The sequence below is a fragment of the Archocentrus centrarchus genome, chromosome 18 (genome assembly GCF_007364275.1).
Source record: "Archocentrus centrarchus isolate MPI-CPG fArcCen1 chromosome 18, fArcCen1, whole genome shotgun sequence".
Taxonomy (NCBI): domain Eukaryota; kingdom Metazoa; phylum Chordata; class Actinopteri; order Cichliformes; family Cichlidae; genus Archocentrus; species Archocentrus centrarchus.
In genome coordinates, this window is record NC_044363.1 from 20,360,678 (window position 1) to 20,487,191 (window position 126,514).

The 126,514-nt window shown below is 41.8% G+C and overlaps 10 protein-coding genes and 1 pseudogene across 15 annotated transcripts; 4 read left to right on the forward strand and 7 right to left on the reverse strand.

Moving 5' to 3' along the window:
* The first annotated feature begins 356 nt into the window (after positions 1–356).
* Positions 357–2,176, forward strand: LOC115796830 (paramyosin-like). The gene has a single exon (XM_030753286.1). It carries the CDS (start codon positions 507–509, stop codon positions 1,836–1,838), a length of 1,332 nt encoding a protein of 443 aa, XP_030609146.1. The 5' UTR covers positions 357–506; the 3' UTR covers positions 1,839–2,176.
* Positions 2,177–43,138: 40,962 nt separating this feature from the next.
* Positions 43,139–46,260, reverse strand: LOC115797401 (probable E3 ubiquitin-protein ligase RNF144A-A). The gene is made up of 5 exons (XM_030753971.1): positions 46,173–46,260; positions 45,732–45,826; positions 45,515–45,615; positions 43,932–44,081; positions 43,139–43,838 (listed from the first exon to the last, which is right to left on the reverse strand). The coding sequence occupies exons 1-5, from the start codon at positions 46,199–46,201 to the stop codon at positions 43,383–43,385; spliced, it is 831 nt and encodes a 276-aa protein (XP_030609831.1). The 5' UTR covers positions 46,202–46,260; the 3' UTR covers positions 43,139–43,382.
* Positions 46,261–47,625: 1,365 nt separating this feature from the next.
* LOC115797313 (probable E3 ubiquitin-protein ligase ARI7) lies at positions 47,626–49,429 on the reverse strand. The gene is made up of 5 exons (XM_030753859.1): positions 49,296–49,429; positions 48,838–48,935; positions 48,641–48,741; positions 48,349–48,498; positions 47,626–48,257 (listed from the first exon to the last, which is right to left on the reverse strand). The coding sequence occupies exons 1-5, from the start codon at positions 49,415–49,417 to the stop codon at positions 47,829–47,831; spliced, it is 900 nt and encodes a 299-aa protein (XP_030609719.1). The 5' UTR covers positions 49,418–49,429; the 3' UTR covers positions 47,626–47,828.
* A 4,538-nt stretch (positions 49,430–53,967) lies between these two features.
* On the reverse strand, positions 53,968–54,086 carry LOC115797635 (uncharacterized; annotated as a pseudogene).
* A 1,241-nt stretch (positions 54,087–55,327) lies between these two features.
* oxa1l (OXA1L mitochondrial inner membrane protein) lies at positions 55,328–61,554 on the forward strand. 2 transcript variants are annotated; one of them, XM_030753763.1, is made up of 11 exons: positions 55,328–55,479; positions 56,574–56,708; positions 57,373–57,474; positions 57,566–57,842; positions 58,009–58,152; positions 58,242–58,327; positions 59,247–59,411; positions 59,510–59,614; positions 59,738–59,900; positions 60,028–60,108; positions 61,299–61,554. In XM_030753763.1, the coding sequence occupies exons 1-11, from the start codon at positions 55,369–55,371 to the stop codon at positions 61,418–61,420; spliced, it is 1,491 nt and encodes a 496-aa protein (XP_030609623.1). In that variant the 5' UTR covers positions 55,328–55,368; the 3' UTR covers positions 61,421–61,554. The 2 variants fall into 2 exon arrangements, with proteins under 2 accessions (XP_030609623.1, XP_030609622.1); XM_030753762.1 differs by having other exon boundaries at positions 55,369–55,479; positions 56,515–56,708.
* Positions 61,555–61,618: 64 nt separating this feature from the next.
* Positions 61,619–71,084, reverse strand: slc7a7 (solute carrier family 7 member 7). 2 transcript variants are annotated; one of them, XM_030753764.1, is made up of 11 exons: positions 70,854–71,084; positions 70,337–70,383; positions 68,949–69,578; positions 66,148–66,273; positions 65,615–65,759; positions 64,161–64,284; positions 63,974–64,077; positions 63,793–63,889; positions 63,540–63,689; positions 62,565–62,748; positions 61,619–62,314 (listed from the first exon to the last, which is right to left on the reverse strand). In XM_030753764.1, the coding sequence occupies exons 3-11, from the start codon at positions 69,439–69,441 to the stop codon at positions 62,241–62,243; spliced, it is 1,497 nt and encodes a 498-aa protein (XP_030609624.1). In that variant the 5' UTR covers positions 69,442–69,578; positions 70,337–70,383; positions 70,854–71,084; the 3' UTR covers positions 61,619–62,240. The 2 variants fall into 2 exon arrangements, with proteins under 2 accessions (XP_030609624.1, XP_030609625.1); XM_030753765.1 differs by lacking the exon at positions 70,854–71,084 and having other exon boundaries at positions 70,337–70,428.
* Positions 71,085–73,857: 2,773 nt separating this feature from the next.
* si:ch211-212k18.5 (sal-like protein 4) lies at positions 73,858–80,353 on the reverse strand. Its single transcript, XM_030753847.1, has 3 exons — positions 80,113–80,353; positions 75,090–78,427; positions 73,858–74,964 (listed from the first exon to the last, which is right to left on the reverse strand). Exons 1-3 carry the CDS (start codon positions 80,186–80,188, stop codon positions 74,734–74,736), a joined length of 3,645 nt encoding a protein of 1,214 aa, XP_030609707.1. The 5' UTR covers positions 80,189–80,353; the 3' UTR covers positions 73,858–74,733.
* A 2,099-nt stretch (positions 80,354–82,452) lies between these two features.
* On the forward strand, positions 82,453–85,786 carry ccnb1ip1 (cyclin B1 interacting protein 1). 2 transcript variants are annotated; one of them, XM_030753406.1, is made up of 5 exons: positions 82,453–82,499; positions 83,609–83,913; positions 84,239–84,385; positions 84,588–84,762; positions 85,367–85,785. In XM_030753406.1, the coding sequence occupies exons 2-5, from the start codon at positions 83,611–83,613 to the stop codon at positions 85,480–85,482; spliced, it is 741 nt and encodes a 246-aa protein (XP_030609266.1). In that variant the 5' UTR covers positions 82,453–82,499; positions 83,609–83,610; the 3' UTR covers positions 85,483–85,785. The 2 variants fall into 2 exon arrangements, with proteins under 2 accessions (XP_030609266.1, XP_030609267.1); XM_030753407.1 differs by having other exon boundaries at positions 82,491–82,582; positions 85,367–85,786.
* Positions 85,787–87,309: 1,523 nt separating this feature from the next.
* ttc5 (tetratricopeptide repeat domain 5) lies at positions 87,310–92,456 on the reverse strand. 3 transcript variants are annotated; one of them, XM_030753405.1, is made up of 9 exons: positions 92,399–92,456; positions 90,575–90,707; positions 90,265–90,476; positions 89,246–89,396; positions 89,044–89,135; positions 88,724–88,927; positions 87,884–88,098; positions 87,648–87,792; positions 87,310–87,572 (listed from the first exon to the last, which is right to left on the reverse strand). In XM_030753405.1, the coding sequence occupies exons 2-9, from the start codon at positions 90,609–90,611 to the stop codon at positions 87,453–87,455; spliced, it is 1,176 nt and encodes a 391-aa protein (XP_030609265.1). In that variant the 5' UTR covers positions 90,612–90,707; positions 92,399–92,456; the 3' UTR covers positions 87,310–87,452. The 3 variants fall into 3 exon arrangements, with proteins under 3 accessions (XP_030609265.1, XP_030609264.1, XP_030609263.1); XM_030753404.1 differs by lacking the exon at positions 92,399–92,456 and adding an exon at positions 91,893–92,167 and having other exon boundaries at positions 90,575–90,654; XM_030753403.1 differs by lacking the exon at positions 92,399–92,456 and adding an exon at positions 91,893–92,167.
* mettl3 (methyltransferase like 3) lies at positions 92,376–98,284 on the forward strand. The gene is made up of 11 exons (XM_030753402.1): positions 92,376–92,611; positions 94,384–94,574; positions 94,670–95,131; positions 95,221–95,396; positions 96,231–96,444; positions 96,578–96,765; positions 97,315–97,353; positions 97,436–97,544; positions 97,739–97,804; positions 97,887–97,999; positions 98,080–98,284. Exons 1-11 carry the CDS (start codon positions 92,509–92,511, stop codon positions 98,192–98,194), a joined length of 1,776 nt encoding a protein of 591 aa, XP_030609262.1. The 5' UTR covers positions 92,376–92,508; the 3' UTR covers positions 98,195–98,284.
* An 18,076-nt stretch (positions 98,285–116,360) lies between these two features.
* On the reverse strand, positions 116,361–125,897 carry tm4sf5 (transmembrane 4 L six family member 5). The gene is made up of 5 exons (XM_030753966.1): positions 125,374–125,897; positions 124,033–124,113; positions 122,739–122,881; positions 119,639–119,831; positions 116,361–116,745 (listed from the first exon to the last, which is right to left on the reverse strand). Exons 1-5 carry the CDS (start codon positions 125,545–125,547, stop codon positions 116,728–116,730), a joined length of 609 nt encoding a protein of 202 aa, XP_030609826.1. The 5' UTR covers positions 125,548–125,897; the 3' UTR covers positions 116,361–116,727.
* Between the last annotated feature and the right edge of the window lie 617 nt (positions 125,898–126,514).

The following is a 126,514-nucleotide window of genomic DNA, read 5'->3' on the forward strand; positions in this document are numbered from 1 at the left end:
ATGACAAACGGGCGCAAGTGGAGTCTCTGGAGGCAAAAATGCAGGCAGAGATTGAAAGACTGAACTCTGCACTCCGTGATCTTCAAGAAAAGCATGATTCTCTCCTGGATCAGAACAAGCGTGTTGCTGCTGAGCTGGTCCAGGTTGAAAGCCAGAGACATGAACAAAAGGAGGAGATTTTAAGGCTTATGAAAGCTAACAGAAACCTTGAAGACCAATGGGCAAAGGCTGAAGATGATAAGCAGGCCTTAGTGGAGTCTGTGGAGGCAAAAATGCAGGCAGAGACTGAAAGACTGAATTCTGTACTGCATGATCTTCAAGAAAAGCACGATTCTCTCCTGGATCAGGACAAGAGCATTGTTGCTGAGCTGGTCCAGGTCGAAAGCCAGAGAGATGAACAAAAGTAGGAGATTTTACATCTTCTGAATTCTATCACAGATCTTGAAGGCCAATGGGCAAAGGCTGAAAAAGATAAATGGGCCCAAGTGCAGTCTGTGGAGGCAAAGATGGAGGCAGAGATTAAAAGACTGAATTCTGCACTGCATGATCTTCAGGAAAAGCACGATTCTCTCCTGGATGACAACAAGAGCATTGCTGCTGAGCTGGTCCAGGTTGAAAGCCAGAGAGATGAACAAAAGAAGGAGATTTTAAAACATGTAAAAGCTATCACAGATCTTGAAGACCAACGGGCAAAGGCTGAAGATGATAAATGGGCCCAAGTGGAGTCTGTGGAGGCAAAAATGCAGGCAGAGATTGAAAGACTGAACTCTGCACTGCGTGCTCTTCAAGAAAAGCGCGATTCTCTCCTGGATCAGAACAAGCGTGTTATTGATGAGCTGTTCCGGGTTAAAAGCCAGAAAGGTGAACAAAAGGAGGAGATTTTAAGGCTTATGAAAGCTAACAGAAACCTTGAAGACCAATGGGTAAAGGCTGAAAAAGATAAGCAGGCCCTAGTGGAGTCTGTGGAGGCAAAAATGCAGGCAGAGACTGAAAGACTGAACTCTGTACTGCATGATCTTCAAGAAAAGCATGATTCTCTCCTGGATCAGGACAAGAGCATTGTTGCTCATCTGGTCCAGGTCGAAAGAAAGAAAGATGAACAACAGAAGGAGATTTTACAGCTTGTGAATTCTATCACAGATCTTGAAGGCCAATTGAAAAAGGCTGAAAAAGATAAATGGGCCCAAGTGGAGTCTGTGGAGGCAAAGATGGAGGCAGAGATTAAAAGACTGAATTCTGCACTGCATGATCTTCAGGAAAAGCACGATTCTCTCCTGGATGACAGCAAGAGCATTGTTGCTCATCTGGTCCAGGTTGAAAGCCAGAGAGATGAACAACAGAAGGAGATTTTAAAGCTCATGAAATCTAACAGAGACCTTGAAGACCAACAGGCAACGGCTGAAGAAGAAATAATGCAGAAGGAAAATGAACTAGAAAAACAGAGCAGAATAATTGCAGATAAGCAGGAGCAGATAAATGATCTGAATAAAGACAGAGAGATTACAGGACGGATAACCGAAGATCTTAAGGATCAGCTGAGTTTGCTCCAGCAGGAACAGACATTGGCTGATTTAAGAGAGGTATGCGAAACTGCAGCATCTGAAGAAATGGAGGATCCTGTTGCAAACCTGCCTCCTAACATGGTTCAAAATAGTGGTTCATGGTCTCACTGTGCCAAACGCCTACTTAAAGTAGGTTCAGGTCTAATTCCTGCAGGTATTGTGTCAGCCTCAGTGTATTACAGCTACAACGCACGTACCGATTATTCTCCTTGGGACATCGTCAACAATCTCTTCAATCCCTACCGCAAATTTGAATATATACCACCTCCCTTTTAAAGAATGGAATGGTGTTTTCCATCTACAGTCCAGAGAGCCTTATGTTGCTTATATTATGCAAGTGAAAGTAGATGTGTGTGTGTTCTTTTCCCCTTACCCCCAACCAGTCACAGCAGATGACTGCCCCGCCCTGAGCCTGGATCTGCTGGAGGTCTCTTCTTGTTAAAGGGAGTTTTTCCTTCCCACTGTCACCAAGTGCTTGCTCATAGGAGATCATTTGATTGTTGGGGTGCAATACTAGTCAAAAGTTTTGACACACTCACCCATGGGTGTGTCCAAACTTTTGACTAACTGTATGGGATTGAACTGAATTGGCTTGAAAAACTGAAGAACTCAGGTTCTCAGGACAACAGGCAGTTGTTTTCACATTATGTAATAAAAATAAATTTCTTTAAAATTAAAACCTATCCAGGATTTGTTCAAAAATTATTCCATTTTATTATAATCTGTACTTAGTACACAACAACACTGGTACACTTAACTGGTACATTTAATGTAGACATCTTTGTTTTCTTCAACTCAACATCTATACTAAAATATGACTGCATCCATCGACTAATGTAATGCTTCACGATAAAATGACTCAACAGCCAATACATGAATTAAAGAACTTTTTTTCCTGAAATCAGTTTTTCCTCGTGGAAATGTGTTCACATACATGCAGTCAGTGGCTTCAAATTGTTTTCTTCAACCAGGATACCTGACAAACACTGACATACAGTTCATTTAACAATATGCTGAATATGTTTAAGCTACAATCACTACCTTGCATTTCACCACAGGCAAGCTGAATGGCAAGTTCCATGTCCGTCCACTCATGATTAAGGATGTTCCGATCCGATATTCAGGATCGGTCCAATCCTGACCTAAATTACTGGATTGGATATTGTGAAGGAATAAGAAAAATGCAATCTGATCCATTAAATATCACAAAAATGCTTAATGAAATTTGCAACATGAAATAAGCATAGCATCACCTTCTCACATAGGAGCAGCAGGCATCAGGTGATAGAGCAATTGTTGTGTGAGAAACTGTTGACTTATGTAAAATGCATCCAGGCATTGAAAAACAATTGTTTTTAAAAAGATCGGATTCGTGTCGGTATCAGCAGATATCCAAATGTAAAATATTGGTACACACTACAGTATCAATCAAAAGTTTGGACACACTCACCCATTGAAATGAACGGGTGAGTGTGTCTACAGTAAATGTTTGATGCTTTGATGCTGACTAGACATTATAATAAAAACAAAGAACCAATCCTTCATGTTGGTCTCCATTATTAGTGAGCAGGGGTCAAAATCATCACGATTTAGCAGTAGCAGTTATATTTCCAGCAGGTTAAGCTAAGAAAGTGATCGGACTGATCCCTAAACTTTATTTCATGGAACTGCTGGGGTCTGCAACACCACCAAAAAGTCAAAGGGGTCATGAATAGATTAAAGGAAATGGACTCCATAATTGTGTTTTTACAAGAAACTCATCTTCTTGATGATGACAACTTAAAAGTGAGGAGGAGAGGAGGAGATAGATGGCTAGCATATTTGTGGCACCACTTACATCCCAATCCAGAGGGGTTACTTGATTCTCAAATAATAGATCCAAGTATGGACAGACTGACTGAGATCGATCAGTCATATAACAGCTACAATTATCGATCCAAGAATGGACAGACTGACTGGGATCGATCAGTCACATAATAGCTACAATTATAGAGTTATGACAGATCTGAAGTTGCTAGATATACAGAGACAAACCCAAGTACTAAAATCTTATTCAAATACTTTTCAAACCCAGTCTAGAATAGAATTTCAATTCAGAATTCATGACTGTTGTTTGCTCTGTGTTGTTTGGTCTATAGAGATAATAAGCTAAAAAGAGACCCTCAGAGATTGCACTTCAATATAAATGGCTATAAGATGAAGACTTGGTGAAATACTTAGGAAAACAAATTCTTTCAAATAAATACTACACAAACATGTACAAAATGGGAGGTTTAAGGCCTTTCTTAGAGAACATATCATTAGTTATATTCCTTCTAAATGTAAAAAGACTCAAGAAATTAGGTTACAAATATATGGGATTAAATTTGTCTCAATATTATTCAAACAAAAACAACTAATCTCAATCAAAAAATATATATATGTTTTTTGTAAAACTATTTTTTTTCATTCAAATTACAAAAGTTTTGTCTTAAAACTATATTTTTTTATTCAAATGACTCGTTTTTTTCTCATTAAAAAAAAAAAGGTGATTTGCAAAACCTAAACTTTTATTTGCGCATGTCAGAAATCTTTGGTTACGACTCTCCAACTTTTGGTTTTGACACTGACGTGCCCTCTTTTTTTGGTTGAGGTGAGTGTTTTTTGAACTCTCGGAACGTGAACATCCTGGGGTGGGGCCTTAAGATGAACGATGTAACACGTGTCCCTATTGGTTAGCACTGACTAAAGCGGCAGAATCTGATCCCTCCCACCTTCGAACTGCAGGGCTTGCTTTGTTTCAGTTACAGGACATCAACACTAGAAAAGAAAGGAGTTAACACAGAAACTGAATGGTAAGTAATCTTCACAAATTTACACTTTTTAACAGCTACTAAAGCGTCCATCCTCTTTTCAAAGAAGAAAGTCATACACAACTTATGAGGACAGTCGATATTATCTTTAGCTAGCATAGCATGCTAGCTAATTTTAGCATCAGTAATGTTCGCCAGTCTTTATGTTGAATCTGTTAACTAGCGCACCTTTGTCAAGTTGCATTAAGCGTGGCAAAATACCAAATGTACCTGAGGAGGTATAAGGTACCACCTTCTGTCAAATGCATGTCAAGATCTTATCAGTAATAGATAAAGATCTATAGCATAGATAAGATAAGCAATTTTCATATAGATGACGTCATATTTTTAATTGAATGTAGATTATAAAAATTGATAATATTATGTAAGGGGTATATGGAAATGAATGTCAGGGTTGGTGCTTATGTGTCACTATAGGGGAGGTGGGTGAAAGTATACATAAATATGGGTATATGGAAATGAATGTCAGGGTTGGTGCTTATGTGTCACTATAGGGGAGGTGGGTGAAAGTATACATAAATATATATATATATATATTTATATATTTATATATATATATATTTATATATTTATTTTAATTGGGTATTTTCTTTTTATTTTGTAAAACATAAATAAATAAAAAGGCACAGGACTTGTCATTTCATTTGTGTGAGACATTACAGCATGTATAGTTTGTTTTTTTTCTTTTCATTTTTCATTCAGCTATGACTGAAACATTTTGCTGTGGACCACATTGGAAATCTTTACTTAATTTTATTTGTATATGTTTAATTCCGTCTAAAAAAATTAATGAAATCAAGATTCGTTTTACCCGGTTTTCGCAAAGAAGACAGCACCAGGACACCGTTAGTGAGCCTACTGAGACCTCTGTGTGCCACCACGAAAGTGATCATAAAATAAGTCAGACAGAAAGGTCGGCAAGCCTGAACTTTCGCCCCTCCTCCCTTCCTCTCTGCCCCCGCCTCTCTCTCTCTCCTGCTCCTCCTCCTGTTCCTCCTCCTGCTCCTCCTCCTGCTCCTCCTCCTCCTCAGTTAGGGTTTTGTGTTTAATTCTTCTGAGGAAAAAGAAAAATTAAAAAATGAAATTGTAAATTAAAAAATATAATTGAAAATAAAAGCAAATAAAATAAATAAAAAGAAGAAAAGCAAATGAAAATATATAAGCAAGAAAAAATAAAAGTAAATGACAAAAACTAAAAAGTAAATGAAAACTAAAAAAATGAAAGCAAATAAAATTGAAAATTAAAAAATAAAATTGAAAATTAAAAAATAAAATTGAAAATTAAAAAATAAAATTGAAAATTCAAAAATAAAATTGTAAATGTAAAAATAAAATTGTAAATTAAAATTTAAAAAGTAAACTAAAAATTAAATTTTTAAAAAGTAAAATAAAAGTAAATTAGTGAAATCATCTGTTTTTTAAAAAAAGTTTTCTGTTTTTCTAGTTCCACTAAAAACCTACCCCTCCCTCCTCCCTCCTCCCTCCTATGTTGAGCCGCTTTGAGATGTCGAGCCGCTTTGAGATGTTATCCACCTCTCTGTATTACAGTGTATTACGGTATTGAAAAAAGAAAACCAATACTTTAGACTTCAGTGGGGCCCCACCTATGCCCCTATTCAGGGCCTCTCTTTTGACGGTAACACCTCTGTTTGCTTTAGGTAAGATACAGAAAAATAACGGTCACCGAACCTCTTTAGCTTGTTGTACGCATCTGTTTTTGTAAGATAAGTAACCCCACACCTCTTTTTTCCGATCGATCAATTTCATAATTGGTTTGGACAGAACAGTGAGCACATCAGAGCCTGTCTTGTTTATGAAAAAAACAACTGAATCTACTAAATGTTGACACCTTTTTTTTTGAGGTAAGTTACGTTTTATTTCCACTTTTTATTTGTATGCTTAGTTTCAGCTTCATAACTTTAAAAAATATATAGGTTATTATAGATCACAGGCCCGCCTTAGAAAGAAGTATGATAAAATCTAACTGTCAAACACACAAACCTATAAAGAGCCTCAGTGTAAATATGCTGTTAGTTTGTTCCTCTAATTGTAACTGTCACTAGGATTTTTGATAAAGACATGGATTATTCAGGTACATCAAATTCTGTTTTTAGGTTTTAGATCATTTTAAAAACTACTTTTCTAAATTGTTTTTTACTTTTAGATGACAGGTTCATTGGCTCTATTTCAGACACAGATGACGGTAAGTTTTTTTTTTTCTCTTTTTTCACCACGTCTTTTTTGATGAATAATGAGGTCATATAACGTTTTTTTTTCTTTCAGATGTTGAATTGATTGAGGAGTCTGATGTTGGTATGGCTTTTTTTTTGTTATATATATTTTTTCAGACAAAAAAAAAAACAAAACGGCTTAAAAATAACACACTTTTTAAAAAACCATTTCAGACATATCTGACTTAGACCGCTATCTTCACGATCAGAGAGCTTTCTCCTCTCCGAAAAGAACTCGCCTCGGTTCAGCTTCTAAAGGCTGTAAACTCACAGACAGCCAAAGACAGATTCTCCGTGGTGCTACCTCAATAGGAAAACATCTCACAGTTGACAGAGGTGACAAACCCTAATCCATTTACCCCACATAAGTATTAAAGATAGGTGAGAATGTTAACTATGTTTTGTTTTATTATTTTTTAAAAATCTATCTTTCAGGAGGCAAAAGTGTCACTGGAGCATGCAGACCAATACGCAGAAGGAGGCGGAGAAATGAGAGGAGGTCCAGACGCGAATACACCCAAGTTCTTCGTAAAATATTTACACTCTTGTTAGAGTTATTAAACTTATTAAATCACTTATGTCTGAAAAAGTGACCTAAACTTTTTGTTTTGTTTTTGTTTTTTTTGTTTTGTTTTGGACTGTGTTTTGATTTAACAACATTAAAATGTCTAATAATGATTATTTTAGAGATTTAGACTTGTTAGGGGGTGAAAATAGAGAGAACACTAGTCAATCCAATCCTGTTATTGATTCTGTGAACTCTTTAAGCTCTTCACATGTTGATAATACATCTGATAACAGTACTGATCCCCCTCAAAATCACAATGCATTTGATGTTTTTGACGCTATCGATAATGCTTTAGCTCAATTACAGTCTAATCAACCGCCTATACCATCTGAATTATTAGATGAGATAAACCTGTTAAATCAGAGACCCTGTGAAAATCCCTGTTCGGTTCAAACAAATTGTTCTACAGTACATTTTGCTGTACCTACTGTTCCAGCACCTGCTGCTGTACCTGCTGCTGTACCTGCTTCAATTGCATCACCAGCATCCCCAACATCACCAGCATCACCAGCACCCCCAACATCACCAGCATCCCCAACATCACCAGCATCAGCTACTGTAGGTACTTTTCCAACTGTGCCAAGCATCCAGCAGGGGGGTGGTGAAGAGAATCCTATTTCTGAGACTCAGGGACCTCCCTTTGATATTGTTTCACGTAGTAAATTCAATAACCTTGAAATTAGACAGATTTTAAATTTCCCGATGCCTGAAAATGTTCCTGACTATGGACGATATTACCAGGCTGTATTAACATCCGCACGTGAGATTATAAGTAGGCTTCTGGTGCAGATTCAGCATGGCGATTTAGTGCAATTAGAACTACAGGGCAGAGATCTACAACATAATGTCTCTTCAGTTATCAGAGTTCATGACAGTTATGATGATATCAATTTATCTGAATTTGAAAGCCTCTTACTAAGAGCTGTACAGTCAAACTGGAGTGTTTTTACTGACTCGTCATTAACGTTAACGGCTCAAATTGTTAGGCCTCCTAGCGGTAGTGGTAAGAGACTTTTGAAAAAAATCCTCAACAATGAAATAATACGTAAAAAAAGACGTTTTTTATATGTTCTCGGGAATAACAATCACCTGTGTTTTGCAATCAATTTAGCTCATCTTTTGAACCCTGAATTAAATGATTCCCAGACTGAGGACTTAGGTAAACAAATCCAGGCAAGTGCCGGTATATCTGAAGACCGACCTGTCAGCTTTAATGATGTTTATAAATTTGAATTAGCTCTGGATTGTAAGATCGTTGTCTTTTACAGAACCGAATGGGATCGTGATTTAAAGAAATTTGATACACAATCTCCCAAAAGGGAAAAAGTTTTATTTCTTTTTCTGTTTCAAAATCATTATTATGCAATTAAAAATCTAAAAGCTTTTCTGGGCACCAAGCATGCATGTCAATACTGTTACACAGGGTTTAATAACCCTGTATCCCATCATTGTGGAGGCTACTGTGCAGTGTGTCTGGATCCTGAATGTAAACAGGGTTTTTTTTATTATTCAGAAATCTGTTCTGATTGTAATAGAGTCTGCAGGTCTAAAGAATGTTACATCCGTCATAAAAAACCAAAACAGATAGGTGACAGATTTGTTAGCAACTGCCAAATTTATAAAAAATGTCAACAATGCGGTTATGTTTTCTATGTAACTAAAAAAGGTACCCAGCATAAATGTAATGATGTCAAATGTGTAATCTGTGGTATGGAGATCTCTGGGGTTGATACTCATCAGTGTTACATTAAGAAATTGGAAAAAGAAACAAAAGACAGTAAGAAAATAGTTTACTATGATTTTGAGACATTTGTAGACCAGACTGGTGAACACAAACCATTTCTTGTATGTACAGAAACAAATCAGGGTCACAAGTGGTTTGCTAAAGGTTGCAATTGTGTTGAAGCTTTCTTACTCCATTTTAGAAGACCTTATTTCAAGGATAGTGTTCTCATTGCTCATAATTCTAAAGGGTTCGATGGCTATTTAATATTATCTGTAATGGCTCGACAGGGTCTTAAACCAAACATAATAATGCAAGGATCTAAAGTTATCAGTTTCATAGACCCTGACTTTAACCAAAAATATATTGATTCTTCCAGTTTCCTCCCAATGCCTTTATCAGCAATACCAAAAGCCTTAGGTTTTCACGACAAAGTTAAGGGCTATTTTCCCCATTCATTTAGTTGTAAGAATAATCTGTCATACATAGGACCTTATCCAGCACCATCAGCTTATGGTCTAGAACGTATGACAACAGAGGGTCAGAGAAACTTTTATAAGTGGTACAACACTAAAAGAGGTAAAGTTTTTGATTTTATGAGAGAGGCATTATTGTACTGTGAAAATGATGTAGACATATTAGCTCAAGGTTGTACCATTTTTAGAAAGGGCTTCATGGAAGTAGCAGGAATTGATCCTTTTGCTTGCACTACCATTGCATCAGCCTGTATGAAATCTTTTCAGACAAATTTTATGACCCCAAACACTTTAGCATTAACTGTCCCTGAACTATACAGAAGGCAGGTAAAATCTTTTTCTTCAGCATCGATCCAGTGGTTAGAATACGAATCTTATACACGAGGGTCTTTCATACAACATGCCCTTAATAAAGGCGAAAGACAAGTTGAAAATTTTTATGTTGATGGCTTTTTAGATTCAGAGGTCAGACATGTGTTTGAGTTTCTTGGCTGTTTCTGGCACGGCTGTGCCATGTGTTACCCAAATCAACATGAAAAACACCCTTTTCTGGGGAAATCTTTCGGAGATGTTTATGTTGCCACACTTACCAAATTACAACGATTAAGAAACAATGGGTTTGTAATACATGTTATGTGGGAACATACTTGGAATAGTCTTAAACAGTATGACCCAGATGTTAAGGCATTCTTAAATGCTTTCAACCCTCCAGAACCTCTACACCCCCGTGACGCTTTGTTCGGAGGCCGAACGTGTGCTGCACGTTTGAGATATACAGCCCAGGAAAATGAGAAGGTCCACTACGTGGACTTTACCTCTCTGTATCCTTATGTTAATTCCACTAAGCATTACCCTCTAGGGCATCCTAAAATTATATTCAGGGACTTTCAAAACCCTAAAAACTATTTTGGACTTATAAGAGCCATAGTGCAACCCCCACGAGGGCTGCTTTTTCCTGTATTACCTTTCCGAACCAGGTCAGGGAAGTTGATATTCACACTCTGTAAAACTTGTGCTGAGCAAAACAACCAAGATTCAGCCTGTAACCACAGCAATGAGGCCCGGGCTCTGACAGGTGTCTGGACTACTCCTGAATTCAATACTGCTCTTGATAAGGGGTATCAAATAATTAAAATCACAGAAGTTTGGCATTTTGAAAGAAAAAGTAATACATTATTTAGTGATTATGTGAAAACTTTTTTAAAGGATAAACAGGAGGCTTCAGGGTACCCTGATGATGCTGTCGATGAAGACAGTAAACAGAGTTACATTGCAGATTATTTAATCAACCAGGGGATTGCCTTAGACCCGGAAAAAATAAATTTTAATCAAGCTAAAAGACAGGTTGCTAAACTATGTCTAAATAGCCTTTGGGAAAAGTTTGGACAGAGAAACAATCTAACCCAAAACACTCTGGTCAGTGAGCCTGAACAATTTTTCAATTATATGTTTTCACCTAAATATAAAGTAAAATATTTCTCTTTTGTCAGTGATCAATTAGCCCTTGTTCAGTGGGTTCATCCTGATATCTCCATACCAAACCGCACAGACAACATCTTTGTTGCTGTTTTCACCACAGCTTACGGGCGCCTAGAGCTGTACAAGTATTTAGATAAACTACAGGAAAAAGTTCTATATTACGACACAGACAGTTTAATATATATTAATAGAGATGGGGATTGTCCTCTGCCTTTAGGCAAATATCTAGGGGAGTTAACAAGTGAATTAGATCCTGATGATTTTATTATCGATTTTGTCTCTTCAGGTGCTAAAAGTTATGGTTATAAAACCAAAAATTTAAAAGTTGTTTTAAAAGCTAAAGGAATAACACAGACACATGATTGTTGTGAAAAAGTGAATTTCGAGAGTATAAAATCTCTTGTTGAAGGGTACATTGATAAATCACAGGTGGATTCTGTAATAGAAGTACCACAGCACAATATAGTCCGTGATAAATCTGAGTTTTCACTCAGAAATTCCAGGTTTATTAAAAAATTCAGGGTTGTTTTTGACAAGCGAAGGCTGCTATCAGACGGACAGACACAACCATTTGGATACTGAGATAAAAGATGTTTAATACTGTGGATTTCGATCATCGGCTTCAAGTGCCTTTTTCATGTCTGGTCTCCGGCCCAAGTGGATCTGGGAAAACTTTTTTTGTAAAATCATTGTTGGATAATGCAATGTGTGTATTGAATAAGCCAATTGAAAATATTGTGTGGATATATACATCTTTTCAGCCTTTGTATGATAAACTGCGCAAGAACAATAAAAATATAAAATTTATTGAAGGCTTGCCTGATTCATTTGACGATGAGAATCTCTTTCCACATGGCTTGAACCATCTAATTGTCCTGGATGATGTCATCTTTCAAGCTTCTAACCATCCCGAAGTCGTATGGCTTTTTACACAATACAGGCACCATAAAAATATGAGTGTTGTTTTGCTTACCCAGAATGTGTTTTTGCAAGGTAAACACTCCAGAACAATTAGTTTAAACAGTAATTATTTTGTGTTATTTAAAAACCCCCGTGATAAATTACAGATGAATATATTGGCCCAACAAATTTATCCTGGAAGGAAACAGTTTTTCATGGAAAGCTTTGAAGAGGCAACCAAAACCCCTCACGGATATTTATTAGTTGATTTAACACCGAAATGCCCAGATCATCTGAGATTGAGGTCCAGTATACTCCCTCATGAAATACAGTGCGTTTATATACCCAAGAGGAAATAATATGTCAAATCGTGTGAAAAGAAACCTCCCAATGCTGAAAACTTTGGTCAAATGTACACCCTCACAGCATAAAGTACTATTAGGTACTTGCTCAGATGATGCTATACATGCATTAGGGGAACTGTGTATTAATCTTCTGAAAGGTAATATACCCGTAACTGCATGTCAAATTAAAAAGCTTAAAGTACACAAGAAAAACATCAGACTTCTAGCTACCAAACGTACAGGAATCAAAAAGAAGAGACTGATACTGACTCAAAAAGGAGGTTTCATCCTACCTTTACTTAGTACTCTGTTACCTATCGTTTCAAGCTTAGTTACAGGGGCTATTAGGGGGTGAATTATTTTATTGTGAAGATGCAAAAAATGTACTTAATGACACAAGATCAGCTTAAACATCTGCATGATCAAGGATCTCATTCAGGACCAAAAAATATTCTCCAGAAAGCGCAAGATGATCTGGAACGTGAGATGCAAGAGTTACTGCATAAAATTGAACTGTTACCGGATGAAAAAATTAAAAGGTTTAATTTACTTTTGCACCGTTTTCTCAATTTGCAAAAACAATCAAATACTGAAACCAAGAAAATAACTCTGACCCTGCCTGAAGAGCCCAAGAGAGAAGACATGTCTGTGACAAGTCCTCAGATTGAGGACAACACTGTGCTTACAGACGTATTAAGCAATATAAATCCAAGATTTAAGAGAAACACTGAATATATTATGCGTAAACTTGCGGACTCTAAAAGCAAGAGTGGCTGGAATACTCATGGGGAATTAATACATAACAACATACCAGTTCGTGGAAGTCACATGCTTGATTTAATGAAATTTATATCAAACCCAAGGTCCGTTAAGCATTCTCAGAGACCTCTAGGATGGCAGGAGCTTTTGAATGTATTAACAGAATTAAAAATACCTTTAACCACAGTGGGTAACACCCAAGTTAGGATGGAGATTTCAGATATGAGACAATCTGATTCTACAACCACTCCTGATCTCAGGACATCACAAATGTCATCTGAAGACCCTCCAAATAAAAGAAAGAGGATTAGGAAGAGGATATTCCAGATGTCACCAAACTGGGTGACTTTCCCATGAGACAGAGATGACTTCACTTTTTTTTTTTGTGTGTGTGTGATCAAAGTAATTCAGTAAAGTCTCAATAAAGATTTTTGCTATTTTAAACTTGTGTTTTGGCTCATTTTATGAAAACAAATTCACACACATAAATCTTAAATTTCAGACATGAATACTTTATTAACTTTTTTTTTTTTTTTGTTAATCACAACAATATTTATTAAATGTCTTCAGAGAGCATGATGAATGATTAAAGGATCCTGAACGACATTTTCTTATACAATTATTATATCTTTTAACAAAATTATCAACCATGACATCATTTTTTTCAGAATTTTTATGATATAAAGACAATACATTTTGATATGATAACCCCCTTGATCTGTTGGTTAGATAAAAAACACAATGCTGGCCACATACAGTGGAGTTAACATTCTGAAGCTGCTTCTCGTGAAATGATATTCTTTTTGCACGTGTCTGGAGAAACTGTAAAATGTTTTTAGGGTAAAATGGATAATCGGGTCGAAGTCCAAATGAATCAAAAAATGTACCACATCCATCTTCATCCAAGCTTAATCCAAGCCAGTGAGTTCCTGGTAGGTTCCTCGGGTCGGTGTTCACTACAAAATATGCTGGTAACTTAAAAGTCTTATTTAGGGAAACCAGTTCATCAGATGCCCAAACTCCGCAGAATTTATTCCCAATTAGAGTATGAAGGATACTCTCCAGCTGATGATTATTCATTATTCAGTAATAATCAACTAAGACTTGACGTTTAGCATTAATTTCTAATATGCTGTCATAACATGCATAAACAATCAAAGTTGTTGTATGGTTTAAGGGGGTCCTGAAACGCATTTCAAGTCTTAAGCTCCCAGAGCTCACAGCCGAGAGGGCCCCTGTATCCTCGGTGGGACTGAGATTAAAGACAAATAATGTATAGCCATTTGAATAGTCATCTCTCTCTATACTTAAAGAGATGTCTTTTAGATTTCGCCCTGTCTCGGTGTACATGCTGTAATACTCTCTAGCGAACCTCCCGTTAACAAAGTCCGGTTGAAAGGCCTTAGCTGGAATTTGTTTCCCCTCCAAACAAAGAGCTAAGTACTCAAGATCATGATGGTGAAAATTGAATGGAGACAGGTCATATCTTCCTGTGAAAGCTTCGTGATCTACTAAACCCAAAACCACATATTTTGGTAAGGTTCCTAGAAATAAATTCTCCTGGTTACATATCCTTGAGTTTTCAGGAATTGAATAAGTCTTGACGTTTATGCGTGATAGGGGGTACAAGGCATTTGCTTTTAACAAAGCAGATGAATGCCCAATTCTAACAGCTGGTGAGACTGTCACCTTTTTAACAAATAGAGAGGCTCCTGTCACACTCAGCTTGAAATTGGAGTCTCTTGGTGCCATCAGACAGAATGAGTCACTGGCTCTTGTGAGTTTGATTCTTAGGTCAACAGAATTTAATAGCAACCTCTCACAAAAAAATATGTCCGCATGTAAAGGACCTATCACTTCAAATTCTCGGGATCTTTCACAGTACCTGGCCCTCTTTACGAAACCCTTATTAGGTCCATTATCAAGTATAGTGGAATCTATTGATCCAGCGGTATCTTTTACAAACAAGCCCGCACTGAACTGAGTCTTGAGCGTGTGATCAGAGTAATTCAGTAAAGTCTCAATAATTGCCCGGTAAGAATGGGTTGAACTGGCTTGTGAAATTAGCCTATCACCTAGGGTAACATCGCACTGACTGAAAATTGTATTGAGTGGATAGTTGATTGTAGCCACACGTGCATCAGCGGCCAAGTCTGTTCCATCAGCATTGGATACTTTCAGCCTTAGGTACAGGAGAGTGTCATTGAGGTCTAAATAATTTGAACTATTACCAGGCACAAAAAATTCCAAAGGTCCCCTATCAGACACAGCTGAAATGGGCCTGACTTCCGTGTAAGTCTTCTCATCTATCGAAAGTTGTGTTAAAGGAGATGTGAAAAGATCCAGCTCACTGAGTGTACATTCCCCTGATTTCTCATGTAACAGAGCCATTCTAAAATATATCTTTCACACGTTTAGTTGACTTCTTGTTGGTCCGCTTCCTAGTTACAAATGATTTTGTTTTTTGTGTCTTCTGGCGTTTTGTTTTTTTTTTATAGCCAGGCAGTCGCTCACCAGGGGGGCGTTTTAGGGGCTGCCTAGATAAAAAAGATATCCCTGAACCATCCTGACTTTCTGTGTCCGGTCTGGTAAAATGATTTGCAGCTTTCGTGATCACATCAGACGCTATGTTCTTAACAGCCGTCTTAAGATGAGGCTGGACGACATTGAATCCTCTTCTTAAAAATGGGGTTACAAATCTGAACAATTTAGAAAACATGGACGCAAAACCTTTACCATACATCACAGGTGCTCCGGAAAAACCTGGCAATCCATGACCTGCTTGTGCCTGATAGTATGGTATAAATCTGTTATTATCGGTGATCATTTTGGAGGAAAAAAACACTAAAACTTTTTTGCAGGTCTGAAATGGAGTTTTACAATTGTTTTTCCGTATGTAAAGTTCACAGGCTCGTTCTGATCCGTTTTAATTTCAATTTGGATATTTTCCAAATGTTTTTTAGCCAGAGGTAGGTAATCTGGTTTGTTAAAAACCTGAGTAACAATTTCACCGTATTCTCCTTGTATTTTAACGGTTCTCAGTAAGGGAGCATAGGAATCACCGACCAGCTGAAGACTGACAACGTCAGAATAACAGTATAGATGGTAATTACCAGCATTTAAATCAGGGGGATAAGGAACTATGCTGTCACACTTAAACCAATTCCCAGAGGGCAGGCCTAGCATATAAGCCAGAGGTGCAAAGGTTCGGATTTGAAACAGACTATTGCCAGCTAATTCAATTTTTTTTTCTATTGGATTAAATCTTATCTGTACCAGAGGATCAATTTTACGTAGAGTAAAATCCAATTCAGCACAGAGTTGAGTGAGGTCTGAGTAGAACCCTCCTCTAAAATGTATTTTATGGACTGGAGGTAGTTTTTGAGCTGGTGTTGATTTTTTTCTCCATTCAAAATAAGCCAACTCCGTAGGAAGATTGTGCCATGTTCTCGGATAAGATATTTCCGTTAAAGCAACCTGCCAGTCTTCTTGTAGATCAAGGTGTTTGGCTAAATCGACTCTGAAACTTGAACTGGTGTTATTTTTGAAAACATTCATACTAGAATTCAGTGACGTGCGGTGAGGGTCGTAACTGGTGAGGCACTGACGTCATCACATCAGATTTACAAACATATAGCTTATTCACCATTTGATTGGCAACAGTTGTTTTGTTTAACATTTCATATTAGCATTGTTTACACATACAAATAAGCATAGAAAAAAACAACCAAAAAAAAGTAATCGTCATACCTTTACTTATAAATGAAGTCCATGCGCCGCTCCTTCTGAAGGAAAGCATTGATGACCTGTTCGTAGAAGTCTTCCTTATCTTTCCTCAGTTTTAAAAGTCTCTCTGTCTCAATGGAGATCACTGCCAGTGAAGAAAGTCGTGCTTGATCAGTCCTGTTCCGACTGTATGTTTTCAGTCTTTTCAGTGCAGAGAATGAGCGCTCCACCTAGGCTGTAGTAGCTGGAACAGTGAGCACAAGCTGGAGCAACTTTGTCGCCTCAGGAACAGTTTCAGTGAGATCATTCTGGGCCAAAAAGCTAAGAAGCTGTCCAGGAGATTTACATTGAACCCTCACCGTTTGTGAGCTATACAGTCCAACGAGATTCGCTTTTAGTTCCACAAAGTCAAAGAATCTGGCATATTTTGACAGGCTCTGCAGTTTTGCGTCATCAAAATGTTCTGACATTTCACTGAATTTTGTGCAGTCCACCAAACAAAGGAAAGCCAGCTCACCAAAATGATCGAACCTGGCCTTCATTTGACAGCTTATGTTTTCCAGAATGTTACAGAACACTCGTTTTCGTTCACATCTAATCGACTGTCTGTCTCCACTCTCTGTCAGATTCAGTGCGCTGCATTTCTGCTCAAATCGGTCCCAGAAACTGTCGAACTTGAGTCTCATGCGCTCGAGAGCTACAACAGTGTCGCGGATGCGTGCAAGACAATATTCAATGTCCATCACTTTGTTTTGTAGCACTCTAAAAAGCGCGTCAGTTTCATTGAAAATGTCCTCAAACACCATAAGGAGAAAGTATGTTGATGCTTTTGAAAGCCACCGATTGTATCCTGCTGCCATCATCAGCGTGTCATTATCCCAGATGTCGGGATTTTCCATAATAACATGAAACAACGTGCGCAGATCATTTTGGTGCATGCTTATTGTCTGCAGCAGCCTAGAGTTAGAGCTCCATCTTGTAGGTGCTGCTCTGGGTAAACGGCGCTTGACAACATCATCCAGCAAGTGAGTGCGCTTGGTGGACTTGCTGAAAAATGACGCTAGTCCCTCAGCTGTTTTAAAAAACGTGCGACATTCCGGCATGCACTTTGCTGAATGCAAGAGCACCAAGTTCAGCTTGTGTGCGTAACAGTGTGTGAACATGGCTTCAGGCACTTTTTCTTTAATTTTAGCTTGCACGCCATTGAGCTCTGAAGCCATTACAGCGGCCCCATCATAGGTCTGAGCTACAAGCTTGTCAGCACAGTCGTACCTCTCCAACACTCCCAAGACGTACTCAGCAATGGCAGGAGCGCGCCTGTCCTCACTCACATCATCAAAGCCCAAAAACGCTTCCTTCACCTCACAGCCTGCTTCAGATGTAGCCACATACCTTAATATGACCGAAATCTGAGCTTGGTTTGTAACATCTGTGGTCTCATCTACTTCTACAGCAACGAATGGGGCTGCATCGATCTCCTTTTTAATGTCATTTCTAATGACCTCACCGACGGCTTCGATTAAATCATTTTGTATTCTATTTGACAAGCCAGAAAATACAGTGGATGTCTCCAAATGTCTAGCTAACCTGTCATCTTTCTCAGCAAAAGCATGTAATAGTTCAACATAGTTGCCACGATTAGCAGAGCCTGTACTTTCATCATTTCCACGAAATGCCAGTTGTTGTTTGCCAAGGAAGCAGGTGGCATTGATGAGATCTTTTAAAATCTCTCGATTCTCCTTTACCTTTGCATTGTGGATGTTGATGTTAAGTCTTCGCTGTTCGTCCAAAGCCAAGTCTATCCTGGACATCCCGAACGTTTTTAGTGCGATTTGACTTTGAATGTGCGCGGTGGAACGCTCATGTTTGATGAGGCTTCTTTGTAAATTCTTCAGGTCACAATATCCCATCTGAGTCCACACATTGTGACAAGTTGAGAAAAGAAGGCAGGAAAAGCAGAAAAGGCGGTTTCTTGCTGGACATCCACAAAGCCAGCCTTTTCGTGTGTACCAGTCTGTCTGAAAAGAGCGGGTCTTCTGTCCCATAGTCTGAAGCAAACCTTTTAGCTCCGGTGTTGGTCTTCCTTTAATTATTATCTTCTGCTTCGATTGAAAGTCCAGTTTAGAAAATTCTTTCAGTTGAGTTATGTAATCTTCAATGTTGAACATAAGGCCAAGCAACAGGAAAAACTAACTGGCCTTGCTAACTGTTTATGGTAGCTTGCCGCCGAGGAGTCGTAGAGTCCCTGGGATCACCAGCGCCCCCTACCATGAGGCACGAGAACTGCGTGCCTCACCTAGTGTCTCTTCGCAGCAGTTTCATGATCGCTCAGCACAAGAATGCATTACACACACATACAGTTGTTAATGACAAAAACAAAACAAAAAAAACTGTGCATTATATACACCAGCTAAAATATAGAAGTTTAGTTCATATGGTAAAAGTGTTAGAACATTTTAAAAGCCACATGCAAAGGGAAAGTAATCCGGTCTCACTGCATAGCATGCCAGCACAGTTAGTAGTCATTGGCAATGACTATACTGAGCCGCACCACGGATTGCGCAAACCGTGGTGCGGCTCGCCAGGCTGGTGCCTCACCGTTCGTCTCTTAGTATTTGACCGGCAAATGCGAAAATTAAGCGATTTTGAAAAAACTAATCTAAAAATGGTGTAGTTAAATGGAAAAGAACTTTAAAATACAAATCACTGAATGAATATAACCATTTAATTTATTTTTTAATTTTATATTTCCATGATGACAGGTGAGGCCGTGCCTCACCTGCCTCCCCTGACTGCACGTCACTGCTAGAATTTGATGGCAAAGTTACATAGAACCCCTCACTTTGGTGTGCCATCTTTTTTTTTTTTAGCGGAGCCCCCTCTTCGTGCTTTACTTCTTAGGTTCACGTTGATAATGTCTTTTTCCTTAATCCAACTGTTAAATTTACACGGCCAGTTTCTCCATTTAACTAACATGAATCTCTCACGACCCTGTTTACGTTTAGCTAATATCTTCTCCACATGATATAGCTTGTCTTTGCACACTTTAACTTTCTGAAGTTCATGTTCATAAAACGATCCTAATATTTCCTCATCATCATAATCTTTAATTTTATAGATTGGTGGTGTAGACGGGATACATTTGCTCACAGAAAAGATCTCACTGGTCCAGCCTTGCTCATATTTTTTATCAAACACCCCTCTCAACTTAGATAACCTTACCAAGTCACCCTCTTTAAGCTTCATCTTTACTTTCTTGGTATATGGAAAAGTTCCGTATAAATTTTGAAATACCTGGGGTGTATTTGCAAAATTTACTTGATTAGGTGTCATTTTAATGGATCTGTGATAAGTATTATTATAGCTGTTCAGTAAATCAGGCAATATCTCAATATACCTGAATGTATTTTGAGCTGTAAAATATCTAAACATTCGGGATTTAAGTGTTCTATTGAAACGTTCAACTACAGATGCCTTCAGATTACTAGCTGAAGAAAAATGATTAATAGAATTCTTCTTCATTAATTTCTGGAAACTTTTATTGAAAAACTCACTTCCTTTATCAGTTTGTAACTTTTCAGGCACTCCACTTTGTCTCAAAACTGCAGCAAAGGCACGCGTGACGTCAGCAGCTGACTTAGACCTCAAGGCGGTTGCAAACGCCCTCTTTGAAAAAACATCGATCACAGTAAGCATGTACTTGTACTTATTATTAAACTTTGATAAGGCCTGCATGTCACAGAGATCAGCTTGGAACTGATTCATAGGGCGGGGGACAAAAACCCTATTTCGGAGAAAGTTAATTCGTACTGGTTTATGGAGCGTATATGCATCCTGCCCTGATAAGAACTCTTTCACCTTGTTAAGTGTGGTTGTTGATTTCGTTTGTGCAGCTCTATAAAGTTTCTCAACCCCTCCTAAGCTCCCAGGATGAGCTGGGTCATAATATATCTTTTTCAGTGTATCAGTCTCAGCCATCTGTGATCCTTAATGTGTTTTACATATATGAAAACATTTTAAATGTGATAGTGTAATTTATTTAATGAAACAAACACACAAAATAGTTAAAAGATTCCATAACTTTTATTTTCAAGCAAACTTCAAACCATAAAACATTTTTTCAAACAAAAATAAAACTTTATTCAAACCATAAAACATTTTTCTTAAATTTTTCTAAACTTCACACAATAAAACATTTTTCTAAACTTCACACAATAAAACATTTTTTCAAACAAAAAATAAAACCTTATTCAAACCATAAAACATTTTTCTAAACTTCACACAATAAAACATTTTTCTAAAACTTCACACAAAAAAACATTTTTTCAAACAAAAATAAAACCTTATTCAAACCCTAAAACATTTTTCTAAACTTCACACAATAAAACATTTTTCTAAACTTCACACAATAAAACATTATTCAAGTAAAGTCAAAACATTTATTATTTTTAAGTAGACGGCATGAGTGATAAGTCAGATTCAACCCACAAAAGATAATTTTCATTTAAGATTCGGTCTACAAATGTTCGTTTCACATCAACAACGGTATCTTCAAATTCTGAAAGAGCCTGGAAAATGTCTTTGGCTTCTCGAAGCTCGTACAAATACGCTTCGGCAGCCCCCATTAGGCGAACACGGTCGGGTGTAAATCCTTCCAAACGGAGGATTTTCAATAGAGTGTCGATGAAATGACCGTTCCAAAATCTTTTTGTTAAGTCCTCAAAATACCTGAAAAAATAATGTCGTTCAGGAGGATAAAGACAGGAGTGTCTCCTCTGAGAAGGGTGAAACACCTTGCATCCCTCGCATATCTCATGCATGTGCTTTTGTATGACCAGATTCAGAACAGTCTTTAATGTGAGTTTCAGTAAGTCGAGAACCGGCGCTGGTAACCGCCCAGCGGTCTCTGTGACCTGCAAATCGCCCGAGAGAGCCTCGTCTCCAAGGCTTTGCCAGAGATGGTCATCCGACCGATCGTTCCAACCGGGCGGAGACCAATCCACGGCTAATTCAGACTCAGTTTCAGGGTCTGCAGGCCGCAGGATGGTTGAGGCGTTCGGAGACCGGTTCTGTGTGTTGTCGTGACTGTCCATGGTTGTGTTTTACAGAAAAATGAGTCAGCGAGGGTGCTTTTAAAGGGTGGGAGGGAGAAAGAGGGAGGGGATTTCGAAGCTGGTAGGAGGGGCTCTGTTTTTACAGAATTATAGTTTTTTCTTAATAAAAACAGCATTTTGTTGTTGTCTTTGTGAAATATTAAATAGTTCATCAATTTTTGAGGTTTTCAAGTCCATAATCTTCATCCACTCTAACAGAGGAATACACAGTACATTGTGAATCATGTCAGACTGCGAACTGTAAATGTCTAATAAAAACAGATCATCATTTTGTTCTGTAATCTGTCTACAAGCCTTAAAATACCATCTACCGAATGCTGATTTTCTGGTCTCCCAGAAGCTAAAGGTCACAGTACCGGTGAGAGATGGCCGTGTGCTCTGATGTTCTTCTCTTTCGTCGATCACCAAAGGACGGTCATCATCATCGTCCTTTTCTTGTTTAATCTCGCAGAAATCTGTCTGGGTGGCCTGGTCTTTTGCAGGTGGCTCTGGTTCTTCACGTCGGCTGTGAGTCTCCTTACAGGGAAACATGGTCATGCTGCGACGAATTTCCGGATTAACTATTAAACTTAAAACAGCCCAGTCGGTTGCGGTGACGGTGACTGTGGTCGTGCCTGGTCCATAGGTTTCTCCAGCCTTAAGTTGATAAATCAAGAGCTCGTTGGTCAGGCTTTTAAAACTGAAGCCCCACGTCTCCCCGTTTGGTAGGCTCCAATGATCGTCGAATTTTTCATCCGCTGGAAACTGAACACGGTAGACACACAGGCTTCTTTTTGCAGGCGGTTCGCCATAAGCTCGGTAATTTGAAACAGGCGTTTCACTGATAATTTTCAGTTTGCGCGCTGTTGATGCCATGGTTACAGATGATGTTGCTTAGAGGAGCTGAAAAAATTTCAGATTTTCAAAGAGGTATTTTCATGCAAAAGGCTGCTCATTTATACTTGTTATGAAGTTATGTAAGACCTTTTTTTTTTTTTTTTTAGGGGGTGGTAGTAAAAAAGAGGTGTGGGGGTACTTATCTTACAAAAACAGATGCGTACAACAAGCTAAAGAGGTTCGGTGACCGTTATTTTTCTGTATCTTACCTAAAGCAAACAGAGGTGTTACCGTCAAAAGAGAGGCCCTGAATAGGGGCATAGGTGGGGCCCCACTGAAGTCTAAAGTATTGGTTTTCTTTTTTCAATACCGTAATACACTGTAATACAGAGAGGTGGATAACATCTCAAAGCGGCTCGACATCTCAAAGCGGCTCAACATAGGAGGGAGGAGGGAGGAGGGAGGGGTAGGTTTTTAGTGGAACTAGAAAAACAGAAAACTTTTTTAAAAAACAGATGATTTCACTAATTTACTTTTATTTTACTTTTTAAAAATTTAATTTTTAGTTTACTTTTTAAATTTTAATTTACAATTTTATTTTTACATTTACAATTTTATTTTTGAATTTTCAATTTTATTTTTTAATTTTCAATTTTATTTTTTAATTTTCAATTTTATTTGCTTTCATTTTTTTAGTTTTCATTTACTTTTTAGTTTTTGTCATTTACTTTTATTTTTTCTTGCTTATATATTTTCATTTGATTTTCTTCTTTTTATTTATTTTATTTGCTTTTATTTTCAATTATATTTTTTAATTTACAATTTCATTTTTTAATTTTTCTTTTTCCTCAGAAGAATTAAACACAAAACCCTAACTGAGGAGGAGGAGGAGCAGGAGGAGGAGCAGGGGGAGGAGCAGGAGGAGGAACAGGAGGAGGAGCAGGAGAGAGAGAGAGGCGGGGGCAGAGAGGAAGGGAGGAGGGGCGAAAGTTCAGGCTTGCCGACCTTTCTGTCTGACTTATTTTATGATCACTTTCGTGGTGGCACACAGAGGTCTCAGTAGGCTCACTAACGGTGTCCTGGTGCTGTCTTCTTTGCGAAAACCGGGTAAAACGAATCTTGATTTCATTAATTTTTTTAGACGGAATTAAACATATACAAATAAAATTAAGTAAAGATTTCCAATGTGGTCCACAGCAAAATGTTTCAGTCATAGCTGAATGAAAAATGAAAAGAAAAAAAACAAACTATACATGCTGTAATGTCTCACACAAATGAAATGACAAGTCCTGTGCCTTTTTATTTATTTATGTTTTACAAAATAAAAAGAAAATACCCAATTAAAATAAATATATAAATATATATATATAAATATATATATATATTTATGTATACTTTCACCCACCTCCCCTATAGTGACACATAAGCACCAACCCTGACATTCATTTCCATATACCCATATTTATGTATACTTTCACCCACCTCCCCTATAGTGACACATAAGCACCAACCCTGACATTCATTTCCATATACCCCTTACATAATATTATCAATTTTTATAATCTACATTCAATTAAAAATATGACGTCATCTATATGAAAATTGCTTATCTTATCTATGCTATAGATCTTTATCTATTACTGATAAGATCTTGACATGCATTTGACAGAAGGTGGTACCTTATACCTCCTTACCTGGAGGAAATATGTGTTAAAACTGTTATGTAATCAGTGTTCTAGGTAGTGGTTGATGGTCAGGTGCTGCGCCGGGCTGAGATGCCCTGGAGTCGGGCTGAGGATTTCACCGCTTCACCTTCGGACCTCTGCTGTCACTGCATTTAGCAAACAGGAGCCCGCCCCGCGGACTCCACCCCAGTTAGATCGCTGGTTTTATCGCTGCTTGTGCCTGTATTATTTCACTCAAATTTGCAATCTACCACAGAGCACGGAAAGTTCACAATGTGCATGTTTGATCTCCCTACGTTCATGCGCACGCTTGATTTCGTGGGCTACAGAACTCAAATAACCTGCATGAACGTGAGGAGAAGTAAGAGGAAAAATGAAGATCAAAGGAAAATTTCAGGCATGATTTAATACGAGTGGATCCTCGCTGACAAGTTTTTCCATGCCTCCATTGTTCTGTGCTGTGAGTGTGGGTGTGTGGCTGCACGCGGACGTTTTGGTCACTGTGCAGAGAATGTCAGCTGCAGTAGAAACGTAATTTGGAGGATGCTTGTGAATAAAAAGCATTACAGCATTAAGCTCATGCAGCCCCCAGTTTTTCAGCAAAAAACACAACAGCAGCTGTTTTATGTGCAGTCTGTCTGCACACGCAAGGGCAAAGAGGCGGAGCCGTTACTGAGAGGGTACACTCAGGTGAAGCGAAAGATGTCCAAAGCAGCAGCGCTTGCTCCTGTAACCATCTTAAAATTTTTACTGGGAAACAGCTGGAGGTCCTTCATCAACCACCTGATCAGCAACATGAAGAAAAGAGAACTTTGTAGCTGCTCCATCCATCCTGTCTGTGTCACAGAGAAAAACTGCAGTTCCTAGGTTGACTCAAATTACATGTCACACAAAAGTTTACTATTAACATTTGCAGCAGCTTAAACTAATTATTAAAGGAGTTATTTTGCATTACAAACATGTACAGGGAGGTGATTAGTGTGACTGTGAGAGTTTGAAAGGTTGCATGACATAATGAAATCTGTTAAAATTGACATCTCACTTTGCAGGTCCTCTGCCAGATCTTCACATCATGGGCAGCAGGGAGAACCTGAAAGACACAAGTCCACAACCAGGGATATGCAAGTTGCTGCATGGACTTAAGGGGGGATGAGCTTATCCTCTCAATGAAACAGAGGCTTGATCATTTCTATTATGACATCTACATGGATGTCTTCTTAAGTTGTAAACCCTGAGGAATCTAGTTTAATGTTGAAATGAATTTGATATGCCTTTCGTAAATACATTTTCTCTGACAATGCAAAATGGACCTAAATTGTGAACAGTGATAATTATCTGTGATCACACTTTTTTTTTCACCATCATTGCTCCATGTACAGTGTTTAATATAATTATTAAATGTTTGCAAGAAACTGCCACAAACCTTGTTTCTTGTTTTGAAGCTTTGATTTGAGCATTTCTTCTCCTCCACGTGCTCCATTACCAGATGTGTAAAATGTACAAAAATATGAAATTTAAATGTAAAAGATGTACATATGCGTATCACTCAAGACAAGCTATTTACAAAACATTTTACAGAATTCTTCACATCAATTCATTCATTAATAGCTATTAAAAAAAAGCACAGGATAGATATATAGAGATTTCATTTATAACAGCTGTTTGCAGTAATGAATGTTCATCCAGTGTGAGTTTAAAGGTCAGGGAGGCTCTGAACTGGTTTGTCTCCTTTTAGACACTGTCACACACTGTCTTCCTCACTTTACCCCAATTATTCCAGAAAAATCTAGATGGCACCGCTGCTTGTCTAATCCAGGTTCTCCACAGGCTGATGTATTTAGATCCTCTGGGGAAAAGTGCTGACTGCATACATGGGTGTTTCCATAAAGGATTTTAAAACTTGGCCCCTGATCGCTCTCCCCCAACAGACACACATTTCTGCGTCCACTGGAAAATCGTGGGAACTCAAATACAGAGTTTTTTGTTTCTTATTGGAACAGCATGGCACACTGCAATGTCTTGATGACTATTCCGTGCTTGTTAGGTGGGCTGCTGCTGAGAAAGATGGACACAAGAAGAAAGCAAAAAGAAAACTGAATCACATAACACGGAAATGGGTTGGCATATAGCTTTTAAGTCAGTATTCAACACACTATTCTAAACAACAGTGTTGGAAGATGTCAGTGATTTTACATTAATATACAAAGTAAACCCTTTAACGTTGCAGCACTGTATATTTTAGCTATTAAAATTATAAAGCTATGTCAGGGGGGGAGTCCGCTAAATGCAGTGACAGCAGAGCTCCGAAAGTGAGTCAGCCCGGTGTGAAGGCGTCTCAGCCCGGCGGAGCACCTGGCAATGAACCGCTAGCTAGAATGCAGTTTTTTAACACACATTTGGTATTTTGCCACGCTTAATGCAACTCAAAAAAGGTGAGCTAGTTAACGGATTCAACATAAAGACAGTCGAACATTACACAAGCCTAGTTTAATCACTTTACCTGATGCTAGCATGCTATCCTATGCTGTGGCACACAAGATAATATTGACTGTCCTCATAAGTTGTGTAATACTTTATTCTTTGAAAAGAGGATGGACACTTTAGTAGCTGTTAAACAGTGTAAATTTGTGAAGATTACTTACCATTCAGTTTCTGTGTTACCTCCTTTCTTTTCTAGTGTTGATGTCCTGTAACTGAAACAAAGCAAGCCCTGCAGTTCTCGGCAGGTGGGAGGGATCAGAGTCTGCCGCTTTAGTCAGTGCTAACCAATAGGGACACGTGTTACATCGTTCATCTTTAGGCCCCGCCCCAGGATGTTCATGTTCTGAGAGTTCAAAAAACACTCACCTCAACCAAAAAAAGGGAGCATCAAAACCAAAAGTTAGAGAATCGTAACCAAAGATTTCTGACATGTCCACATAAAAGTTTAGGTTTTGCAAATAACTTTTTTCATTAGAAAAAATGAGTCATTTGAATAAAAAAATAGTTTTAGGACAAAACTTTTGTAATTTAAATTAAAAAAAAATTGTTTTACAAAAAAATATGAGTAGAATAGAACTTTGTCATTATACATACAACAAAATTAATCATTATACAACAAATTATATAACGACATCCCATCATAATATAACAAAATTGCGTTCGGAACAACCATCCAGAGAAGAACAGACAAGACTAACATAGGGGAGATGGGTGTCCGAAGCCGCTGCCACACTGGCACCGCCACTACAATCAGTCCTCGGAAAAGGAAACAAACACACATCATGGGGTAGTTATTAAAAAAAAAGTCATCTGGTACAATGCTCAAGATCAGCACCATACCAGGGTCCCAAAAAACCACCTTAGCAAAGCATATTTGCACATTTAAAGCCAGGATAGCAATATGGTGGGGAGGGGGGGGCAGGAGGGGATGCAGACGGAGACGAGAAGGTGGGGGGCATTGTGGAGCCAGATGCCAGCTCCTAGCCAAAACAGTTCGCTGATAGTGATGGAAGTTCGTCAGCTTCACAAATCACAGAGAGGGCTGAGGGAAAGAGCGACCATCACATATCGTCCTGGAGAGATATGATTACCAGCCCAAGGCCAGCCAGGGAGCCAAATTCCTGATAATGCAATCTTTGTTTTGGAACAGGCTGCTTGTTTTTTTTCCAACAGCCTTCACTTTCACTGGGGAACCCATTCAATAAATCCAATATTCCAAATTCATTAGTTACCGTCCTCACCGTGCAGAACCAAACCTTATCTCCAGATCTAATCCCTCTCGCCTGCGAGCACATTCTCAGCTGGACTACCCCTCCGCTTTACGGCTCAGGTCCAATAGGCTTTGAGTCTGAGTTTGTACAGCTCTGCATAGCCCATCCACCCATACCTGTCAAGTGTCCCGTTTTGGCCAGGAAATTCCCGTATTTTACCCTTCTGTCCCAGCGTCATCCCGTATTTTTATTTTCCCGTATTTTTCCCGTATTTTCAGTTTTCAATTTTCATTTTTTTTAAAGCATTCCTGTGCCGCTCCAAACTGAATTGTCACTATCACTAGGTTAGTGCCGACAGTGGGAACAACCCCGTAAAAACAACTGGACCTCAGTGCGCCCTTTTCACAGAGTTCGGTGACGTATTTCCGGTTTAGTTTAGTAGAGTAAACAAATCCGCGCTAGGGCTCAGTGTTGCCAACTTAGCGTTTTTTTGGGGGGGGGGGTTTTGCCCCATAAAGCGATATAGCGACAGCGAAATCCTCCGCTGTCACTGTCGCAACTAGCGGTCTGGATAGCTAAGTGGACCCAAGAGCAGAGGCGGACGAGGTAGTGTGAGTGATTTACAAACGATTTATTGGAAACACAGTGAGATATATAGTTAGCACTGGGGGCTTGCAGATAAATCTGGCGTGGTGACAGGTGGTTGGCGACCTTCACGGGATTCTGATTCCAGGGGAAAAGGGAATTCTCTCTAAGCAGAGGAGGAGATGGCTGGTTGTGATTTTTCTGGAGATTGGAAATGAATTGAAGGTTCCAAACAAAAAGAGTCAATCTTGCTTGATTCTGGGAATCGAGGAGTCCTGCAGGGGAGGCACGTAAGGGCAGCAGGGGTTTGGATTGTCCGTGGGGGGGCAGGCAGTAAGAAGCGAGTGTGGAAGGTGACCGGTACGTGGTGACTGACGAGCGGATCCACAAGGGCAGGCAGGCTGAGACAAATTGAAGCTTCCTAGAGACACACAGAGACATAAACACCTGACAGGCAGTAAACACTAAGAACATCATAAGTTGGCTGGAGGTCGTTACCACTGTGGTAGAATGACACTCTGGCGGAGACCAAGGGTAACACCTGGACCTTAAATGCCGGGCTAATCGCTGCACCACAGGGAACAGGTGTGCAGGATTACCCAGCTCAGACCTCAGGCTCCGCCTAGAAGTAGCAAAACACAGCAAGGCCTGCCCCCTGGAAAAGGAAGAGAGAGAGAGAGAAAACCACCACAACAAAACCCCTGCATCCTTACAGTCACCATGTTTTGTGTACATAAAGCCTTCTTACTGCGTCCCTTTGTAGGCTTTGTCGCCACCCTCCAACCCCCGAACCTCACTTAAACACCGAGCCTGCCCACCCGCTCCCTCTGCTCTCAGCCCCGGTCCTTGCTTCAGCCTTTATCAAACTTTGAGACACCCGACAGCGAGTTTTCTTACACAAGTTGGCAACAGTGGTCCAGATAAAGGAGGAGGGTTGAATGTAGTTAGCAGTCTCACCCCACAGTGTTTTCATTAAATCTGATATTCTACTGTAACATTAAACAATATGGGACAAAAATGATCTATGTACATATATATATATATATATATATATATATATATATATATATATATATATATATATATATATATATATATATATATATATTAGGGGTGGGACTCGATTAAAAAAATTAATCGAATTAATTACAAGCTTTGTAATTAATTAATCGCATTTTAATCGCATTTCAATATTTGACATGAGAAATATTAATTTAAGTTTAGTTGATGAATAAATCAATATACATAAGCTTAAACTTCAAGATTTTGTGAGTTGCCCGAAGGGAGAGGAATTTTGTGCTGCTCCACACAATTATTTCCCTGGCCAGTCTGTGCAACTGCAGGGAACGAGTACCACCCTGGCGGTTGATATAAGCAACTACTGTAGAGTTGTCTGTTTTCACCAAAACATGTTGACCCTGGAGATACGGCAGAAAATGCATTAGAGCTAAGCGCACTGCGTGCAGCTCCAGTATGTTGATGTGAGCCCGAGAGAGCCTCCGAGACCAAACACCATTTACTGCCCTCCCCATCATGGTTGTGCCCCACCCTGACAGAGATGCATCTGTGGTCAGGGTCATCCTGGATGACACCGCGCCCAGAGGTACTCCCGCCGCAAGAGCTGCTGGGTTCCTCCAAGGCTGGAGAGCCGCTATACATGACGGTGTTATTTTTACACTGCGACCGAGATGGCGGTGAGGGCACAGACGTAGGGACGTGACCCAACGCTGAAAATCCCTCATCATAAGCAGCCCCAAATGCACCACATTTATTACCGAGGCCATAAGGCCGAGGAGGCGGAGACAGAGCCGGAAACGCACGACTTTCCCCACTTGAAAGAGGGAGAGGCACTGAGTGAAGGATGCGATCCTGCGCTCTGAAAGCGTGACACGATAAGATCTGGAATCTAAAATGAGCCCCAGATATTACTGTGCGGGTTTCAAGCGGCTTTTTTCCAGGTTGATTTTGAAGCCGAGCTCCGTAAGGTGGTTTGCCACCACCCTGGAATCTCTGATCGCCTGCTCCCGCGATCGGGAGCATATCAGATAATCGTCTATGTAAGAGAATATTCTGATGCCGCTGTTCCTTAACGGAGACAGCGCTGCCTCCACACATTTGCTGAACACCCTTGGGGCTAATGATAGCCCGAATGGGACAGTCTGAAACTCGTATGCTGCGTTCTGATAGGCGAACCTGAGATATTTCCTGTGCGGAGGATAAATGGCGATGTGAAAATATGCGTCTGAGAGGTCGATTGTCACAAACCAATCGTCTGGGTGAACGGCCCGACAGAGCGCTTTGTGTGTGAGCATTCTGAACGTGTACTTTCTCAAGTGTTTGTTCAATACACGTAGATCTAAAATGGGCCGGAGAGAGGAACCCTCTTTTTTTGGAATGAGGAAATAGCGGGAGTAAAAGCCCTGCTGAGCCTCCTCGCTCGGGACCGCTCTGATCGCCTGTTTGTGTAACAGGGAAGCAATTTCGTCCTCCAATACGCTTGCTGACTCTCCCTTGGCCACTGAAATCAACTTTCCGTTGAATTTCGGTGGTTTCATTGCAAACTGAAGCCTGTATCCTTGGGAAATGGTGGCCATAACCCAGGGATGGACTGCGCATGCGCACCATTGCTCCGGCCGTGCAGAGAGCGGGCCCATGAACACGTGTGACGTCACCTCTGCCTCCCGCATGGAGGTGTCCCCCTCGTGAAGAGCGCGAGCTCCCTCCGCGGGGAACGTGGTGACGTGACAGTGACTTTCTTTCATTTTTTCCATTTTCTTTAAACTGGGGGGACATTCTGCCCTTGGCAAACTGCCTGGTTGCAGGAATGCACACTTTATTTCTTTTTGAACCCCCGAAACACAATGAAGTGTCTGAAAACTTTGGGCAGTGCTTGGTGACACTGATAGATTGCTTTGAAGTGAATAATGAAACCGGGGAAGTGCATGGTGACACTGCGACCTCTGACCCCACATCTCCTCTCTCTGAACTAGGTGTGGGAACCGAGAGAGGGCTCCTGATGAACTGGGAACCCCAGGAGCCTCTGAACCATGAACCCTGGGAGGTGTGGTTGCCTCTTCCAGCACCTTCCTCCTCTTTGAGGGAGGAGAGAGAGGTGATGCACAACGTTGCAGGCTTGCTAGGCTGAACGCTTCTTCTTCCCTTCCTCGGGGTGTGACGTTCGGTTCTTTGCAGCAGCTGCTGCGAAGGAGTGTTTGCCCCAAGGCCTTGGGTTTTCTGCCTTGACCTGGTGGGAAGGCTGCAGTCTTGCCGCTTGCCTCTGAACTTTAGCCCCACTCTGCCTACCCCTCACGGCTGCAGCTGCTGCTGCGAAGCCTACTCTAGGCACCTGGCGAGATTGTGGGTTCACTTTTCTGGGTAAGCAGAGATTGAAAGCTTCTCCCTCCTGCTTTCTGAGAGTGCTTGTCTCTCTCATTTTCTCCAAAGCTGGGCCAAAGAGACCCTTGGCTGGGTCATAGGCTGCATCCATGACTTCAGCCTTCTGAGTGTCTCCCAATCCTGACAGGTTTAGCCATAAAGCTCTCTCACCTGAGACTGCAAGACCCATTACACGCCCACAACCCTGGACTGCTCCCCTGGAGGAGCGTAGGATGAGATCGTTGACCACACAGATCTCATCCCAGAGGGCCGGCCCATGTCCTCTAAAATCTCTGCCTGATAAGCTGACAGCAGTGTAACCGCATTAAGGGAACACACTGACTGTGCTGAATATTTGTACATCCTTTGATAGATGGATGCGGTGAGGCGATCCATCTTACTGGGCAGAGAAATATTAGAAGAAGCTGAAACTGACCTGCGGTTAGGGTGAAGGTGATAAGCCACTGAAGGCTCAACTGCTGGGGGTCCGGTCAGCCCCAGCTCACCCATTACTTGCATCTCCAGCTTAGAGCAGCCCTGGGTAGGAAGCTTGCTCTTAAAAGGGCTAGACCAATAGCGACTCATTTCTTTCATGCAAGCAGGCACTGCTGGCAGAAGCTGCTTTGCAGGTGGTGAGGCTGGAGGGAGCCTCTTGCCATCATACAGGTCACGTTCTGCCCCTTCAGCCGCCTGGGCTGCTGGCCATGTGATGCCCAGCCTGGCAGCAGCCTGTTTGCAAACATCATACAAGTTGCTGTCCACTGGGGGTACAGCTTCAGCCCCACTTGGGGGCCTGGACTGCTGGGCAGGGAAGGTGGAGTCATCCTCCTCTTCCTCCATGTCTTCTAGGCCGAGGAGGTCGGAGTTGGCATCGCCATCCGCATCCTCATCCGCCGGCTCACCCTCAGTTGGGTCGAGGAGCCCCTCGAACAACTGGGGCATAACCGGGGACACTTCCTCCATTATGTCCGCCCAGCTCGTTGTGGCTGTCGGCTGATGGATATCAATCGTAGCATTGTTGGCTGACAGACAGGGGTCCTGGCTGTTAGCCACTGCTACTCTCAACCTCCTTTCCAGGATTTTCTCTGGCATCAAGGCGCAGTGAGAGCAACCTTGCGGGTCCGCCAGAGAAGTTTGAGCATGCTTAGCACCCATGCAAGCTATGCACATCGGATGAGAGTCCCTGCCCGAAATGGAAGCACCGCATGATGCGGGGCATGGGCGGGATGCAGCCTCTTTGGCCTTCGGTTCTGACCCTTTGGCGGGGGTAGGAGCCGTAGCCATCGTGGTCGGAAAGATGGCGAGACTGAGCTATACAAGGCTCGTCGTGACACGTTAGCCTGTTTGTAGCTAGCGCTAGCAACGGGGTTAAGTCCGAGCTAGTCGCCGTGAGAGTCAGCTCGTCGTGACACGTTAGCTGAGCTCTACCAGTGGATTCAGCTAACAAATTAATGCTAACTGAAACCTAATACTGTTTAGGGTCGGTTAGCAAATTAATGCTAGCCAGACCTAACACGGTACTGACCCGCTAACAAGCTAATGCTAGCCGGACACCGAAAAGCTCGCCGTGACGCGTTAGCCCAAGTTACACACACATACAACGGCTACCCTGCTAATTAAAACCAGGCGACCGCTGAAGACAGCTCGCCACGACACGGTCGCTGTCCAGGGTGTATAACTACCAGTACACTTCTTTCGAAGGACTTACTCAGCACAATCCAGACTGAAAACTGGAGAACTGCGTTCGGCGACGTACTCCTCTACGGGACGCCTGAGAACTGTTAAACAGCTAACCAAGCCAGCCTGGACGCGCTGAGGGAGCTCGATGTAGTTTCTCACGGGAAGAAAGCGAGAATGAGTAGGGAGGAGCTGGTCAGCCGTGATAGTAGGAGGGGCGGGGCCCTGAGCACGGCTTGACAGGTCTGTCGCAGACAGACGTGGTGTCATTGGAGCTTCCGTAGTTGGTCACGCCAAGGCGATTCCCATAGTGAAACACCGAACGAAGTTAGAAAAAGAACTGGGAACTGTTGGAATGCTACTATACATGTAATCCCAACGAGAGGGGTTACATGAAAAGGATGTAGGACCTATGGATTCTTCGAAACCCAACATCCACACTGACGGCGAAACAACTTGTGGCTCAGTGTTCCAACATACAAAGGAAGCAGCTGCTATCGCAGCTAGAGATTGATGAGGTACAACCAGGACCAGGACGACAGGTCAGGGGGGAGATTTCATCATCCCCACACTCCAAGATTGGGTACCAAGCCCCAATAATAATAACAAGTACACTGAATACCAGAGCAGCTGACCTGAAAGATAAGATCATGGCTAAGAAGGCAAACTGGACCCCTCGAAGCCGACTACCAAGACTATGTGAAGTACTCTCTGAAGACCTACCAGAAGATGCGAATGCAGCACTATGGACAATCCCTACCATTACCATCACTGAAGCCAATCAGTTGATGTATAACACAGCAGCAGTGATCCTTGAGATGCTTGGCTATAAGATGAACAGCACTAAGGAGCAGTACCCTCCATGGAAACGATGATTGGAGGCTAAGATCAAGGCAGCGCGGAGGGAGGTTAGCTAGCTCTCAGAGTTGCAGAAGAAGATGAAGAAGAAAGCAGTGCCTAAGAAGTACAACGGGCTGTCCATACCTGAGGTCTTAGAGACTGCCAAGCAAAGACTTACAGCCTTGGCTGATCGCCTGAAGAAGTATACCAGAGAGATAGAAGCCAGAAAAATAAACCGGATGTTCTCCACCGAACCATCCAAGGTATACTCTCAGTGGCAGGGGAACAATATGAGAATAGCACCCCCACCAAAGCTGGAGACGGAGCAATACTGGAAGAGCATATGGGAGAAGGATGCGTGACACAATACCAATGCTCAGTGGCTAGTGGATCTAAGAGCAGACCACAGAAACCTCCCAGAACAGGCCCCAGTAACCATCACAGTGGCAGACATCAAAGAAAGAGTCTCACACATGAAGAGCTGGACAGCACCAGGCCCTGATATGATTCACACCTACTGGCTAAAGAAGCTAACTGCACTCCTCAAGCGCCTGGCAGCACAAATGAACCAGCTGCTAGAGGCTAAGACACACCCAGAATGGCTGACTGAGGGCTGGACGTTCCTGATCCCCAAAGACCCCCAGAAGGGACCAGTCCCATCCATCTACCAGCCCATAACCTGCCTCAGTACAACATGGAAACTCCTGTCAGGCATCATAGCAGCTAAGATGAGTAGGCATGTGGCACAATACATGAGCAAGGCCCAGAAGGGATTGGCAGAGAGACCAGGGGAGCAAAACACCAGCTACTAGTAGATAGAGCAGTCACTCGAGACTGTTAGACCCGACTGACCAACCTGTGCACCACCTGGATTGACTACAAGAAAGCCTATGACTCAATGCCGCACACATGGATCCTGGAATGCCTAGAACTGTATAAGATCAACAGGACCCTAAGAGCCTTCATCAAGAACTTAATGGGTATGTGGAGAACAACACTAGAGGCCCACTTCAAGCCCATTGCACAAGTCAACATCAAGTGTGGGATTCACCAAGGAGATGCCCTGTCCCCACTGCTGTTCTGCATGGGCCTGAATCCCCTCAGCCACTTCATCAAAAAGACTGGGTATGGATACCGACTATGGAATGGAGCAAACATCAGCCACCTCCTGTACATGGATGACATCAAACTGTATGCTAAGAATGAACGAGATATCGATTCACTGATCCATACCACCAGGATCTACAGCAATGATATCTGCATGTCATTTGGACTGGAGAAGTGTAGTTGGATGGTAACTAAGAGAGGAAAAGTAGTCAGAACTGAGGGGATTATACTACCAGAAGGCAACATTGCAGACAATGAGGACAGCTACAAGTACCTTGGAATCCCACAGGCAAACGGGAACCATGAAGAGGCCGCTAGGAAAGGTGCAACCTCCAAGTACCTGCAGAGAGTAAGGCAAGTCCTGAAGAGTCAGCTGAATTGGAAGAACAAGATCCAGGCTATCAACACCTATGCCCTGTCAATTGTCAGATACCCTGCTGGGATAATAAGCTGGCCAAAGGAAGAGATGGAAGCCACTGATGTTAAGACAAGAAAGCTTCTTACCATGCATGGAGGGTTTCACCCCAAATCCAGCACCCTGAGACTGTACGCTAAGCGGAAGGAAGGTGGCCGAGGACTAATGAGTGTCAGAACCACTGTCCTAGATGAAACAATGAAGATCAATGAATACATCAGGAAAATGGCCACAAAGGATCATGTGCTTAGTGAGTACCTCAGGCAGCAGAAACCTGAGAAAGAAGAGGCCGAAGAACAGGAACCATCATGGAAGGACAGGCCTCTGCACAGCATGTACCACCAGCAGATAGAAGAAGTGGCTGACATAGAGAAATCCTACCAATGGCTGGACAAGGCTGGACTGACAGAGAGCACAGAGGTACTAATCATGGCAGCACAAGAGCAAGCTCTAAGTACAAGATCAATAGAGGCTGGGGTCTACCACACCAGGCAGGATCCCAGATGCAGGCTGTGCAGCGATGCTCCTGAGACAATACAGCACATAACAGCAGGGTGCAAGATGCTAGTTGGCAGGGCATACATGGAACGCCATAACCAAGTGGCCGGCATAGTATATAGGAACATCTGTGCCGAGTATGACCTGGAAGATCAAAATGGGACACACCCCCAAGGGTGGTTGAGAACAACAGAGCTAAGATCCTGTGGGACTTCCAGATACAGACAGACAAACTTGTGGTGGCTAACCAACCAGACATCGTAGTGGTGGACAAACAAAAGAAGAAAGTCGTGGTGATAGACGTTGCAATACCAAGTGAAGGGAACATCAACAAGAAGGAACACGAGAAGCTCAACAAATACCAGGGGCTCAGAGACGAGCTGGAAAGGATGTGGAAGATGAAGGTAACAGTGGTCCCGTGGTAATCGGAACACTCGGGGCAGTGACCCCCAAACTGGGAGAGTGGCTCCAGCAGATTCCTGGAACAACATCCGAGATCTCTGTCCAGAAGAGCGCAATACTGGGAACAGCTAAGATACTGTCCCGGACCCTCAAGCTCCCAGGCCTCTGGTAGAGGACCCGAGCTTGGAGGGCAAAATAGACCACCCGTAGGGGCAAGCTGGGATTTTTTTTATTTATATATATATATATATATATATATATATATATATATATATATATATATATATATATATATATATACATTAAAAGCTGTTCATCAGCTGAGCTGGATATGTCCTACCAGGGAGCTAAACAAATATAAGGAAGGAGAGAAAAGCCACACATGAGGATATACACATATGTAATATGAATACATGTTCATATTACATCTGTAGATTATCACAGCATCCATCTTTTACTGTTTCACAAACTCCAAGTTGGACACACACAGGGCTAGTGGTTGTGTAGACACACAAAGTATTTTGTTTATCTCCACAGTTTGTATAGCACTCCTATTTGGTTTGTCTAAACCGTAGGATAAAAATGCTTCAGCTATATTCTAGCTAACCAACACACTTGAATGGATAGCCAAAGCTTTATTCAAACACCTTTCATTCAAAGCATCACATCTACTATGAAATGCTGAATAAGAGATATGATTAGCTATCAGGCGATGTTTTTAAGGTTAAAACCAACATATTGAATTGAATTAGTTAAAACTAGTAGATGAAATTAATAGCGTCACACACATACTTGATGTTTATGTATGCAAAATCAAAACATTCAGTGCTCTGAAAACAATATTGCTGCAGGTTCCTACCATCCATTATATACACTTTATAAGTCTGACTCAATAAAGTTCACAGATATACAGATTAAGCAATACTTACTGTAAGCAATGAAAAAAAACACAGAGGGGAGAAGGAGCCAACTAAAAAATATGAACTCTGAAATTATCGCAAACACTAAGGAAAGCCTTTATTCATTAAAGATATGTAGATGTACAACTATAACACACTTTTCATCATATTCATATCTAAGGAGATGTTACCGTATTGTCCCACAGCCATTCCAACACTCCTGTGTCTGATTTAAACCTACAGCCTGATGTTTAATTTTATTTTGTTTTGGATAAATAAACTATCGTTTTAACTCAACTAGTTTAACCACATGGGTTTATAACAGCTTTTCATCACTACAGGGTATATCCAAAGAAATGTTTCTACCCACTAAAGCCGAGAGTTTCATAGCAATGAAAGGCCTTTGAATTCACCACTGTTTCCGTTGCATGTATTATTTAAATTTTTTTTTATGCTCACTATCAAGAGCCGTGAATGAGTAAATTATCCAGGTATTTTCAGATCCTACATCAGTTGTAAGTGCATTCTGAAATTAAGTTAAATAACAGTAATGCAGTGAGGAGACATGTAATGCATGGTTTTTGGAGATGGAGCCATTAACAAAAAAAGACTCCTGTCAGAGGTTAAGATCTTCATTGATAGTCAGTTTCCACGTGTTGTGAAGGGGTGATGGGTACAGTGGACATGCTATGTAGTGGGAAAAACAAAAGAGACAGACCTCAGAGTAAGTTCATGGAACTGCTGAACCTCCTGCTCAACGTCAGCAAAACAAAGGAACTGATCGTGGACTTCAGCAGGAAGCAGCAGAGGGACTACCATCCACTTGTCATCAGTGGTGCTGAGGTGGAAAGAGTGGACACTTTCAAATACCTGGGAGTGACCATCTCACAGGACCTGTCCTGGACTCATCACATAAACATCACTGTGAAGAAGGCCAGACAGCGTCTCTACCTCCTCAGGCGGCTGAGAGACTTCAAGCTCCCACTCAAGGTGCTCAGGAACTTTTACACCTGCACCATCGAGAGCATCATGCGTGGGAGCATCACCACCTGGATGGGAAACTGCACCAAGCAGGACTTCATGGCCCTAAAAAGGGTGGTTCGTTCAGCTGAACGGACCATCAGAACCACCCTCCCCAACCTGCAGGACATTTACACCAAGCACTGCAGGCTGAGGGCCATGAAGATCCTAAAACAGCCCAGCCACCCCGGACACGCTCTCTTCTCCCTGCTCCCATCAGGCCGGCGTTACCGCTGCCTGAGGATTAAGACTGAAAGGTTGAAGAAGAGTTTTTACCCACAAGCCATCCGTCTGCTCAACTCTGAGCCCTAACTGGACCATTATTGCACAATGTAAATATTATAATTTAAAAAGTGTGTATAGTGTATAGTATATAGAGTATAGTGTATAGTGTGAATTACTTTTTTTATTTTTATTCTTCTTCTTATTTATATGTGTGTGTATATATGGTTGCAGGTACAAAATACATTTCACTGTGCATTGTACTGTGTATAACTGTGCATGTGACAAATAAACACTATCTTATCTTATCTTAAGTAGAGGAATACCAGTGACAGGGTTATGTAGATGAAGAAAGAATCTTAAAAAAAAGGTGAAATAATCGCTACTTTTGATGTTTTAGGTGTAAAAAACATATCAGATGTATAGTTTGTTTTTTAAGACAGTCGTTATGTTTTCAGAAACAGTAATCAGAGGAAAGTCCTATAGGAACAAAACTATGACGTTATCCTATACAACTACAATACTTTGTATATTCTGACACCTTTTTATCAAAACTAACATTAACTTTTTCAGCAATTTGCGCTACATTAGTTTGTCTGTTGGAGCAGACTACATGGGCCAGCCTTCACTCCACACATATATCAATGAGCCTTGGCCACCCATGACCCCTTCACTGGTTCACTGCTGTTCCTTCCTTGGATCACTTTTGACCACTGCAGATGGGGAACTCCCCACAAGAGCTGCAACACTAACAGGTGGTATGATGAAGAGTTATCATAGTGGTCATAATGTTTTACTTGATCGAGCATGAGATCCTTGAGATCTGAAGTCTTCGCAACAAACTGAGAATAATAACATTCAAGAAAAAAAAAAGCATATATATATATATATATATATATATATATATATATATATATATATATATATATATATATATATATATAATATATGAAAGAACATATATGGGAAAGAACAGGAAGCATCATGGAGGTACAGGCCTCTGCACAGCATGTACCACCAGCAAAGAGAAGAAGTGGCCGATATAGAAAACTCCTACCAATGGCTGGACAAAGTTGGACTGACAGACAGCACAGATGCAGTAATCATGGCAGCACAAGAACAAGCTCTGAGCACAGGATCAATAGAGGCTGGGGTCTACCTCTACTGTGCAGAGATGCCCCTGAGACAATCCAGCACTTTAACAGCAGGGTGCAAGGCTGCAGGCAGGGCATACATGGAACGCCATAACCAAGTGGCCGGAATAGTATACAGGAACATCTGTGGATATGCCCCCAAAGGTGGTCGAGAATACCAGCGTTAAGATCCTGTGGGACTTCCAAATACAGACATGTGGACAAACAGAGGAAGTGATAGACGCTGCAATACCAAATGATGGCAACATGAAGAAGAACGAAGCTCGAAAAATACCAAAAGGGTGAACAGACGCTCAAATACATAAATAATATTAAAATATAACGGCCACTAGCCTATTGCTTGCCAACGTTTGTCTGATTGGTTGACAAGTACATACAGCGTAAAGGATCAGTCACGTGATTTCTTCTAAGTGGAAGTGATAAACACGGGACTCTACTTAAACTCGACAAACTTTTCAGATTTTTATGTGATAGCTGTGATCAACACATCAACCGGACTTTCCCACGTTTAAGATTAAGATTAAGATTAAGATAGTGTTTATTTGTCACATGCACAGTTATACACAGTACAATGCACAGTGAAATGTATTTTGTACCTGCAACCATATATACACACACATATAAATAAGAAGAATAAAAATTAAAAAAAAAGTAATTCACACTATACTCTATATACTATACACTATACACACTTTTATAAATTATAATATTTACATTGTGCAATAATGGTCCAGTTAGGGCTCAGAGTTGAGCAGACGGATGGCTTGTGGGTAAAAACTCTTCTTCAACCTTTCAGTCTTAGTCCTCAGGCAGCGGTAACGCCGGCCTGATGGGAGCAGGGAGAAGAGAGAGTGTCCGGGGTGGCTGGGCTGTTTTAGGATCTTCATGGCCCTCAGCCTGCACTGCTTGGTGTAAATGTCCTGCAGGTTGGGGAGGGTGGTTCTGATGGTCCGTTCAGCTGAACGAACCACCCTTTTTAGGGCCATGAAGTCCTGCTTGGTGCAGTTTCAGTTTATGTATGCTTTGTGTAAGACACAAAACACATTGTAAACCTGAATGAAATGTACCCATGCAGCGGTTCCAGCTCTGAAAAATTCAAAGAGGGCAAAAAGTAACATTTAAACAACAAAAAACAAGTGCAGCTTTATTTCTTTGCCAGTCTTTGTTATTTCTCTCACGAAAAATGACGCAAAAATGCTTTCACTTTGCATTTTAAAACTGTGCTAATAATACCTGCAGTATTATTATATTCCCTTAAATGAACAGCTGGTGGACATAATGATATATTTATATTATTTACTCGTTAAAACGAAACAACGAATCGACAACTCACTGACGCCTGTTTCCGGCTGTTATAAATACGCACAGTTACCTCGTCAGACAGAGGAACCACAAAGGATCGCAGCTTCAGTTGCTACAAACAAAAAAAATTAAGCACAATGTGTAAATATGAGCTCGGTTTTATCTAGCCTGGAGGTGGGAGATGAACGGTCAACTTTCCCTCCAAACAGCAGCCCACCCAAGCAGTAACTGTGGGGCAGATGAAGAAGAAGAAAGCGCTGAAACAGTGTCCCTACCGCGGTAAGTAACTACAAAATTCAAAAGAGAAACTGTAGCGCCAGCGAGAATATAGAAATCTGATACTTTAAATAAAAAAAAGAGAGAGTTATTTCCAATGGCTTAAAACATGTTTCATACATTTGAAATTACATTAAAAACCTATTTAGTTAAAAACCTGTAACTAAATTGACAAAGCATCTTCAGAAATTTTTATTTATTTTTTTGGTCTTGAAATGTCAGATATTCAGTAGCCTTGGAGCATGTGTCGCTGCTTTCTTGGAGCAATTTAATAACACTAGTAGGCTTTAATAAATGGAACTTTAATTTAAGGAGCATTAAATATTTCTTTATGATGTATTTGCATGTTTAGTCTAAGGGTTTCAAATAAATATTTCTGTGTGTTTTAGAACATCTGTATAATATTCGGCTGATTGTTGAAGGCAGGCCACTGGACGCCGACTCTGCGTCGCTGTCCGATTATGGAATCAAGACCAAGGCTGTCGTGCAGATAGTGAGGAAGGTTGATGGAGGCTAAGAGAGACCATCATCACTTCATCTGACTGTATGGGAAATATAGTTTTACTGAAAAGAGAAGCCACACCAAAGACAAAACAGACATTTTACACATCTGTTCATTTTGTTTATGGGGTTTAAGCAATAACATGGCAGGGAGCAAGAAAGCAAGAAAGAAAGAAAGAAAGAAAGAAAGCAAGAAAGAAAGAAAGAAAGAAAGAAAGAAAGAAAGCAAGAAAGAAAGAAAGAAAGAAAGAAAGCAAGAAAGCAAGAAAGAAAGAAAGAAAGAAAGAAAGAAAGAAAGAAACCAAGAAAGAAAGAAAGAAGCAAGAAAGCAAGAAGAAAGCAAGAAAGAAAGAAGAGAAGAAAGAAGCAAGAAAGCAAGAAAAGAAAGAAAGAAAGAAAGAAAGAAGAAAGAAAGAAAGAAAGCAAGAAAGCAAGAAAGAAAGAAAGAAAAAGAAAGAAAGAAAGAAAGAAAGAAAGAAAGAAAGAACCAAGAAAGAAGAAGAAAGCAAGAAAGCAAGAAAGAAAGCAAGAAGAAGAAAGAAAGAAAGAAGCAAGAAAGAAGAAAGAAAGAAGAAGCAAGAAAGAAAGAAAGAAAGAAAGAAAGAAAGATCCACAGGCTTATATTAAATGTGGCATTGCTGACTTTTCATCTCCAGAGATAAATTTTTATTTTAAATTTTCAAACTGAAAAAAATTATGTCAATGTGCTGCATGTTTTATACCTTAATCTTTGATTGAACAGAAGGTTTTATTGCCATATGGGTGAACAGGTTCACAGCATTAGAGCAAATAAGAGCTGTGATCGTGTATCTTAACAGAATGAACAAACAAAAAAACTGGATGAGACAAGAGATGAATACCAGCAGCCTAACAGTAAAGGAGCAGCAGGCAATGACACGTTAACAGAAAATAACTAAATGTTCAGGAAAAGGAGAATGTATGTTCAACATCATTTCAAATTTATTAATGAATTAAATATTTAGATTTATCTTCATTATGATTTAGGTATAATACAACTGTGAGGATCTGTTAGCAAATTAATCACCAACAAAACACCATCATGTTTATTTATGATGTGATACCATCAGAGCAGAATTGTAAAACACAGCATGGTGTATTATTACAGGTAAGGCGCTCTTACGTCAAAAGAAAGGGAAGCTTGACAGCTTTGTGTTGTTCCCTTTATTTTTTCTGCCACACAGGTATAGATTTCTGTCTGGGGGCCACACCACTGGGGCATGGCGCATAAGGGCCACTTGTTTTCAAACAGTCAGTAAAGATCTTCAGGCACACAAAACAAAACTTCACCTTGCACTGAGGACAAACAAGAGATTTACAAAACTTCTTGCTGTGCTCCAGCAGTAAGCCACAGGTGGGACAGGCACGGACGGAGGGGCACCCGTGGATACCCTTCATAGACTCAAAGATGATCTCTGGGCAGGTTTCTAGAGTTTTTAGTGACTGGTTGCAGCAGCCACGATTTCCACAGCGGTCTTTGCGAGGTCGTGCACCCTTCCACTCCCTCAAACACTGCCAGCAGAATTCGTAGGGCCGTCCTTTCTGTGCTGTGCACACTTTGCAGAGGACATTCAAATCTGATCCATTCTCTCTCTCCACAGAGGATCTGCACCCAGGACACTACATGGACACAGAAGAAAGACACCATTCAATTCACAGTTAAATGTTTTATGAGAAATAATGAATTTCTATTCACTGTACTGATATACTTACTAATTTGGTCTTAAAGGTCTGCCTGGCAGCATTGAAAGCCAAAGTTTTTTGAAATTGCAGTATTTCTTGAGGGGTCAGAAGAGCCATTTTCAAAACCTCTGAAAAAGGCCACTCAGCACCACAAACACCACACGTAAACCTTCTCTCCCCCTTCATTAAAAAAAGAAAACACAAGTTATTCTTTTGACTCACATGTTAACTGGAATTTAAAAGAAAAAAAAAATGTGTCTGGTTGAACATTAATTATGAAAAATATAATTTTGCCCATAATTTATTATGGTCATGACTGACTGTGGCAGCTGATGAAACAAATCATATCCTAAACAAAAAATTCCATCAAACATCTCAGAACGGCTTGAATAAATTATTTGATGCAACACTGAGATGATCTTTGTTGTTTAATTCTGTCTGAAAGCCTTTTACAGAAAAAGGAAATTTGCACAGAAAACATTAAAATGTTCACAGCAGGAGCACAGGTGTGACTAATTTCCTTTGGGATTAATTATCTATCTATCTATCTATCTATCTATCTATCTATCTATCTATCTATCTATCTATAAACTGCACTGCAGTCTCACAAAAGAGCAGTGAGCCAGCATGCTCGATCCCGGTGTTGTAAATAAAATGTGGAATATATTACAGGTTACAGGCTTGTACAGCATTCATTGGCTGCTCGTCTATTTTTGAACATCTTTTAACAGTCCAGGAAATATGGAGTTTACCCAAAAATGCCAAAGTGCAAAAGCGTGAAATGATTTCTCCAAAAATGTTAGTACTGTTGTGGATATTGTGAATGTAACATTGTGTAGCAAAGTACTATTTAAGAGCCTCTGTAGCAAACCCAGGAAAAGCCTGTCCCAGGGACTGGAAGTTAATATTCCCAAAAGACCATGTGAGAAACTGGGACTGTTGTTGAGGATCACAGCAACAAGCTTATTAAGAGATTAAAAATAATAAAACTAAGCAGAACTGAGCTGAGCTAATTGGTGCAGCCCTTCAATCTCAGTTTTTCATTAACCAAAATATTTAACTCATATTCCTGGACATTTACTAAGCTGTTCTTTGAAGACAGGAACTGATCAGAGATCAGCAACAAAACCTTTTTCTTATCTGCATCTAATGAAGTGATCATATGAACTAAAATGTTTTGTACACAATGTTTGTACTGATGTGGCTGCAGAAAGAGTGAGTAGCATTCACAGTTAATATTGAGGAACCTCAGTTTACAAAGTTTTCACTTAACTCAACTCAGCCATTTAAGTTAAATAATTTAAAGTCTACAAGTTACAAAAGAGAAAATGGGAGTGAGAGCTAGAGAGTTTCTCATTAACAGCACAGACGGATTCTACTTAGATAAAATAATGAGTTTACAGCACAGTGCCTCTGTTTCTCTCTCTAATGCCTATAATGTTGGTCCTCACAATCTGCAGCAAACATAATGATGACAGATCAGGAATTATTTTCTTAATTTATTCACACGAAAAAACATTAACTTCTGTAATTACAAGGCCAATCAATCAGGCTTTTAACACCTACTTTCTGTTATTTATTTATTTAAATGAAGCCAACCCATCGCCGCCTACCTGCTCCAACAACCTGAGACACCAGTTGGTGAGAGAGGTCGGAGTCACAGCATGACCGCAGGACATCACAGCTCTTGGAGATTTGAAGCCTTCATACAAAACTGCCAAGAAACACACACACGCAAAAAAAAAACAAAAAAACACGTGTTAAACAACAATAAATGCTAATGTGTATCGTTGGTTGATGTGAACACAAACGCGCCCAAGTGATACTCACAATCCAGATCATCGTCTCTATCCACAAAGTTAAGTGTTGGGTCTTGAGGGTTGTAACATTTCTCCTTGCTTATTGTCATATTTGAGCCCATCACGCTGCAAAAACCACAACAAACAAGTCAGACTGATCAGTTTCGGTTTCACTTCAGAGCGCAAAAATGCGCAAACCCTGTGTGTGTGTGTGTGTGTGTGGGGGGGGGGGGGGGGGGGGGGGGGCACTCTGTTGCGCAGATTTCGGAAACGAACACTTCCAAACAGCTGGCGTTTCTTCGTCGCCGTCAGCGTTCATTCGTGTTTCAGTATCACTGTGATGTCAAACTGTGAGCGCAACACCGTAACAAAAAGTCCGATCAAACGAATTAATAAATAACCAGTGAAATTAAACCAATGAGCAACCAATGAGTAACTCGCACATCAGTGAATGAACCACGCTGAGTGTTACCTGTGCAGCAGTGTCTGGAATAAGGCCATCGTCGGTGTTTCCACGAGGCGCGCTGGATGCAGCCAAAAGACATCTGCGGCGGTGTCGAGCCTAGCAACTGCTGACTCTGCATGACGTGAACGCAAACGTGTGGCTGCAGTAAACATGGAGCTTGGAGTATAGCAGGCATTTGATCTAATGAAGACACTAAATTCTACACTACCTGGCATTATGATGAGCATATTGTTTATATGTTTGAACTTTATTTGAGCTTTTTGGTTTACAAATGTTCTTGGTGACATATTTAAATCTTACTGTGTATTTTCTGCAGTGCTTTTTGTTCTACAACCACAGCAACGCAGGATATGTTCTTGAAATTTCACTTGCATTTAGGGGAAAAGGAGGAGCTCTGGGGAATTTTAGTCATAACACATTCATGCTGGGAATACAAGCGTATAAGTTAATAGTATTTTTTAATATCTTAAACTGAGTAAAATGTGCCATCCAGTGGAATCAAACTGAAACAACCATTGTAACTTTATACTGACTGAGTTAAGATTTAAACATTTTTATATAATCATACAGAGGACAAACACAGGGTGAAAGATGTGTTTGTCTGCAACTGTTTCTGTTTTTTATTTTTTTACATACAAATAAAGTGGTAAGTTATGTGACATCATGTTATTAATATTACAGGATACCAAGAAATGAGAAAACTGTAAGGGCACACAGAACAACCTCCAGGAAGTAAATAATTTGATTTTTTTATTTTAATATTTTGCAGCTTGTGCCCATAACATTGTGCTTTTATTTATGTAAATCAATGCAAACGATTACCACTGTTCTTGTCATTCACCAAACACAGTATGATCTTGTCTTCTCTCTTTAAACCTGTTTATTCAGATCTGATTTGCATCATTTTAACTTTGATAAAAGATTTAGGGGAAAATGGCTCCATCCATTTTTTTCCCGCTTACCTCATCTTTTGTGGAATTTTTGGCTTCATGCAATTCATGCTGGGAATTATATGCAAATAAGTTAACAATGTTTTTAAATAATTTAAACTGAATGAAATATATTGTTCATTAAATCCCCTTTGGGGCTGCATCAGGAGGGGTATAAGGTGTAAAACTGCCATATTATGTGGAGCTACCTGTGACAGCTCCTTCTCACAAGAGAGCAGCTGAAAATAACATTAAATTAATACAATTAAGACTGAATTTCGTTAGAGAGTCTATTGTAAAATCATACAGTACAAAGAATAAACAAAAAATAAAACTGTATTTTCCTACATTTCCAAACTTCTGTAGCAGCTGTAGGATTAAACTAACAACAGTAACAAAAAAATTTGCATTTCAACTCAATTGTGTACTAGTTTAGCTGACAATAGAGTGCTTCTAGATAAAATTCAAGTATTTTTTTTCAAAAATACTGTATTAGCAAGGAAAATATTGTACATGACTCTGTTTATTTTTATATGCTTAACCTCATTTCAAATTTGTTAATGGTTCAGATTTATCTTTATTATGGTTCAGGTATAATACAGCTTTAAAGATCCCATTTGTTAGCAAATTTCTCACCAACACAACAGAAAACGATTTATTTATGATATGTCAGAACAGAGGATGATAAAATCAGCATGGTGTATTATGACAGGTCAGCCTCATGGTGTTCCCATTATTTCTTCTGCCACACAGGTATAGAGGTCTGTCTGGGGGCCACACCACTGGAGCACAGTCCATACGCGTTCTTCAGGCACACAAAACAAAACTGCACCTTACATCGAGGACAAACGACAGCTTTACACATCTTCCTGGTGTGCTCCAGCAGTAAGCCACAATTGGGACAGGCACGGATGGAGGGGCACACATAGACCCCCTCCGCAGAGTTAAAGATGATCTCTGGGCAGGTTTCTAGAGTTTTTACTGAGTGGTTGCAGCAGCCATCATTGTCACAGCGGTCTTTGCGAGGTCGTGCACCCTTCCACTGCCTCAAACACTGCCAGCAGAATTCGTAGGGCCGTCCTTTCTGTGCTGTGCACACTTTGCAGAGGACATTCAAATCTGATCCATTCTCTCTCTCCACAGAGGATCTGCACCCAGGACACTACATGGAGACAGAAGAGAGACACCATTCAATGCACAATTTTATAAGAAATAATGAATTTCCATTTACATTCATTTACTGATATACTTACTAATTTGATCTTAAGTGTCTGCCTGGCAGCATTGAAAGCCAAAGTTTTTTCAAAATTGTTCACTTCTTGAGGGGTCAGAAGAGCCATTTTACGAACCTCTTTAAAAGGCCACTCAGCATCACAAACACCACAAGTAAACCTGATTTTCCCCTTCATTAAAATAAGAAAAGAGAAATTATTCATTTGACTCATTGGTTTATGAAATAAATGCCTCCTGTTATTTAGTGATGACTTTTATTTTATTTTATGTTGTTTTATTTCATTTAAATGAAGCCAACCCATCATGACCTACCTGCTCCAACAACTTGAGACACCAGTTGGTGAGAGAGGTCGGAGTCACAGCATGACCGCAGGACATCAGAGCTCTTGGAGATTTGAAACCTTCATACAAAACTGCCAATAAACACACAAAAACACATGTAAAACAAGAATAAATGTGTGTTCTTACGTTGGTTGATGTGAACACAAACGTGCCCAAGTGATACTCACAATCCAGATCATCGTCTCTGTCCACAATTGTAAGTGTTGGGTCTTGAGGGTTGTAACATTTCTCCTGTTTTATGGTCGTATTTGAGCCCATCACGCTGCTAAAAAACAACAAAGAAATCAGAGTGATTAGTTTCGGTTTCACTTCAGAGAGCAAAAATGCTCAAACCCTGGAGGTAGAGCACTGTGTATGTGAGCACTCAGTGTTGCAGATTTAGGAAACGAACACTAACTTCCAAACAGTTCGTCTTTTTTCCTCACAGTCAGTGTTCATTCATGTTTCAGTATCACTAATGTCTGACTGTGGCACTTAGTGAGCGGGTAGAGCTCCTCGGTGCGCAATTTCCAACCGTAACAAGAATTCCGATCATACGAATTAATAAATAACCAGTAAAATTAGACCAGTGAACATCCGGCCAATGTAACACGCGCATCAATGAATGAACCACGCTGAGTGTTACCTGTGCAGTAGTCTCTGGAATAAGGCCATCGTCGGTGTTTCCACGAGGCGCGCTGGATGCAGCCAAAAGACGTCTGTGGCGGTGGTGAGCCTAGCAACTGCTGATGTCGTGCACGCAGACATGTGACTGGAGTGACAGTGAGCTGCCTCTGCGGATTTTTACATTCACTGTGTGTGTTCAGATAGCAGCAAATCACACGGAGTCTCACACAGTTAAATATGCAAGTCTTTAATAATCAGTAAAACATGACAGGTGAAAAGAGGTTACACATGGATGAATCATTAATCATGACATACTGGCCGTGTCTGATTGGCTGACATCAACTATCTAACCAACAGTGTAAACATAAAGTCATCCAAAAAATAAAGTCATGTGATTTCTTTAAACTCTTAAAGAAATGATTGTGAAACTAAATTAAATGTGGAACTCCCCAAATCCCCCTCAAGCACGTTTAGGGTGTTTTTGGTTGGTCAAGCCTTTGTTGTCAGCTGACCCATAACTTTGGAACAGCCCATCTCAGTAAATAATAAAGCCCCACCCTCATCTACCTTCCCAGATACTGAAGCAGCACTTGAGCCTCACACACCATCCAGGAAAACACAATGTGCAGGTACAGCCTGTCTGTTCGCTCACCTGCGGGGGAGATCGGGATTATCAAATTAAACCACTCCAAAAAGCAGCAGAGGACCGTCAGTGACCTGAAGAAGAAAGCGCTGCGGCTGTTTCCCAAGAACGGTAAGCCTAAAAACTCAGAGCACAAAGAGAAACTACAGCTCGACTGACAACGTAGAAATCTGATAAAAAAAAAAAAAGCAAAACAATTACAACAGATCCTGTTAGAAGCCTACATTCACATGTCCTGATATAGATCTTTCATCTTTAAAATTATATTTAAAAACTATATCAAATGTTTAGTTTGTCTTTCATTAGTTTCAGTTTGTTTCATTGTTATTTGTTCTAAGTTCAATAACACAACACAAACACACAGCGTGAACGTGTGTGCCAGACTGTGTTAACAAATGTGACCACAATGACAAACACATTTCCTCTTTACTTTCATTTCAGTGACTTGCACAACTTGTGAGTGCACACTTTAGCTGGTTTTTGTTTGGTTTCTAAAGTCTAGTTATTATTTTGATTTCAGTTGAATTAAATGTTTTTTCACTCTTAGTTTTAGTGAAGCAGTGGCCAAAGTTGTGTGAGTGCAACAACAACCTTTGATGGTGTTTAGGGAATGTTCTATAATTATTTATGACATATGTGTATATTTAGTAAGAGTCCTCTCTCTCTCTCTCTGATGTGTGTGTAGGATATCTTACAGCGGAGGTTCGGCTGATTGTTGAAGGAAAGCCGCTGGATGATGACTCTGCATCGCTGTCCGAATATGGAATCAAACCCTCGTCTGTTGTGCAGATGGTGAGGAAGGTCCATGGAGGCTGATGGAGACCGTCATCGATGCAGCTGACTGCACCCAAAATCTCACAGCAGGACTGAAATATGAAACACCTGTAGGATCTAACTATGATTGAACTGTGTCATCTTTGGGCTCTGGTTCTTCTGGGTCTTCCTTTACATTTTCAGACTCTCACCAAATCTGTACCTATAAAGAGTTCAGCACTAATTAATGATCATAAACTGTAAACAATGAATAATTTAGCTTTAATGATGTAATTTGTGTTTGTTTAGTTTGTCTTTTTGTTACTCTGATAGCTTGTGTAACTTGATGTTATTTGGAAGACCAAAAAAATAACAAGTGTACAATTACACACAGCAGCTTCCAGAATATAAGGAAAGTATCTTTTGTGACATTTGTTCATATTTAGATATCTTATTTTTCCATCTTATTCACATAAATATTGTGCTTTCTTCGTCTACAAAAATAAAACCAGTTCGATCCTTGTTAAATAAGATGAACTGTCTCCAACCTCTGGAGCAGTGACCTGTCTGTTTGGTTGCAGTGATTCATTCATTCATCTTCATTTCTGACTGGTTCCTGAGCTGTGCCTGTGGATGTAGTACTCCAGTTTTTTGGAGTGCTGCTCAGGAGGGGGGGTAGCTGTTGGGTGTGTTGAAAAAGCAGCTAATTTGGCCAAAAAAGTAAACTACTGTAAGAACAAAAAAATAAATAAAATGGAAAAAAAAAAAAATACTTTTGGAAGAAATTGGAAGCAACCAAATTATAGAAACCGTTCCAAAACGTAAAGCATGTTCATGTTTCAAATAAAATTGAGACTTTGATGTTTTTCAGCGATTTTATTGTTGATGAGCACTTTGAAGCTTTTCTGGCTGTTGCAGAATACTGTGACCTCATAGTCCCATATCACCCGAACAGAGCACTTCGCTCTCAGACTGCTGGCTTACTTGTGGTTCCTAGGATATTTAAGAATAGAATGGGAGGCTCCCATGATGCACTGAGTGTTTCTTCTTCACTGTCCTCTTTTCACCCTCCTTGTGTTTAAACACCACTCTGCAGCTGATCAGATGCTGACCTCTCAGGTCTGCTGGCAGTGCGTGAAACCACGGAAGGGTCCATGCCCTCAATTTGACCGCTGCGACAATGACGGCTGTGTGAACGACGACCTGTAAATTCTGCAGATGTGTAAATCCATCAGTCTGCTTGAGGTGGAGCGCATCACCAGCTGCGCCTCCATCAGTGTCTGTCCGAGGGTGGACCATAAGAGAATACTGCAAAAACATCAAATGTTCTCGCTGCAAAGTGGAGTTCTGTTTCGTCTGCCTGAAACTAAAGAGCCAATGTTGAGAGACCTATCAGTGTTGAGCCTATCAGAGCTGACATAGTGCGAGAGGCGGGGTACATCCTGTACAGGCCAGCCTGTCACAGGGCTAACACAGAGACAGACAACCATTCATACTCACATTCACACCTATGGACAATTTAGAGTGACCAATTAACCTAACCCCGGTAACTGCATGTCTTTGGACTGTGGAAGGAAAGGGGAGTACCCGGAGGAAAGCCACGCAGTCACGGGGAGAACATGCAAACTCCACACAGCGAGAGGCCCGGGCCAAGGTGGACTCAAACCCAGACCTCCGTTATTCCAGCTGTGAGGCAGCAGTGCTAACTACCACATTTAAATGAAATGTTCTGTTATCCTGTAACAGTTTAACAGGTGTTCCTATAAGAAATGTTGATTTGCTTTCTCTGCCCTCTTCTGGCTGAACTTTGAATTGCAACTCAAATATTTAATGTTCCGTCAAAAATCGAGATCCTCTATTTAGAACGTTGCGAATAAACAAATTATTGTGTGATTATTTATTGCTAATGGAGATCATGGCATTGTGTGTCATGGCTCGTTTTGTGTGCCAAAATATACAATGACAATATAAAAATATTTTTCCAAAAAAAACCAAAAAAAAAAAACACCCCAATTACGCTGGAGGTGGTATAATATACTCTACAGTTGGCGCGGACACCCACACACACATTAACATAACCCCACATGCAAACACGGTTCACTCCCACTATCCTAATTCGCTGCTACGCAGGCACAAAAAAAGGGTCTCGCACCAGTTTCCCCTCGCTCCTCCGCACCCCCTCTAAATAAAAGAAAAAAAAAAAAAAAAAAGAAAAAAGTAAACAATCCTCATCCACAGTCTGGTTACACCAGTGTTACTACATCCGGGCTAAACAAAGCCCCACAATTCAAGCCCCGTCGCAACCAGACGCGACCTTTCCTTCCAACAAGATAAAAAGAGGGAAACTTCGGCTTAACCAGCCAGTGTCTGCAGCAGCTTCATAAAACAAACGGAGCAATAAAACACCGGCGGCAAAACAGCAGCGTAGTATTCTGTCTCCAATTTTAGAGTCCACTCCGCTGGAAAGGAAACGGGATCGCACTGCTCGCACTGCACTGTTATCCTGTTGGAGCTGACCGTCCCATGGGGCGAGTGGTTGGAGGCCAGGAAAGAAAGGGGGCAAAATATGGGGACCTGGTAGCTGACTGTCAGAGGCAAGGGTGGAAGACACACTGTGTGCCCGTGGAGGTGTAGTTAGCTGTGTCTCCATGACCTGAAAAACAATAGGTACTGTATAGTCTGGCTGCTGCTCACCACACTGTAGGTTTCATCACGGTTATCTTTGAGTGACAGTGGAAGCATCCAGAAGGGATTTGTCTCTTCATTGATGACGTGTCCTTTGGAGCATTTTGTTGTATACGTCAGCTGGCCCTCAAATATCTTAATAGAGTAAAAACAATTAGAAAACATTCAGACTTCTGGATTTTATTTCTCTGATTCTCACCTCAGAGGCCCTCGGGCTGAGCTTATCTAGAATCAGTTCAAGGCACTGAGCTGCATCACGCTGTTGAAAAACTGAAAATTACACGTAAATGTCATTCAGCCACTGTGTGAGCTTTTCTTTGACTTTAACTTTGATATTTATGTTTTAGCCATCTCACCATTTTGAATCTCCAAAGTGTATTTGCGAAGAAATTCATGAAGTCGTTACTAGTTATAGTTAAAGTAATACTTGGCTCTACAGAGCTCTGACTCTTTGTCAGCCTGGCTACAGTGCTGAAAAGAAACCTGGGGTTGTTCTTATTTTCTTCAATTAGTGATGTAAGATGTCCTAGCTTTATGGAGGGCTTTTTTAATAGAATAACAAACTCTTTTTCCAGGGTGATCTTCTAAATTAGTGACACACCTCTCCAGCAGCGTACAGCACCTGGTTTTACCAGGCGGTCTCGCATCCAAGCACTAACCAGGCCCGACTCTGCTTAGCTTCCAAGATCAGACGAGATCGTGCGTGTTCAGAGTGGTATGGCTGTAAGCCATTTCAAACACAATATCCTGTTAATATTGTGAGCACTGCCTCTATAGAAATGGAATTCATCCTCAGGTTATGTGCTTATCTTTAATAGTTTTTGCCTTTTTGTGTTGAAGTAACCAGGTTCCTGTCTGCTTTTAGCAGTAATCTGTTTCTATAAATATTGTTCCAGGCAGATTCCTCTGTTGTGATCTGGAAAACATTCAAAGAGACAGCACAAAAAACAAGGAAGTTTTAAGAAAATAACCTCACCAAATAAGTTTACTCAAGTCTGCTGTTTCTTCTTATTCAGTTCAAATGATTTATTGTTAAAATTATTCAAATCCAATTATTCATTTGTTGATAAAAATTGCTAGATTTGATGGCTCATGATGTGAACTCTCAAAATAAGATATGAAATGTGATTTATTTCATTTATTTATTTATTAACATGATTTATATTATTATATGAAAAATATAGTCCAAAAAGGGACAGTAGTAAGGACATGATAATAGTGTAATAATCTAATAAAATTCAAGATCATAATAAAGACTTCACAATAAATGAATTTGTTGGTGCAGAGTCTGTCAGGTTTCTTCTTCTGGGTCTTGTTCTCATCAGTCTCTTCCTCCGGGCAGTATCAACAGTACATGGATGATGGACATGTGTTTGATCCCATAAGATTCCACCAAGACTGAGTCTTCCAGCTTCTTTGTCCTGAACACAATCCAGATTTCCCCAACTGAGCAGCTGCAGAGAGAAGAGCTTTAAAAAAGCTGGGCTCGCTTCATGTCTCTAAAAATAGATAACCAAAGCTAACATTTAGATGATCTGATGCATGTGATCTAATGATTTAGTAATAATAACAAAAGAGATTTTGATTTGACTGTGATGATAAATTCAGGTTTGTTTGTTTGTTTGTATGTTTGTTTGTTCTTGGTTTTGTTTCAATTAATTCACCCGTTTACTGGCTGTTGTTTGTTTCTTTTAGTCTTGTTTTTTGAGACCACCAAGCCAATATTTTCAGTGCTTTCAGCTTGATGTATATTTATGAAAATAAGAACAAAAATGTCCAATGTGTTCACCAGCTATTAAAAATAAATAAACATTTTGTACTAATGCCGGCTCCAGATCAGCACCTCCTCTACAAAGCTGGCCAAGTCCATTCTCTGGTGAACTTGTTGTGATCATTTTTAGTAATTCTGCAGACAAACAAACCTCCATTGGTGGAAACGAAGATTTTCATCTATGAGCGAAACGAGGAGATTTGACCCTTCGCGCTTCCCGTAGCAGGTTGTACCATCAGCATGGCTGCCATCAGGACTGGGTTGACTCCCGGCTGTTTGACAAGATGTTTCCTGAGGCAGACAGGAAAACCAAGCCGAGGCAGCGGTCCTCTCTCGGATATTTGGACCCACGTAGGTCTTCTCTACAGTTTCATATGCGGCACTTTGTCTCAGCGTCTGAAGCAAAGACACAAACAGTGTTTTTGTCGCGGCTAATTAGCTAGCCGGCTAGCATCATGCCTCCTGTGTGACTTTGACAGTGAGAGTTTCTCCGGCAAAACCAGGAGCCTCCGCTGTTCACTGTAACTATTAAACCAGCAGGATTTAAACCAGAAAGCAAGGACAGGTCAACTAAAAACACTGAAAATACGAACTTAACGATCACCAGGATTTTCTTTGATATTATTGAACGTACGTGATGCTGCCAGAGGCTCCAGGTTTGTCCAGAAACACCTCAGCTTCACTGTGTGAGGGGAAAATCCTGAGGAAGATCCTAAGAAGATAGATTAACCTGCTTTAAAATCTGCCCGAGTTAAATAGTGTCCTGGAGGAATAACCCGAGTACCTCTAGAGGTCAGCAAAGGTCTAACATGATCCTGCTGATGAAAGCTCATTGTTGTATTTGTGTAACAGCTGTGATACAAATTCAGAGATTCGCCGTTACATTTAAACAGAATCACATCTGCATTCATTAATTTATGTGCCCAAAGGGTTATATAAGTCACATGGATTACATCATGCATCAGTTATTATTGATACTGGAATAAAGAAAATACTTTTTGGAGAAAAATGTACATATGATATGATGTTAAGATGTTCCAATTTAATTTGGGGGTAATTAACAGTGCAACTAAAATAGAAAACAATTATACCTTATTTTATATTCCTTATCTGTTTCCCAGGCAACTAAAAAAAAAAAAAATCAGGAATCAGCTTCGTGGTGTGGCTTCTCCCTGGCTTGTCGTATATGCTGAAACACCATTAAATAAAAATGTAAATTTTCTTGATACAACACAAAGAAAAGCAGAAAGTCCTCCTTTTTGACAGACGGTAACATGTCAAAGTAGCCTTCTTGCTTGGTAAATGATTTTAAAGATGAACAATGATTAGTATCAGCAGTTATTTGTTTGTTATTTTTCTGTTGATTTCTGTCTTTATTGTGTAAAGGTTATTATGCAGTTAGTGCATCTGGCCGACACGTCTTTGTCCTCCTCCTGTCCACACAGCGGTTAATCCAGAGGTCCCATCTGCACACAGTGTTTGAGTGCCGCAGCCCTGCCACCAGGGCTCTGCTGGGCCGCAGACAGCACGGCGAGCTCCTCTGGGTGAACGCCCTGGCAGTCAGACACAGCAGCTCACAGGTGGGTCTTCATACAGGTCACATAGTTAGATCATTCCCTTTCTTTAACTTCCAGATTTTTTCCGCATTGAACTAAGTTTGACTGATAGATACTCTTTAAGATGCCTCCTTGCTTACATTTACTACTGACATAAGCGGAGTTTTCTGGTAATAGTTCACTCAGATGTTCAGTTGCTCAGTTTTTATTTAAATGAGGAATTGAGTGAGCAGCCTGTTTTATAGAAGACTTGACAACGTTTGTGTGAACCATATGTTAGTAAAATGTGTCAAAAACAACTCGAGCAAATGTTTTTCTGCTGGGAGCTGCGCCTGACGGCTTCCACATTCACCATGTGGACCAATCACATTTACCTCTTTGCAAGTGCATATCCTCTGCAAAAGTTAAATTCATGTTAAAGGATTGCCACTGTAACAGATCCAACACACTGCAGAGGGACCAAAGAGTACTTTAAGGAGGGATCTAAAAATAGCAGTCATGCTGAAAGTGGTGCGGAGCTGCACAAGGAGATTATTTAAAATTTAAATAATTCAAGGTTTTTGATCTTTGTATCAGTAATGCATTAAGAGCTGCTTTGAGTAAACTGGATCCAGTTTCAAGCCCCTGTTAGATTACATTTTTACACATCTGCTTAACTGATATGCAGAGTTTATCTTGATATTTACAGATTCAACCTGATGGTGGATCCATTGCAACTCCAGTAGTAGAAACCTCCAACAGTCCTCCAGTCCTGGAGCCCTTAACCATCACACAACCAGTCACTGAACAGGTGAGAATTCACCCAGAATAAACCTACCTCATTCCTCAGCTACGTGACCACTTAAATCATATGGTGCCTTTGTCATTTTTAATATTCTCAGATCCCAGTTGGGTCAGTTTCCAGTGCGGTACCAGCAGCAGAGAGATCTGCCCTTCCTCTTGTGTCTGCTGACCCCACGCCTGTTTTAACACAGCCGGTCACTGAGCAGGTGGCTGATGCTGCACCGACTGCTGCAGAGGTCCTGCAGGCCGTGGGTACAGAGCCTCGGTTAGTAGAGCTTGGACTGGGTGGTCACACACCAGTGGGGGTGATCCAGAACATGTTAGAGTTCATTCACATGGATCTGGGTTTGCCCTGGTGGGGAGCCATTGTTGTAGGTAAGCAAGCCTAAGCAGTTCTTATCTGTCAGTATCAGTGTATCACTTCAGGCCAAACACAAGTTGAATGTGTCTGGGTTCATATTTTCCTGGAGTCTTCTTTAAGAAGCGCCATTTGTTTTTAATTTCCTGTTTCTATTCTCATCCTCTCGTCTCCTTCCTGCAGCCACCGTGTTGGCTCGTTTGGCTGTGTTTCCGGTCATAGTGAAGGGCCAGCGAGAGGCAGCCAAGCTGAACAACGTGCTGCCTGAGATGACCAAAATGACCAACAGAATGAATGAGGCCAAGCAGAGTGGAAACAAATATGAATGTAAATATTCTCTCCTCTTTCACAGTTTTGTCTTTTTAATCACACTTTAGATGTTCAGCTGGTCCTGAGCTGCTGTTTTTGTGTTGCAGTTGCCAAAACCTACTCTGACCTGAACCTGTTCCAGAAGAAGCATGACGTGAATCCTCTCCGTGGCTTCCTGGTTCCTTTGGTGCAGGTCAGTTAATCTCCTTGTGTGGATCAGCTTTGTGTTTTATTGGCACCTTTAAGAATTATTGCTTAAAATCACAATGCTCCATTGTACATTCAAGACAAACACTCATATTCATCATGTTTGAATGTCTCGTTCTTCTGTGACGTTAAACCTGAACTCACTAACAAGAGCGCCACACTGAGCAGGTGCCAACACTCGGCTGTTTTGGAGTCATAACTAGGGGAAGGGGAGGTCAGTGAGGAAGTGTGTGTGAGGTTTGATGGTCTAGCTTGAACAGGATGCAGCTAGCATTTTTGCTGATAGTGTTTTGTGCTGTTTAGACATCATTAACACAATCATTTATGTAACTAACACAACGGCTGAGTCAGTTAATGTGTTTGATGCCATTTTACAACTCATTTTTACAAGTTTTGTAATGCAGTTGTGTTGATGGACGATGATCTTGGAGATTAACGGTGGGTGGAGTGATCACCGAAAGCTCACCAATCAAGGCGACATTCATCACTCTTTCCTGTTAATGTATTAAATCAATGTTATTATGAAATTAATATTAGCTCCTTCATAGTTTGGTTTTAAAAACCAACATCTGGGTCATTGACATGCACACATATTGTCCACGCTTACATTTCAAAGTGTGTGTGTGTGTGTGTGTGTGTGTGTGTGTGTGTGTGTGTGTGTGTGTGTGTGTGTGTGTGTGTGCGTGTGTGTGTGCGTGTGTGTGTGTGCGCGCGCGCACGCGTGCGTGCGTTGGGAGCGGCTTGATTGATCCAGTTTAATTAGTGATGAATTTGTGTGTTTGCAGAAATGCTACTTTGTCACCTTCTGTGCTTCTTTTAGTTTCAACATATTTGTGATTGTTTTTGCAGGAGCTTTGTTTTCCCCATTTTCTCTCTGGCCTCACTCATCTGTTCACACCCCTCAGGCACCGGTCTTCATCTCCTTCTTCATCGCACTGAGAAAGATGGCCTATCTGCCGGTGCCCAGCTTGCAGACAGGAGGCGTGCTGTGGTTCACAGACCTGACAGCAGCAGATCCTTTCTATATTCTGCCTTTGGCCGTCACTGGAACCATGTTCTTCATCCTGGAGGTGAGCTAGCTTTCACTGAACTCAGACCTCCTATTTTTCAACACAAACTCAACAATAAAAGAGAGCAGTGGTAAAAATAATATTGACCCTTCTCTCAGCTGGGTGCAGAGTCTGGCATCGACAACCCCAACCTGCGAGCCATGAAGACCGTGTTCAGGATCATGCCTCTAGTCATCTTCCCTCTCACAGTCAACTTCCCCACGGTCAGTCTGTCATTCACGCACATCATAACAAAAAGTCACTTAAACCTCTACTACTACTACTACTACTACTACTGTATGTTTACAGTTTCTCAATTTGTTTTTTCTCCTTCATTCAAACCTCAGGCCATCTTTACCTACTGGCTGACCTCAAACTGCTTCTCTCTGTGTCAAGTGGCTCTGCTCAGACACCCCGTAATCAGAAACAAGTTGAAGATCCCTGAAAGGATCAAACACCCAGACTCCGCCATGCCACAGAGCGACGGATTAATTGAAAGCATGAAAAAGGGTTGGTGTTGTGAGCCTAAATCAATAGATAAATAGTTTTTAGAATTGATTTTAAACTATACGTCCATTTATTGTTTGTTTTCAAATCAGAATTTTTCTCCTTCTGTTGAAACTGGTTTGGTTCTCAGGTTGGAAGAATGCTCAGCTGGCCCAACAGCTGGAAGAGAGGGAGAGAAGAATAAAAAATCACCTGGACCTCGCTGCCAAAGGTCAGTCCCAATTAGGCCACCCGAAGTAGGCCTTATTTTATTTTTAGAGGAACAAGTAAAGAAGTGCGCCCTCTTGTGTCTGGTTTAACTGATTGCAAATTAGTTCAAGTTAATTTAATCTAAAAACAGAAAAAAATACCAAACTACAGGTTTCCATCAAACAGCCACACTGCTGCACTTAAAGTGTTTCTTTTTTGATGTTTATTTGTTAATGTTCTCTGGATGTATTTTAGGATGCATGTATGCATTTTAATTTCTGTTTCACGCGTCGTCGGATGAAAGGCCTTTAGATGTTTTATCCACTGCAAAACTGTGTTTGAAGAGTTTGAATTTAAGAGCACCTTACTGGCAGGGCTATATTTATGTTTACCACAAAAGCAATATTTCAGGAGGTACTCAAATATTAATATGGACTCAAGAATGAACTGATTAGTTTTGACATTTTAGATTTTAAAGATCAAAGGTCAACTTGTTCTGGAAAACACTGTTTTTGACAAAGGAAAAAGTATCTGGCAGACACTTTTCTGATGTTTAAATGTGCCATGCTTGTATTTCGCTCTTGAGAGCAGACATTTCAGACATTAGCACCTCGTCTCATTCCTCTATGGATCCTCAGTTCCTTCCCTCACATCTTAGTCCCTTCCACCAGAGATGTGAGCAGAGGAGACGAGGAAGAGGGCGGAGTGGAGGCAGCAGTGTAACGATGTATTTTATAATCTTTTGGATCAGATAAACAGAAGTGTTCATGGCAGCTTTTTAGAAATGTGACCGCAATGTTTTTATTTATCATACAGAAGAGTGAAGGGCAGAAGGTTTGATCACAAAGCTGATCATCATAAACTTTGAAAAACTTGCGAATATAAAGGACTGCTTCCTTGTACAGTAGTACAGCAGTATTGTGCCTCCTGCTTACATCAGGGATAAGGACAGGACACACCTGCACATCCTTTTCATAGCTCCTCTAGCAAGTCTCCTCTCTCCTGCAGATGTATTTTAGGAATTGAGACATGCTTTGAGATGAGTACCGAGATTGATTTCTAGGTCACAGGCAGGAGGCAACTCCACAAGTGTTTAGTATATTTACACCTCCTAAACACTAGATGGTGGTGTTTGAATTATTTTTGTCCTGCTGCCAGGCTTTTAAACACTGTATAGCTTATCTAAGAGTACTTTCTCATTTCTCCCTGCAGGTCCACTGAGGCAGACTTTCACCCACAATCCTCTAGAGCAGAAGCCTCCCATTGCCGCAGCATCAGCTAAAGACAAGTCCACTGGAGGGAAGGCGAGACCGTGGAAGGACACTATTGGATAAATCTGATGGGCTGTTAGCTTCACAGTAATAATGAATTGTGTACATATTTATGGATCGAAGAGAGGTCGGTTTGGGACAGGGTCGTGATTATGATTGTGTGTTCTAATAAAAATGTAAACTCTGCCTCAAAACAACCACTTGATGCATGTCTGCTTATTTCATCTTGGAGGAGAATCAAACCAATGAGTCTCTTTATGTTGTCATCAAGTAATTTTATTATAAATACATGTTTACAGCTCAACTTTTTAAAAACTTTTTTTACACTTAGCCAGTGTTTGAGTCCCACACAGTAGCAGAGTGTTTGTTTAAAAATAGCCCTTCAGTAGTCTCTGAGTTTTATGAACTTTCATCCACCTGAGTGAGTCTACTCGCTCTTTGTGCAAATGATGATGATGGCATGATCGGCAGTGCTTTCATTTCCAAAGATGCAGTCTGCTGGAACAATTTAATAACCAGCCACCTTCAAGTCAAATCAAAAAGGTTTTGTACGTAATTTCAGGCAAACCATTTCTGTTGACGTAATTAAATGTGGTTCTGTAATACAGATGGATTCTAATTTCTTCAGGAGCGCGCTGAAAAGTTCTCTCCAAAGTCGCACTCAGCATCAGGAAAGTGTTACGAACAAGCACCATCATTAACACATTAACGTCATCACCGGGTGGTGGTTGTCAGGTTGGAGAACTGAGTCCCACTTGAGCCCAAATGTTTCATCCGCTGAGGTCTCGAGGCAGAGGCGACGGGCAAAGGTGGGTTTGGGCTGAGCTGAGAGTCTGTTGTTTGTGCGTCACCAGCCTCCAGCAGGGCGTTAAAATGAGTGTCTCTACTCAAGTTTGTCGACATCCATCTCAGTCAGGACGCAGAAGCACACTTTCTGAATCCCCACGCCACATTTAGCTAAAAGAGGCAGGAATGAGGTTAGAAAATGCTGGTTTAAGCAGCTCAGTACACCATGTGATAATTGTACTCAGCAATACTGCATGTTAATAGTTGAAAGATTAAGTGTGCAATGAATTTACACATAAGCAGAGATTGGTTTGACCAGAGGCAGCAAAATTACACTTTGATGATCAGAATAATGCAGACATACAGCTGGACTCTTCTACATCTCAACCTAAAAAGAGTGAAAGAACTCGCTCACTCTTACCGATGAAGCGTCTGAGCCACAGCGGCCTTTTATGAGCTGGGGTGTAGCAGCAGAGGAAGTAAACGGGCACCCCCGACAGGGCGATGCCGATGCCGATCAGGGAGTTGATGGTGTCGCTGTAGAGAGGCACCACCACCAGGAAGATGGTCAGGATACAGAAAATAATGGGGTAGAACAAACTGAGCTGAGGAAGGAGAAGAGAGAGAGGGGGAAAATTATGAGATGATGGGCTAAATTACGGTCTCACAAATTCATTTTCCCAGCATGAAACACGGTGGATCAGAAAGCCTGTCCTTCTTTGTTGACTGCTGTGGTCAACATGAGGCTTAATTTACAAAATGTGCATTAAGTTGCATTTAATAAGACTTGAAACTAGAGGCTAAGAGCATAAACCTGTCAGGAAAGCATTTACTGAGGCCATAAATCAAGAGAGAACAAGCACAGCTTTCTCACTGATGTCAATATAAACAGTCCAAGCAAAAGAGTCGCCCCCTGCTGGCCATTAGAAAGAATACACTTCCACACCTTCTCCGCTTTTCAAACCTGGAGGGTGCACCCACCGTTTTGATATACGGTTTCTGAGCAAAAGCACAATTCAATGATTACATGATGGTTTCAGGATTTATTCTGATTTGTGAGTGTTTTACTCCACTGGTTCATTCCTGTGCTGCAGTGAAGGCTTTATAATAAGTGGGCATTTTAAATTTTCACACTGGCTTCATTTTTCAGGCACAGCAGCTCCATCCAGTGTGGAAAATTAACTTGTAGTGAGCTTTTTATGCCTCTACAGGGAGCGGCACGAAAAGAGACGATAAATAGGTGTAACGTAAAGAAACACTTTGTAAATATTTCTTGTTTAAGATGCTTTATTTATGTGCAATTATGCACCACTAAGGATTCTTTTAACTTCTGAGCTTATTGCAACTCAAAGTTCACGAGCTGCTGCAACTGCAGTGAAAAATTTAACTGAAATACCTTTAAAGGTCTCTTTCTGTCCGGCTCTTTCCATCGCAGATATAGTTGCCCCAGAATGGACAGACCAACGAAGAACCAGTAGCTGAAGCTGTAGTAGTTGATCAGCCTGAAGACATCTTCTACACACAGGTATATGAGAGCCATGACCCCCTGCAGGAAAGTTCATGAAACATTGTGAGAAAGGGTGGGGACAAAAATAGGTGTGGCAGCTAAGTTATAGCAATCAGACAAAAGAGAAGAAAAGACAACTGACGTTGAAGAGCAGGGCGGGAATGGGAGTGTAGCGGTGGACGTGGATCATGCACAGGAAGTCGGGCAGCTGGCCCTCCCTGGAGCCCACGAAGAACAGCCTTTGGAGACACAAAAGTAAAACGGTGATGATGCTGATCTAGTGACTTCACAAAATGTTATCCTAAAGAGACAGAATTGCTCACCTGGAGGCAGCCAGGATGGAGGCGTTGAGTCCTCCAAAGCAAGAAAGTGCCACGGCCAGAGGAATGGTCCAGTTCATCACGCCAAACACCTGATCTGCAAATGTCTGCAGAGGAAAGACTCTTTAGCAAAAGCTGCACGTGACACACGTGAAGCCTGAGTCCTTTGGTGCAGATCGCAGGAACTTACCACAGCTACAGCATCGCTGTCCAAGATCGCATTGATGGGGAGGACGGTGTAGTAGGCCACGTTGGTCAGAATATAGATCACTGTCACAATGGGCATGGAAATAGCGATGGCCAGGGGCAGGTTGCTGTAATTTGCAGAAAGAGGCGACAGAGGGCAGCAAAAGAGATCAGACACAGATTCTCAAACAGAAAAACAGATTCAAGGTTTGTCTCTGGGTCGAGAAGATATTAACTGATAAGGGGCTGGTGTTTGTCTGAGAACTCTGGGGAAAGCTTGTGATCTAATCACATGTGTGGCCTTGCTTTATTTAATCAACGTTTGGCTGTGTGAATCAAAGCCCAAAGCACACACAGGAGAATACTTTAGAGCCACTTCCCCTATTTCGCTTTCCATCGTAGTGCATTGTTACATTTAAAAAACCGTGAAAGAACATTCAAGGAAAAATGTGCATTTTTTCATGTCTGTCCCATTTACTGTACACAGGGACAGTTTTAAACTGTGCATTAAGATTTCCATCCATGTCAGTGATGCAGGACACACACAGACTGTATATAAAAGATGGACAAAGCCACCATGATGTAACCCACTGTTTGAGGACTCCAACTTTGAAGCCTTGATTTGAGCATTTTGGCCACCCCCTTCTGTTTTCTGGTGGATCTGAGGTCCACCCTGAAGGATCTGAGGCTTTACAGTCTATTGACTTTAAGTGGGAACATAGTTTACAAAAGTTTACAAAATGAAGATGGTGCGTGTTTCAATAAGACTTGAAACTATCCACTAAAACCATGTGAGTAAAGCCTTTATAGTGAGGTAACGGAGCAAATAAAAATGTAGTTTTCTCATAGACTGGATAAGTCGCTTCCTGCTGGTCATTAGAGACTGGGACTTTTTTATAGTCTTTTGGGACACAGTTGGCTTTCTGAGCTGAAATGAGGCTCCAGGAGTCTGAATCTGATGAATTCAGGACTAATTTGTCCTGACTGTTTCCTAAACTCCAGTGAAACACACATTTTTATACATTTATCTAATTTGGAAGATTACAAAGTCGTTTAATTACAGCACCCAACTCATTTACATCAGCAGTGTGAACAAGATGATTGGTTACAGAGAAAAACCCATCAACATTTGAACCCATGTCTTGAGTCTCATTCAGGTATGGAAGCTTGTTACCACCACTGAAGGAAAAAGAAAGTCAAAATTTTGAGGTATTCATAAGTTTGAGTTTGTAAGTCAAAATTTTGAGATAAAAACTCAAAATTCCAACTTAGCTCTGCCTGGCAAAAAAAAGGGTTTTTTTAATTAATTTATTTTTTTAGTGGCAGAAACAATCTTCTGTACTAGAATAGAAATTTGAAACCAAGTTAAAGCTTGCTTTATGGCATGATTTAATGCTCATAGTGGCACACCTTTCTTCTGATTTCAAGCATATTAACTTTATCTCCTGCCCTCCTCACCTCTCTGGGTTCTTGATCTCCTCTGTGACAAAGTTGAGGGTGTCCCATCCAGAGTAGGAGAACAAAGCCGAGTACAGAGCCAGAGCGATGGCTCCGGGATCTTGAGATGAGCCATCGAATAGCCCCTCGAAGTTTTGAGTGTGACCTAGAAAGCAGTAACACCATTGCAGTGTGAGTATCATGTAGTTAACCAAATTCAATTCCATCTCACTGTTTTATGTTAGTTAGCAGCAGAGAAGAGTTTCACTGGGAGTGACCAGGATTAGAAATGAGTACATCAGAGGGACAGCTTGGAGTTAGAGAGGCTGAGATGGTTTGGACATGTGCAGGGGAGAGATAATGGATCTATTGGACAAAAGATGCTGAAGATGGAGGCAGAAGGAAAAGAGGAAGACCACAGAGGAGGTTCATGGATGCAGAGGGTTGGTGTGATGGAGGAGGATGCTGGGATAGAGTGAGATGGAGGCAGATTTAAAGGAAGAGGTGGAAAGTAGAAGAAAACTGAAATGTAAGTTTCTGATGCGTTTGAGCACCTTGTCCGATCTTCACCAGGCCGGTGATGATGACAGCGATGAGAGCAATAACTTTGGCATAGGTGAAGAAGTCCTGGACCCTGGTGCCCCACTTGACATAGGCGCAGTTCACGAAAGTCAGCAAACCTGAAGGCAAGCAAGCAAAACACAAACGTGAACACACACGTATCACTCAAACGCAGACTCACACAGCAACAGCCTCAGTGGAGACATTTGCTCTTTAAACTGTGAGTGTGTGCCAGCGTGTTTCCATGTGAGAGCGCGGCTGTTTTAAGGAAGCGCTGCTGCTGACTCAAGCAGACCGGATGCTTGTTTTTCAGACAGGGAAACAGCTGAGTGCAGCACATACACACACGCGCACTGAAATACACACATATACGGTCATGGAAATGAGACAAACTTTTAAAAGCTTGAAAGAAGAAATGATTAAACCATCACCGATCTGATCTGATGAGCTTGTATATTTCAGCCTGAGGTTGTGGATTTGTAACAACCCACACTTAATGACCTACAACCTCTGCTCCCGATAAGAACAGCAGTCTCTGCGGCTTTCTTCCTTATTGCCCTCCTTCACCTCGATCAGCATTAATGGCGTTGGAAAACATGTTTTCGTGCTTGGGGCTCCTTGTCAGCAAGTGATCCCTCTTAGTTTATGGGACATCGTAAAAATTACTATCTCCATTGATACTGTGCATTACTGAGTTTCACAAAAGCTAATCTTTTTCTAATAAAACTCTGATTTATATCTCTCCACTGATAAAAACCAGCGTCTGCTGTAGTTAATCAGTTCAGCATATTTACTCCCCACGCTCAACCAGACAAGAGACCAAAACAGCAACACATCGCTGTCCTCTCTCAGCTTTATCCACAGAAATCATAACACTATCATCTTCCGCAGCACTGACAGGTAGACAATCATAACAAGTGCGTTCACACCAGGAGTCCCGTTCAAACACAACAGAACACAATGCCTCACACAGAGGTGGAGGTGCGCCGTGTTGACAGTGTAAAGTTAGAGGTGTGAGATCAGGTGTAGGAGGCAGGCGGGCCGATGAAATGGAGGTCTCGGAAACTGCTGTGCTGTTGGCAGACGATGACCTTGAGCACAGGATGCTCCGACTTTATACGTGAGTTCACTCACTGTCTGAAACAAGCTGCTTTATCTCTCTTTGAGCAAATTTGCTTCTAATTAGCCACCCCTTGCAAACAAAATGTTTGAATAGCACGTGCGTGTGGATTGAGTGTACCTGAAATGACCACATTGACGATATCCCCTCTCTTTGACATCACAGAGAGCCAAGAGCAGATAAAAGCTGTCAGAAATTCAGTTTTTAGAGCAGCCTGAAGACTGAGCTTTCTATAAACACACTGACCTCATCACCTCTGAGGCAATCAGTCAAAATTCCACTCAAAGTAAAAGACAAACTAAATCAGGCTTTTTAATGTTTAGTCCAAGTCATATCATGAGATAGCAAATGATCACATAGTAAATTAAGATTTCACTTCATATCTGAAAGTTTTTATCTATCAAGTTGAAACGCTAAACTAAGACTTGACTAAGTTTCATCCATCTATTTTCTTCTGCTTATAAAGTTCAAGGTCGTTCAAGGTGGCACCTATCCCAGCCGTCATGGTGTAACACCCTGGATAGGTACCCAGTGTATCGCAGGGCTAATGCAGGAAGACAGACAACCATTCATCCTATTTAGAATAACTAATTATCCTACATGCATATCTTTAGACTGCGGGAGGAGGCTGGGGCACCTGGAGGAACCCCACACAGGTGCATGGAAACTTCATACAGAAAGGCCCAAGGTGGCTGGTGGATTCAAACCCGAGAGCTTCTTGCTGTGAGGCGGGAGTGTTGCATACAACACCACCATGCAGCCCTAAAACTGCATGTTTGGTTTTTTTGTTTGTTTGTTTTTATCAAACAGTAATTACTATGTTTGCTTTTTTATTCCTTCTGTAGAGATCAGACCTCCAGCTGTTTGGACCACCTTAAACAAAGTTAGGTCTAAAACCGTTTCTCAGAATCTTTAGTGAAATGTAATCAAAGTGATTCAGAATCAGAGGGACATCATTACAGCAGCTACATTTGTTTCAGTGACGCCCTCGCTCAGTAGAGCTTCACTCCTGTGCTGAGCTGTCAGAGGCTTGTTGGGTCATGGTGTCCCTGCAGTGAGGACTTAACCTCACAGACATCAGCCCTCTCAGTCATCCTCTGCTTATTGGTGCATGGCACAAGTGTGTGTGTGCGTGCATTCAAGCGTGTGTTTGTTGCATGCCTGACTTTTAGGTGGGTCAGTGGATTAAGTGAGGACGTATTTTTATTATCAGGGCTTATCTGTTTGATATTAACAAGCGTTCTCTGTGTCTCTGACTCGGTGTGCAGTTGCTTATTCAGCTCGTGGCCGCTCTGTTCTCTCTACGTTCGTGAGGACTTTCTGTTTGTCCCAAAAAAAAAAAAGCCGTGACTCATGTCTACATGTGATGAGCCCACATAAGGATTTCTAAAGCAGCTGCTCTGATATTGAGTAAAGTGGCTTTTCCCTTCTTACTCCTCCTAACTGGTGCACAAGACTTTAGGGTGGATCAGGATCAGTTCCTCTTTAATCTGATGCCTTTCTGCTGCAGACCTGCTGACCGTAACTTAGTGTCACCATTTTTCACTTCTCTAGTCTCTGCTGCTCACATGCTTTGCCTTAAATGTGAAACTGTGGCAGTAACACAGCCATCATTATTGACACTAGATATCACTCATGCACTGACTCATCTCCAGTCTACACATGTGTACTTACAGATACAAGCAGCAGCCAGAAGCCTGTTGGCCAGGTATGGGGCTATGCAGGTGGGGAAGATGGGCTGAACCATGTAGTTGGAGAATGTGATGGCAATAACGGCCTGGCTGGTGGGCTCGATGATCAGCAGCGAGGTCCACAAACGGATGAAGGCCAGGAAACCCCCAAATGCCTCCAGGATATAGGCGTAGGAGGCCCCGGACTTGGTGATGGTGGTCCCCAGCTCGGCGTAGCAGAGGGCCCCAAACACAGAGAAGATACCACCAACGGTCCACACCACCAGCGAGAGGCCATAAGAGGCACTGTGGATGAGGACGCCCTTGGGTGAGACGAAGATCCCCGAGCCGATCATGTTCCCCACGATCAGGCAGATCCCGTTCACGAGGGAGATCTCCTTCTTGAGCTTCATGGACTCCTGCGAGCCATCGGACTTCTCTGATGGGGGGCCGCCATTAGACGGCTCTTCTGTCGGAATGAGGCTGTGAGAAGCCATTGTTCGAGTTCGGTGGTGAATTTATTTAAGAAAATAATACAGTCGCAAAAGAAGAGGGTTTTTTTTTTTTTTTTGCCTTGACGTGTGACGAAGATTTGAAATTCTTCCTGTAGCTATCTGTGTTGATCTCCCGCCATCTGTGAAGGCAACACACAGGGGGTCATCTCAGTGATGCTGTCACAATTCAGACATGCAGCAAATACTCGTGTTGTCCCAGTCCCATCAGATGAAAACACATTCACATGCCACAGACGCTAATGTCAGAACAAACATGCGGAAAACACAACGCACAACTAGTGTGGACACTGTTGGATTTGAGAGCAGTTTTTTGGATTGGAGGGCCATTAGGCCGCACAGCAAATGGCCTTTTAAGGTTGAGTGTATTTACAGAGAGAGCGGGAGAGGAGCAAACACGCCGCATGCCTCAAACACCGGCTCTTCACTGGTAACCATAAGCTGAGGAAGAACAACTAAGACTCACACATCCACCTACGCTCACATATGCAGCGTTTCAGAGTGTCAGCATAGTTGCCAGTCACATGATTTCCAAAGTTCATTATCCTCAGCATGTACGCGGTTTGACAATGACACACACACACACACGTCAGGCAGCATGTGTCGTACAAAGATGGCAAAATACAAATGCTTACCTTAAATAATTGTCAGTGCTGTTCTGCACTACATAAAAGCCAATTTAAAGTGTGTGTATTAACAGTATTTACTCCCTTCAAGTAAGTAAGGAAGGGAGATGCCGAAAAGATGAGAAAAACCTGAACACACACGCACATACTTTACAGTAGATTATTACCAAAACTTTAGAATGAAAATCAGAGATTATTATCCAAAGCGTGAAGGTTGTGAGGAGAATGTAAGAGTGAAAGTGAAGTTCAGATACCTCACAGCAGCAGCAGATCAGCAGCACAGGTCCTCATGAAGGAGTCACTGCAAAGAAGGAGCACAGCAGGTTGGACGTGAAGCACACCAAAGAGAGTCGGGGGAGAGGCTCTTACAGACAGAGAGGTACAAGGTTCAAATCTGCTGATAAGTAGGCCCTTTTGAGCTACTTAAGGTTACATCCTGGATACAGAAAGTCCTGTTTACGCAACTGGACACAATTAACAACTCGGCTCTTTTTGATCAATAAAGCACTGATGGATAAAGAGTATCATTATGCTTTCATGACGACTATGGCAAAATCTGAACAATATTAGAGGGTTTCAGCCTGATCTTTACCCCTCAGTATTCTAAATAGTCACGTAAAAGACCTCAGATCACTCACTTGATATGACTTGTACACTTCTAAAAGCAACCAGGCACACTGCCAGTTCATATAAAATTACTCTTGTATGAACAGGTCTCCTACTTGAACCATTAGGAAAGGAACACGAGCAGCTGTTTGGGGGGTCACTCACCCTCTCAGGTCCCCTCTGGTCCTCTTGGGTGTCTAAATCACTGCAGCTCTGTCCTGCTACTGATCACAGATACTGTATTATTTCAAAATGCTCTCAGCTCTTCTGATTCGCTCGGCGTCTCATTGTTTTGTCTCCCTGTTACAGTCATAAATAAGCCACTCCATGCGCCTTCCTCTTCTGTCTTTGCCGTGCTGCTGTTTCCTCTTGTTTTGCTCTGACCTCCTCAGCTGATGCACTTGGGGCTTTTATGCACTTCTGGTTCTCGACGCTTTTCATCTACCAAGGAAACGAGCCAGAGGCGAGGTGGGAGGGCTTTATTTGGCCCGCATTGTGTCTCCTGAGTGAAAATTATGGGGTTGTGATTAAATTATCGCGCGCATCACACTGGTGTTATCTGTGTTATCGTCCGCAGAGGGGCTGCACCCTTACCGGCTCTTCTCTGATCAGTGTTAGAGTGGAAATGAAAGGGAGACAAAGTGCTTTAAGGGAGATTAATATGCAGATGCACCCGGAGACCGCTGGAGAATATAATGCGATTAGAAATGTTCACGTTTAGGGAAGCTCAAAACAATGCAAGTAATTATCCACTCATGTAAGTCTAATTTGCGTTTTCTCATTCATAGCATTATGATGCTTTTGAATAGTAGTCATAATATATATTTTAATAAAATAACTGTGTTTGCTTAAACTACCAAGTCATAGTGGGACTGATGCTTTGTATGTCACATACAAGAGTCACGTCAGCGTACAGCAACAAGTTTCTGTTTCTGCTTGTTTGATGGATAACAAAACAAAGACTATGGCGCCCTCTTGTGGAGATGAAATAAACTGAATGGTGATGAATTATCAGTTTATGGTGATTTTTATTTTGATCTTTTTGAAATCAAAATTTTTGTAAATAAAAAAACAAAACAAAAACAGAGAGGTCCGAGAGCCAGAGTCACACACACGCACATACTATCACCACACACACTTGTACACCTTCAAACGATACCGATATTAGAACTAGCAGGTCATTTTGTTGAATTCTTCTTTTTTGAGATATTTGTGTGGCTTTAATAGGATAGTTTGTACAGTCTCTGAACAGTACAGCCGAATGGCTGAGAACCTACACAGTTTGTACACATTATTTTCCCCAAACTGTGGGTTGGGTCCACCTGGTGGGCCGTGAAGGTACCCCAGGTGGACTGCTAGAGGTCAACTGCAATACATTTAAAGCAAAACATAAATGTGTTTTTTCCCCTTTATCTGGCCCATTTTTAATGTCTAATTATCAGGGAAAGACTTAAACTGGAGACCTGGGTGTCAGGTCACTGAAGAAAAGCTGTTAACTGAGAATCAGCCTCAACAAGCAAATCACCAGAGGCTCAAAATGATATGAAAACAAGCCAAATACTTCATCTTAACCCTGCATATTGATCAGAGTTATGACGTGAGGAGGTTTTTACATTTTAACTTGTGTGACCCGGTTTGTGAGGACATGGCTGGTGTAGATCTTACTTAAATGCAGGAGCAAGTTAAATAGACTTGCAGAAAGTTAAAAGAACATTTGTTGCAAAAAAAAAAAAAAGTCCTCAAACCAAAGTCTTTCCCAATAATACAACCTGGGGACCAAAAAACTTGTAAGAGTTAAAAACACATTACTGAAATTGCATGTTTGTATGACTATTGTTAACCCAATTTAAAAAGCAGATAATAATCAGATTAAAAAAAAATAAAGAGGAGGTACTCAATTATGTCACACTTGAATGGCAGCATAATTAATCAGATCAAATTAATTAATGGCCAGCATGGAGTAATCAGCTTCTTTGTCTTTCAAAAGGATGCTAATTCCCCATTGCTCCAAGGCTAAACATGCTTAAACAGTGACCTTTGACCCCTGTAAAAACTTTTGTCCTTTTTCCTGGAGATGATTGACGCCTACAGAGCGCTGATTAAAGCTCACTGATGAGTGTGATGAGGTGATTAAAGCCTGTAAACACATCCACAGTCACACCTGTGGGATTTTATGTTCACTCCTATCTAAAATGACTTCTTTTCTCCCTCTTTTTTCCTGATTGAGACACGTCCCTTGTCACTCATGAACGCATGTGGACAAACTTCTCACACATGGCTCCTTTCTCTCCTTTTGTCCCGCTCCCTGCCCTGGGCATTCTTTTCATTGGTTACCAGTTGTCATGGTTTCAGGGAGCCCCTGCAGGCTAAAAAACCAGAGGGATTAAAGGCAGCCATTTTGGGGACAGCTGGACCAGGTTGGTCCCTGTTGCCCCCTGTCCCGCTCCCAGTCACTCTGGGGGGACGAGGGCTGGCATTGTGTGAGGATTAGAGCTTCCTGTGTGTCAGCTCATTACATGGGGGAGTGTAGGGTGATGGGGTGAGCAGAAAGAGTGAGGGAGCGAAATGAAAGAGAAAATTAAAAAAAAAAAAAAGACTAAGTATGAAAGAGAGTATGACACAGAGGGGGGAGCAAAAGGTGGTGGTAGTGGTGGTGGGGAGGATACAGGGAGGGGGCAGCCTCTACAGCTGCACCCTCAATCACACTCATACAGGCTCCGATTATCCTTTTCACACACACGCACACACATGCACAGTGCTGGGGAACTGAAACATATTAAAAGACACTGAGAGCAAAAAAGAAAAGGAGGAGAAAAAAAAAAAAGCAGAATTAGGAGACAGCTAGCCCAGAGCCTCAGACAAAAGGACCCACCCCCCAATCCAGACACATAGAGAACTGGAACAAACAAGAGAAAACTGACCAGCAGTGTGCACACAGAATCAGAGTCATGCAAGCAGAATACTTAAACAGATAAATGACTTCACAGAGACACAGGATTAAACTGAACCCAGACAAAAATACCAAAAAAAAAACCCCAAGAGAAACCCCACCACCAGACGAGCAACAAACAGGTCTCCTCTTCGCATTGCCTTTGTTTTATTTATCTTTTATACATGGCATGGGAACATATTTTGCCTTTGCTACAAAAAGAAAAAAAAAAAAAAGGGTTTACAAAGGGTGGAGCCAAGCATACAAATGCTAAACTGAGCTAAGCAGGAATGCAGTGAGTGCAGACGGTGCAGGAGCAGAACACTCAAGTGCTTTGAGACAGTAGGGAGGATGGAGGCGGTTATAACGGACGGGGGGGGGGGTCATCCTTGTTGCATTTTCCACAATGTAGATAACAGCAATAATCGATACAGCAATGCAAACAAGGCCATGTGCGGCTGGGAAAAGTCTACAGCTTTAAGTTACAGGACTCGCACAGGTATAATTATCAACAGCATCACGGATACAGTCATCACAGCATGTGTTCGTTTCAGCAGGTGTTTCGGCAGCACGGGACACAGTGCAGCTCACAGTGCAACTCGGCACATGCATTCAGCAGCATTGCATTAAAAAAAAACAAAACTTAAAAAGTAGAAGAATTGGGAAACAATAAGAAATCTTAAAATGTAATCCTAGCTCATATTTACAAACTCTGGCCACTACTAATCTGACCTGTTTTGGTATGGAGTTCAGTTTGTAAAAATTCTGGACTCTTTTTTCTTTAAAAAAAAAAAAAACCAACTATCATACAGTATGTGCGGAACAAGCACAACAACAGAAAGAACAATTCAGCTCATGGTAATGCTGAGAAGTGTAAAATAAGGCCTCACTGTGGTCTCAGAAATAGAAAAATACATAGGTAAACACTACATTCACAAAATCACTGGAATCATACTACAGTATAAACTACAGCAGACCTACCTGCCTAACAAAAAGGTAAATGTGAATTAAAATTATTACTCTAGGAATCAAATTTTATTCTATTAAAAAAAAAAAAAAAAAATACATTCCCTTGTCAGGACCCTTTAAAAACTGACATTCAACAATACTAACTTTCTACGCAGTGGTGTCCATAGCTTCATCAGCCACGTCACAGCCAACGCTGTTCAGCAGGGGATCTGTGCCATCGCCTTTCTCAGGGGATTTAACCAATCCCTGGTTTTCATCCTGCTGTCCGGGGTTTTTACTGGACGAATGGGAAGTCCGATCCTCCGCAAAGTCATTGTCATTGGTTTGAGCCTTGGAGGGGGTACTGGTCAACACTCCAGGATGGGTTTTCATATGGCCCTGCCGATGGGACACAAAGATATTTATTTACAAACTCTCACAAAAAAAACAAACAAAAAAAAAGTGACAAAAAAGAGGGACATTAAAAATCTTTACATCAAGCTTTCTAGAATAGCTTATTTTACCTTAAGTCCACTCCGGCTGGCATAAGCCTTCCCACAGTGGGAGCAGCTGTAGGGTTTGTCTGGCCGATGAGGCTGGGTGTGCGGTGCTGGTGCTCCTGTTGCAACGGAGGGCTCAGCATCCGCTGAAGGCTTTTCTGGCACGCCGTAGCCCTCCCCCACTGGAGCGTCCTTCTCCAGCTCTGTGTCCAACACAGACTCTCTGGGAGTTTTGCTTTTCCCTTTACCATGAGCAGCATCTCTTTCCTGTGACTCATGTGGTGCACCACCACAGGCCTCTTCTGCTTCCGGGATAGCTCTGGGGCTGGCAGGGAGGGGGAGTGGAGGTACAGGATTTGCAGCTGGGTTAGAATCAGGATTAGTGGTGGGTTTATCCATGGAGGATTCTTCATCATTTTTAACACCTCTGTGTGGCACATCATTTCCTACAGGCTTTGAAACACAGAGAGAAAGAGGGATGTCTTCACCCTCTGAATCTCCATTTGCTAAAGCTGAGGGTGCTTTGAAAGGGCTGGTGCTGCCCCGGTCAGTGTGGGTCTCCTCCTCAGAGGACAGGGAGCCATTCATGGGGCTACCGTCAACTGGGGCACTGTCCTCTGCTCCTGCTGGAGGGGGGTTGCGGGTCAGGGGTGGACTAACACTGGGTGTTGAGCACTCAAATTCCTCAGTCTTCACAGATGTGGCATCATTAGCTGTGGATTGCTTGAAAGTGGACACTGAGCTGAGAGCGTTAATTGGAGACTTGGTGCCTGTTGTTAAGGCCAGTGGAAGGAGTTGTTGTGCTTTAGATGGGGAGCTAATGGAGTCGTTCTCACCATCATTGAAGACAGCGCTTTCCGTTTCTGCGGCATCTTCAGGGGGCACGTCTTCATCAGGCGGTATCTGCCCTCCGAGGTGCAAGCGGATGTGGTGCTGAAGAACCAAGGCATTAGTGAACTTGCGTGGGCACAGTGGGCAGGAGTTCAGAGCGCGGGTGTTTGGTGGCCTTGCCCTGTGAGTGGCCAGATGGGCCCTAAGGCTGCCCTTTGTTGAGAAGGAGCGACCACAAAGCTTACAAGGGAACGGGCGCTCTCCCAGATGTGTGGCCTGGTGCAAACGAAGAGCTCTAGGGCAGCTGAGGACACGCAAACACACTCCACACTGATTAGCAGCCTGGACAGCAGGCAGAGAAGCAGGATTAGTGGTAGCGCCTGAACACGAGACTCCCTGGCTGGTCTCTGATCCTGCAACATTAGCACTTGGGCTTAGTCCAAGAGCAGCCAACATTTCCCTGCGATAGGCACTGGAGGTGGTGGTTAGGTCATGGCCATGTGTGTCTCCATTCGCCTCCGTAGTAATTTGTGAGGAGGTGGAGGGAGAAGAGGCAGAAGAAGAGGAGGAGCTTGCTTGAGGCTGCTTTTCAAGCTTCTGTACCAGCCGCTGCAACTTGGATGTGTCAGAGGTCTGGGCAGAGGTAGTGGGAGAGGATGAGGAGGGAGAGGAGGCAGATGGTTTGGGGAAAGGTGGGAAAGGGAAGGGTAGCTGATGAGTCGAAGTGAGGTGGGAGGTGGATGGGTGTCCGGGTGGCCGCAGAAGTGCAAGGTGGTGAGGGGAGGTACCTCCAGGGAAAAGAATCTTAGGCAAATGGGCCAATTGGGAGTATGGTGAGGCTGAATGGAGGCTGGAGTGAGGAGGAGTGTTTTCGTCAAAGCGCTGCTGCTTTGCTCCTTTAAACTGGCTGCCCATGGAGGACGAAGAAGACGAAGAGGAAGACGGCAGCACGGTGCTTGATGCACTTGCAGCAGCTGCAGCCGAGGCCCTGTTCAGCTGTAGCAGTGAATGGGCTGTGGACAACAGAGCCATGTCCACCGAGGGGGGCAGAGGTAGAGAGGAAGGTGAGGCCCGAGCAGAGCCACCAGACAGGAATCCTAAAGCCATGCTCTCTGTCATGCCGGGAACGCTTCCTTTCACGCCATTAAATGTTTCATCGTCATCAGCTCGCCGTTTGCGCCTCCTCTGGATGCCCCCCGTGGCAGATCCACTATGCGTTTGCTCTGACAGCGCTGGGGGCAGCAGGGAGAGCGACAGCTCTGGGTTCTGCTCTCTGTGTCGTAGGAAATGAGCTTTGAGGTTCCCCCTGGTTGTGAAACGGCTCAAGCAGACTGGACACTGATAGGGCCTTTCACCTGTATGCGACCTCAGGTGGATCTGCAGGGACGAATCGCTGCTCAGCACTTTTCCACAAAAACGGCAGATGTGCTGAGGGCGTCCTGATGAGGAGGCAGAGGTAAGAGAGGAGCTGGACTGGAGGTCCTGGGAATGGCTGGTGGGAGGAAGGGAAGGAGTCGGGAAACTAATGCCATTGCTGTGAGCAAATGAAGAGGTGTTAGATGATTTCTCATGGAGGTAGCGTGGTGGCAGGCCCAGTGACAGGGACAAGGGGTGTAGGGAGGCAACAGAGGAGCTGATAGTGGATGAAATAGATGAAGAAGAAGAAGAAGAAGAAGATGATAATGAGGATGAGGTAGAGGAAGATGTAGCTCTGCTGCTGTTACTGTGTGAAGTGCCTGATTTAGAGATGGACGGTTGGGGGAAGAGAGAAGAAGGAAGGCCAGTCAAAAGAGATGAGGCTGTGGTGACTGGAGTGGCAGTAGAAGGATGTGATGGTGAGGAAGATGCTGCTCCGTTAGGTTTCTGGTTGCTTTCCGCTCCACTTGCCTGTGCATTGTTGTCTTGGCCAAAGACAGCTCCTCCGAGCCTTAGAACGTGCCTGCAGATCTCTTCTGTTATCTGCATCTGGTGGATTTGCCGCTGCTGTAAAACCCTCAGCTCCTCTAAAAGTACCGCCAGTGTGGGTGGGACCTGGATCTGTCCCTGCTCGCCTGGTGAGCTGGTGGCCTGCTGCTGACTTGGACTGGAGCTTTCGGGGTGAGGTGGCACACTCTGAGAAGAGGAGGAAGAAGAGGAGGTGGAGGTAGTGGTGGTAGCTGAACTTCCTGTTGGTGGGGAGGTCATGCTGGAGTGAGAGTTCCCTTGGTGGGGCAGGCTGTGAGAACCAGAGGTCTGACCCAGGGGAGGAGGCGAGTGAGTCTGGGAAGACAGCGATGGGTGTGGGAAGTCCGGGGAGAGGGAGGAGTGGGTGTTGGGAAGGGATGTTGTGAAGGGGGCAATGTGGCTAGGCCAGTGGGGAGGAGGCGAGCTCTCGCTGGGTAAGGAGGGCGCGTGGAGCCCTCCAGGGGATGGGCGAGGGGCCAGAGGCGGCTGGCAGTCTTGGAGAGATGTGGGGGATGAGGAGGAGGATCCTGATGAGGTCACTTCTGAGCCCAGAGATGTGGATGGTGACTTTAAGCCCAGATGGTCATCTGAGGATTTAGAGAAAAGGAAGAATGATGAGGGCTTTTTAAAACTTGAAAACCTGCGTGTTTATTTGCTCAAGCTCCGATATCAACTCAAATATCCAGCATTGTAAATTCATTTCAACTGTGTTTGTTACATTGCTTTCAGTTATTGTTTATGGATTTAGTTTAAAAAAAAATTTGTGTGCATACCAAAAGATACACTTACAACATCAAAAGAAATTCCAGCTAGGAAGTGGCCTTGAACATGCAAATAAACAAGAAACTCCGCTGTCCACGAGTCTTTGTGATATCTTGTCTCAATCTGTGCTCTCCGGAGCAAAACTCCTCAAACATCTTGTGCACACAAAAAAGCTCACAGACCACCTTGCTGCTATGGCAACACATTTTAGAGGACAATGGGCATCACCAAGACAACCCATAGCCCCTCTTAACCCACTCCCTCCCTACAGCGGTTACGTCTTTCATCTCCCTATTCACCCTCCCCCCCCCCCCCCTTACGTCACAGTGGAGGTCAAGGGTCAGGCCAAGCTAAGGGTTCTGGGCACTGTCCACACACTCTGATTGGTCAACTAATCTGACCTCTGGCACTCAGGGGTCAAATTCTTTCAGAAATCTTGAGCGGGGAGTGAGAAAGAGTAAAAAAGAAAAAGAAGGGGGAGGGTAACAACAATGGAGAGACAAACCAACTACTCCCTCCTGGAGAGACAGTGATGGAATGAAAGACTGTACCTCAAGCGAAACTCCTTCCCTATAAACCTGCAAGCAAACCATAAATAAGTCTCAAACTAAACTTCCACTTTTATGCGTGAGAGTTTACCTGGAGGGGCTGGTGCACGCATTAGAAGCTGCATCCCCACTGCTAATGCCACAAAACCCAACCCTTCATATTCTCTGAAATGTTTTTTCAAACCCCCCCAACTGTGTAGGAGTATACAGTCAATAGGGCTAAAGGGTGAGAAAGAGGGAGAAAAGAAAGGGGAGGGAAGCATTGAGAAGGTGGAAAAATGAGGGGGAGAGGGGCACATAAGGAAGAAAAGCATGGATGAAGAGCAAAGGAAGATCAGAATAGAAGGGTGGAAGATTAATCTTTATCAAAAACACACTGCCTTCCCTCCCTCCCCCTCTCCCCTTCCCCATGCACCTTATTGTGAAGAAATAAGAGTGCTCTATACTAATCAAAGCCCTCCAGCAGTCAGCGCTGAGCAGCCTGTTGGTCTCCGAGAGGATGAACAGCACATGAAAATGGCCACAGATGTATGTTAGTTAATCCTACTCACAAGGACAAGTTTATTGGCCCCGACCAAAGTGCCCAAGGCCTCCATTTAGTGGGGCCCATTGCGCTAAACGATTAAACAGAGGGGGTTTCTTTAGCTGACCAACTGTGATGTGGCACTTTTTTTAGTCAGTTAAATCAGGTGCATTTGTTGGAATAAGGCCATGCAAACATATACTTAAAAAAAAGTTTCAGAAAAAGAATCAAAGAAAAGCCACTCGTGTTAAGGCATAATTGCATAAATCATAACTTATTTCGGTAGATGTATTAAAAAGATTTAGATCCTCAAAGTGAATTTTACATGCAGCCTGTAGCCCACGCGTAATGTGTTAAAAATCCTACGCAGCTTCGATCTAAAGAAACCCAAACATTCAAAATAAAAAGCGCACGAAAGCTCGTAAACATGTTTTCTCACCGTGCGACTGCAGCCTCGGGCCCCCTGGATCCGCGTTAACGAGATGCTGGGGTCGCTTCTGTTTCCGGCGTGACATGATTCACGGCGAGTCACAGGGAGAGGGGGGCATCAGTTGGTTCAATGGCACTAGGCACGTTTTTGCGCACTTGGACGAGCTTCCGAAAGCATCTAAATTTAAGATGTCTTGCAAGTCCTGCCCTTGGCTTAAAAAGAAGGAGAAGAAGGAAGAAAGGGGAGTTTTGAAAGAGCGGTCTTTCATGGAAGAAAGTTAAAAAGAAAAAGTGATGTTTGGAAATCCGCCGGGCTGCACCGTGTCACATGAAGCCTGCCGTGTGTGTGGCTGTTTTCTAAAGTCTCTTCTACCCCCCAAAAAAACTTGTCCAATTTGCGCCCCTCCTCTCCCACTGCTGCCCCACTGCATGCACATACAGAGAGCCCCCGCACACACACCATATACACACACACACACACAGAACCACTCCTTGTTCTATGATATTTGCATTTGAATGGCGTGCAACACACAGCCTCCCCGGTTCTCTTTTTCTCTTTCTCCCTCCAGCTTTATTTTTCTTAACACTCTCACGCTGCAGCCATAAACTTTCAATAAAACCTGACAATGGCGTCAAAGCCCGTTGGGTGTCTAAAAAACAACTTAAAACGGGCGTAAGATGTGGCCTTTCTTGTTCAAGATAAATGTTTTAATCATTGCAGAAAGACAGCGAGGGGGAGTCTAATAATGATGGGTCTAATTAAGATGCGGCAACACGCGTAAAACCAATCTAACAGGTAACTTATCAATCAGGTGCCATGTTTAGGACCTCCCATACGCTCTGCACCTATACTTTGATCCTCAGCCAAATAATGAAGTCTAGCTGGCAGGTGGTTTCCATCAGCGTGAGTCAAAAATCTGCCTTCCCAGCATTGTGCTGAGAAGTGCAGATAGGCGAGCTCTACCCTTTGATTTCCTCAGGGCCAATTATCAACAACAGTGCACTGAGCGGCTGCTGTTTGCAAGTGGGGCCACACATCTATTCCACATGCATGCATGTAATTCGTGTGTGTTATCACCGAGCGCATAATACCCACCCCCAGCAGCAGCACCACCACCCCTCCCAAAATAAAAAAAAAGCATCTTACACTGGAGCTCTATTTAAAAGGCAGAGAATAGATGGGAATCTTTGACAATGGCGTGCTGGACACAGTTGAGTGAGCATCTCCCCTCTCTCACTATGAACCCCCGGACCCGCTGCTGCACAACACAATGCCCCTCTTTCACCCCCTGCCTTTACTCCTGTACCACGTGGAGAAATGGATAAAAGCAGGAGAGGAAAAAGAGTGGTGGCGGAGGAGGAAGGGGGCCATATTTAAGTAGGTGTCTCACAGAAAGCATATAGACTGTCCACTCAGAGGCAGTGTAGGGGAAAAAAATGGGCATTATTTGATTCTGAGGAAATACCTGCCATTCAGAGTTTTACGGTTCAAGCTCATATTGATGGACTTTAGTCAAACTTTTTAACGTCACTTTAAAATACAGCCCTGTTTCTAAAACGTTAGGACACTGAAGTCTAAGCAAAACCAGATGAGCTGCAAATAATAATAATTATAGTTATTATTATTATGGACTAATTTTGTTGCGCTTTTTATTGCATAAAGCTCTAAGCATTTTCAGACCTCTGCTGATTTAACACCTGCAGAATGAGGTTTGACATAAATAAGCAAGGCCTTTCCTGAAAAGCATCCTAACAACAATCATTATATTTTACCATTAAAAATATGATTTTTCCTCATACTGGTGGATAAACCATTACAGAAACATAAAAAATATTTGGGTAATTGCCAATGCTGTTAATTTAGGGCAGCTGTGCCATAAATCTTACACTGGGTGGTGGTCTAAAAATTTGTTGAGCACTATGCTAAATTGTCATTTATAATTTAGTATTAACAGTACCTTCACTGATATCCAAATCACATCACAGCTATCGGTGAAGGCAGTCACCACAGGAGGTAGCGCAGCATGTTTGATTTGGCAGATCTTTTACACTGGATGCAACCCCAAAGGAATTTGGGTTTTCTCCTAAGACAGAATCCAGAATCTTTTACTTCTTAGGCAAATGTGTAAAGCACTACACTATGGTACCACTAAAATATAATACTATTATTTTCATCAATGAAATCCATATCAGCTGTTTATTTTAACAGCTACCATACAGCTGGACTGAAGTGTCAACATTAATAGCTTGACCTCAAATTTGTGGGTCAGTTCTAAAATTCTGCAATTGAACGTTTGAGATTTTGCCACTGTGATTGGTGGAGAGTGAGCCGAATCAGCCAATCAGATTGCAGCTCTGATGTAGCCTCAGTTTCTCTCACTGGGTGAAGAAGTAGTGGTAGGTTTTGTTCTTTCAAATCAACTGTTTTTTAACCAAATGTGACAGAGTCATGTCAAGGCGTCTGTGAATTCATGTCAGAGGTGTATATTTTTAATAATCTGTTGAAGGAAAAAGAGCTGACTCAGCAGTTTAACTAGCTTATCAATGTGAAGTGCTGAGAACCGGATGCTTTCTCTCGCTAACCTGCTAGTGCTAGCATAATGGCGTGAATGTAGCTCAGTTTCAGGTGTCAGAGCATCTACATTTATACGACAAAATTGTGGTATTAAACTGATATTTTTTTTATTCTTAAATATATTAGAAGCCTTTAGAAATGAAAGAGCAAATCTCAAAATGTTTCAGTCCTTAGAGGCAGCTTTTTAAAAATGATATTTGACCCAATTTCAATACGTTTATCTTATCTTAGCCCCTGTACAGTTACTGTAGCTTTCAATAGACATACATCTACAAAAAAACCTAATAAAAATAATCTGTGGGATTATGTGAACATAGATCATTAAAAGGTTTCAATAAATAAAAAAGCTGCTATGAAGTACCAAAATTTAGTAGTTGAAGTCCAGCTGCAACTCTGTTTTATTAAAAATGATTAAAAACAAGGGAGAGTCCACTTCAATCTCAAAATAAGAAGGTTTCAGACTAAGTTAAAATGTAGACTGTGTCTCTGAAATCATGTCTGATTGTACAGATAGAAAGAGAAAAGAGAAAAATTTTAAGAGTAATAATCAATAAAGATTTGCTGAAAATTAGCCAATGTAAATCAGGCATTGCTTTTGAAGTGTGTGTGTGTGTGGGGGGGGGGTGTTGTGGCTTTTAAACAATTCTGTTGAACCACAAAGTCTGATTTTCAGTACATTTTTATTTATTATTACTTTTATAAGTTTCAAGTTATTTCACTGACCATTGTGCATTTTTCTTTCTTTAACAGAAGGGTACCAACTATTTTGTCCATGTCTGTATTATAATATTTAAAAGAAACACCAAACCACACCTTCATCACACTGGGCCTGCTGTTACTAACCTGAAACTCGTTGGTTAGTCTTTCAAAATCTGAATGTACAGAATGTTTTTGCTTGATAGCATTTTCTGTGACTCTGTCTTTTTCGTAGCCATGGCCATGTCTGTCTGCGACGACACCCTCCTGTGTAACTTCCCAAAGTGCCGCACAAAGCTGAGCGGCTTTGCCTGGGTCACAGCTTGCTCGCACATTTTCTGCGATCAGCACGGATCCGGCGAGTTCAGCCGTTCCCCCGCCATCTGCCCGGCCTGCTCGTCCGCGCTGTCTGGAAAGTTGGACATTGTGAGGACGGAGCTATCGCCTTCTGAGGAGTACAAAGCCATGGTGCTAGCAGGTCTGCGACCAGACGTCGTTCTGGACATCAGTACCCGCGCTCTGGCCTTCTGGAGCTATCAGGTCAAGTATCTCCATGTGAATAGTCAATATAAAATCACCTACTTTTTGATACCAGTATCATTTTCTAGCTGCGATTCCTCCTGTGTGAAAATCATTTTCTAATATAGTTTTTTTTTTTAACCCTTGCTAAATGTTAAACTTGAGATTCTGTTTTTTCAAAAAAACTATGAAAATGCAGAGTGGGTATAAAAAAAAATCAGCTGATCACGGTCAGGTGGGAGAGATACTTTTTTCTTCCATTGCTGTGTACTTTTTTGTACATGTCAGCCCTGCTCTGTTTATGTGACTCAGATGTGTTCTAGTTTGTCAGTCTTTGTGTGCGCAGGTCCATCAGGAGCGTATGTATCAAGAGTACAGCCTGTCACGGGCCGACACGCAGCTGAAGCAGATGGAGAAGATGCTGACTCAGCAGAACCAGAGCAGAGAACTGGAGCTCACTGCCATGAAGGGGGAAATTGCCTCCCTGAAGAAAGTAACTGGCAACTCTTAAAGTGCTGATTCATCACTTTCTGTTACAAATCAGACACTAATAAACTTACTGAGCATGGTTGAAATGTGGCAGCAGTAATCTGGTTTTAAATAGCTTCTAGGGCTAAGATGTGAATCTTAACTTTGAATTGTGAAGCGATGCACTAAGACACCACTAACACACTTCTCTAAATCCTGATGGCCAGGTGACAGAGGAGTACAAGAGGAAGTACAGTGAGGTGTCTGAGAGGCTGATGGAGAGAAACAGGCAGTACAAGAAACTGCAGGGGCTGTACGACTCTCTGAGGCTGCGTAACATGGTGGTGGGCGAGGGAGAAAGACGTACATCACAACAACCGCGACATCAAGACAACAACGCTGGTAATAAGCGCACATTGTTCTTCATTTGACGTAGACGTAGGCTTGGCAACTAGGTTGTGAAATTCGGCAACAAAGTGACTGAGGTTTTTGACTTTCAAAGGTTAAATAATATTCTTTTCACATGTGAACAGCAGCATTGATACTGAAATATCTGGCAACAGGTTAAATATTAAATTCATCATTAGTAACTGTTATTAGGTAAGTAGTTGGTAAGTTTCTGTTCTTTGTTGAGTACAAAAGAAATCCAACAGTCTGAACATGTCTGTATGGCCTTATTACCTCCATTAAAGTAAAGCAGTTTGGCAGAAAAATGAGTAAATTTATAGTAAAATATCACTCCAGTTTAGAAAATAAAAGAAAGATAAATAAGAAGTGCGCTTTCATAAAATCAGTTTTCACATTTTGCTCTTATTGATGAATGTAAAGGAGAAGGAAGCAGGGGGAAAATAATGCTAAACGGCATGAAGGAAGACACGGCTTTTATCAAAAAGACTTAGTCATCAGGAAAGAACAGCAAGAGCAGTGAGCTGAGTGTCTGTGTAAGGGAACTTTAGCAAGAATAACAATAAAGGACATCCATCAATCTCCTGTGTGTATCACCCAGGGGTATCTCGGCAGGCAACTCCCCAGAAGAGCTCTGTATTCCTCTCCTTCGGCCCCGCAGGGGACAGTCGCTTCTTCTCCGGCCTGGAGGCTGACGGAGCAGAACCCTTCTTCTAGTTCAGCTCCCCTGCCAGGGATGCGTGCCGGCCCTTCATTAGTGAACACTGAGCGGTTTCATCCTCTGCTGTTCTGTTTTACTCTGTTCTGTTGTACATGTTTTCCCTGAGTGCAGGGCAAGTGTTTGTTGTCATTGTTTTTATTGTTCCTGGCTTATTGTTGGCCTATTTTCACAGAGTCTTACAGCTAACCCCGACCTGTTTAACAAAAAGCTTTCAGTTGGGATAATTTCCTCATTTCTGTATTTTAATCCAGGATTAAAGTGATGAAACATTTTTTTAAAAAGTCACAAGGGGATGACTGTAAAGCATAAAAAAATACAACAGATGGAAAAAAAAAACTACAAATGGATGCTACTGAAACGAGTTTCATCCAGTTTACATGCTGATAATTTTCGTTGTTGTCCATTTAGGCTACAGAAACACTAGAGTCAGGTGGTCTGTCAGAGATGAGAAAAAGAGGCTCGAAGCTCCAGAGTCCCAAAAAAATGGTAGATTTGCTATAAATGCAGCTTAACCATTGAAATGTAATTATTAATTTACATGATGCTGCAGAGTAACAGCTCCTGGAGTCTTTCCTGGAGGTGAAAGCTGTTTCTAGAAGGACTTTGGAGCTCACTCAGTTTGAACCAAAGAAATGACAACACCCCACATGAGTCAGTAGTTTGCATAACCACATTTAACAGCAGTAACTTGAAGTAATGGTTGTATGACTTTATCAGTCTCACATTTCTTCTTTACAATGTTGCTTCAGTTCATTGAGGTTTGTTGGCATGCATTTACACACACATTTCAGTCAGGCTGAGGTCTGGACTTTATGCCATTGCAGCACTTGTTCTTCCGTTCTGTTGTAGATTTGCTGATGTGCTTGAGATTGTGACTAGGGTTATTTGGCATTAACTGCCAAATAAGGGACGATTCCATATTTTATGGGATGGGTGGCAACCCTAATTGTGACCAAATTTGGACCTCACATCACCAGACTCTATGGCAGGGGTGGGCAACTCCAGGCCTCGAGGACCGGTGTCCTACAGGTTTTAGATGTGTCCCTGATCCAACACACCTGAATCAAATGTCTGAATTAGCTCCTCAGTATGCAGTCAAGTTCTCCAGAGTCCTGTTAATGACTTCTATATTTGACTCAGGTGTGTTGAAGCAGAGACACATCTAAACCCTGCAGGACAGGGGCTCTCGAGGCCTGGATGTGAGGATCCCTGCCATAAAGACTGGTGCTCATATGAAAAAATGTATATATATATATATCTCTCACAAGTTTAAATGATAAATTTAATGACAGCTGAATTTAATCTACTTGCATCAGTTTGTGGGCGATGGTATCAGAGCGTTCACGCTGTTGTGGTTTACTGCAACACTTGAATAGACCTAAAAACCTGAATGTCTCCTAATCACTCAAAATGTATTTTATGGGGAAACTGCAGGTTCCCCCTGAGAACTTCAGTGTTCACACACACAAAAAACAGGCTGGAGCCTATCCCAGCTGTCATAGGGCGAGAGGCAGGGTACACTCTGGACATGTCACCAGCCTGTTGCAGGGCTAACCGCTCACACCTATAGGCAATTTAGAATCACCAGTTAACCTAACCCCACTAAGAGCACGTCTTTGGACTGTGGGATGAAACTGGAGTACCCAGAGAGAACCGACACAAACATGGAGAGAACACAAACTCGACACAGAAAGGGCCCGGCCAGATGTGGATTCAAACCCAGGACCTTCTCGCTGTAAAATTTTTTTCTTTAAGTAAACAGGTTACAACTCTCACATCACAGGTCCTTTCATTTACAAATAACACACATCTGACCCCACACCCACAGAGTATAAAAAAGATTTATAAATACAAACAAGTGTAACACGGTGACCTATTTACAGAACAGCTTAAAACGGCTACAAATACTTCAAAAATCCAGCAAAAGAAGGAAAACGAGCTTGGTCCTTGGCCTTTTTAGTCTGCTTCATTCGCTCTGAGGCTTGTAGCTGACGGAGGCAGCAATCTGACATTTGACGTTCTGCTTCTTGCCGTTGACGATGAGGAGCAGAGGGGAGTCCACTCGTATACTTCTAAAATCAAATGACTGCAGTGAAGAGGACAAGAGAAGGTCAGATAATCTGTGCTGACTGTAAACAGTATGCATTAATTCAAAGCTTACCTTATCTTTATGGGTTATACTGTGTCGTTTGACTTGAGGTTCAGGAATGACTACGGAATCACCTATCAGGACACCCCAACTGTCCGCTGTGTTGTAAACCATCACCACTATACAAGTCTCCTCACTGTCCACCATGCCAAACGTACTAGAGGGGAAAAACAGTGCAGGATTTTACATCACTATCACACCCTCATGTGCACAAAACAACTATTAATGTGAAAATAAGGTGCACTTACAAGGCCATGCGACCCTCAGAAGCCAGACTGAACACCACCTTCCCCAGAGCAGCCACCCCAGCGTTGTGGCCGTGTGTCAGGGAGGAAAGAGTTCGGGGCTCCAGGCTGCCCACGCGGCCGGTCGGGGAACGAAACTCAGGAGACGAGCAGGGACCCAAAGCAGACGTGTTGAGGTTCGACAGCATCGTCCGTAACCGGCGGGCCTTCACCTTCCCCTGGACGCATGAGACGGAGGTTAGGGAGCAAAAACAAGAGCCAAGGCTGCACTTTGCTGCCATCTTGTGGTAAAAAAATAAAAATAAAAAATAAAAAATTTGTAGTCCACCCTAGTAATTGTTAATGACAGTGAAAGTAGTAAACAGGCTCACAGGTGGCATTTAGTAAAAAATACAAAAAAAATCATAAGAGCATTAAAGAAAAGCTGTGATCTTAAAAATACTTGCATTAAAGTTTTTTCATGTTGCCAAAATTTCTTCCATCTTTTTCAGTTAATTCTATATTTCCAGTGGTTACAGAAATTATTTTCTTATTTAGTTTCAAGACTCATCTGTGCCAGCAAGACGCTTTTTCCAGAGTTTTCCTATAGAGAGGAATCACTGAGCTGATACAGATTACGAGTCAATCATTAACTGTTTGGAGTTTTTTGAACAAAAAAGGCGTCTCAGCATGCCGAGCTTACTCAGTCATCTATAATATTAAATTAATTTGGGGCTTTCCACTGATAAACAGTCTGATAAATCACCTCAAATACAGCCCATTTATGTACTCGTACCATGTCCTGGAAAACACAAGGAGTATGCCAGTGGTTCATAAAGAGTCCCGAGCGACACTTTCTCCTACCTTGTTCTGTAGGAGTTCGGTCACTTTCTCTAAATATTCCAGCAGCTGCTTCTCTCTCTCTGGCGGCTCCTTCCAGCCGGGGTCGAGCTCCGCCGCTCGACTGTAGCCGGCGAGCGCAGACCCGAACATCTCCTCGTACTGGAACAGAGTGGATCTGTTGAAATGCAGCTCCGGGTAACAAGAGGCAGCTCTATCCACCGTTTCCTGCAGAAGGGGGAAGATGGGAATAAAATCCAGATTCATACATTGATTTTTAAAAATAAAAAAAATAAAAAACATGCAGATATTCCACTGGTGTGTATGTGTGCGTGTGCACTCACAGATTGCGTATAAGCACTTAGAGCTTGTTGCGATAGCTGCGGATTCTGTCCACAGGTGAAAAACAGCGACACGTAGGCATTTCCCAGGATATCTGTAAACACAAGGCAGAACATATGAATTCATCGGTCTTTAGCATCTCTGTAACATCACGCCTTTGTTTCAAAGAGCAAAAACAGCACTGTTCATCATGTCTCTACTCACACCAGGACGTCCCATCCTTCACATCCAACTGCACAGCCTGCCGGGCCATGTCCACACTTTCCAGCACCTGCTTGCCATGAGCGTCGCTGTCGGCTGCGGGCAGCTGCCTCAGCACCATTGACAAGTTACGAAGAGACACTTTGTTCTTGCTCTACGGTGGTGGAAGACAAAACACGGGCAGATAAATGAATGAATCCTAGGGCACCCGGGTGGTGAAGCAGGCGACCACATGTATATTCTGCGGTGCGATGCAGACAGGCTGCGTGGGTTCAACTCCCGGCCTGTCGCTAGTTTGCCTGCGTGTCCTCCCCTGTATTTTTTTCCCATTTCCTGTCTCCCGCTACTGCCACTAAAGCTGCTGTGGCCAAAAAATTATATATATATAAAAATTATATATATAAAAAATTATATAAAAAGGAGGAGATATTATCTGGGATTAGTGCTCAATAAGAGCTTTGCATATCAACAGAAGATGAAGATGTCCCATAATTGGACAGTTTTGTGTTTTTGCATCACTGAAAACAAGCTCGATGTTTAAATCTGCAAAAGTCTTTTTTATTTTCTGGAGGCAGGAGCCTGTAAATATTTTACCAAAGTCAACAACTACTTATCGCACAAGTCCAAAGAGCTGGACATATGGTTCAACTAACTAAAATATAGTTGTGTGTTAAAGTCTCACTTTTTGTGGTGACAGCGAAAACTGTGAAGACAGTGAACTAATATAACAGGCGTTCCTGCCTGAACAGAGATCAGCTGCACACAAATGCCTTGAATTGGATTTTGGTTTTTTCAATATTCAATAAGCGTGGACTGTTTATGCAGACATTGTTTCATAGTCAATCTGGCAACTTAGGTAACATCAGGTAAACGCACAAAATGTATGAAGATGTGTATGACAATTATTCATAATAAAGTTTGAAGTCTGCTTAAATCACAGGAGATTCCCAAGATAAACTGCAGAACAGGGGCTCGCCTACAGGAGAATGTGACAAACTTTCCTTTTCCCACCACTACCATACCTGCTGTAAGGCACCAGTGAAGCAGTTTTTGGCTCCGATCAGATCTCCTTTTTTCCAGTACTGCTCCCCTAGTGTGTTCCAGCCCTCGACCAGGCCAGGCTGCAGCTTCACAGCGCGGGAAAGGCACTCCTCTGCTGTAGCACTGAAGTCCGGAGCCACGTTCAGACACCTTCCCTTCTGAAGCAAAAACTCAGCTTTGTGTTTAAAGGACTCTGTTGGAAGTTGTAAACAGGTATGAATGAAATCCTCAAAAATCAAAGAAGTAATGGGTTGTTTTAAATTGAAAAATAAATAATAATTAGACACTCACCTTCTCTCTCTTCCAGCTTCTTCAGGGTCCGTTCCATCTCCTCTGCTACATCACTGTGTTTCCTTCCTGCTTCCTCCACACTGTGAGTTTCAAAATAACAATCTCTGAATTTATACAGGTCATCCACCAGCTCCTGTGTTGGGAAAAGAGCAATGAAAATACTTGAGTAAACTAGTTGTTTAACTCCTCATTTCTTTATATTTTGCTTGGAAAATGGGAAATCAGTGCAGTGATTTATTGAAATATGGCAAACATACATGGAAATACAGCATATAAGGCAGACAACAGAGTCTGTACAATTCTAACAAGCTTGAAAGTCAATATTCAGTGTGAACGCCTTTATTCTTCAGCACAGCCTGAACTCTCTGAGGCAGCTTTCTTGTCATTTCTTTAAGTCATCTCCAGGAATAGTTCTCATTGTCACGCTGAAAAATGAAGCCATTGCCAGTCAAATGTTTTCCAGATGGTACTGTATGGTGGATCAAAATCTGATCATACTTTGTGCATTCATAATTCCATGAATTTTGACAAGATCACTGTTATACCTCTCTCCTTACCTCCTCTGTACATACTGACAATGATTTGAGCCAAACATTTCAAATTTGGATTCATCACTCCGTCAGACCCGCTGCCACTGATTTTAAGCCCAGTTCTTGTGTAATCTGGCATACCTCAGCCTTTCCTCCCCGTTTCCCTTTTTTAAGAATGGCTTCCTGACAGCTAAAGATACAATTTAAAATATTGATTTATTTTTGCTAAGTTGTCTGTCACATGTAGACACAACACTGGTTCATTCCCTGAGTTTGGCACCTTTTTTATGCTTGAATGATTCATAGGTGGAAGTTACTGGTAGTTTGTAAGCTTAAAAACTATTAAGAGTTGTATTTTTGTAACATTAGGAGGCATGAAACCTTGAAGGGTCTGCAGAGAACATGTCAGTGCAACTACACTCCTCATACTTGGAGACGTAAAGCTGAGGCACCCCGACAGCCCGGTGACTCAGCAAGAAGCGTACGGATCCGAGCAAAGCACGGATATCAGACCGTTATCCGGTGGGTTAACGCTGTGCTGTGAAGCATCTGAGGCCATTCTAGCTACACAAGGATAAGTATGGCACTCCTGCACCTGACACACCATCAAAGCTTAAAGCTGGCACTAAAAAAAAGGTCCCTCAGCGTGACAGCTGCAGCCGGCTGTTCTAGTCTTTCTGGAGCCTCCCGACAAGCAGCACATGAAACCGTCCCACAGGAAGTCACACACAGGCTAGGGACAGTCGGCGTAATCTGAGTAAATGTGTGTTTCTGCTGAGCGGAGTTACCTTCATAATCTGCAGCTCGTCTTTGTTTCCCACAGCCTCACCGCTTTTCTCTTCTTCCGCCATCTTTGCGTTAGAACATGGACCAGCAGCCAAAGCTGACACCGAGGCGGCGCAAAACGCACCAACGTACTGAGAAACTATGGGATATTAGGCTATAAGATCTGTGTGCTGCCACCAAAAAAAAAAAAAAAAAAGTAATTTTTTTTAAGGAAGCATCTCGAGTTCGACTTGTTTCAGCACAGAGGAAACAAGCTTTTAATTTCAGCGACGCCGGATGGTCCGTACTCAAAATGAATCCGCCTCGGAAATTAGCAGATTAACGTTTAACTTAAGTTTAAAGCAATGAGTAATTACTTACCAATATACCACCTGAATAGAATTTGATATATGTTTTTTTCTCACGCAAAATAACCTCCATACTAAATCCCTGACAAAACACAACTGAGGCGGAACCTTTAATCCCAACCAAGTTGCTACCCGACACACGTTTTCGCCGTGTACTGTACCTGGTTCCCTCCAAGGGTGGACAGGATTCAACTTTCCTTCCTCACCCCCCCGACTCGGTGCTCAGTGGGACCGGTGTCGGTGTTTGCACTGCCGTTGACTCCAGCTCGTCATGTCGGACACATGGAGCAACATCCAGGCGCACAAGAAGCAGCTGGATTCTCTGCGGGAGAGGCTGCAGCGGCGGCGGAAAGACCCGGCTCAGCTGTCCGCGGGTAGGTCCATGTCGGCCAGTCCCCTGCTACCGTGCAGCAGCTGGCTTTGTTATTCATATGTTAGGGTCAGTCCGACCCTTACTTAGCTTTACGCGTTTTCCCTCTGGTCCGCAATGCTTTGCAGCCATGTGGATTGTATAATTTGACGTGTTATGGATGTATCTGCTTTAAATATAATGGCACCAGACAAATTTTCTTGTGACGCTCCAAGCGCGAAAAGTAACCGTGCTGTGAGCAGTTTAATAATAGAACTTATTATTATTATTTTTGGACTTAGCCTGCCAACCATAATCACTCTGCAGAAGAAAGTGTGACCAAAAGAGCTCGTGTTGTTGACAGTGTGGCAGGATGTGGGTAAACATCGGTGGGTCCCCCTCAGTTGCACAGAGTTGCACATTTATTTATGGTTGGCCAACATAGGCAATAAAAAAAAAGATAGAATAGAATGCCTTTATTGTCATTATACAGGATGTACAATGAGATTGGAGGGCCACTCCTGTTCAGTGCCATGTAACAGAAAATCAAACTCTCTAAAATAAAAATATTATAATCTAGTATAATCAATATAATCAAGAGATATACAGAAATAAACAATGTGTAAAATATACAAAAAATAGAATGTATAAAAATATATACATACATAGTTTCGACCTGGAAGTTAAAAGGTTTGTGGATTTTTCATTTGTTTTTGAGTGGCTTTATTATAACCGTAGCCCTGAGCCATAAACTGCTTTGATGTATACTCTGGTCCATGTTCTGTGTGGGGTTTGCATGTTCTCCCTGTGACTGTGGGTTCTCTCCAGGTACTCCAGCTTCCTTCTGTCATTCAGAAACATACATATTGGGCCACAGCGGATCATCTGCCTCCATCTCACCCTCTCCATAGCATCCTCCTCTGTCACACCAACCCTCTGCATGTCCTCCTTCACTACATCCATGAGTTTTCTGTGTGTCTTCCTCTGCTCCTCCTGCCTGTAGCTCCATTTCCAACATTCTTTGTCCAATACAGTCACTATCACTCTTCCGCCCATGTCCAAACCATCTCAGCATTTTCTTTAACTTTGTCTCCAAACTGCTCAACCTGAGCTGTCCCTCTGATGTACTCATTTCTAATCCTTCCAATGAAAATTTTAACATCTGCAGCTCTGCTACCTCCACCATGTCCTCCTTGGCCACCATCTCCAAATCATATATAATAGCAGGCCTCACTACCATCTTGTAAACCTTCCCTTTCACTCTTGCTGCTATCCTTCTGTCACAAATCACCACTGACCCTCGTCTCAACCCTCTCCACTCTGCTTCCACTATTTTTCACCTCTCTTGTGTTCTGTCTGTTGCTTTGGATGGTTGACCTCAGGTATATTGATGATTCTAATTTGGCTGTGGATGTGAGTTTGATGAAGTGCTTAAAGTGTATAGAATGAATGACTGTGTGGTTAAATGTAACTTGTGGGGGTTCTACTTGGTTGTGCCCAGCAAAACTCATGTTTGCAGTAATAGAACTGCATCGACATTTCCATAAAAACAAGTTCTACATCAGTGGTGGTAAATGGTGTCTCATGGCCTTATTCAAGTTCTGGGAGCTGTTTGAAATAATTATGTCACTGAAAATGCTCAGTTTGCTTACATTGATAATCCATCTGGCTTAATTTTTTTCCTCTCTTGTAATTCTTTGCTTTCATCGCTGAAGGTTATGAAAAGTTTCAGGGTTTTCAAATTGAGAATCTTGACAATTTTTTCTGCACTTTTTGCTTCATCCTTTGTCCCCTCAGATGCTGGAGGCAGCACAGACGGCTCCACAGCCAGGAGTGACAGCCCGGCCCCGTCAGCTCCATTCACCTCTCAGGAGGAGACAGAAAAACCACCAGACCCTGAACTAGAGAAGAGGCTGCTGGGATATCTGTCTGATCTGAGTCTTACACTGCCGACAGACTCCCTTTCCATCACAAATGAACTCAACAGTGTGAGTTTTTGTCTGCAGTGCTTGTGTTAACCTTGAACTTAATGTTTGCTGAGGTGGTTTTGACGTGTCTTTGTTATGCTTGCTTCTCGTCACAGTCAGAAACTGCTGTTAGTCATGGGTGCATCCAGAGTCTGCTGCTTAAGTTCTCAGCTCAGGAGCTCATTGAGGTCCGAGAGCCCACCTCAGCTTCTTCTTCTACAACTTCCTCCTCCACGTCTTCCTCCACAGTGGTCATAGCTGTGGACCACACAAAACTTTGGGCTATGATTGGATCTGTAGCTGGAGCCCAGAGGACTGGAGTTAAGAGAAAAGCAGAAGACCAGATGCACAGCAAAAGGGCTGCAGGCTTCTCACCTTCTCTTCAGAGCTCCGCTTCTCCTCCTCATTCATCATCCACGTCACTGACGCCGGCCTCCTCCTCGCAGCCGGGGCCTTCGGCGTCAGGAAGTGGGATGGAGAAGAAGGGCAGGAGCAGTAAAAGCCAGTCGTCTCATTTGGACATGGAGATTGAAAGCCTTCTGAACCAGCAGTCCACCAAGGAGCAGCAGAGCAAGAAGGTAACGGAGAGTTCAGTGTTTAACTGCTTAAAAATCACTTAAAATGTGATTAACACTGTGGCTACCATGCGACTATGTTTCCTGCCCAGTTAAGCAGAGAGATTCTGGAGCTGCTGAACGCCAGCACAGCCAAGGAGCAGTCCATCGTGGAAAAGTTCAGATCTCGCGGCCGAGCTCAGGTCCAGGAGTTCTGTGATCACGGGACCAAAGAAGAGTGCATTCGGGCTGGAGACACGCCTCAGCCGTGCACCAAGTTACACTTTCGGTCTGTATTTGCTTTATAAAGATTTACACTGTTATAAACAGCCCACAGATTAAACTGGTACCAGCAAATGTAACATGAAACTAAATAAAACAAAGCAGACATTGTAATAAACTAACATAAGGTAATGCAAACACTGAAAGTTTCCACAATAGTCCTGGCTTTTCCAAATCATAAGAACAGGCTGCTGTGCCTCAAGAGAAAGGTCTGATATTCAGACATATTAGTTTTTTTTTTTATAAATGGGACATTCTGACTAACCTGCTAAGAATAGTTACTCACCTGCATCCTTGTTTTTAAAAGTCCGATTAACGTCCGTGTTTGAGTAATACTCACTTTGGCCTGCAGGTGGCACTGTAATTATGCCAAATACTCTATTCCAGTGGTTCTCAAAGTCAGGAGTGCTGCGGCCCACTCAAAAACCAGAAAATCCTTCTTCATTCAAAATACTGTCTGAGGCTGTTGATTGATTTAAATTGAATCGGTTTTGTGCCAGACGGATCGATGATTGAGGTGCAGATTTAGGGGGTCATAAAGCCTGATTCATAAACCAACATAATCCAGGATCCTCCCAGTGGCAGATCATATTGGTTTCTTATAAGTCACATCTTGTGATATTAGGCCCTAAATGGTACAAGTTCGTAAATATTTGATGTTGCATGTAGATGCTTCATTTTAAGGGGTGCGACTCAGAAAGTTGGGAGAGCTCCAGCCTGCGTAAAGAGGGATTCTCTGCCCATGTCTAAGTAATTTGGAATTTAAATGGAAAAATCAGGAGTTGTGTTTCCTTCAGCGTTAAATTACTTTGTGACGTATATTGTATGTTTTGTCGTGCAGTCGCATCATCAACAAGCACACAGACGAGAGCCTCGGCGACTGCTCCTTCCTCAATACGTGTTTCCACATGGACACCTGTAAGTACGTCCACTACGAGATCGACAGCCCCCCAGAGACTGAAGGGAGCCTGCTGGGACCCCAGGCGGGGACGGCAGAGCTCGGTCTCCATGCAGAGGACGCAGACAGCAATGTGGGCAAACTCTTCCCTGCACAGGTGAGGAAGAGGATTGATGATTAAATAGGAGTCTATCTGTGTGATAGGATGAATACATGTGTCCTGATATCTTTTTAGATCTTAAAATATCGTTTTTTTGTTTTGGTTTGTTTTTTTTTTTTTTGCTACTCAGTGGATCTGCTGTGATATTCGCTACCTGGACGTATCCATCCTGGGTAAGTTTGCAGTAGTGATGGCCGACCCTCCCTGGGATATCCACATGGAGCTGCCCTATGGTACTCTGACTGATGACGAGATGAGAAAACTTAACATCCCCATCCTGCAGGATGACGGCTTCCTCTTCCTCTGGGTCACTGGCAGGTAACTAAAGCGATCCAACATGCTCAAAAATATGGCTCAGCACTCGTGACCTCAGCAGGACAGCTTACTGCTTATTGTGACCATTTATCTCATAGCAACCATTTAATTTGATCTACAAATTGGTGCTCTACAGCATGTTAAAGGTGCGTATGTGTGCATACATGCTATTACATGATGGGGGTGCTCATCCTTTAATGTGATGGTGAAAACCTGGTAGCTTTGCTTGCATGGGCTTTAGACCAGCTTGTTAACAAATGCATTTATTGGCCGGGAACTTCCACGTTGGCACTCTGTTCTGGAATAAATATAGTGCCAGATCTCCACAGTTCTGCAGTCAGTCATAAATGATGAGAAGCCCCCATCAGTGTTTGTGCACAGCTCTTCACTCAACTTCAACCGAACAGGAAAGAGGCGCCACTTTGTGGCACTATTCAGGTTAATTATTTACCCAAAGCAGGCAACTAAATGTCTGATAAGTGGTGTCTCACCCAGTCCTAATCATTATTCTTCGAAACATTATTCAAACTCCTCTTTCTCTTCCTGTTACAGGGCTATGGAGCTGGGCAGAGAGTGTCTCAGCCTATGGGGGTAAGTTTTGCCTTTGTGTCACTATAAGCTCATCTTTTTCCCTTATGTTTTTAACTATTTTGCCATTATCTTCCCCTCTCAGTTATGAACGTGTGGATGAAATCATTTGGGTGAAAACAAACCAGCTCCAGAGAATCATCCGCACAGGCAGGACGGGTCATTGGCTGAACCACGGAAAGGAGCACTGCTTGGTACGTTTGAAATGATCTCCGTCTCATGTTGCGTGGGCTGTCCCGCTGGGCATCGGACTCAAGGAGTTTAACCTTCAGCAATTTTTGCTTTTTAGTTCTTGGTTGTAAAAGAGGCCGTTGAATAGCTAGAAGATGTTTAAAAAAAAAAACCTCCTGAGCTGCTACCGTCTCATTCTAAATGTGTTTGTCTTCAGGTCGGTGTAAAAGGAAACCCGCAGGGGTTCAACAGGGGTTTGGACTGTGATGTCATTGTGGCAGAGGTAAACAACTATGAATCCTCTGTTATACATGCTGTCATTACCCATGACTCCTTCAGCCTGAATCATGTCTGTGCGCTCTCAGGTCCGCTCCACGAGTCACAAACCGGACGAGATCTACGGCATGATAGAGAGACTCTCACCGGGCACCAGGAAGATTGAGCTCTTTGGTCGACCTCACAATGTCCAACCCAACTGGTAACGTAACGTCGTGCTTTAATTTAGTGACCAGCGAGCTCTTCGGCGCATCTTAAAATGTCCATGTCACTCCCATCCAGGGTAACTCTCGGGAACCAGCTGGACGGGATTCATCTGTTGGACCCCGAGGTCGTGGCTCGGTTTAAGAAGCGTTATCCAGACGGCGTCATCTCCAAACCCAAAAACATGCAGTGATGACATCATCATCACTGCTCATGCATCTGAAGAAGTTTGTTTTCAAACTGTTTTATTTTTTTTTATACCTGTAAACATTTTTTAAAAATAAATATTGTCGACAAGATGCACTGTCTCCATCTGGTTTGTGTACTTTTCATAGTTTCTCTGCACGTTTTTAAGTGATCCCCAGAATTATTGCATCCTGTTTGCCAACAATAAAAGAAAAAAACAAGCAAAGACAGGAAACATTTTAATAAAATTCTTCTTATTTGGTTAGTTTAGAATTGTGATGCTCTTGATGTTCTGTGGATTTGAACAAATGATCTTAACAGTCATAACTTTTCCGTTCAGGCGAATACAGGTTTTCTTAAGAAACAAAACTGCATCTTAAAAACAACCAGAACTTTTTTTTTTTCTCCAATTATCTCCAATCAGAATCGAGCATGACTAGCGAAGTACCTGACAGAAGTAAGCTGCTGTGTAGCTTGGTTTACTTCATATGGTGGCCCCGAGGTGCAAAACAAACCAGATTTCAGCAAACATTTGTTGTCTTTCCTGATATGTTGTGTTTTGCACTTCGGCGGCCACACAAAGTCTCACAGATGAATGAACTAGTGACAACATTGCTGCTAAACAGACCGGGGCCTGCAAATATTACACATAGTATCAACCCTCATGCATTTAGATGCTAAGATTAGACTTAGTGCCTTTTGTAAAACAGCAAACGATTGTCCGTGTTGTATAATTTCACTTTAAGCCTGCAGGGTTCTGTGTCACAGAGCAGGATTAGAGTTAATTCATGGTGATGACTTAATGATAAGGTTCAGACAGTCACACTCTTCAGCACACTGAAGGTTATCTGCCTCATCTTGCTTTGTGAAACAGCCCCTATTTTACTTCAGCCATGATCTAGTCAGCAAATTGATAAGCCATCAGTTTTTTTCCACAAAGATAGTCAAAGAAAATGTAAAAGAAACACAGTAGAAAACAAAGCAAAAGTTCCAAAAAGAAGACAAAGTAATGCACTTATTGGTAGTGAATGCTGTAAACAACTCAATGTTGTCTTCTTGCTCATCGGTATGTCCGTTTGGGCAGTGGATCCACTTGTCTGACTTCTGAACACCCAAGTCTTATTTCAGTCTGTTTTCCTCTGTCCTTTGAATCTGACTAATCATTAGCAGTTCTGTGTGGGCAGCGAGGAGCGAGAGGTTAAAACACAAACTGTGGCTCTGCACAACTACTGCTGTTACCATCTAAACGTGGTGTTAAATGCATTTTTACTCGACTATCGGGCCTTCAGCTCTGCAGCACGGGCTCCAAGCGTGAGCGGGCGATGGAAAACTGGGTTAATTTAGCTCCTCTGAAGCCCTCGTTCCTCCTCAGTAGGTGGCGTCCACTGCATTGATGTTACTGTCCAGCTGGTGTCTGAAAGACAGCCGGGCCTTGGTGGAGAAATAGACTTGGGAACCCCGACTGAGGCTTCCTGTTCCTTCGCTGTCACTGCCCCAGGATGTCGTGGAGGATAGTCGTGGCTTCATCTCCTCTACAGGAACTGTAGCGGCGGCAGATAGAAAGTCGAGCTACAGTCAAGCGGTTTGTTCTACATTTGAGTTTCTCAAATTGTTGGAGTATACAGTAGCTGGTGCTCACCTGGAGGTGGGGGACACTGCCTGCTCTTGCAGCGCTCTTTGCAGCGCCTGTAGAAAGGAAAACACTGCAGCATCTTCACACCCATGATAGAGACACCTGAAGAGAGAAGGAAGTGAACAAAGACATAATTATGAGTAAGCTGATTGCAAAACAAGCAAATATTCCACAAGCTTCCTCTCAAATATGAAGTAAGCTGTGTTAAACCATCATGATAGCACTTCTTCCACAGCTCATAATTAAGCTGCCTTATCACAGAGACAGCAGCTCTGCTGGCAGTTCACTGTCTCCCCACCAGGTCAGCGTTTAATGGAATTATGATGCTGCACGTCACCAACACGACCGCTTAATGTAAGCTGACGGTATCACTGAATGACACGGCGGCCCAGCAACCAACCACTCAGTCAGTATTTACCACTGGATCACCACCACCCTCCACGCTGTCTAATCCTGGAAAAGGACATCAGTGCACTACGGCAGACAGGCGATTGATAAGCTCTCTTCTGACAACCATCTCAGATTACACAGAGGTCTTCTGATGTAAGCACGTCATGATTAACAGGGAGGCATGCTCATATCTCAACAGTAAAACCTTGTGTTTCTCAAACTGACCTCTAAATCTGGGGTTTTAAATGATATCAACCTTTCAAAAATAGCTACTCGACCTCAACCTATCTGCAGATCTCGACCCAGACAAGTCTGTCAAATTCATGATTTCCCTGAGGACTGTCTGCCTATCTGCAGCAGGGAGATAAAGGGTCACATGCCACCGCAGAGCTGTGTCTGCTTAGAAACAGGAAAAAAAAAAAAAGGTATTTATTTTAGGCTAATTAGGTTAAGAAATAGGTCGGGTGAAAGAGAGCAGAGGCAGCGGATGGACATTGACAGCTTCTATTGTATCTGTGCAGAGAAGTGCAAGCGTTCATTCTCCACATGCAAATCATTAAAACTTTTATGTATTTAAAACTTATATGTAACTATTATTAAAAGTGAAAAGATATTTACTGCACTTTCAGATAAACAAAGACATAATACTATGTAACCATTTACCAAGACTTACCCTCAGTAATGACTAGAATAATGCTTTATAAGCTTTTGAGACACTTGCGAATGGGAGGCCAAAAAAAACCTGAAGTATGACATGACAAAACAGCTGGTTAACATCCCAGTGTACTATAAATGACATCACTGCACTGGTAGATGGTTTGCTTCTTTTCAGAGGTCTTAAAAAATTGACAAAAACAGAAGAAGGAGAAAAACAGATGTTCAAGGGTTGCACAACTGCAAATATTTGCACAACAAAGTAGAGCAAAATGAGACAAGAAAAGCACAGAGGGATGCAAAATGTGACACAAAACAGGCACGAATTACTTCAGGTGTATCGTTACTGTAGGACCAACGAAGAATGAGCAGGGACACTTAGACTGTCAGTGTCCACAGACCTGTAACAGAATTTTCCCATCATAGCTGGCTGAAGATGAATAGCTGAATTTTATATGATTTTTAAAGCTCTGAAATAGTTATAAAGTACCAGTAAAAAGTTTGGAGTGTGTCCAAACTTTTTACTGAAAAATAAATAAATAAGAAAATCATCATTATGCCCCCCCATTTCAGATAACTTCATCATTCTGATGGGGAAACCCCTTTGGTTTGATAATCCACTGAGTCTCATGGTTCATTCATCCCAGAGGCAGGTCTGGATATCTGATGGCAAACAGTAAACGGCAATTGCAACATAAAGAAGAGCAATCCTGGGTAAATACACAACTGTTTACCGCTGATTCGTTGTGCTGCCTGACTCAGCAAGGCAGTTGGAGACGTGACAGCTCACACATACGCACGGTCACAGATCTGCTACACCCCGATACAGACAAACCAAGGGGGGAGGCATGTGTCCACTAAGTGCAAAATTCTGACTCTAATTTCACAGCCTCCCCCGTTTTGGACAAATTCCACAGTACGAGCCATTTTTCCTCCTTTGTTTTCTACCATCTGATACTCCTTCCGTCTGCATTTCAATTAGGTGTGGCTCTGAAACCTTATGCCATCTACACACACAGTGAATCCATTATGTTTAGGTCAATTTAGAGGTTCCAACAGCAGCATGGGAACTCGCAGTATAGTACGGGAACAGGGACAGTACAGACTGTAAGCCAGTTTCACACACACAAACACACACAATATGAAAGCCTGGACAGCAGTGAGGAATTTCGGGCACAGATCTTGATTGGCTGTGGGGGTCTGGCAGCACACAGCAGGCCTGGGAGCCTGAAGAGGAAAAACAACCTCAGATGGCACACACACACACACACACACACACACACACACACACACACTCACACAAACACACACACACGTACGCTCACAAAGAGGGGAGGGGGCAAGAGGAAAAGCACTTAAGGCAAAGGACAAAACTATAAAGGCTGAGGATGTTTTGAGGAAGAGCAGAAAAGGAGGATGATTAAGGGAAACACATTCATCATAAGTGATTATAAACAAGGCTCACAGGGACAAAATGAGGGCAGGAGTGATGAGGAAAAGTGGGAAAGAGGTGGCACTCTTTTGCCTCTTTTTCAATTTGGAGAGTCCAGCCTGCAGGCAGTTTATGTGGACAACACGCAGCTCCTGAATAATGCAGTTTTACTTGTTCAATTAGCAGTGACTTGCTGGTGAATCTGACGCTTGCGCAATCCATCCAAGAAACGTTAGCAAGTGGCTTCTGGCTTGTGATTTATGCCAGTATTGTGACACATCGTCTAGAGCACGTGTCTGTGCATGTGAGTGTGTCTTCAGGGAAACTTGTTTACCCGTTTCTTAACTTCGGGAAAGTTAGTTAAATTTGATCCTCCATGTATTTTATACCCTCAACAAACCCCACCAATCCTGCCTGTACACACTCTGCAAAGCACATATGCATACAGGAACATGATAGCAATCTTCCCACACTTCCATTCAGCTGCCCTTTACCACTAAGGCCCTGGACTTTTACTTAAAAAAAAGGGGGGGGGGGGGGGGGGGGGGGCACTCCTATGTCACTGCCTGCAACACAAAGATCCATAGAGACTTGCCAGCCTGGATGACGCACACAATCTGTGCACGTATACCTGCACAAGTCTGTGTCCATTAATAGCAGCATACAATCGGCTTTCATTCATATTCATCAGAGACGGAGGATAAAACAGCTTTTAAAACAGTACTCTTGATATTTGATGACAAATGTGCAGATCTACTCTATACTTTTACTTGAAAGGCAGTAATTTAGGGACTGTTGGACAATTGTTTTGGTTTTGCTTTGTGAAAAACAAAATCTTCCCCAGGGTTTCTACTTTCCATCAACCCTTTCTTGACTTAGAAAACACTGTAATCAAAACATTTCAGAACAATGCAACAGTGAAAAATCTGCCTCGGTTTATTTTTAATTAAACTTCTAACATGCAGCATGGCTTTTTGTTTTCTTTTAAGAATATTTTGTCCAACATATGTTGCTTCAAAAAAAAGCTCATGCAGTTTGTGAATTTTTGTAAATGTTTTGAGGATAATGTTGGACAATATGTGGCTGTCATGCACAAAATCACCACTGTCTTTATAACCATGTTGTTAAACTGTTCATCAGTATAAGCTATATGGATAAAAGTGCCGGGCCACACAGTCTCTTCATCTTTGAATTCAGCTGTTTTCAGTCAGCGTGGTGCTGTAGTAGGACGCCACCAGGATGCTACAAGGAGTCAGTTCATGAAATTGTTTCCCTCCTAGATATTCCATCTAAATGGTGTTATTGTAAAGTTGAAGCTTTTTAAGTTGGCAATTAGATCAACGTACAATATTTCCTAAGAGTAAATAATCATAGTATTATTACTGTAGGATTGCTCTAAAAATCACAGTGACCAGCTGGTAACTAAACATGTTTTAAATATTATTAAGACGCTGATTGAATACTTTTATGTAACATTTATGTAACCATTAAAGATATTCATAGATGACCTGTCATATACTTACTTATAGTAAGTATACTTACTTTATATTTTATATATAATTTTTTTTTCTCTACATGCCTTTATGAAAACTTGTTTCAACCACTGAAAAGAATCTCTTTTTTTTTTTGCCTTCCATAAGTCAAAACTCTGGAATATTCTCTCAAAACGTCGAGTTAGTCTTCTCAAAAGTTTCTCAAAAGTCTCAAAAGTCAAACTTTTGAGAAAATAACTATAAATCGAGAAAATAACTTTAAATTTCTGAAGTCGAAATTTTGAGATAATAACCCGAAATTTTGACTTATGGGTGGCAAAATTTTTGTTTCTCCGGTGGCGTAAACAAGCTTCCATATACATGTCAGTACTTGCACAAAGCGATATAACTTTTTACCTAAGAGGTAAGGCCGTCCTACCCCCCACACACCTTTACGCAGTATTTAGTATTTTGGCTATGATACAGGTAGAGACAGCGCGAGGTGCTGGTGAAGAGGGTGAAGTCCGGTGCGCGCGCCCAGGTGGGATGTTGAATGAAATGCTTGGACTTCGCCAGACAGGCTAATCTGAGCTTTCATCTGGAGCACTGTGTGCATCACTCATGTCTCTGTCTCCTTGAACGCATTTAAACTTTAAGCTGCGCGAGGCGGCGTTTCCTCTTTGCCGATTTAAATACGCAGCTTAAAGGTTGAACATGCTTATGAATCGCATTATTGAACCATATCAGCACTGATAATTAAAATAGAAGCCAGCGAAGGGGAATAATAGGTGACCTATTGGGGCGTAAAAAAAATAAAGTTTGACAAGCTGAATTCAGTAACAGTAGCTGCCATGCTGCCACACAGGGTTATAACCAGGAACCCGCCCACTAACACACCTCCTAAAAAGAAGAGTCATACTGGACCTATTTGATAAGAGAAGCTCCCATGCCAAGTTTTATATTTATCCAAAATCTAAACGAGGTCATTTATGTATCCTTAAAATCCTGTTCTGCATTTATAAAGCTGCAATCTGATCAAACCTTTCAATCATGGTTGAAATAAGGCAAGTGGTTAGTTCAGTTACCTACCCGGTGATGACTGATATAATCACTGTTGATATTCTTTTAGCTGTCTGTCCACCTGTTCACTCTTCATGTGCGTCCCTTGTCGCTCCTCTCATTAAAATGTGGTTCACTGTGTGTCCTTGCTGCTCTGCCTCGCACTGCACGTCCTGAGATCTGCGTCCTTATTGGCACCGTGGAAAGGTTTCAGTGGCGCGCAGTGGCTGCACTTTAAATAGCTAATCCCCGGAGCATGCTGAACGGACACGCCTGCTTTCTCTCACCCTCCCTCTCTCTTGTGTTTACCTCCTGAACACTCTCCCTCCCGGCTCCCCTCCTCCTTGCTGCACGTACTCTGGGCTTGTGCAGTTCTTCCTGCGTGTTTCGCTCTGTTTTGCCTCCATCTACACATTTGTTGGTATGGATCAAACTTAAATAGCCGCTGGTGTAGGTGCAAAATTACCCATGAAAAGGGGTGATTTTGACCCCTCAAATTATGCTCATGGTGTGATCTTTGGCATCACTGACATCAAGGATTCATCTTTTCTGCTACTACTGCTGATCCATGCGGGCTTTTTTTTTTTTTAACACTTGCCCCCTTTAGACTGATTAAAGGTCATTTTTTTGTTCTTATTTATATTTTGTACAGTTAATTTTTTGTATCCATGCCATCACCACACTGTTGCCAACCCTTTGCACATAATGACATTTCTCTCAATAAAAATGTTAGGTCCATGAAAACAAGGCACGGAACATAACTGTGTCCTAGATTAGTGACTCTCAAAGTCCTCTTAAATGTCCTCGAGCGATCGTTCACGTCTGTGCATATGTGCAGATGGGATGTTACCTGGTACCTGGCACCAAAAGGCTTGAGAGCCCCTGCGGTAGATGGTGGGAAACAACTGTAAAAACTACATTAACCTTAAATCACGGTTAGTTCCCAACTCCAGATGAAATATATTATTTATTTAACCCCAAACAAAACGTCAGCCTGACCTTCAAAACGCATCTTATGATTGGCTCATTTTTCACCACGCCTACAGTCTGTTTTGATTTATGTGTACCTACTGTACACAAAATCAGTTCTCCATCCCTCATAATTTAATGGCAGAAACTTCATTTCTTTGTTTACATCCCCAGAACATTCACAGTACATGTTTTTCAGGTCTTACTGTGAGCCTGTAAGGTAACAAAGGGCATTTGATGTGGGTAAATCATGATTTCAGGGAATAAAGGCCTGGCAGATGTTGATTGTCACCAGTCTTAATGAGTTGTGTGGAGTCTGCAGCAGCCAGTTCAGCTTGTGCATGAGGCATCTAAAAATCTGCCCCACAATGAAATGATTTTTAAATTATTTTGCAAAAAGTTCTGTAGGAATACTCTACTGTAAAGTCGGGCAGAAATAAACGGAGAAAGGAGATCTGGGTTCTTGCTTTCTTCCTGGTTTCTATTTAAAGCTTGTTATAGGCGGTGCGCTGGCTGCAGTGATCTGCTCTGGTGGAAATTTACCCAGATGAGTTCTCAGAGTGAGTCTGAGCCTGCTGCTCAGAAATCACTCAGGAAGCAGTCTGTCAAACAGGCACAGTTTCTAAAGCTGAACTGGGAATCACACGTGATTCGTGTGGGACGTCCACTTTGTTCTCTGCAATGAATTAAAGGATTATAGACTGAGGCTTTTTGAGTGAAAATCATACAGGAATTTTGACAGCATTTCTATTGTCATAAATCTTTAGGAATCATTATTAAATCAGTTACCTTAATGTGACTTGAATTTTAACCCAAAGTGCTTCACTAACTTTACTGCACCAGAAGTTTCCGATGGCTAAACGGGTGAAGTCTGCTGATTGATTCTGAATATGAGTGTTATTAATCAGTCTGAGTGAACAAATGCAAACACTTTTAGAGAGTCTTATTTTTTTTTTGTCAAAACAGCTGTTAAAGAGAAAAACTAGAATGGGTTGCACTGAGCTAGATGATGATCTCGATCTGTTATGTGGTCTGACAGATCTAGATCTGGGCTCTTTAACAATATGTCACCAGTGATGACTTAAAGGTCATGTTGCACGCTTTATAGCAGCTCTGAAATCTCTGCCCTCTGTAAGACACTTGCACCGTACGTGCAAATGCACACTCACGCCTACAGATTTACACCTGTGGATGTGGGTGAAGGAGAGACGTGCCTCAGTGGGACATTGTCTCTAATTTTAAATCTGCTCTGTTTGAATGATTAACAGCAGGGCTGCAGACCAGGACTATCATTTTAAATCAGACATGCCTAAATGCTAAAGTGCAGTTTTATTGCCATTTTAATAGGCTAAAAACTGGGAGATCCCTTTTCTTTTTTGTTCAGCAGCTTCTAAATTTGCACTGACGTCATCCCTCTGCAATGTCACCTCTGTGCATTCACACACTCTTTCCTATCCTTGTAAGGTGACGAGTGTCCCTGCTAGTCTGCTGATGGCCTGAATATGATTATGAGGCAACAGTGCACCACTTCCTGTGAGCTTCAGATGTCAGGAGCAAAACCACTCCCACTGGCCCACTGGCCTCAAGTGCGTTTGTGGTATCAGACTCTGTCAGCTGGGGGAGAGGTTAACTGAGTGACACAAAGAAACTGATATTGTCATACTGTTAACATCACTGGTGGCTGAATGAGAAGAATGTGAATGGCAAGGACGAAGACAGAAGTATATGTAAGAAACTTAAAGTCAGCAAGGGGGGAAATCTTCTGGCTGCAGTAAGGTGTCCTGTGCAGTCTGTGGAAGAAATAGCGCTACAACAGAATGGCTAAAAAAGAAAAGCATCAAAGTGCTGCAATGATCCAGTCAACGTTCAGACCTCAACCTGATTGAAATGCTGTGATGGGACCTTAAGAGAGCTCTGCAAAAATGAATGGCTGCAAATATCAATGAACTGAAGCAACCCTGTAAAGAAGGGTGGGCCTAAAATCCTCCACAATGATGTGAGAGACTGATAAAGTCAAACAGAAAACGATGACTTCAACTTATTGCTGCTAGAGGTGGTTCTACAATTGAGTCGTGGAGTGTTTGTTTTTTACATGATTGGATAAATATTTCATATAAAAGGCTCAAAATGAGTTATTTTGTCTCCCTGCAAAGGTACAACTCAAAGTATCAAAAGAAAAAATGAAAAAGTTTCTTATTCTATTCTGTCACGTTAATCAGGCTATGGACAAGCACTGCAAATGATCTTGGCCTGTAAATGAACTTCTGTCTCAGTTACTCTTGACCCGCATGCAGAAAACCCTCACTTCCGATTGTGTTGTTGGTTTGCATTTCCCAGTCTGATTCTGTTATGCTGTTGAGGAACATCATAGACATGCACTGCTTCAGATAACGGAGGTTTAATAGAGGTTTTGTGGGAGGAGAACATACTCTGTGCGTGTCAGTGTGTGCATAATGGCATTAATGTCTTTCTACATACAAACGCAGGGCAGATAAGACGTTTAATGTCTCTCCAGCCATTGTGTTACTTTTCAGCACTGATATGATGAGAATTTTAAACACTAACTCAAACTGCTGTCATTGCAGGTTTAAACCAGTCTAGTCTTCCACTCTCCACCCTGATCCCACTCCCACTCCCCCCCATCCCCCTACCCCTCCTCCCTCAGAGTCGTCGTCACTGCCACACCAACAGCTTGATTTTCTAGTTTTTTGGTGTGCGGCCACAGAGCCGGTGCTAACTGGCTGGGGTTGCTCGTGGCTGGTTCCTGCCTCTCCCTTCCTTAGCCTGTTCCTTCCCTCTGTACCTTGGGTTATGTATCTAATGTTTTTGTTTCTACATGAACAACATGTGCACATACTGCTCACAGCAAGTTCATTCATGTCTCATGTCCCATATTAGGAGGGAAGTCATGTCCTACACAGCATGTAAATGTGTAGATAATACTGCTGCAGTAAACAGTCCATCTCAGGGCAAAGGGCAGCAGGCTGTCTTCTTCGGGCTTTTAAAGACTTGTTATTAAATAGGTTTTAAAGATCTGAAAAGCTGACTACTTCCTGTCCAATATTATTTTTAAAAAATTAATGAATGGTAGAAAGCAAATTGATGTGAAAGGTTTTAAAATGTGAGCTAGTTGGGAAATTGCAGAACAGATGGAGAGGATCCTCCAAGGGGATTATTTTATTCCCAGTTTTCCATAAAAATAAAATACATTAAAATGCATTACTGCAGCAAACATGTTCCATTTTAACTGGTTTGTTTTGATTACTTGATTCTACACGGATCATCACTGTTTATTAATTATGTGGACCATTTATATTGGATGTAATTAAAGTACACTGAATGGTTTGATGATTTGATAGGTTTTCCATCCTGATTATTTTAGCAGCTGACGTGTTTGATTAACTAAATGAACTGCAGATATTTTGCTTCATCAAAGTGGTCGTTTATGATTAAATGCTGCCAATGATGAAATATTCCAACAATCAGTGTTTTCACATCATGCAATTGTTTTAAAAATAATAATTTCACTTTCTGCCCTTTCTTTTTGAAGATGCTGTCCTGTGCAAAAGTCTCGAGCCACCTCTCATTTATTTATTTTTTTGCCAGGAAAATGGGAAATAGGTGTGGAGGTTTGTTGAAACATGTAAAAATGCACATGGAAATACAGCATGTAAAGCAAAAACAGAGTTTGTACAATTCTAATGAGCTTGAAAGAGATGTGACCACCTTTATTTCAACATAGCCTGAACTCTCTGAGGCAGCTCTCTTGTCATTTCTCTAAGTAGTCTTCAGGAAGAGTTCTCCAAGCTTCTTGAAGGACCTCAAATATTCCTGTTTCCTAAGGACATCACTTTCAGATATTGTTCAGCTACTGCAGATCATTTTTTAGGCCTGACACTTCTTCTTTGGTTCTCCACTTGTCCACTTTCCTCATTTTTCTTTTAAGGATTTTCAGGTAACACCTGTTTGGGAATCGCCTTGTTGGTGCAAAAAATATGATTTTTATGCCTGTCAAACTGTCTTATCTTTGGCATTTTTCATAGATTCAGCTAAAGTAATGGGAACAAATGATGTGTTTTTGCGACAGGCTGCTGATAGTAAAGTGCCCAAAGATACAATTTAAAACTGGTTCTTTTTTAGGTTGTCTGTTATATGTAGACACAACAGTGGTTCATCCCTGGAGTTAGGTGCCTTTTTTATGCTTTAATGATTCATAGGCCAGTGTTAAATGGCTTAAGCAAACCACAGAACATTCCTCTGAAAATGGTCACGTCCAAGGACTGAAAATGAGTGAAAAAGCAGCCAAAGAAAAAATTTGAAAGACCTTCAGAAAGCCTGGAGAACTATTGATCAAGACCACTTAAAAAAGATTGCAAGTCTAACTATTTGGAAGCAAAATATACAGAAATGAGGGGTGGTTCAAAACTTTCACACAGTAATGTATACATGTATACACTCACAAATCAAAAGTATAATGGGACGTGTTAAATAATCAGAGATTCATGAGTCACGGGTAAGTTCAAAACAATTTCCTGGTGGAGAAAGTGTTATTATAACAGAGCCAGCTCCTTCATGCAGAGCGGAGCAAAGACTATCAGGTCTGTGGGTGCTGCCTTGAAGTAAAAGTGCAAAACAGGAAAAGTGACACTGTGTCTTGCTTGTAATGCAAATTATCGTGTCTTATAATCACACATTTCCCAGTAACACAAGAGTCACCATCTGCAGGCATTTTGAAACCATCATGACTCAAATAAAGACTCTCCACATATGGAGAAATACCTCACGGGTGATTTCATTCTTATTGTTGTTGGCAAAGTGGGTTTGCTTTAAAAGCTTTAAAATGCCCACATTTGATCTGTGAATAATTCAAAAATTAGTTTTGAAATCTGTTGATTTTGGAGATGCTGAGAAAGCTGCTGAATGTGCCTCACTGTCTGCATTGTGGCTTTGCTTCTGCGATTAGTGGCTGCCATAATGACTGGGTGGTGGACAGTGCTGAGTTATCAGGTACGTGTGTCTGAGCTGACATTTATGTTTGGCCAGTGGCTGCAGCGTGACTGCTACTGTTATATTAGGCTGTGGTGTGGGGGTGTGCTGAAGAGCTCTCAACCAAGATGCAAGCAAGAGAAGTTGCAAAAAGGAGTGCACAGCTGTACAAACAGCAGGTTAATTGAATGTTTATAATACCGGCCAGATCTGCCTCGATGTACTGTTTCCCTCCTGCCTCCAGCTGAGTCGGCTATAACAAAAAAGATTTTATACTAAAATGACTGCCCTGCCACTTTCCCCCTCAGAGCCTGTGTGCACGTACACCATGCCAATAAATAGATCTCTCTTTGCCTCCCTGGATTCTTTCAGTGGGGCCCCGATTTGCATGAAAGCTGGCAGAGAACAGGGCCCCTTCTTGTTTTCCTCCCCTTGCCCTATCATTCTTTTATTCCAAATTCTTCACACTTTTGCTCCTTCCTCGCTTTGTGCAGTGTCATTATGTAAGAGCGCGGGACAGCGCTGGCCAGTCAGTTGGCTAAGATGTTCACAGCGTTGGCCAAATCAATGTAATTCCTCCTCCATGTCCTGGAAGTTTGTGAAAACAAAAACAGGTTGAAAATCTGCTTGAATTTTGCAACAAAGGAGCAGAGTCATGATTCAATCTGTGGCACACGTGGACCAAAATCTCCCCAGAGATGTAACTAAAAATGAGACATCATTAATGAGGAAATCAGGCCACTGAAGCAGGTTTAAATGCATTTATATCAGCTGCCGGAGGGGCTCAGCTTACCTTGGAGAAACAGCTTTGGGTTATTTGGCATGTTCTAAGAGAGCATGTCTATATTTACCTGGGTGCAGCCTCACAACAGGCTTTTACCTTGAAAGTTAGGTAACAATTACCATGAAGCTGCTCCCTGGCAGCAAAAGATTATGAGCTTAACCTGTAACTTCACTAATAGGCACTCCTTGTGCAGACTGTGTATGGTTTATGCAGCTGCAGTGCTCTCAGTGTCCACAGGGGACATTCTGACCTTTGACCTTGTGTCTAATCCTGTTACAGCTGGCTGTCTGACTGGATGGACACAGCATGAGATGAGTAATTTACAGAGTTCCTAACTTTGATGTGCAGAAGTTCTTCTGGATAATCAGAGTTAACTGGCACAGTGCAGAGACTTTTGTAACAGCTTTGTGTGTGTTTATTACAGTCACATTGTGAGGACTTGCCTCCCTTTTGGGGAATATGAAATAAGTCTGTAGGGTCTTGTTTAATATTGGGGTAACAGGTACAGGTTAAGGGTTACAGTTCAGCCTTCTGAAGTGATGAAGATGCCGCTGTGTGAGTGATGCCACATAACTAATAAGCCCTGATCTTATACAATAATCAAAGTCTATACCAACCATCAGTAAGTTGGAAAATAAGTCACAGGTGCACCTTTAAGATTTTTTAAATTTTAAAGACCAAATAAATCAAAAACATATGGCATAAATAAATTTCCTTGTGCCATTATTCTGACAACTTGATGATTTTTATTTTCCTTTTGCACCAAAAGTGCTGAGGACACCGTAGATACCACAGGTACAGGTGATAGTTGCTGAACAGTAACAGCATGTGCAATGGTAGTGGAACATTCAGGTGCAGTGATAGATCCACTGCCACACGCACAGTCAGATCCAGCGAACATGATCGTGAGTTGGGGTCCGATGGTCAGTGGACAGATGAAAGTGGGTCTGTGGTGCTTTAACATTTTTTTCTGTCATCTATTCTAACTCAGCTCCAAGAATTGCCACCTCATCGTGGTGGAGGGGTTTATGTGTCCCAGTAATTTCAGGGGTTATGTTGCCCGTGGACTTTTGCCCCCTGGTAGGGTTTCCCAAGGCAAATTGGTCCTGGGTGAGGGGCCAGATGAAGATTTAGATGACTCTTATAGAAAAAAAGCCAAGGGAACAGTTTGCCCAGTTTGGGATAGGGTTCCTGGGGCCCCACCCTGGAGCCAGGCCTTGGGAGGGTGCTCAAACACTGTGTGTTGGGTGGAGGCCAAGAGCAGAGATGGACTGATCCCCGACCATCGCGGCTGGCAATTGGGACATGGATTGTCAACTATGTGGTGGGGAAGGAGCCTGAGCCGGTGTATTGTATTCCCTTGGCTTGCTGCCTATACATAAGAGTTTTCACTGGTAGACAAGAGGGTTGCTTTCCTGTGCCTTGGGTCAGGGAAACGAGTCCTGACTGTTTTTTGCACTTATGCACTGAATGACAGTTCAGAGTACCCAGCCTTCTTGGAGCTGCTGGATGGAGTGCTTGAGGGTGCTCCATTTGGCGACTCCGTTGTCCTATGGGGAGACTTCAACGCTCATGTGGGCAATGACAGTGAGACCCTGAGGGGTGTGATTGGGGCAATGGCCTGCCTGATCTGAACCTGACTGGTGTTCTGTTATTAGACTTCTGTAAAAACCAGAGTTTGTTCACAACAAACACCATGTTCGAACATAAGAGTGCCCATAAGTGTATGTGGCACCAGGATACCCTAAGGCCGCAGATTGATTTTGTGATCATATCATCAGATCTGCAGCCATGTGTTCTGGACACTCCAGTAAAGAGAGGAGCTGAGCTGTCAACTGATCACCACCTGGTGGTAAGTTTGATCAGGTGGTGGGGGAGGATGCTGGACAGACTTGACATATCTCAAAGGATAGTGAGGGTGCACTCAGAACACCTGACAGAGTTCACAGTCTGCAAGATCTTCAATTCCCACACTGTAAACCCAGATTTTGATTCCACTTAAAAATATTGAGTTCATATTACTTAAAATGTCCTAGAATGTGAACATTACTTGTTAATGCTGAGTAGACTGTACTTTTTGATGGTCTATCATGTGTTTGAGTTCAAACAACTTAATATCATCAAGTTTTGCACCTGCTAAAAATCTAGTTTATACCAGTTTTAACAGAGTGGCTTAATGTGTAGCTGCATGATGGTTAGCAGTGCTTCCTCACAGGTAGCATGCCATCTAAAAGGTCTGGGTTCAATTCTGGCTTGGTCCAGGCCTCTCACTTTTTGGAATAGTAGACGTTTGGTTTTTGTTCACAACGCTCTCTCGTATAGTTTTTTTTATTGTTTCATGGACAAATGTTATTTGTAAATGTTAATGTACCAGTGTTCAGCAGGGCTGAGTTTTATCATGTTTGTTTATTTACCAAATTTAAACAGACACAGTTCAACACTGTAAAAATATTTGTATTACTGGGCAGCATGGTGGTGTGGTGGTTAGCGCTGCTGCTTCACAGCTAGAATAGTTATCTGATAGTCTGGGTTCAATTCCACCTTAGCCTGGGACTCTTGCTGTGTGGACTCATGTATGTTCTCCCTGTGTCTGTGTGGGTTTCCCCCCCACAATCTGAAGACATGCAGTTAGGGTCAGGTTAATTGGTCTCTCTAAATTGCCCACAGGTGTGAATGGTTGTCTGTGTCAGCCCTGCAACAGGCTGGTGACCTGTATGGGGTGTACCCTGCATCTTACTGCCTTGTTAGCTGGGATAGGCTCCAGCCCCCCCCCCCCCCCCCCCCCCCCCCCCCAACCATGAAAAGGATTAATTGATCAAAAGCCATTTTATTTTTTCATGAACTATAAAAGATAAGTTTGGTCAATTAGAACATACAATTTAGTTCAATTGGATATGGAGTAGTGCTTACTTAATAGGCTGAGTTAAATGAACTGTTTCATTACTTAAAAAATTTAAGGCAACGAGTTACCTTGGTTTTTTTTAAGTAGATTCAACTTATCCGGGTTTACAGTGCACCTCCAGCAGAACTTCAACAGCCTTCTGAGGGATTTACAGACTGAGATGATGGTTCCCATCTTCAAGAATTGGGACTGGACGTTGTGTTCCAAATATTGAGGGATCACACTCCTCAGCCTCCCTGGAGAGGTCTGTGCCAGGATGCTGGAAAGGAGAGTCTGTCTGTTAGTTCAACCTCAGATTCAAGAGGAACAATATGGCTGTTGTCCTGGACCAGCTCTTTATATCCTTCAAGTCTACTTGGAAGTTTGCCCAGCCAAACTACATATGCTTTGTGGGCCTGGAGAAGACATTCAACCGCATCCCTCAAGGTAGCCTGTGGGGGGTGTTGCGGGACTATGGGGTGTCTAGCCCGTTCTTACATGCTATTCAGTCCCTGTATATCTGAAGCAAGAGTTCAGGCTCATTTCCAGTGGGTGTTGGACTTCATCAGGGCTGCCCTTTGTCACAGATGTAGCCAAGGTGTAGCCATGTGGCGGAAGGCTTCTGCCTTGGTGGCCTCAAAATCTTCCTTCTGTTTTTTTAATAATGCGGTCCTGTTGGCTTCATCAGGTGGTGGCCTCCAGCTCGCAGTGGAACAGTTCACAGCCGAGTGTGAAGTGACTGGCATGAAAATTAGCCATGGTCCTCAGCCAGAGAAGGTGGAATGCCCACTCCAGCTCAGAGACGAGTTGCTGCTCCAGGTGGAGGAGTTTAAGTATCTTGGGGTGTTGTTCACAAGTGAGGGGAGAGGGGTGCAGGAGAGCCAGTTGAGGTAGTTTGGACATCTGACTAGGATGCCTCCTGGGCACCTATTGGGTGAAGTGTTTCAGGCATGTCCTACCTGGAGGAGGCCCTGGGGCAGACGCAGAACACACTGGAGAGATTATATCTCTTGACTGGCCTGGGAATACTTGGGTGTTCCTCAGATAATCTGGAGGAAGTGGCTTGGGAGAGGTGGTCTGGGTTTCTCTACTTAGGATGCAGCTCTCACAACAGATTGCTGGATCTGTTTGATGTCACAGATATCTTGACATGGTCATCTCAGGCACAGAATTCATAATGTGCAAGTTCAAGTTAAAATCTTTAGGTTAACAAGTCTGTGTATATGTTCATGTCCTAAGGTGTTACTTGTTAATGCCACTGTGAGAACTGTATCTGTTGTAGCAATGTTCCTCACAGTGTATATGAAGGCTCATGTTAGTTTGGTCTAATAGCTCATAATGTGGATGTGGATTATAATCTTAGCAGGGTACCATCACTACTGTTCAGACTGGCAAATATATACACTGTGTCACATTTCAGCTCTGAGTGTTTTTGTTTTTCACATGTCCTCCTTTCCACCACCAATGTGCCGGTTGGTAATGATACAAAGGTGCTATTACTATTCACCACAGTGGTGATAAATGTGGTGGAAAGGGCTCAGGAGATACCAAGAAGCAGTCAGAGGAGGGCCGAGGAAAGTCAGATAATTTTACCAGAAAAAAACAATGTGCAGACCAGTTCAGCTCTTACACAAGTTGGTATTATATGAAAGGTGGCACTGCTCAGCAGTCTGAAAATCATTCTAATAGCAATGCTATAGTTTAAAAATACTCTATTACAGGGTCTCTCACCTCTGTAAAACAATCTTTTAGAGAGAACAAGCCTGCGTGAAGCAGGTTGTATTTAACCTGCACTCCACTACATGAGGTGTTTAGCACTGATTTTGCATCAGTGCTAAACACTGAGCTCAATTCCCCTTATAAATCTCAATAATGCAGAACAAATCCAGCCCAGAGTAATTTAAAAACATGCTTCCTTTATTTTATTTTTTTAATTCATCCATAGCTTTTATCAAATTTTTGTCACATTCACCTGCTATACAGTGCAAGCCCAAACAAAGTAGTTATTTACATTTTATTTATGTCTGACTCATGTGGATTCTTCAGTGAGGGAATTACTCATTATTGAAGAAATTATTTCAACTAAATAAAGTCAGGAAATACACACACAAAAAATGCAGTTCACAAAATAATGGAGTAAGGCTTTGACACATACTAAAAAGAAAGAAACAAAAGCAAGTCAGAGAGCTTCTTCACAGAGAGATGTGAATCTGAACAAATAGAGAAAAGTGCCCGGGCCCTTTTTCAAGGCTGGTCACGGCAGGATTATCTTCTTCACCCTTACAGCCCGCTGTCATCCTGCAACAGGACAAACATCACATGATGAGGTCATGTATCGGACATGCCATGTCAGATGAGTGACAGAGGTGTTAATGAATCAGAGAACTGTGTTAATGTGTACTCATCTGATGATACAGTTCATGTGTGAATGTGCTGGCATTTCCTGGATAGGTTTCCATTGTTGCTACATAATACTTACCAATGTTTGCGAATACTGAAATATAGCTGGAAAAAAAAACTAATGTCATAGATGTTTAACCATGTGCTAAATCTGAGCTTAATCTTTAAGCTTTTTGTGTTCAAATGTACTGTTCATGTTAGCGTTTATGAATTTTGACCTTTATCATGTTTTCCACCAAGCTGCTGGTTTACTTATTGCAGTTTCATGGACAGAGATCAGTCACCACTTTCACATCACACATTTTTGTTTGTTTGTTTTTCTCCCAGTATATCTTTCAATCATTCTAAATAACTGGGAATTATTTGGTAAATATTAGGGATGGCACGATACCGCTTTTTTAGGTCCGATACCGATACCAATATTTTATCTGCCGATACCGATACAAATCCAATCTTTTTAAAAAACAAAAAACAATTGATTTCAAATGCCTGGATACATTTTACATACGACAGCAGTCTCACACACAACAAAATCAAAATCTTTTAGTTGTCCCAAGTACAAGACTAAGAACCAGGGAGGGGCAGAGCTTTTCAGGCAGTGGCACCAAAGCTCTGGAACTGTTTACCACTCCAGCTCTGTTTAGCTGACTCTGTGGAGTCTGAAAAACAGTTGAAAACTTTTCTGTTTAACCAGATAACTTCCATACTGCAGTTTTTTCCCTGTGTGGAACAAACAGGGTGGATGAAGCAGCTACAAAATTCTCTTTTCTTCACTTACTGATCAGGTGGTTGATGAAGGACCTCCAGCTGTTTCCCAGTAAAGGTTTAATGGAGGTTACAGGGAGAAAACTTTCTTCCCCTCCGTCTGAGCTCACCGGCTCCGCCTCTTTGTGCAGACTGACTGCAAGTAAATCAGCTGACAGCTGCTCTTGAGTCATCAGTGTTTATGTTGAAAAACTGGGGGCTGCGTGAGCGTAATCTTGTAATGCTTTATATTCTCAAGCATTCACCTAAAATGTTTCTACTGTAGGTCTATATTTAGTCACTAATCAGGGATTAAAGTATAAAAAATACTTTGACTTGGAAGGGGTCCTTCCGGTACCGGACAATCACTAGCTCGCTAGCAGTATGTCCGGGAGCTGAAGTGGAGAAAAAAAATAATAACTGCTGAAATTCTCAGCAGAGCGACATTTCAGCGATGATCCACTCAGTGTTAAAGGGAGTCCATCGCAGCGACGGAGAACTGAGGGGGTTACTTCCTGATCCCCCCTCCATTCCGGTCGGTGGCGGTAATGCAGCTCTAAGCTGGTTTGGTCAAACCCACAAGAAGAAGAAGATGATGGAGAACTATATTGCAGCTAATGTGGGTCGGATCGTATCGGATTGGATTTTTTATTTCTTTCCGATATCCGATCCAGTAATTTAGGCCAGGATCGGAACGATACCGATACTGAATATCGGATCGGCGCATCCCTAGTAAATATTATCTGTAAGATGAGAATAATTTTCTGACCTTAAAAGTTCTTTTATTAGACGAGCCCTTTATTGTTGAATCTGGTGTTTTAGCTTTTGATTTCTCTATGTAAGTTTGGATTTTTATGTAACATGCACTGATTGCACTGAAAATGACTGCATTTCTTAAAAAGAATAGTTACTTCAAACACAAACAAGCAGGAGTTTAGCTTTACACAAAGACTGGAAACAAGAGAAAAAATTAGCACGGTTCTGCCCAAAAATTTACAAATTTCACATTATGTTCAATCTGATCAATCTGAACATCAGCCATAGATACCAAAGACAAATGTGACATCTCCCAGCAGGTTGTTAGACTACTGTTTGACTCCAAGAGTTATGCCTTTTAGCTGTTGATATCCTGCTTTTTAAAATCATATGTGATTACATCTGCATGTGAGAGTGGAGCCAATCAGCTGTTAGCACATTCTGGCTAATGTAGTGAGATAATACATCCCGCATTCACTGTGAAATATCTTTAAATTAATTTGGCTACAGAAAACAGGCCTAAAACAAAACATTTCAAGTATATTTTATACCAAACAAGCAAGCAGTGGATCTGACTGAGAACCAGAGGACATTGCATGTTCATATGGTAACTTGAGTAGCCATAAATTCCTAATGAAAATATTTACTGTGGCCATAAAGCAAGCATGAAGATAGGTTGTTTTCTCATAGACTTCTATACAATCTGATTTCAATCAACCAGAGGAGTTGCCCCCTGCTGGCCACTGGAATGTAAAGGGTTAAGGCACACATACGCTGGCTTCACTTTTCCTGTCTCGAAGCTTTTATATGCAGTTTAAAAAAACATCTATACACAATATAGATTTTTTTAATCCCTCTTTCCCAAAAATGTTGAACTATTCCTTTAAATTGAAGCTGTTTCTCTCACCAATATTTTCCTGTGCAGAAACGCTGTTCCCAAAACAGCCAAGCTACTCCGTTCCATTAACAACACAGATTGTAAACTATAAAACTTGTTTTCTCATCAATGTTAGGCTGCATGGAAACCATGAGCTGCAATCAAAACTGTGCTAAAGAAACTCAGTATGAAAGTGCAAAAAAGGCCAAGACCATAAATGGAGTTAATGAGAACAGCTGATTAAGCTCCAGCAACCAAACAACACACAGGTAAACCATCACTACATGGCTCATGTTTGAATAAACTGTTTACAGTTTTATTGCCTTGAGTGTCTGACCTCTGATGCTCAAAAATATTTATCAGTACTTGCGTGATTGCCCAGCTTGGGCAGAGATTTAGCATTCATTCACGTACGTCTTTGCTGTCCCGACAATCCCCGCAGAGGCATCCCAAACAGCCGTTGACCGCCTGGATGCCGCAGAGCACCACCTGCAGCACGCCCATGCTCAGCAGGATGGAGAACAGAACGACATGCCACAGCACTATATTTTCAGGGTGCACACACTCAGTCCACACATCCTTGTTTACAAGGTAGCTTGTATTACCCCTGTGAAGGAGAAGAGCAATGGAGCGTAAGCAGTGACCGAGGCACATACAGACAGCATTAATGAAAATATGTGTGAAATTGGGGAGAAGGGAAGAAAAAGCTGTGATGACGGGGTTAAAGGAGAATGTTTCAGTAAGGAGGTACGTGGAAAAAGTGAGGTGGTGAAAGAAAGTGAACAGTAGCCAAAAAGGATAGGAACATTTCAACCTTACTAAATTATTGCTACAGACAAATTAAAGGAATACTTTTGGGAAATGTTTATGTTTTCTTTCTCGCTGATAGGTTTGCAGGCATTCATTTATGCACAGCTCTGTTAAGGTCCCACCACAGTATTTTAATCAGGTCGAGGTTTGGACTTTGGATCATTGCAGCACTTTGATTCTTTTTTGATATCTGTATATAGTGTTCTGATGTGTGTGTACATGTGTGTATATATGTATATGTGTGTATTGTATTGACATTGATATATATTTTAAGTATATAGTGCTTATGTATATGTGTATAGTTTTTCTAGTCTATTCTATTTTAGTTCATTTGTTTTTACTCATCCTTTTTTCATTTTTCTCTGTATTGAGCTGCTGTAATGCGCAAATTTCCCTTTCGTGGGATCAGTAAAGTTTTATCTTATCTTATCTTATCTTATCTTATCTTATCTTATCTTATCTTATCTTATCTTATCTTATCTTATCTTATCTTATCTTATCTTTTCTTATCTTATCTTTTCTTTTTCAGCCATTCTGTTGCATATTTGCCGCTGTGCTTGAGATCATTGTCCTGTTGCATGACCCAGTTTAGCCGTCAGACCCAATTTAGGTCTCGTATTTGACTCTAGAATACTTTGGTATACAGAGGAGTTCATTGTTGACTCATTGACTACAAGGTGCCCAGGTCCTGTGGCTGCAAAACCCAAATCATCAGCCCTCCACCACTGTTGACAGCTGTTATGAGGTGTTTATGCCAATTTCAGGTGTTTGGTTTTCTGTGCTTTATGTCCAAAGAGTCCTGAGAAAACTTCATTCTGCATTCTTTTTGTTAAAAAAACACAAAAACCCAAAGCAGCAGTAAACAGCTCCAAAGTCTCCAAAAATGAGTCAACTTTACATGTTCACAGTCTGAACATGCAAAAATAAGTTTTTGTCCCTAATTTCCCTCTTTGTGACAACTGTCCACGGGGCAAATTTTCACATGAGTCACTGGGTAAAAATTATATGAGGTCTTAAAGTTTTTCATCGATAGAAGTGTTTCATGTTGTGGTCCATCTGCGGTCTCTCAGGGCTCTGGGAGTGTGGAAAGCTACAATTTCTCCTAAAAGTATCTTCTGTAATAAACAGCATCTCTGCAGGACTCAACTTTACCTCCTAAGGCCATAAATATTTATATATGACGTCTTCAACCTTTGTTTAAAGAGGTGAGGCTGTTGAAGGTTCAAGTTATTTTAAAGAACGACCCAAAACAGCATCATGTAAAAGTAAGAACGGAGTACATTATAAAACAACAAAGTAAACCAAAATATGCTGACATGTAAGTGAGTCATTCCCCTTTTTGCAGTCTAGCACTCAGAGAGAAAAATGTTTCCTCAATTTAATATCTTATTGCAACCGACTCATGGTGACAATGACAGAAAACACAAAGGCTTCTTCGCTGTCTCCTCCCTCTCTGCAGATATGCAGCATGTCTTGTGATCTGAGGGAATCACTTCTTGCTTTTCACGTCATCCTTTCAGCACCGATGGAAATCCTAAATAAAGGAATACTTTGGGGGTAAAATCGAAAGTTAACAGGAGTCTGACAGGACCGCATGAGGAAAAACAGAAATGAGAAAGGGGAACTTAAGATTTTCTGGAGGAAGGACAAGCTGAGGTCAAATGTTAATATCTCACCATGTATTATGCAATCAAATGTATTTTCCTTGGTTTGACTGTAAACTGCTATCATTGCTGGCAAACCTACATATTAACAACACGCTCATATTTATTAACAGCTGTTCCAATTGCTTAATGGGCCTTTATCAGGCGATTCACTTGCACCTGCTTATAAAATGACTCAGCAGTGACGATCACATTATCACTTTGGGTGGGTGCTTTTTTAGTTGTTTTGGTTCCCTCTGAGTATTGCTGAATATTTAAAACATTATAAAGGTCAAGATATGGGTAATGAGAAGACGTGGTTGCATTTTTTTTTATCATCAGTTTCTAAACTGAAGCTTAAGTGACACAGAACATAACATACTGCGCCACCTACTGGGCTTTTAGAATATAGCAGCATGAGAGAAAGGGAAGGTTTACAAGACGATAGTGAGACCCGTTGTGATGTATGGACTGGCACTGACAAAAAGACAGGAAGCCGAGCTGGAGGAGAGCTGAGGATGCTAAGATTTTCACTGGGAGTGACCAGAATGGACAGGAAATGAGTACATCAGAGGGACGGCTCAGGTTAGAGAGGCAAAGTTGAGATGGTTGAGACATGTGCAGAGGAGGGACAGTGACTATATTGGACAAAGGATGTTGAAGATTCAGCTGCCAGGCAGGAGGAAAAGAGGAAGACCACAGAGGAGGTTAATGGCTGAAGGGGAACATGCAGAGGGTTGGTGTGACAGAGGAGGGATAGGGTGAGATGGAGTGATGGAGTGAATGATCCGCTGTGGCGACTTCTGGCGAGAGCAGCCAAAAGAAGCAGAAAAATATAGATTGATATATTTTAATCATGAAGAACTGAAACTGCTGTGCTTCTCAAAGAAAGCTAAAACATTAAATATAACTGAAGAGAACAGAAAAAAACTGCAAATGGAAACATGCATTTTTATCTGACTCCAGGCTGTCAGTCAAGACTATAATTACTGGTTTAGTTTGCTGCTGCATTGCTAATAAAGTCAATTTAAAAATACAGTGATGAGGGTGAGACCACTCACGTGCCCAAATCTTTAAAGGGGTACTCCCAATCACCGCTTTCCACCTGACACTTGGGTCCAACAGCCAAACCAGCAGAGGCGACACTTGTGCAGTATATCCCTCCAAGAAGGCCGAAAATAGAGGAAAAGACCGAGTTGAGCATCTGAAAGAACGATGGGAATGATATTTAAATATTCTGTTGTTTGTGCAAAAGAATATAAATTATTGCAATTGTACAAGTGCTGAAAGTAGGTTTCTTCTTCAGGGGTTCCTTTGAGGTGATCAGTTTCCTGACATTCATCATTACCTTCATGTGTAACATGTGTCACCCTTATGAGACTGTTCAAGGAACCATGGGCCATATTTCGAAAAGCAAATAGGATTCTTATAAGAGTACGTCCAATCCTGTTCTCCCCTATTGCATTTTTCTGAGACAACCCGATTTTATTTTATTCAAATTTATTGTCAAAAGAAGTGGAAGGGGCCATAAATCACAGTAGGTAACACGATCGCATCGAGTCTGGGTTTATCAATGGAAAGGTTTTATATTCCATAGTTATATAGGACACCAGCAGGGACTAAATAATCAGGAACTTATATTTCAAAGGGTATTTTGATGTGCCATAAAACTAAAGCATCATCACGTCCACCTCGGCTTTTATTTGGAGGATTTTCTCACGGAATTTAGAAGAAAGCGGAAATAATAAACAAACAGGTGAAGCCAAACACAGCAAAACATGGTGTTCTATGCAGAAAATCATTAGGATACTAATTAACTCGTTAGCCTCATAGCATAATTGCCTAAGTCATATTTTGGCCAAATTGAGATATCTTATCTAAATCAATCTACAGTGTTAGCAAAGTAGAATTAGCCAGGTATCTCAATTTGGCCAAAATATGACTTAGGCAATTATGCTATGAGGCTAACGAACTGTAAGGTTATCTACACAAAATGTAACAGGCACTGCTCTCTGGCCATTCAGACTTTGCGACTCCTCACTTCTGTAATCAGCAATGAGGTTACAAATAAATAAAAAGAAGTGAGAAATAGGAATGAAGATAAAGAGCTGTACTTCTGCAAAACATAAAACATATTCAGCGTAATGTTAAACCTGTAAATACTTATTGTTTGAGGTACAAAAACTTCTCTTTTTCAGACACACTGCTAGCAGAGAATCTCGGTGCATTAGTGATCACTCACTAATGTTTGTTCTTTGGATATTTATATTGCCTTTTATTATGCATCATTATCAGACATGCAGCAATACTGTGCAGCGTATAAATGCAGTAAATCTTTCAAATGACTTTACTCACCCGACAGCGGTTGCCACAGCAACCTTTTCCACAGCAACCCTTGCCCCCGGCCCTGATAGCTGAGCAGCTCGGACACAGCATCTGAAAGGTGCAGAGACAAAGCATTACCGCTGCTATCAAATACACACACACAGAAAAGAAATAAATATATTTACAAATAAAAAATGTCAGTTTGTTCATACACACCTACAATTACGTGCGTGCGTGCACTTATGTGTGCGTTCGCTTATCTCTTAAACCAAATATTTGTGAATTCTGGATAAAGGTTTACCCAGCAGGCAGCGACATCCCCAAAGTTAGACAAAAGGGATCCAACTTCCTGCTCTGGACTGAAGTATCACAAACATGATGACGCGTTCTCCCCGAGAACCAAAGGTTGCTTGAATCGGTTTATTAGATTAAACATTTATAAATAATGTATTGATCTTGATAGCCTTTTGCAACACCTAGTTAGTGCTCGCAGACATTCAGACAATCAGGCGATTGTGTGGGTTTGGCCCTGATGAGGACATACTGTAGATCAGACGAGGCGTTTAGCTGTCCAGTGTCCAGTGGTCTTCTTTAAGTAGTACCACACCTGAAGCTACTGTCACAATTATTTACCTTAGCCTAAGAAGTAATACCACGCTGTAAAAATGTAGAAATTAACCAGTGTAAATATTATTTAAATTAAAGAAATGAGGTACTATGACACTACGCAACACTTTAACCAAAGCACTGTTGTGCAACTTGAATTTATCATTTTCTGATTAGGTTTAAGTTGACTTTGTGCTTTTTAATAAGGAAAGTGCAAAACATTTTGCTAGCAGTAAAGAAACTAAAGCAACTAAAGCTGACAAATAAATGTAAAAACTACAACCTTTCTATGTCAATTGTAGTGGTATAAATACTCAAGTACTTTACTTCAGTAATTTTATTTATTTTTATTAAAGATCCTTAGAATCAGCTGTGTGATTTGGTTACACTGTGTTTGTGTCTGAAGCATTTTTCTATGTGCACGCAGTTATAATCGGAGCTACAATTTCAATTTCTTACTTGGTGAGTGAAAGCACACCTTTGAAATAATCACTAGCCACACTTAAAGGCGCAGTTTTTAGAGGTTTTAAATATGACATGTCAAATAATTACAGCACACTTAAACCCAAACTGCTGGTAGTGCAATTAATAAAAAATCCCTGACAAAACTATTCTGCTCTAAAAATGCTCCTACAGTAATAATACTCAATAAAACTGATTTTACTTTACTAGTTTATACAAGACAAGTTAATGACTGAAAAAAAACAATAAAAACAAGCAATAAAACATTTAACCAGAGTCTCCACATGGAAATGCTTTACTCACTATCAGACCTCCTCCGATGAGCCCCCCCATGAGCCAGACCTCGGTGGAGATGTTTTCGGATTCCAGTTTCTTCCCATCGGGGAAGAAGAGCAGCAGGTTGGAGATCATGCAAACGAAGGCTGAAGGCAGCAGGATGAGGCCCACCAGGCGGGCGCATTTTCCTGTACAACACATGGCTGTAGCTGCTTTTTTTTTTTTTTCTCTTACTTGGCTGCTTTGTAGATCTTTTTCTGCTGTTCTCCTCCTTTCTCTCCTCTCAAGAGGAAGTCAATGAAAAGTGCAGGAAACCAAAAAGGGGAGGTGAACGAGAGCGAGAGAGGAGATCACCTCTGACAGCTCACGCCGTGAAACTCAAACACAAGCGGTGACCGTTACGCCAGGAAAGAGAGAGGGAACAAAGGGTAGATATTGGCGTGGCTGCCACCAATCTGATGTCAGCCCCGGGGTGTCAATGAGTCTTAGATAAAGATGAAAACTGCAGAGGCAGAGGATTATCTTCCTGATGTAATGTTAAATTTAAAAACAGAGAAAAAAAAAATAAGTGAAACCCTGATCAAAGCAGAAAGGAGGGGTCGATCTGTGGGCACCTGTGTGTGCACGTGATTGTGTGTGTTTAGGGGGGGTGTCGTTCTGTGAAATGCCCTTTGATACCTGCTGAGGATGAGATCGGCCCATTATTGCAAATAAAAATGGGTTTGGCCTGCAGTACATGCTAATGAGAGTTTGTCTGCTGGCGCATGAAAATGTTACACATCTGGGAACTGAGCACAAATAAAAACACTTGCTTCGGCGGCCATCAGTGGATACAATTAATGTTGTAGATGTTTGCTGTCATGGAATTTTGCAGTGATCTCTGTGAGACTTTATCAGCGTATGCAGTCTCACTGAGGCTGGGAGAAAAACAGCTAGATCATCTTCATCGTGTTACGAGTTTACGCAGCTCTGGTATTAGTCATCTTATATTAGGCATACTTCAAAACATGCTGAAAAGTCAGGGAGTTCATTATTTGTTTACGCCATTTAGTAAAGATTTGCAATTTTACAACCTCAGAATTATCCTTTTAATATTGTAGTACTGATTACAACCAGTTGAAATACAACATACCACTACCATGACTTTCACTGAACACAAATCATCATT

What these genes read in the sequence shown, in the direction of transcription:
- LOC115796830 (XM_030753286.1), top strand. Translation starts at nt 507, where the DNA reads ATGGAGGCAGAGATTAAAAGACTGAATTCTGCACTGCATGATCTTCAG.
- LOC115797401 (XM_030753971.1), bottom strand. Translation starts at nt 46,201, where the DNA reads ATGGCCTTATTCCAGACACTGCTGCACAG. An exon ending in TAGAGACGATGATCTGGATT is followed by an intron (nt 45,616 to 45,731) that starts GTGAGTATCACT and finishes GTTTCTTGGCAG; the next exon opens with TTTTGTATGAAGGCTTCAAA. An exon ending in AGACCTTTAAGACCAAATTA is followed by an intron (nt 43,839 to 43,931) that starts GTAAGTATATCA and finishes GTGTCCATGTAG; the next exon opens with TGTCCTGGGTGCAGATCCTC.
- LOC115797313 (XM_030753859.1), bottom strand. Translation starts at nt 49,417, where the DNA reads ATGTCTGCGTGCACGACATCAGCAGTTGCTAGGCTCACCACCGCCACA. An exon ending in CAGAGACGATGATCTGGATT is followed by an intron (nt 48,742 to 48,837) that starts GTGAGTATCACT and finishes GTTTATTGGCAG; the next exon opens with TTTTGTATGAAGGTTTCAAA. An exon ending in GTCTCAAGTTGTTGGAGCAG is followed by an intron (nt 48,499 to 48,640) that starts GTAGGTCATGAT and finishes ATTTTAATGAAG; the next exon opens with GGGAAAATCAGGTTTACTTG.
- oxa1l (XM_030753762.1), top strand. Translation starts at nt 55,413, where the DNA reads ATGTTTCCTGAGGCAGACAGGAAAACCAAGCCGAGGCAGCGGTCCTCT. An exon ending in CACAACCAGTCACTGAACAG is followed by an intron (nt 57,475 to 57,565) that starts GTGAGAATTCAC and finishes TAATATTCTCAG; the next exon opens with ATCCCAGTTGGGTCAGTTTC. An exon ending in CCTGGACCTCGCTGCCAAAG is followed by an intron (nt 60,109 to 61,298) that starts GTCAGTCCCAAT and finishes TTCTCCCTGCAG; the next exon opens with GTCCACTGAGGCAGACTTTC.
- slc7a7 (XM_030753764.1), bottom strand. Translation starts at nt 69,441, where the DNA reads ATGGCTTCTCACAGCCTCATTCCGACAGAAGAGCCGTCTAATGGCGGC. An exon ending in ACAGCGATGCTGTAGCTGTG is followed by an intron (nt 64,078 to 64,160) that starts GTAAGTTCCTGC and finishes TTTCCTCTGCAG; the next exon opens with ACATTTGCAGATCAGGTGTT. An exon ending in GTGGCTCAGACGCTTCATCG is followed by an intron (nt 62,315 to 62,564) that starts GTAAGAGTGAGC and finishes TGCCTCTTTTAG; the next exon opens with CTAAATGTGGCGTGGGGATT.
- si:ch211-212k18.5 (XM_030753847.1), bottom strand. Translation starts at nt 80,188, where the DNA reads ATGTCACGCCGGAAACAGAAGCGACCCCAGCATCTCGTTAACGCGGAT. An exon ending in CCCGAGGCTGCAGTCGCACG is followed by an intron (nt 78,428 to 80,112) that starts GTGAGAAAACAT and finishes CTAAATCCTCAG; the next exon opens with ATGACCATCTGGGCTTAAAG. An exon ending in CCAGCCGGAGTGGACTTAAG is followed by an intron (nt 74,965 to 75,089) that starts GTAAAATAAGCT and finishes TCCCATCGGCAG; the next exon opens with GGCCATATGAAAACCCATCC.
- ccnb1ip1 (XM_030753406.1), top strand. Translation starts at nt 83,611, where the DNA reads ATGGCCATGTCTGTCTGCGACGACACCCTCCTGTGTAACTTCCCAAAG. An exon ending in TGGCCTTCTGGAGCTATCAG is followed by an intron (nt 83,914 to 84,238) that starts GTCAAGTATCTC and finishes TTGTGTGCGCAG; the next exon opens with GTCCATCAGGAGCGTATGTA. An exon ending in ACATCAAGACAACAACGCTG is followed by an intron (nt 84,763 to 85,366) that starts GTAATAAGCGCA and finishes TGTATCACCCAG; the next exon opens with GGGTATCTCGGCAGGCAACT.
- ttc5 (XM_030753403.1), bottom strand. Translation starts at nt 91,955, where the DNA reads ATGGCGGAAGAAGAGAAAAGCGGTGAGGCTGTGGGAAACAAAGACGAG. An exon ending in GAAGGATGGGACGTCCTGGT is followed by an intron (nt 89,136 to 89,245) that starts GTGAGTAGAGAC and finishes TTGTGTTTACAG; the next exon opens with ATATCCTGGGAAATGCCTAC. An exon ending in TCTGAGGGTCGCATGGCCTT is followed by an intron (nt 87,793 to 87,883) that starts GTAAGTGCACCT and finishes TTTCCCCTCTAG; the next exon opens with TACGTTTGGCATGGTGGACA.
- mettl3 (XM_030753402.1), top strand. Translation starts at nt 92,509, where the DNA reads ATGTCGGACACATGGAGCAACATCCAGGCGCACAAGAAGCAGCTGGAT. An exon ending in GCAAACTCTTCCCTGCACAG is followed by an intron (nt 96,445 to 96,577) that starts GTGAGGAAGAGG and finishes TTTGCTACTCAG; the next exon opens with TGGATCTGCTGTGATATTCG. An exon ending in ACGGAAAGGAGCACTGCTTG is followed by an intron (nt 97,545 to 97,738) that starts GTACGTTTGAAA and finishes GTTTGTCTTCAG; the next exon opens with GTCGGTGTAAAAGGAAACCC.
- tm4sf5 (XM_030753966.1), bottom strand. Translation starts at nt 125,547, where the DNA reads ATGTGTTGTACAGGAAAATGCGCCCGCCTGGTGGGCCTCATCCTGCTG. An exon ending in TCATCGGAGGAGGTCTGATA is followed by an intron (nt 124,114 to 125,373) that starts GTGAGTAAAGCA and finishes TGCACCTTTCAG; the next exon opens with ATGCTGTGTCCGAGCTGCTC. An exon ending in GCTGTGGCAACCGCTGTCGG is followed by an intron (nt 122,882 to 124,032) that starts GTGAGTAAAGTC and finishes TCGTTCTTTCAG; the next exon opens with ATGCTCAACTCGGTCTTTTC.